At 40.3% G+C, this 104,700-nt stretch overlaps 3 protein-coding genes across 8 annotated transcripts in view; 2 read left to right on the forward strand and 1 right to left on the reverse strand.

Moving 5' to 3' along the window:
• The first annotated feature begins 23,224 nt into the window (after window positions 1-23,224).
• oprm1 (opioid receptor, mu 1) lies at window positions 23,225-59,396 on the forward strand. Its single transcript, XM_034237858.1, has 6 exons — window positions 23,225-23,889; window positions 49,270-49,619; window positions 50,949-51,124; window positions 51,799-51,977; window positions 55,066-55,249; window positions 56,892-59,396. The coding sequence occupies exons 1-6, from the start codon at window positions 23,615-23,617 to the stop codon at window positions 56,895-56,897; spliced, it is 1,170 nt and encodes a 389-aa protein (XP_034093749.1). The 5' UTR covers window positions 23,225-23,614; the 3' UTR covers window positions 56,898-59,396.
• Window positions 59,397-65,793: 6,397 nt separating this feature from the next.
• On the forward strand, window positions 65,794-67,475 carry sf3b5 (splicing factor 3b, subunit 5). The gene is made up of 2 exons (XM_034237859.1): window positions 65,794-65,942; window positions 66,791-67,475. Exon 2 carries the CDS (start codon window positions 66,817-66,819, stop codon window positions 67,075-67,077), a length of 261 nt encoding a protein of 86 aa, XP_034093750.1. The 5' UTR covers window positions 65,794-65,942; window positions 66,791-66,816; the 3' UTR covers window positions 67,078-67,475.
• An 18,796-nt stretch (window positions 67,476-86,271) lies between these two features.
• The window catches only part of phactr2 (phosphatase and actin regulator 2), a 57,325-nt gene continuing 38,896 nt past the window's right edge, over window positions 86,272-104,700 (reverse strand). For 2 of the 6 annotated variants that reach the window (XM_034238042.1, XM_034238043.1), the window contains exons 3-13: window positions 104,573-104,649; window positions 104,209-104,349; window positions 102,909-103,154; window positions 100,697-101,222; window positions 100,312-100,487; window positions 99,647-99,803; window positions 99,236-99,291; window positions 96,801-96,862; window positions 96,241-96,378; window positions 94,749-94,825; window positions 86,272-90,596 (exon numbers count right to left, since the gene is read on the reverse strand). In XM_034238042.1, the coding sequence (XP_034093933.1) occupies window positions 90,581-90,596; window positions 94,749-94,825; window positions 96,241-96,378; window positions 96,801-96,862; window positions 99,236-99,291; window positions 99,647-99,803; window positions 100,312-100,487; window positions 100,697-101,222; window positions 102,909-103,154; window positions 104,209-104,349; window positions 104,573-104,649 (1,672 nt within the window). In that variant the 3' untranslated portion in view covers window positions 86,272-90,580. Of the gene's footprint in view, window positions 90,597-92,401; window positions 92,815-93,388; window positions 93,460-94,748; window positions 94,826-96,240; window positions 96,379-96,800; window positions 96,863-99,235; window positions 99,292-99,646; window positions 99,804-100,311; window positions 100,488-100,696; window positions 101,223-102,908; window positions 103,155-104,208; window positions 104,350-104,572 lie in introns of those variants that run through there. The other 4 variants (XR_004571263.1, XM_034238044.1, XM_034238045.1 and 1 more) reach the window with 4 other exon arrangements.

A 104,700-nucleotide genomic window follows, 5' to 3' on the forward strand; every position in this document is an offset into this window, starting at 1 on the left:
AGAGTCTATATGCAAGCTATTGGAATGATATATTAGATAAATAGATAAATAATTACTAAGTAGCAGATGAATTTTATGGATGTTGTTTCAAAGTTCAGGTGTTTAGCAGTCTTATTGCCTGTAAGATGAAACTGTCTCTGAATCTGGTGGGTTTTGTCCGGATGCTGCGGTAACGCCTGCCACACGGCAGCAGACAGAACAGTTTGTGGCTGGGGTGATGGGGGTCTTTTATAATCCTGAGGGCTTTCTTCCTGAGCCGCTGGGAGTAAAGGTCCTCCATGGATGGCAGCTCCGTCCTGGTGATGTTCTGTGCAGTTTTCACCACCTTCTGTAAAGCCTTACGATTGAGGGCGGTGCAGCTGCCGTACCAGGCTGTGATGCAGCCAGTCTCTCTATGGTGCACCTGTAGAAGTTGCAGAGTATCCTGGAGTCCATGTTGAACCTCCTCAGCCTGCGGAGGAAGAGGAGCCGCTGTCGAGCTCTCTTGGTGATGGTGGTGGTGTGAAGAGTCCATGTCAGGTCCTCAGTGATGTGGACACCGAGGCGAGGAACCTGAAGCTGCTGACTCTCTCCACCGTAGTCCCATTGATGGCGATGGGGGCGTGTCCCTCTCTGCTGCTTCCTGTAATCCACAATCAGCTCCTTGGTTTGGCTGACGTTGAGATAGAGGTTGTTATCCTGGCACCAAGATGTCAGGATGTCAGGTTTTTTGATTGAAGCAGAGTATTCAATCAATATTTACGATGTGACTTTCACAAACAGCTTCTGGCCAAACTGATCAACTCACTGATCTTCTCTCTTATTGTCTTAATGCCTTTACTTTTTCTGACAAGCATACATTTGTGATATGCTGCTAGCTATGTACTGTCTGTATTGTTGTGTGTCTTGTTGCATGTTTTTACTCTGTGCTGTTTGTTATTGTGCTTTCTTTATTTGTGACCAGTTAAGGGACTACAGATGTGTATTACCAAAAAGCTTTATTTAAAAATGTAAGAGTAAACAAATCAAAACAAGTCTGAACTTTAGCAGCAGCAGCGACGTTGACTTCAAGTGCAGTTAGATTGAAATGACATTTTCTAATTCAGTTGGTGAAAGGAGAGCTTTAATGTCAGACCTTTCACCAAATTATGTGAAAAGGTTTTTTATGCCACCTAATAAGATCTCTTTTTTTGTCCTCCACTCAGTCATTTACGGGTAAAGGTTGCCTATTTTTCAGCTCCACAAAGCTTTGCTTTTAAATTCCTGGAAGGGAAGAGAATATTAATTGTTTAATTAAAAGTAATCAGCATTAACCATGGTGCACCAGATTGGCTTCAGAGAAGACATTGATAAACACATACAGAAAAGGATGACTAATTATCATTCTTTGACCTTGAAAAAGAAAGGAGCAAGTGGAGTGATTTGGAAGGAAATTGAATTTGAGATAGAGAGAAAGAACATGCTTACTAAAGGGCATTAAGTGACCATGAGGGTTGAAAGCATAGAAATGTAAATACAATCGATGATGCCGTTAAAGATAGATGTTTACGTCATGTCATTCAATACCAATTATTTCTTTTCATGCAGGTTTTCTGAAAAATTGGGTTTTAGACTAAATGGAAATGATCTTTGATGTACTGTACTCTACTGCCATTTAAATTAGAATACATGCAGTGCAATCATCTCGAGACGAGGAAAAAATACACTCTGTATTTGCATGAATGCAATGACATCCGTTTTTGTTACATATTTCATTTTTTAAAAGCATGTTTATTAAAAATACAGTGTATTTTTTCTTTGTGTTTTAGTTTTGGATTCAGGTTGTAGCATTTGTTCCTGTTTAGCCATGCACGAGAGCATCAGTGAGTTCGGAACGGATTTTGGGGGATAAGTCCTCGGGGTCTTTTTCCCAGCAGACATTTTGACAGGAAAATATGTTGTGCAAATCCCTTGTTTGCTGTAGTAACGTAAGCAAGGCAATTATAAAACAATGGTCTTGCTAAAATCTTATACTGTAGTTACTTTTTGAGAAAAAGAATGCCAATAACGCTGGCATTCGCTATTCATTCAATAATGTTGACATGTTGTTTAGCTAGAGTACACTGCCAGCTGTAGAGGTCTTTCTGTTTAAGCTTTATTAGGAACGCTTATTTAAAAACCACCACCAGACACCTGATTGTTGACGTGGATAATAATCAGATTACTCTGTGCACGGAAATTGCTGCCAAGCTACTTGCCTGCCACTCAGTGCCATTATCTTATTGGCACAGAAGGATATGCCAGTCGGCCAGTGACAAATTGCCTCAAACAGACACATCGAAAGCTTTTTCCCCCGTGGCTTTGTCCTTAAACAGTCATGATTTATTTATCTTTTCAAATCCGCAAGACAATAGTCTGAAGTTGCAGAACGTCTTTGAGAAAGCTGTTATGTACCAGAATATAAATAAAGGTTTCAGATTAGACCTTGGCTAAAGAGCTCATCTGGGAAAGCAGATTTCTAAAACAATTTAGTTTGACTGCAAGCGTGTTTAGGCTAACCTGGAGTCCCTCTGGAGGCTGAGTGGTGTATGGTCATTGTCCTCTAATGCCTGATGACAACATTAAACTGATTTATATAATGTACACTAATGAAATGTTGAGTTCATAACAAGTTGATTAAAAGTGTCCTTCCTGCTCAGCGGACAGCGAGAGTCTGGGAGGAAAACACAAGCTCTAAAGGATATGAATTAAAACTCATTAGGTGCCATTTAACTGCAAACACGCGGATAAGATACAGGATGCATGCTGAGCCAAGTGTGTGTGTGTGGTGTGTGTGTGTGTGTGTGTGTGTGTGTGTGTGTGTGTGTGTGTGTGTGTGTGTGTGTGTGTGTGTGTGTGTGTGTGTGTGTGTGTGTGTGTGTGTGTGTGTGTGTGTGTGTGTGTGTGTGTGTGTGTGTGTGTGTGTGTGTGTGTGTGTGTGTGTGTTGTGTGTGTGTGGTTGTGTGTGTGTGTGTGTGTGTGTGTGTGTGTGTGTGTGTGTGTGTGGTGTGTGTGTGTGTGTGTGTGTGTGTGTGTTTGTGTGTGTGTGTGTGTGTTGTGTGTGTGTGTGGATGTGTGTGTGTTGTGTGTGTGTGTGTGTGTGTGTGTGGTGTGTGTTGTGTGTGTGTGTGTGTGTGTGGGGTCAGGGAAAATGCAGACAGTGTACCAAGAACTGTCAAGTAATACAGTAAGTGTGACAAAATGAACGAGGATGCCAAATGTGTCAGTGACGATGATTCTGGACAGTAATTTTCCATTTTAAAGCATAACAAAATATCAATCACAGATTTTAATAACAATATAGTGATAATAACAGCACGTCTGTATGGAGACCAATGAAATAAAGTCACTGGATGAAGGTCTGCATGCGTGTGTGCAACGTCTTTACATCTGAGTATTGTAATCTGAGTGTATCATCAGTTGTCAGTAAACTGGCCTGCACTGCCAAACGCATATCTGGTTGGTTGCTGTTGTATTTATTCAGTATATCTGTTTTATTACATGCCAGTTCCTTGAATCACTATGACACGCTCAGAGTAAGTTCTCTGGAAATCAGGTGACATAGAATAAAGAGCGGGATATCCGTAAACGTTGTGTTTACGGATATCCCGCTCTTTATTCTACGTCACCTGTTGTGGGGGTGGATGAATGGGTTGATCGCCAGACACTGCAGTCAACATCTCAATGTCAGATTTGGCAACAACTAAACCTGCCTGTGATGGCAGTGTGTGAATGTTAGTTTCTCCTATGCATCTGTATGAATGGGTGAAAGCACTTATGTAAAAGCGTTTTGAGGGGTCATAAAGAAAATTGCTATATAAATGCAGTCATTGACCATTTAACGTTTGACTTAAAGAGGTGTTTTTCACTCTGTTGATTTCATGCAATACAGTGAACAGTACAAATACACACATACAACTTTGCACAAACACATGCATTTTTATAGAGAGGTGCCAGAGCAAAGAGGCTGCCAGGGTTTTTCGGCACCAGGGAGCAGTTTGGGGTTCGATGCCTTGCCTAAGGACACCTGACAGTGTCCAGTAGTCGAACCGGCACCTCTCCATCTACCAGGCCTCACATTCTTTTGGGTCCGATTGGGACTTTTACCCCCAAGTTCCTGAGCCAATTTCCTACAAGCTGAGCTACATCCCCCAACTTACGCGACTTAATTTACGTAACAAACTAACAATCATCCTTTCCTAAACCAAACCAGGTAGATTTAATGCCTAGATATATCCATGAAGTTTGGAATTCACAATGTATGTCAACAAAGTGTAAAGCTGTTCCTGTACAGGGCGCATGAAACGAAAAAATATTGAAAAGCATAGATATGAAGCGCAAAATGTCCTTAAAAGTGGCACGCTACTTACTGTATACGCCTTCTCATGAGATCGATCTTAAGGCAGTATTTTTCTCATTTATCTTTGAAGCTGGCTCCTTGGATGTCATGTCTCGGAAACTTATCATGAAAGTCTATTCTTTATATTAGTTTTGTCATGTTCCTTTGTTCTGTGTCCTCTGTCTTATTGTAAAAAGTATTCCTCCTCTCGTTTCAGATCTTCATGCTCGCCGCCCCTATGTGTCTCCTGTGTTCGTGATTGGTTTCCCCGCCCTGATTGTTTCCACCTGTTCCCCTCACCTTGTGTATATATTGTGTTAGTCCCCACCTGTCCAGTGCCAGTTCGTTTCTTATTCATGACCACGTTCAAGCCTGCTCCATGGTCGTATCCTGTTTTCTTATGATCACGATTATTGCATTTAGTTTTTCCTCAGAAGAGTGATTTTGTGTTTCTTGTTTTTGTTACTGTGTTAATTCCAGTAAAGTCTTTATTTTTGAATACCACCCGAGTCTGAGTTGTGCATTTGAGTTCATGCCTCTGAGTTCACCCCTTGACATTGGAGGTGTCTCTTAACATCAGAAGTGGGCCTTAAATTACAAAAGGTTGAGAAGCTCTGCAGGGAACAGAGCGTCACCTCACATTTGAAGTCACCTCACATTTAGCTCTTTCCCTCGGTCATTCACCAGTGAGAATGGAAAATATTACTCATCCTTCCTTGTGTTTTTTACTTCTGGCTTTACTTGAGTGTCTGGAGATTAAACGAGGAGAGGCACAGGGCTGTGGGGGGGGGAGATAGAGAGAATACTAAAAGCATAAAAGCAAATTCACACAGCGATGGTTTGAATACAGAGGAGGATGGACGTAATTGGCAATGCAGTTCTGGTGTATGGGGACACCATGTTTTAGCAAAGCAGGCTGGGTAGAGACTTGGGCCCGTTTGTACCTGTGACAGGATGATGTAAAAGAGAGAACAGTAGATATGATGTGTGTAATATGAAGATGGATGGCAAAGGGATGAAAAATTGAGGTTTGTGTCATTTGAATTGACAGTTCTCCAAATCTACATCCTCTCTCTCTGTCTTTCTCTGAATTTGATTTATGGATCTTGGTTTTGATATATTCAGTCTGGATAAAAGTGGAGGAATAATACAAAACATATTCAGTTTCTAACTTTGAGAACACACGCATCAAAGTGAGCTTCAATGTCCAACAACATTAAAATGCGCTACACAACTCTTCTGCGCTACACCATGCTTTTTACCGAATCAGAGGGGTGATTGACGCTGTTTCCACTTTCCTTACATATAGTTCAGTGATCAGTCTTCATCCCTGTTCAACCTATAATAGCCCTGAAATATAAATACAAAACCTTAAATAAGACAACCAATTTTTTCAGAATATTCTCTATCAATATATTATTTAATCCTAACCCATCCATTTAAAAAAGTAAACAATTTAAAGCAGCAACATCTGTTTTATATCTACGTCATTTTTGAAAGCATAGCACACTCAAATCTTTCCCATCTCCAAATTGTCATAACGTAAATGACCTTAACCCTGCTATTATCCTCAGATTTACTTTACACCCTTTATCCTCTGGGGTTGATTTGACCCCAGTAGTTTAAAACTCAAGACAATGATCATATTCCACATTTTAACCAACATGTATGTCTCTGGTGCTTTAGGTATCTTAGTTGACTAACTAAATAACCATTTAAATAAAACATTAGCCCAACCTTCCCCCCCACAGACCCCTTTATACATCCAGAATTCCTATTATGCGAATATCGAAAAATATATAAATCACCATAAAATCTCACGTACTGAAATAAAATGTTAAAGTAAGATCTTTTTGATGTTGTTAAATGACCAATAACTAAAGCAGAGGGTAGTTTTGTTTTTACAAATATTATCCTACACAATCAACACAAATATGTGTAAAATGTTGACATTTTGACATGTTTTACACTACTAAAACAGCCTGGGGTCAAATTGACCCCAAGGAACACCAATGCGTACAAAGTGCATACAGGACATTTAAAAATGATCTTCATGTTTATTTTATGTTTACCCATTAGTCCTCACTAAATTAGGAAAATTCATGAAATAATAAGCAAACAAAATAATGTGAACCCTTTTTTTCGATACGTTAAACATTGAATGGGGTCAAATTGACCCCAAGGATAACAGGAGGGTTAAACATGAAAATGTACAATTGTTCTCAAAAAAAAAAATACAATCAAATAGACTCTCAAAACAGTCCAATCCATTTGGTGAATACAAACTATTTGAGTTGCAATGAGCTGATAATTCCATATATTGACACGTTTGCATTGGTAAACATAGAACAAAGTGGTGTGTTGTCCTTTATAAGGCATTTATTGACCGTTAAATAACTGTATGGTAACATTACCTTAGGAGACATGTTTGTGCGATATAACTACATGTGTCTGCGGTTCTAAAATGTGTTTACAAAGTACTTAAAAAGTACTTCTGTCATGCTTCACATTTTTAACACACAGTCTGAATACTAAACAAAGACTTTGCCACATTTGGAGTGAAGTGGGATGATTTCTTCCCCTCTTATCTGTGGACACAGGGGAGCATGTGCTGTTGGAAAAGAGCTGAACCAAGAAGTGATAGCTTGCTTGTTACACAGAGGAGGATATATTGGACAGATTGACAGATGAGAGCTACGAGCCAAGAGCCGGGCTAGCGATGCTCTTCCAGTGCTTAGAACTCAGGCTTTAATAATAGTATTATTTACTGCTACATCGATATCTCAAATAATTCAAATCGAATACACTTTCATAATTAGCACCTGTTGTTAAGAAGGTTTCTCTCTATCTGTTTCGAATACAGCCACTTTCATAATCAGCTCCTGTTGTTAGAAAAGTTTCTCTCTATCTGTTTGTGTGGATGTCTAAAACCAGACTGAAAAAATAAAAGTAAATACAACACAAGGTCACAAGTTGCCGCACTGAAAGCGCCAAAGGGACTCACAAGATTAGTCATTCTGATCCTGTCATCGCGTTGTCTCCCTCAAGGCCACACGACTTTCTGCTCAAAATGATTTGGACACATTCTCGTGCATCAAAGGCCACTTTTGTGGAATAAAAGAGTGTGCACAAGCTTTGCTGATCTCCTTTGTTCACACCTCAGCCTCCACCGTGTGTGTGAAACTCGAGAAAATAATATCGGGAACAGCTATCGAGGTTATTCTTTCGATTTTTTTCCTTTGAGTACAAAAGGTATTGTTTTTTCCCATAGAAGTGCTTCATTTTTGTCTTTAGGTTTATATTTGATGTGGATATTGCTTTTTCTGGGTAAAACTTTACTTTCCCAATCTCAGTGTTGTTTGTTTGGCTGCTTGTGTTTGTGCCTCATGTTGATACAGACTTTTGTGATATTCTCTACTCGTCTGGAGAGGCAGCAGACGTAAGATAGACACATACTGCTGTCTCTTTCTATCACTTTTGGGAGTTGCAAATATAAAAAGGCTGAAGGCTGTGGCAGTTTCCCAGACTGAAACTCAACGCATTTATCAAGAAAAAACAGGCTTTATCAAGGGTCCCATCACTCTAAAGAGGGAGAGCTGCAGCACAATGACATTTGCAGTATGTGCAGTTTAATGAGAAATTCAACAACAACAGAATTCAAGGTGACCACTTCCAACGTCCCCGCAATGTTTTTGTAGTCAGTCATTTAGAAAAGAAGCTCTAAATCACAGTCTTGTGTCAAAACACGTTTTGCATTTTACAATCTCTGTGTCAGGGTTAAGTGTCTCAATTTGTTTTGGGTGACGGGAAGAGTCCAGCGGTTATGACATTCAGGCATACTGAAAAATATGAAAAATATGCAATGTAAAACATAGGGGTGAATTCTATTTTAGATATCACATTGTATTAATATGACACTTTTGTTCAAAGCACTAAATCCATTCAAACTCTGTTGGAACAAAAGGTCATCAAAATCTGTTGTTTTTATCCCCTCCATGGGGTAATGCAATATGTCACATGGTTTTACGATTAAGTGTGTGAGTAGTTGTGTAAGTAAGCATACAGTATAAGTGTGTGTGCATCTCTGTGTTTGTCCACAACTCATTTGCATAAGACTGGACTATTTATATTGTTAGGGAATAATTTGCTTGGGTATTCAACCTTTGACACAGTTCATCATTTTCTCCTCTCACTGTCTCCTTTCCCATGGCATAGGTCTAAGGCCTTGGGTATTCCTATGGGGGTTATTCCCTATCTTTATTCAAGAGCGTGGTATTTCAATATATAACCCCCATACCACGAGGTAGTTTACTGTTCATGGATGTACAGTAGGTTCCCTGGCGCACATTCTTTTCTGTGGACGAGAGCTTAGATTCAGGGTCCATAATTGTTTAGTCTCACTGATAAAGAATGTTGATTATTACACTCCGAACTAGTTAAAACCTAGAGCTGCAGAAAGAGTTCTTCAGAATTGGTTTGGCCCCTGTGTCAACTCGTGACACACCTCCGGCCGTAACTCAAAATAAATCATCAGTGTTTGCCATCAAAGCTCCAGCTCTCCTCGTGTCTCTTTGAGTCCTGACTCTCCATTGCTACAGAAGTTTCCCCCACATATATATTGTGCTGATTTATGACTGTACTGTATGTTCAAGGAACTTTCACGGTCGCGCTGATTTCACAAGTTTTTTTAAAGTATTTCAATGTCTGTTTTATAGGTCAATGACTGACTCCTTATTACTTTTAACTGGCTTCTGTTTAGGACGGTGTGTTAGGCTAACAGCTAAAAGCTAACAGAACAAGACACACATCTGACCACATCGCTGTTCTTGTTTTTTGCAAACTTTTTTAGCAGGTTTTCCTGTGTTTAAAAACCTGCATATATAGGTTAATCTGGGCGGAAAAGGGTACTTCTGTGTAGCAATGCAGTGGGAGTCACCGACTCATGAAGGAGACACAGGACGAGCAGGAGTTCTGATGTCAAACACTGGCAGTTTATTACAAGCATCGGCCGGAGAAATTCACATCACAAGTCACACAGTCAAAGGTTCTGACTGCACGGTGGTTTGCCATGTCAAATCTGAATCAGCCTCTCATCTCAGTAGACCTTTTAACCAGTTTACAGGGAGTCAACCCACACATTGGGGAAGGCATCTGTGAACACCCAACCCAGTCTCACGGCATTTCGTGTTCACCAACACGATTTTTAATCTATTGATTCGTGTTCACCAACACGATTTCCCCCTTTTTTTTTCGTGTTGCACAGCACGATTTTAAAAGCAATGTATTTCTACTGGTAATGACGCTCATGGAAGCACGGCATTCGTTTGTGTTGGCTGCCCTTAAAGGCAATGTGAGCGTCCATTCTCATTGGATAACGGAGAATTGTACACCCGGAAGTAAGTATTCCCCTTACTGTCGATTGATTTTACAGTGATATCTGCACTACTCATCGACTAAAAAACACCAGATTATCCTTGTTAATTACACAACATTGATTGGTTTAAATTGTGTGCAATGCTTTTGTATTTTTCCCCTTCGATTCGGAGAAACAAATATTTTTTCGGAGTAAAGGATAGCAGAAGACACTACACTACCCAGAATCCCCCAGCTAACACGAAAAAAAGGGGAACATCGTGTTGGTGAACACGAATCAATAGATTAAAAATCGTGTTGGTGAACACGAAATGCCATGAGACTGGGTTGGAACACCTGGAAGCACTGAATCACTTTATCTGACTCTATGGCTCTTGCCAGTTAGTAATATAAATATGTGGTAAACTCGGCTAAGGTCAATAAAGTGAGGTAAACTCAAATTACAAATGAAAGGAATTGTTTGAAAGTGAATTGATGTCAACTGAATTAATGTCTGGGCGCAGGAAGAATGCTGTCCTGCTTCATTTTACAGGAAACACTACACTGATGGAAAGAGGAGGAAAAGAAACATGTGGCAAGGTCACTCCTGGCTTTGTTTGACAATACTTACGCCAAAGAAAGACAAATAGGCCTACTGTATATGGGCTGATTTAAGCGGCTTCCTCTACGTAGCAAATAAGTACATGCGAGTCACTTGTTTACACTTGCTGGAAGCACTGCTGAGGTACGATTCCCAGAAGTGACATTAACATAATCCATGACCACAGTAAATGCAGGAGCATCACTTTATGTTTACGCATGGTACAAACTGTGGGAGGCTGTTCTCTGTGCGAATATTGGAAGTAAAGCGAAACACAAACAATACAATTACACCCATTACTTAGTAGGCTACATGGCTTTCAGGCAGGGGCGGCTAGGGAAGGCTAAGCCTTCCCAAATATTTGTGTCACTGCATCCTGGTAAAATAAAAATATAATGTATAATGTCTGTGTCTGGATATGTTTGAGTAACAAACTAACAACAACAAACTAACAAACGAGATCTCGCTAAGCGGTCCTACGACGCTGGTTATCAACTCGGTAAATCAAGCCAGGGAGTCTCTCTCCAGCTGAGAGCGCGTTCACGTGAAAGGGGCGGGGTTAGCAACATTTGACCAATCAAAAACAGGGACAAGTGTACTGACAGCGCAGCGTCATACTTCATTAATGAAAAGTAAACTAATATTAGACAAATATGAGCTTTAAAGATCCATGACTTAAACATATAATCCAGGATACAAGCCACACCTGCAAGGTGAATATAGAACAACTGGTTAAAAAATAAATAAACTACCGAGTGTTTGAAAGCGTACAACAGTTTTATGATATCACTGCCCCATCTAAGACACGAGTGGATCTGACTTTAATTACATTTGAGTTGAGTGTTTCGTCAACCTAATGTGTTGCTTAAAATAATACTTCTGCATACAGTATGTGACACTGTAAGTGTTGCACGGCCAGATACGGCTGAGAAGCTGACTCAGATAAGGAAATATATGATATATTATGATATTATATGATCGATGATCAGATTGATGATGTGATATGAATGATCAAATCAAATCAAATCAAGTTTTATTTATATAGCACATTTATAAACGATTTTTGGTCGAGCCAAAGTGCTGTACATATAATAAAAATAGCCTACAGTAGAGACACTTACAGCAAATACAACAGCACAGATTGTTCAGAATATCAGTATGAGAAAAACGACACCCTCTATCCTTAGACCCTCACATCGTACAAGGAAAAACTTCCAGAGAAAACCCACAGTTTAAGGGGGAAAAAATGGGAGAAACCTCAGGGAGAGCAACATAGGAGGGATCCCTCTCCCAGGACGGACAGACGTGCAATCGATGCCGTGTGTAAATCGAAGAGATAATACATTTTACAGCATATAGACCGAATGTTAGGAAATGCATGTGTAATAAGAAGATGAATCCACGAGGATGTCAGCTACAATCCTGTGGAAGCCATCAGGGAAGCAGCATGACGAGACCCAAGGCAGGACCGCAGAGACAGGTTCAGCCACGACCCGAAATCCACGACTTAATCCAGAACTCAGGATAGAGGATCCAGGACACAGGACCACAGCAAGAGGATCAGCCTCGACTCCGGATCCCGGCGTAGATATAGATACAAAACAAGAAAAAATATTTGGCTGGGATAATCGGAACAAGAGAATACACAGACACAGTCATTGGATAAAAGTTATTCTTGATAACCCTCTAGAAAGATCTCATGAACTTCCCCACTCAATCTATCAAGACCCGAGCAGTTCTATTAGATATAGGATAAGAAACAGAGATAGGGAGCACAACAACCTATCTCTTCGTCAGATGCACTCCCCTGCTTATCTAAGCGACTCTGTACCCTGTTACCTTCTACAAGGCCATAGACCAGAAGAGGGAAAATGGGGGGTGGGTAAGGGTTTTTAAGAATAAACCGCAAGGGTCTAAAGGGAAAAAAGATTAAATATAGGTACTATATTTGAAGTAATCCTATCTACTATTCCTATATTTCGAATAATGTATAAACTATTTTAAAAATACTTTATGAAATCCTATGTTATCTTATAAATATTAAAATAAAGAACTAAATGAATAAATAAATAAATAACTAAATAAATAAATGAATAAATAAATAATTAAACAAAAGCCAGAGAGAAAAAGTGAGTTTTAAGTGTTGATTTAAAAAACCCCAGGGTCTGGGCCGACCTCACATGGAGGGGCAAAGTATTCCAGAGCCTAGGGCCAGCCGCTGCGAAAGCTCGATGCCCTCAGGTTTTAAGCCTGGTCTTAGGCACTATCAACAGCAGCTGGTCAGCCGACCTTAAGGCTCTGCCTGGGGTGTAGCCAGTGGCGGTTCTAGACCAATTTGACTGGGGGGGCCACTGGGGGGCCAGTTATTTTCTGAGGGGGGCACAATAAATGCAGGACGAAAAAGAGAACTAGATAGTATGAAGTAATTGGGCATAAGAAAACAATGCTATACAGTATTTCTTTCAGTACACTTATTTATTTCAGATAGATCTTATAGTTATTACTGTTAGCTTAAGTTATAGTACAATTTTTGCACTAACACTATATCATATTTATATAAAAATAAAGGCAATGAACAGTTACATCTCTACTTTACATAAGGGTGTCTGCATCCCAGGCTGTTGTTTCCTTCCCAAAATCTCACATTACAGCAACAAAATCCTGCGGTTTTTGGCAAACCGATCAACAAGTTTACGCAACAAGAGTACCAGAAAATATACATTTTTAAATCCACAGAAAAAGATTTAATGTAAAAGTCTACAAATCTTAAATGTTGACTTTAAATGAAATAAAATACATGGATATAGATAGAAAACATAGATTTCAGATGTATTATTTCCCATAAGCACAGACACGTAGGCTATTTAACAAACATGAAGACTGAATACAGAATGCACACCTGTTCTGCACGCGCACTAATCAGTTTCGTCTATTCCGCCACATTTCTAATAAACATAAAACAGTGATATCTGGAAAACACACAGATTTACATATAAAAATAAAGGCAATGAACAGTTACATCTCTACTTTACATAAGGGTGTCTGCATCCCAGGCTGTAGTTTCCTTCCCAAAATGTCACATTACAGCAACAAAATCCTGCGGTCTTTGTGATTTTTGGCAAACCGATCAACAAATAAGTCAAGATTCAAAGCCTTTGACCTCCTTGACTCAATACTAAGCAGACCCAAATTGCTCAGTCTCTCATCAGTTATGGTGGATCTGAGAAAAGTTTTGACCAGCTTCAATGTAGAAAAACTACGCTCACAGGAAACAGAACTGACTGGGATTGCGACTGCTATTTTGCAGAGTCTGAAGAGCTCAAAAAACACTTCTTTATAAGGCTCAATGAACTGAACAAGCTCCACTGTACTATCAGGTCTCTGCATCCCAGTCTTTATTTTCCTATCTAACATTCTGCTGAACTGATGTAGCTCATGCCCCAAGTCCTCAATATTTGCATCATACAACTGAGCAAATGAAAACAGAGTTGTCTCCTTCAGAAATGCATCACTTTTGGGGTTAAGAGCTTGGATGCTATTCATCATGTTGAAAACCGTCTATTAAGCTCATTGAGCATCTGATCAATGACAGGGTAGAAAAAGGCTGTATGAAACCCGTGTTTATCTTGTTCTGTCTCCCTCTGTCCAACAGTAGTCAGTACGAAGCTTTCAGCAAGTTTAGAGCTCAGTCGTTTTTGTCGTTTTGCTGCTGGCTGTATTGCGGTATCACATTGCTCAGAAATGTTCAACACTTCATTCCACAAGTTATCAAAAAATGACTCCTGCCTGAAGTCATTCAATGTCTGAACTAAAGATCCAACTAAATCCACAGCCTTTGAAAGGTCAAGGGATGAAGACTGTAACATGTCAGAGAGAAATGTTGTTTCTGCAAACACTTTACGGAGTGTTACAAGATGCACAATGAATTCTAGATCCAACTGTGCCAGCAGACCACGTGCCTCAATAGATCTCTCACCATTGCGTTCTTGGGCTATGTCTTGCAGTACTCGCTTGAGGGCCGGTAATCTATCCATAATGTTAATGTTTCCATTATGCTACAATGATGGGGAGTTGTCTTTTCTCTTACTGTGCCACAGAACAACACAAACACTTGTCTTTTTATTGTTATTATTTTTAAAGTAAAGTAACTTGTTACTTTTATAATTTAGTAACTAGTTACTTTTTTGAGAGCAGTAACTATAACTATTACTAGTTACTTTTTAAAAGTAACTTGCCCAACACTGGTAATAAATCATAATTTTTTCATTTTTTTCACTTTTCATTTTTAGGGGGGCCACAGGGGGGTCAGAGGCCAGTGTTAGGGGGGCACTGGCCCCCCTAGAACCGCCCCTGGGAGTAGCGATGGGGGAGTTCGGCTATATAGGCAGGAGCCAGCCCATTTAGGGCTTTAAAAACAAATAAAAGGATTTTAAAATCTATTCTGAACCGAACTGGAAGCCAGTGCAATGAAGCCAGAATTGGGGTGATATGGTCACGCTTTTTGTGGCCAGTGAGAAGACGTGCAGCTGCATTCTGAACTAGCTGGAGGCGTCTAATTGAGGCCTGGTCCATACCCACATACAGAGCGTTGCAGTAATCCAGTCTCGAGGTAACAAAGGCGTTAATAACCCTTTCTAGGTCTTTAAAAGATAAAAATGACTTGGTCTTAGCCAATAGTCGTATTTTGAAAAAGCAGGTCTTGACTACAGTGCTAACCTGCTTATCAAATTTAAAGGCGCTGTTGAAGGTCACTCCAAGGTTCATGACAGAGGGGAGAATATTTGTATTGAGGGAGCCCAGAATATCAACCGACTGTTGGTTGGGGTCCAAAAAAGATGACCTCGGTCTTGCTCTCATTGAGGGTGAGGAAGTTTTGGCTCAGCCAGGATTTAATCTCTGTTTAGCAGTTCTTCAACTGCTGTAGTGCGTTGGCATTTTGATTGAGAGGCAGATAAATCTGTACATCATCAGTGTAACAATGGAAGGGGATATTATGTTTTGTAAGAATTGAACCTAGTATGTACAATAGAAAAACTCCACTTCGAGCGTTAGAACGATTAACGAAGCACTTTTATACTAATAAAGGACTGGATTACCTAAAGCCAGTTGAGTAGCACTTGAAATGTTTGGCTCTATGAAACCTGATATACTTATATGATTCTGTTTTCTTCAAGGTTGTGTCTTCCTGGTCGAATGTACTTATTGTAAGTCGCTTTGGACAAAAGCGTCAGCTAAATGCAATGTAATAAAAAAAGGATGGGGCCCAGAATCGAGCCTTGGGGAACCCCACAGGTAAGAGGGGCTTTGGCAGAGGAGAAAGCACCTAACTGCACTGAGAAGCTACGGTCCGTGAAATAAGACCTGAACCATGCAAGGGCAGAGCCTGTAATGCCTGCGGACTGTTCAAGCCGTGACAACAGGATACTATGATCCACAGTGTCAAAGGCAGCAGTTAAATCTAACAGCACCAAGACAGCTGGGCTGCCTGAGTCGGCGGCTAAGCGCAGATCATTAAAAACTCTTAAAAGGGCTGTTTTAGTACTATGCATAGGTTTAAAGCCAGACTGACATTTTTCATGGATACCATGCGTGGTTAAAAATGACTGCAGCTGGGTGTAGACTACTCGCTCCAGGGCTTTAGATAAAAAGGGTAGCTGGGAGATGGGCCTGAAATGATAAGTGCGACACGTCGGCGTCTTCTCTGCATACGGCAGTTTAAACTGTATTTCCTTTATCCTGTAATATGACTTGAGAGATTTAAACTCCGCACACTGAGTTGATCTCTTTTCTATAGACGCCGGAGGCGGGCAGCGTCAGGTAAAAAAAGTTATTTAGCCTTCCCAAACCTGAGCCTCACGCGCCGCCTATGCTTTCAGGATGGCAATGTATATATGTTTCTCAGAAGGTTGCTTTTGCCTGAAATACCTCAACAATTGCATTTCAGATGGGTATGCGTGGTGCTGAGAGGACATGTACTTGATAGATTGACAAATGATTTTGTACAAACACACATGTTCTCCCACGGATAAAAGAGAACATATTGTGCTAGTTTTTTGGTTAACGAAAAAGGAGAGAACTTTGGAATTTGAGCCTTTGCAGACCATTTACGTGCACAAGAACCTATATAACACACTAAAGGCATAAGCGTAAAAAGCAGAAAAGGTACTACTTCATTATAACTTTAGTGATTCGTACGTTTTAATCATCTGCGTCATCATCAGGTCAACATTTCAACTCATTTAACACCGAGTTCTATGACCAAATTCCTGAAAAACTGATCAGCCTAAGCTTGTTAGCAATGATATTGTGAACATGTACATTAAGAGCACCACCGTGCCTTAGAAGAGCCATAATATATCTGATAGCATTACTGTAGACTCTTCTGTTCCAAAGCTTGAATTACCACAAAACAAACAGTGCAGGATAATACAAAAAAGGGAATTGCTACAACCTGACTGCCAGGGATAGATGATAATGGTCAATTGTCTCCAAAGTGTAGAGGAGCATGTCCATGCCAGTAATGTAATAGGAGTTAACACTTCAACAGCCACTCGATCAGAGTCACACCACTTCCTGTCAAAGGAGTGTGACTCTGCGATCAGTAACACAGCAGTATAACTTTCACCTAAGAGTGATTACTGTGCAGGAGGGGGGAGGGGCAGTACTGGATTTCATTAACATTTTGAGTAATAGGTTGCAGAATTGAATATACATTTTACAGCCGAAACACAGCTTTTCTGTGAGTTCTTTATCTCAACGAGCCATTTGGGTGAATATGATATCCTTTAATTTATTACATTACTCAAGCATTGAACATTCATTCCCTCTATCATTCACATTGTTTTATTACAGCCGCTCATCATATAATGTGGTGGTCACATATTTTATCATAAGTGGCAATCAATGTCAACATTTTCTGTCACCCTCACTTCAGTGAGTGTAAAATATCCCATCAAAGTGAGGATTCATAAATCTGTTGAAACAGAGGAAGTAAAAGCTGCCTGAGGCGACTTTCAAAGGGCAGTTTTCTCCAAAATGTCTAAGACCTAGTGTAAGACAGGTCAACACACAATATGATAGAACTAGTGGTTATGATTTTAAACAAGGAAATCAACCTGAGACAATTAACAGCTCAGGGAATAGAAAACTCATAAGAACAGTAAATTAAAGTCCTTAATCTCATGCTCTCTTCTTGGCCTTGTACTGTATTAGCTATGGGCTCCGTTGTTACTAGTTATTTCATGTCTGTTGGTGTGTCTGGGCCTTTAGGTATGATTTACACTGTACTGTATTTCTTTTTATTCCACAGATTAGTTTAATACTCGATTCTGATTGGTCAATTTGGACATTTCAGAGGTTATTAACATTCGATAACACACCGCTGCTAAGCTAAATAATGACCGTTGCTAAGGAGGATCAAGAAAAGAGGTTAACAGACAGAGCACTTGACGTCAAAGAAATCTTGTTAGAGGAAAAGAAAATGTGAAAAGACTTGGATAAAGTCAAACGGTCGGTTTATTTAGTATGTGGCCAACTAATAAACGGGATAATGTGCACCGAGGAGGTCACTAATGAGCAGGAACACCGTTCGTCAGAGTGATCAAGATCCTTTCATCCCTTTCAGAAGACCCTTACTAGGTTATCAAACCCACTTAAAATGCTTTTCTGTTTTCTTAATGACCACATTAAAAATTATTTGATTATTTTGCAGGTGAGCTTGGAAAATGCATTTTCTTTTCAATGTGTTTGGCAAAAAGGAATTGCATGCAGAGCCTATACTGACAACTCCTCAGGGCAATTTGAACGTTTTATTCAATCCTATTAAAATCCCAGCTGTGTTGCTGTAGTTGATTTGTTTGCCTTACATTGTAATTTGTATATGTATTATTGAATGAAACCCAATAATCCACAGGGGTCTATACTTCTCTTCAAAACAAACCATCCCAGTGTTTAAAACCATGCAGTTAATGACAATAAGATTGTCTTGTGTTGTTGCACTTGATTGATGTTCAGATGTTTTATCAACGTTTGCTGACTCGTTGATTTCTTTAGATAATGTAAAACGTGTTATCATTACAATATGTGCAACATAACAGCTGTCCATATTATTATTACACTCGTGAATAAGTAAACTGCAACCTGGATGCTAAATTGCAAAAATACAGGATCTCACATTATGTATGATCCAGATCTATTCATTTTTGTACCCTTTATTTCGTAAATGTTACAATTTGTACCTTTTGTTTTTTGGTGCCTTTGATTTTCTCCCTTTGTGTTTAAACCCTACTGTATTGTGAATTGCTCTCAAAGTATCTCCCAGTTAACAATAACGTCAATCTGTCATGACTATAGTTAAGACATCCTTTTAAAGTAACATTTCTTACATACATTATTTAAAAGTGGACAACCTTTTACCACAATCTTTCAGTTTCACTTGTTTGATATAATACGGACTCGCATTAGATTTTTCCTCACTTGTTTATATTCTATTCTTGTTTGCACATGTCAAAGAATTGTACAAATACATGTGGCAGGTAGTAAAGTCGCAAAGGGGCCTATAGACAAGAGTTTCTGGACATCTGAAATTAGGTTTGCAATAAGTCAAGTAAGAATCAGAGAGCCCTAGCTATACAATTGACTGGCTCTCGTGAGCGCCAAAGAAAGGGAGTTGTAACATCCTAATTGGCCAGGTTCAGAAATACACCGAGCTGCGTTCAATACTAACCAGAAGCCAGTCCCCACACCTTCTGCAAACAACACTAGACATACATAGAAGGTTATTATTACTCTAAATTGCTTGGTTTCTATCGAGCGGCTCAACAAAAACCTCAGCTGTCATTAATTACTGAAGTTATAGATCAGTTTGTCAAATCTCTAAAAAAAAAATGTTTAAACATTCTGTCCAAGCTTCCAAAATCTCACCCAAAAAACAGTACTCAAAATCATGCCCCTCTTCTTAAAATATCTTGATTTGACCAAAGTACAAAGCTATCATATATATCTTATATAGGATCCAATAAACAATTGTGAAATATTTAAAACACTACCATCAAATAATGTTTAGAGATGTATAAAACTGTTTATTTGTTTTCCTTATCAGATTTTGAGGGTTTTGACTGGTGCATTATCTTAATACAATACTGTGAATATATGATAACACATATTGCATTGACACAACTATTTAGTTTGAGTGTTTTGAAGTTATATTTGAGCAAAAATAAATGTTATGTTTAGAGTTTAACAGTCTGGAGTCTTCTTGTGATACATGAGCTTCAAGAGCCAATAAAGAGTTGTAGCAAAGATAAAATGTAACATTATGTCAAAGAGTCATTTGTATCAGGTCGCATGAAATACAGAAGTTCAAACAATTCAGACTAAACTCTCTAGACTGTAGTAGAAAATAACCTGAAATATCTTCACATTCGCAAAGATTCATTTCTTTCCTTCTGATTGGCTCTTTTGGTTGAATGCCTCTGATTCATCCATTGGGTTGACTTTCCTCCACTGTCCCTCTGTATCAGTGCTGCTTGTCTGATTGTCGGATGCAATCATACTTTTTTTAGACTATGTTCCTCTTGACCCATTAAATCAATCCGCGGTAATTTGAACTACTACACCCACACTTTGGCCTCAGAGCAGTTTTTTAGCTTCACATATCTAGTGCTGATTGCCAGCTGTCAAAAGCTGCAAAAGTGCATTCAAAGTTATTCGTAAAGCGTTTTAGAGCCAGTAAAGAGATATAAAGAACCAGGAATGGTGTAAGAGTTTAGCAGAACTGAATGAGTCACACTACCGTACATTTACAAATGATTTAATAGACAAAGACTGAGTGCATTAAAGGGGCACTATTGTGCTTTTTGGGGTTTCCCTTTCCTGTAGGTTTTTGTGCATGTAAATGGTCTTCAAAGGCTAAAAATCTCCGTCCAGAGGGAGTTTCTACCTCACACCCCCCCCCCTCGCCTGAAACGCCTCCATTGGACTCCTCTGTTTATTTCCATTACTGTGTGACATCACTACGTAACACGTGCAATTCCATTGGCTAGCGTTTCAACACATAGTACGTGATAGGCACAGTGAGGGCGGATATTAAGCCTGAACATGAAAATGAGCAGAATAGTCCCTTTAAATATCCATAATCAAGAAATGTTTTATCTTAGCATCTTTTGAATGTAATATGTTCAAGTATTGAGGTCTGTTTCAGGTTTCTATTCAATCGGACCGTCAAGCAGGTCCTTGTAGGTTTCCATAGGTTGGATTGTATCTGAACCATAGATTGTATAAGAGGTGCACATAGCCCCTGTAACGTCAAACATTGTTCGGTGTACTACAGTTTTAAAGCCTTGAGTTTCAAGCTTTGGCTTTGGTGTAGTTTGTTTAAAGATTTCTGGCAAATGCATTAACACTTAACATTCATAAAAGTGGTGTTCCTTTGTGAAGATGTTCCTTCTGAACAAAGCTGTTTGCTGAAGAGCTTATTGTCTGCCATAATCCAAGTTCCACTGGAAAATACCTGCATGCTGTAGAAACCCACACAGCTTACCTTTAGAGACTGTGAGGGTGTTGTTACTGTGACAGGCAGTGTTCATCTCACCATGGCAACAGGCTAAATCACCATAGCTCCAACTGCTGCACCCGAAATACGTGAATCTGCTGGCAGAGCTTCAAAGGAATATCAATGATATGAGAGTGACTTTCACTACAGCATCCCGCATCCTCAGGCAAATTGCTTACTCAAGTATCTCTGTGGGAATGACAGAGTGTGTAAATAGACTTCAATGCATTTCTGTAATTCCTGCCACTTTTTTTGAAAACTCAACAAATCATTTTATAATGTGTCTTATTGGAATACTTGCATTCGCAAATGTACATTAAAAGAGTTGAAGCAGTGGTGGAATTATTTGTTATTTTTCAAGTTTTATTTCAGCAGGAGTTCTTGGTTCCTTTAAAGTAAACCTGTTTTAATGTATAGTATTTATATTTTATCATTAATGCAAAGCCTGTTGTGGCGAGAAAAAATTAGACGAGAGGCAGATCTGAAGAGTGAAGCCCGACGGGTTTTAGTTTCAAATATGGTAAAACAAAGCGACAATAACAAGAGCCCTTGATAATACAAATATCACACACATATACTGCTTTTCCCCACCCACTGGCATACGTAATGTAGTATGATAAGTTGCATGAGATGCCAAGTTTTGTCATGGCAAGAACATCCAAATGATCTTAACAAACTCTCCAGACCGCCTGTTCTTCCTGATGATTCCCTAGGGTCTTAGTTTGAAACCATTTCCATGGTTCAAAGTGTCGCAGACTATCTCTGGCACTGATTCAATCTTTGTTTCTCTAAACTCTCATGTCCCGCTGACCTGTTTTTGTTGACAACGAGAATACTTTTCTAAGTATAGCACTTAACAATCATATCGCGCAGACCCATCCAAAACTTTGGAATATGGTTCTGAGAATAGAGATTCTCCTACATATCCCCCCTCTGCCAAAGCAACCTTGTCGGCATGGAGTGAACCCATCTTTAGTTATGAGCACACAAAACATTGTAATGTAAGAAAATGTTTAACAACTAAGTTACATATTTATCACCTAGATGAAGGGGTTTCAAAGCCTTCTCTACAATGCGATGAATTACATTTGAGTGGATTCTGGGTCAAAGATTCCAGAAATTAAGCATTGGAAGTGTACGTTTTACCTGTAGGATGTAAACTCCCTAAGGGTGCTTCAACTCTAGAAACATTACTAAATATATGACCAAATGTTTCCTATAAAGCTTTGCTATTAAGAGATACATTTGTAAGGGAGAAAATACACAGTCCTTACTTCTTCATTCCTTACAAACAAGTGAAGTGTGTATTTCCAAAGGTTACAGTATTCTCCGTATGAAATTCCCTGTAGTGTTAAGACAGTCTTGACTCTTGATGGGTCAGAATCTGTCCTTGAAATTTGACGACCATCTGTGCTCTGTTTGTAGCGCCTACATCCCACACTGATGAATCATACTGTATATACCTATCGGCACAAAACACATAGGCCTACAGGAAGTTGACCTTTTTCAAAGACTGCTCAATCATAAGCCACACAAGTAAATCTACCTTGTAAAATATCAAGCTGAGAACTGAAAGGACATATTTCTTTGTGTGAAAGAACAGAAGGGCAGCTGCAACATCCCAACTAAATGAAACCCTGTTTTGGGGTATTTGAAAACATCCCTATGCATTTAAAGTGATGTGATTATCTCTGCTTATCTGCAACATTAAAGCTTTAAAGTCCTGCCGCTGTTCAGGTTTGATCTGCTTTCACACATAATACCATTAGCTAACAAGGTTTTTTGTGGGAATTTTGTTGATTTATAATAATGACTTTGAGTACTGGTTATGTTGAACAGTTGCACACCAAACAGGCCCCCAGCACGTTTAGTAAATGATCTTTGTCCATTTTGCGCCTCTCTGAAACTGTAATGAGACAAGCAGAGACATTATCTTGATTAAAATCAATCCCTATTGGATTACACTGTGCTACATTCCCGCGCTTGGCTTCACTGATTAGGATACAGCACAGGAAACCAAAATCAGGACTGAGGAGACTCATCAAATCGCTACACGTATATGCACGGATAACTTGACAGATAATCCCAGGACTCCTTGTCATTATGCATCACTGTCCCTTTTCCTACTTGCTGCTGTCGTAGTGTTTTATTATCCAACATATTTAATGTTCTCTTGTGCTGTCGGATGTTTCATATGTAAAACATTTAGTTATAGGTCTAGTATGCTTCCATACATTGCCCCCTAAAAAAAGAGGATGGAAGCAAGAGGGGGAGAAAAGGAGGGAAATAATTAAGGGATGAACAAAGATCAGTGAAAACGGGAAAAAGGCCTTGAGGAAAGAAGAGAAGAAGGAATGATAATAGGTGAAAAAACAAGGAAGGAAAAAAGTATGGATGGAAGGGAGGAATTATATGAGCCAGGAAGAAGAAGCAAAAGGGGAGGACAGAAGGGAGGAAGGAGCCTAGGCAGGATTAAAGGAAGGGAGCGAACTAACTAATTTTCACGTCGTGGCTTCTGTACCGTGCAGGCTCAGTTTGCCGCGCGAGGGTCGTTAGTAAACTCGCGCATGCTGGTGTTTACCCGCCTCATCGCACGCGCCCACATTCTTCACCACAGTCAGCTTTACTGGCGGTGCGTCCCGTGGCTGAAACGCAGCGCTCGCGAAAGCAAAACAACAGAAAAGCACCCAGCGGGGATTCACAGGCACACAGTCCACTGACAGGCACCGGAGGGCAGGCGAGACTCCCGTGCGCCACACAACACACGAGGACCATGGAGAGCGCAAGCAACAACTCGGTAACGCTCCTCCAGAGCCAGGTCTCCATGCTTTACAATAACAGCAGCTTCTGTGGGAACTTCAGCAGCAACAATTACAACACCACCAGCGGCATCGCGGAGGCGAGATGCGACGGGGAGCGAGGGCTGACCGGCCGCCTAGAGGACGACACCAACCCGGTCATCATAGCCATCGTTATCACCGCTCTCTACTCCATAGTGTGCGTGGTGGGGCTAGTTGGAAACGTGCTGGTCATGTATATCATCGTCAGGTAAGACAGCAAAGTTCTTACAAAATGTGTGTGATACAGTAATTAGGCCTTTTACACAGTTGTTTTTCTCTTACATGAGTGTAAGTGAGAAAGGACAGTACGGCGACCTGTTGATGTGTTTATCATGTTGTAAAGATATGCACGTGTGTTTATGTGAGAACATGGGAATGCAGTGCTGTTGACAACGCTCAGCTGCAGTGTGTGCGTAAAATATCTCCAACCTCACAGCAAGTTGCCCCAGCGCGCAAAACAGCGAGTCGAGTGAGGAGAAGGAGAGGAAATGTATACCGAAAGCACCCAATATCCATAAAAACAGACAGAGGAATGACATGTTGTCTGTTGAAACAGCAAACAACGCTGTCTCTCTCTGTATCCTTCGTCCAATTTACCACAATAAAACTTGAAAATACTGCAAATCATGTGAGCACTTGACAAAAACATTATGCCTGCACCATATATCCAGTCAGATGCTGCTGGCTTCATGCTCTGTGGCAGTGCCCTGTTTCCTTGTACATTATTGTGCATGTAATGTAAATTAGATGAGGCCTGAATCAATTTTGAACATGGTCTTACATCAAGCTTTTGCCATACAATCTGTGTGATGAAAGTTCTAAACACAACTTCAAACACATTACTACAAAAATAATACTATAGTGGTAAATATTATTTTTGTTTTACATGACAACTTCAGAGACTTCAATTATATGTATTCAACTGCTTTCCCCTCCTAAATCTAGGCCACTTTAATGCCGAATGTGGTCGCTTTTAATTGAACTATTCACATCTTAAACTGCACTGTAACTTTTATCCATGTATTTTTTCTTTTAATGTTTATTTTATTATCTTTGCTTTTTAATGACTGATTTTAAATGCCATTTTCTTAATGTCTTTCATTTTTTGTAAAGCACTTGCTTTGAATTGCCTTGTGTTGAAAGGTGCTATATAAATAAACTTGCCTTGCCTTGCTTGTGGACATCATTTAAAAAATATCTTCTGTAACCTGTCACAATTAGTCAGAGATAATAATAATACATGGTGAGTGGTCCACCCTTCACTTGCTCATTCATCTCTTCTGATCTCACAGTCATTTTGTACACTACATTAACTTCTGTTCATTACCCAGAAACCAGCTGGCTTAGGACACTTGCAGGGAGAAATCACTCAGTATTAGGATGGTCTATTAGTTTAAAAGTGTCTTAATAAATGAATGACTAACTCTATATCTGCAAATAAATGACCTTAGGGTTACATTAAGACATTGTTACATTTACAATCACATATTGGGCTATTAACACCAGCCCCTAGTGTGGATTTCAAAGGTAGTGACTTTAATTACACATAAAAGTTTAACATTTATGTTGGTTAAATGCTCCCCGGCTGATGCAACGTCATTTCAGATGGGCCCCGTTTGAGGTAGCCTACTACAAATCACTAGATAGATGAAGCAGTGGGAGAATCACATGAGAGATGAACCTGAAAAACAAAGCTGGCCATGAGAGGAATCCTGAGAGGGAAAAGATTGATGGTGAGCAATGGGAACGCGGAGGAGAATTGAGAAAAAGCTGAGTGGTCCACCTCCATTTTCCACTTGTGATTACCCACTTTGTGGTGTGATAGAATCAGTTGAGAGTGGCCAAGTGGAAGATTTGCTGTGCTGAACCTGTCCGAAAAAGGGGTTTTGAATGGCTTTGAAATTGAAACAACACCATCATTAGATAAATTATAGTGGTTGAAGAGGAGAATAAAAAAATAAGTCTTTATTATTGCTATAATATATTATCATGACCTTGTTTCACCAATATTTATCCTCATTTGTCCACTGTTTTCAGGTCAGATGCAGTTCAAAATGAATGCTCATTTGCCAGAGTGCACACATCATCCCCTCAGTCCCTGAATAGTTCTCTTTTGCTTAAGAATTCTGACACACATCTACGCAGGATGTTACTGCATTTATGCCGGATGTTTTCTACCCCAAATTACTTACGCCAGAGTGGCCTATTGGGCCACAGATGGAGACAGTACGAGAATAATTTCCTCTAGTAAAATTCAAACTACTTGTATAACAAGGTTCTCAAATAAAAAGAAAATCAGTAAATCAGAACATATAAAACCACATTTTGTAAAAAGGAGGTGAGACAATGATGTTGTATGATGAAACTATGAAATTAAATAACACTTCTAGAAATGTTTTAAAAGTGCATTGACATGTCAAAGTAAAATACGATGAAAGCAGTCTTTTTCAGTAAACACAGACATTGAAGCCTGCCAATAAAACTGTTGATCAATTATTAATATGACACCACCTTCCTCAGTATGGCATCACTCGAATGAACCAGAAGTGAGGACAACATCCAATACAATTACAAATAAACAGAAATGACAAATAATACATAAAAAAAGAGCTACGGACAACATGCGGTTGCAACAAGCATTATGTATCTATGTCAATAAAATACTGCAGAATAAGCATCACCAAGGCCACCAACACACATATCTATATATAAACTTCAAAAAATGTAATCAAAATTAGATTACATTTTTCCTGATCGATAGTTGACCTTGGTTAACCGACAACCTTACATACAGGGCTGCAGTAATTGAAGCAACCAAGAAGCCGCCCAGCAGAAACAATAATCAATGGCACAATCAGATTAAATCCATGATGTATCGCCAGCTGTAACTTATGCGCTAAACAGAAACTGAATCCCAGTTCACCCACTGGGAGAGTTAGCAGCCTAGTTGTTGCGTCCATTGTACTGGACGAATGCAGGTTCTTCACTACTTCGTCTCCACCTCTTCAATCAGTGTAGTTGTGAGATTGTCAGCTTGTGTATTGCAGGCCCGGCGGACTAGAGTGTCACAGTATGTAACGGTCGGTATTCATTTAGGGTTCACGTTATGCAACATCTTTCATTGGTTTTTACCGTCTCCTACAGCAACGCAGCAAAGCCTCACATAAGGAGTTCCTAAATGTATGTAAAAGTCACTTTGTTGGTGTGATTGATTTTCATCTTATTTGGAACACAAAAGGGTATAGTTGAGCTAGTAAGTTCTATTACAAAAACAAAGACAACACCCCGACCCAACAACATCGCGGTAGTCAAACAAGGTAGCCACGCCTAAAGCGATTTTCTTTTGGATTACAAAAAAACATAATAGGAAAATGTTCACTGAAGTAATAATTTATTCCAAAGTAATAGTTATTTTTTCATTGTCTTCTACACAATCGGACTTCTTTTGAAACCAGTAGATTCCCTCTGTGATGGCCATGTAAATAAAGCAGGTTTAAGGCATTTACCCATTGGCTTCACCTTTGGGACCCTCAGGTATCTTCTGTTCATGCACCGGCATCATTTTAAGGACTTCAGCTGCCTGGCTAGGGAACAAGAGTGTTATGATGTATGAGTTAGTATACAAGCTTGCATTATGTATTCCAAAGTACTTTATCTACAAAGCTGCTGTTAGATGTGAAGGGCATTACTTGAGCTCTCTCATCCTTGACTATCTTGTGGGAACAGATTTAGGACACGCTCTGCATCCTCTCGAGGGTAATGAAACGATACTGACTCAACCAGCAGTGTGTGTGTGTGTGTGTTTGTGTGTGTATGTGCAAGCATTCACGGTTATGAGCTTGTTTGTGACCGAGAAAAGTGTGGTTGATTTGCCGGAATGAGGATTTAATGGAATTAGGAGGAAGGTGAAGGATGTGTCTCATTTCTCTGAGAACCACAATCCATCAGGGCCATTAACTTCCATCAACCTCAAAGTCTTCTATCTTTTTTCTGTCTGTATCTTTGTATGTTCTCTCTCTGTTGGCAGATCACACCCATTTAGCTAATGACACACAATGGATATTTACTGTTAAATGGAAATCCAGTCTTTTAATCTAGAACTTTTCATCCCCACTTGACAGCCATGGCCTTGGTTGCATTTTGCTTGATTAAATAGAGACTGCATTGGATGAGAAGTTTTACCACTCACTGTCTGAGTGCTGATAATCTTAAAGCCATAAAAGTTTCTCTCTCACTCTTTATGTCTCTGTCCTTCTGCTGTCCCTCGCCTGCTCGCTCTACATACCCGCAAACTTCTTGAGAGCAAACAAACACAACCAGAGGTCTGCACGCTCAATCGGAAAAATAAATTGCGTTTGAACAGCAAACGGCTTGGCTCCACAAGGAATATGCTGCAAGTGCAGAGTGCTTCCTGTTACCATGGAAACAATGGGAGGCGTTTTGAGCTTGATGAGTGCAAAATGACTCTCCGTCCTTCCCAAATCCTGCCTTCATCCACCATGCACGCACTAGATGACCATCTTTACCGGGTTAGTCAGAAGCAATTATAAAACGTTCTATGCTTAAGAGGCTTTTGAGTATATCAGTAAACGGCTGTTTTTATGGCATGTAGGAGAACAACAAATGTATAATTCTGTTGCAACTTAAAAGAAAAAGGCCAAGATCCTGCTCTGTGATGTCAGAGTAACTTCTAAACATCTGTGTCCCTGCTCTTAATGGAAGAATCTGAACCCAGTCACATGAAAGATGGTGTTATGATGAGAGTCAACACAATCTGCTTCACAAGACAAATGTCATATATCTCCGCTAATGTTTCCCTTTAATGGGTTTTTCATGGCTCCTGCTGCCTGACATGACAAATAGTCTCAGACTGAGTTTCAAACGACTAACCTGCACTCTGCGAATATGCTGTCGACAGCGTGGCTAATGCTCAGATAAGATCCAGAGAGCTTAAAGACTTTTCCTAAAACCATCTCTCGTGTTTGAATCAATTGTAAGCAAACTAAAAGTCTTTGTGAATTTAAAGGACATGCATATACCCATAGAGTGAAAGGGTATTGGTTTGCTGTAATTGTTTCTCCAGTCCATTGCACACCATACACTTCCTAAAAGCAACATCAGTTTAAGTGAAAGGGAGACTAAATTGTTTTGTGCATAAAGAACTTCTAAATTATAGCTGAAGTTAACAGTCTAGTAAGAGTTATTTTGCAGTACCAATTTCCGTTCAGAAAGAAAGGGAAGCACAAAGAGGGAAATGTACGCAATAAAGATGATAATCACTTGATTTCAGATAGCAGAAGCCTCATTTTCACTTCAGATAACGAGAGAACTGCAGATTTTGTCCTCAATTATTGACATTGAAAATCTTGAGGCAGGAGCCAGTATGTGCGTGAGGAAGGATAATAGCTGGCAAAAGGCCAACCCTTTCAATGATTATACAACGATAGCATGGTGAAGCAGAGCGAAGTAAAACAGTCACAATTTATGCAAAACAAAATATCTGTTTTATCCCAGGTTCTGCTTTTGCATTCCAAGAAGTCTTCTTTACACACTCTAATTATAAACTACAGTTAAAGCAGGCGGGGGGGATTAAAGAGAATGGCTTTCCCTTATTAACACAAATGAGTTCATGGGTATGCACAGTGGGTTTTATGCATACAAATCAACCACTGGGACTTCATTTTAAAGCCACTCTTTGATGACACATGAATTTGAGTATCGTTCCTAGGTAATGCATGATAATGAGTCTGCTTATGTATCTGTGTATCCAGCTTACTCTTCTTTCAAGAGCGGTGATGGCAAACCTGAACCTCCAACCAGCATCTGTCTTTACGGTTGCATTCCTTTGTGTGTTTGTGCGTTGTGCTCAGTACCTGGCACATCCTGCTCCTAACACTTCACACTCTGTAAACATTGGATGCTGAGAGCTCTGAACTCAGTCTTCTAACAGCTGTACAGCGGTGAACATGTTAAGTGTGTACTATGGCATTGAGAGTGGAGAACTCGATAATTGCCGATCGCCTGTGGATTTATGCTGCAATTACTTTGTTTGGTTTAGAGTACGGACAAAAATGACCTGGCTAAAGGAGTCAGGAAAAATGAATTCAGGGCTTAACCTCTGCCCCGGGCTGCGATACATAATGAAAAAGCTGCCTGAGGTTAAATTATTATTATCAGCACGTTGTTAGACTCAGAGATGCTTTATGCTGCTCTTAATACATTTATTTCTCAGCACACAACAGGGTGGTGCAGAATCTAATGTCTTGTTAGGGATACAACAATGAGTAGAGGGAGGTAATTAGATGGTCCTTCCAGTGTGTGGTGTGTGTGTGTGTGTGTGTGTGTGTGTGTGTGTGTGTGTGTGTGTGTGTGTGTGTGTGTGTGTGTGTGTGTGTGTGTGTGTGTGTGTGTGTGTGTGTGTGTGTGTGTGTGTGTGTGTGTGTGTGTGTGTGTGTGTGTGTGTGTGTGTGTTTGTTTGTTAGGGCTGGACGATATTGGAAAAAACTGACATTGCGATATTTTCTTCCTCTGCGATATATATTGCGATATGAAAAAAATACAGGAATTGAAGAAAATATAGTTTTTTTGTCCGCAAACCATCCTTTCTTGAACTTTAATGCTATACAATTGGTATTTTTTTAACAATATTTAACCGGATGAAGGATTTTAGTCACGGACTTCTGGATCTTAAGTTATCAGAGCAACAAGCTGAGCTAGCTCGGTTATCCTGCTGTGATCTGATCAAGAATGGTTGTGATTGGTGGTTTGCTGTGCATGCAGAGCCTGCATGTCACTCACTCAAGTACCCCTGACATGAACAGTGACATGACAGTTTTCGTTTTGTAGCGAGCAGCAAAAATAATTGTAACATGACGTGTTTGAGTTAATTTGCCTACTTAATATCACACGTCAAAATTACAAAATAAATTAAATAATCCCACGTCCTGCGATGTGAATAACGCAATAATCGTCACGACACGATATATCGTGCAGCCCTAGTGTGTGTGTGTGTGTGCGTGCGTGCGTGCGTGCGTGCGTGCGTGCGTGCGTGTGTGTGTGTGTGTGTGATGAGCATCTGAACACCACTGAACATTGCTGGACAATAACACCACTGTCAGTAGAGACATTATCGGAGGTTGCTGCAGGAAACGAACAAAATATATAACGACAAAAAGAAAATATTGCTCATTTATGACAATTCTGAATTGTAGGAATGTACCCAAAGTCACTGTTCTGCTGTGAAACAGTTTGCGACAGAATTGTGGGACAATGATGAACTAAAGAGGAGGAAACTAACGACAGATTCTTTGATTAGTGCTCTCGGCTCTTTTCTCCTCCTGTCCATTAAAACGTGAGTCACTCTTACCCCACTTCTGATTCGTTATACTCTATGACAGGTGCAATTAAACATGTCCATCTTCATCACGGCTGGCATTTCAAACTCCCAGAGGGTATCTATTTCACAAATCTATTTGACGATGTTGTTACACCCCCCTACTTGTAATTGCCTGAATCCTTCCATACATCCTTTAATCTTTTCTTAAATGTGGATTACCACGAGAATCTCTCACAGTTGCAAAGTGCCAAGCAAACTAAACCACCCAAAGGGGTCAACCGATGGCCTCACCACAGTAAAAGTCAATAAAGTTTGAGAGCCACCAAACCTTTTTACTTAGAAAAAGGTAAACAACAATTGCACTTGAGTTAAGAGGGAGAGACCCTTTGGAGAAGATCTTCAGTACATTACCAATAGTGTTCCTAAGCAACAAGCCGATAACCTCTTCTTGAGGTCGGCGTTTCCATGAACAGCTTTAGTGAGCCTATGGTTTAAATTAGTATAACATTTTTAAATCATATTTCTGGTGATAGGAAACCATTATAGAAGTCAGTCCCATGAGCAAACCACAATGCCGTAGTGTTGAATAAATGAGATTGATGTCATGTGTGTAATTGTGACTTACATGATCTCATGTGGCAGCAGTTTGAAGTGTTTCCAACCTAAATTTGAGCATCTCTTAATGAGGCCATTGTTGTAAGTGGGTATATTATTGCTTAATTTCATCCATTCATTTCTGACATCACCATGCTATAGCATGACATTGGCTCAGTCTCTGTCCCTCTGGGCTTTCGATGTCCACTTGCAACACATTGCATTACTAACTCCAAGAGAGAACCAGAATATTTAAAAAATGAATAAAGACCAGACTTAATCCTGGAATGAACTCTTCTCAACAACTTGGCTTGAACCATACCTGAAATCTTGTCACATCATTGACTGAGACATTAAGACTTAAATCATTAGTTGAGAAGCACCCAACTATAATTGGGTCACTCAAGTCACTATAATTTAGTGGATTTGCAAAGTCATTACAACCAAAGCAAAGCAGAATAGTAACAAAACAGGCTATATACTTCTACAAAACAAAACAAATTGTAATGGAAACAATAAGATCTCAGCTGATAAGGAAAATCCTGAAAACTAAATCCCATCCAATAAAAGGTACAAATCTTACAAGTGCCTTCACATTAAACATGCCCCTTAATAATAACAAAAAATGCCTCTTCAAAATGCTGAAAATATCAGATTAAATGAGGTTTGCATTAGGCCAAGGAAAGGTCAGAGAGCCCTGTGTGTGCACCAAGCTGCCATCAATATTAAATCAGGAACCAGTACCAAGAGGGTCGGAATAACCCTGTTATAATTTCCACAATAGCAATGGAAAAAAAACATTCAGCCATTAGTTGAAGACAATATCAATGTATTTGTTGTTCTTTTTATTTAGTTTTGTTGCCGTTTCTCCCCCTGTTTTGTAAAGGAAAACAAAGATTTCTTCATTAGTGTAAATCAGACCTTTGGTACACTGTCTTTAAATTAGCACAATTTCAACACATTTATGGAAAAACCTTCAATATGGAGTAATTTCTCGTGGAAAATGATTCATATTAAAGTTAGAGCGGTGAAGATTTGTAAATCTAACAAAGAAAGGTTGAACTACAGAGCTAATGCAATCCCTCCTTTGTATTTTTGTATAAAATATGAATGAATAAAGCGGATGTGCTTTCACACTTGACCTTGTGCTTTGTGTTCGTCTTTTAGATTTTTCTATTAGTAGAACTAGAAGTAAAAAATGTATCAATCATTACATGGTGTGCATTTCTCTCCGACACACATAAAAACCTCTTTTAAAAACCAACGATTCAGAGTGATAGCGTTTGTATCACCCATTGAGAGTCTCTATGACAACACGGCTTTTGTAATGAAGAACATTTGACAGTGGTTACTAAAACTCAATCTTAGAATGTGATGAGAAGCCATTACCAGCAACTCAACACGTTGCCTCAGATATCCCAGTCCTATTCGACCCAAATACTAATTTTTCAGAACTTTTAATAAGAAAAATCTATTTCTAAAAGACTTTACATCAGACAAAAACTGGATATCTCATTTAGTCTGCCACTGCCACTCACAATGTGTGTGTGGGGCTATTTACCAACATTTAAGGCAGATTTGGGATCTGTTTCCCCTGCAAAGAATCCCCAGCGGCGGCTGTCTAATGAATTCCATTTACTGAGATGATTTCCAAGAGAGTTTGGGAAAAACAATAATGTGGGATTACTTCAATTGAGCTTTTACCACGAGGGAAATACAAACATATTAACACTAATAAAGTAATAACTATCCGTTTTCATGTAGACCGAAGATAGAAGTAGTTTATTTAATTCTCTTATGGCTGGTAATACTTGTTTTTGGTGGTCTGTTGTTGCCCAAGGCTGGAACCTACAGCACTTTATATACAGATCTGTCATTTTTAGCACAGCTTTATCACTCTCTGGGTATATACACTGTATATATATATAAGGGAACATTCACACCACAGTAGGCACAAAAGACACCACTTCTGCAAATTATATAAATGTGAGAAGTGCATTAAGCCAGAGGTGTTAAGACGACCCAACATGAAGCAGGTCCAAGGCCGAAACCCTTTTATAAGTGAGTACAAAGACATTAAACCATGTGCAGCCACTTGGTGTTAATGGAGACTTTTAGTGTCACTCACTGCCGCACAACACTGTGCAAATCTCTGCAGCGCCTAATGCATAAAAAACGGAATAAACCTAAAGGTTGGCCTTAACACTCTGAAGTCCTAATAACATCTTCACATAAAGGTACGGCTCTGATGACAAATTATTCTATGATAAGTGTTTTACTATCAAGAGTAATGTATATTATATCAAGTATTTTATTACACCAATTATTAAATAGAACATAAACTACATTAAATTACGTATCCTGTAAGTCGACTCTACTTTTTTATAATGACATTAAATGAAAATCGAATGATTCTCTTGAGAAGCAAATTAAAAGAAAACTTCATTAGAAACTAACAGTGCCAGTTTTAAACACCGTTATGCTTTAACAGTAGTTCTGAAAAGTGTAGCCTTCTGCTTTAGAGGACAACAGCTGTGGTGATTCAGGCGAGAAATAAAAGTATATAGAAAGTTTCCTGCAGCATACATCTCCAGTGTCCATACACTATTTTGTATGCGTGTTTGGCTAAAGTATATTTTTGTAATTGCACAGTCTGTTGCTTGCAAAGAACATAACATGTTAATCATGCTTTGTGTATATTATTTATTTATGGGGCATTTAAGCCATAATAGCGCATGGTTACAAGCAGAAAAATCTCAACAGGATATAATGCCATGAAATTATGTAAATGTTTATGATCCCCACATGATAGTTTGGTGATCCCCAGACTTTTCATCTAGTATCACCAGCAGGTCAGAGTAATCTCTCCATACTGAGATATTGCCATACTGCTTACATTAGGTTGACTTTCCCTTTATCCCTCTGGGCCAGTAAGGTCACTGAGTAATTTGGCGAATCAATAAACAAGATATGTTCCTGGCAATATTGGATTTTACATCGTCATCACTGTGATTTAGTGCGTTGATTTGACAGGTATATCATTAACTCAATCAGTCCAAAACGGTCTTTGTGATTGATGTGTTTGAGAATCATCCATATTGCACGCCAACATTAATACTACATGCATGTAGTAAACACAGATCTCCTTTACCCGAGCTCAGCAGCCAGACATGCTAACAGCCGGCGCTCGCCAATCAATCACACGCCCCGCTGTGTGCATGGACGATGTTATTGGTCCGAGCCAAGAGGCTTCCAGATGTCTGCTCACATAAGAAGTCTCTGTTGCTGCAACCCGGCCTTAATGGTTTGTCTGTACCCAGCAGCAGCCCATGAATCATACGGGGCTTCACATACACCAGCATCGCAGACCAATGATGAATCATGTTTATCTTGCTGTGTAACAAAAGCCATGCAAATGAATCAGCTTCTGTCTCTAACTGTTGGCCACGAGTGTGTGGGTTTCATCTTGACAGTTGTTGAAATATGTTGACAAGACTGTTGATTCACTCAAGCCTTGTTCCAAATTTAGACACACAAAGTCCACACTGGTGTTTATAGGCTGGCTTTGAATGTCAAGCCACCATTCATCTCTTTGTATCTGTTAGCATTCCAGAGTTATCGATTTGACACATTAAACACCACGCCTTTCAACAAAACCAAGAGAAAATGTTTATTTTAAACCAGCTAACATGAGCAGGCATGAAACTATAACTAGAGAACGCAATTCCTGAAGAAATTACTAGTGGGAATGCTTTATGCTGAAAAGCTGACGCTAAACTGCTATGCTGAAATGTAATGTGTAAGAAGAAAGTGAAGAATTTAGATTGAAATGATACATGAACACTGGGGGCTTGAATGTGTGATGAGAGAAGAAAAGAAAGTAAAAAGGCTTGGAAAAGCAGCAGAATATTTGAAATGCAAACTTTTGAACTAACTTGATGGCGAATGATCTGTCGCCATGCCAACAGCATTTGATGACATCCCATAATACGCTTAGATGCGTTGATGGCTGCATCGTTACCAAACCTGTGAAGTTTTGGGCCATTTGGAGCATTTTTCACTGAAGTTATGATAAAACCGTATTTCATGGTGAGCATTGTGTTGCCATGGCAACGGCATTTGAAGAAATCTCAAAACTGTCCCGTAGATGTCTTCACGGCTGGACTGTTAGCACACATGTGAAGTTTGAGCACTTTTTGAACATTTGTATAGGAGTTAATGTATAGCGACATCGTCTTTTATCTTTCCATGGAAACGGCATATGATGACACCCCATAATTGATGTTGAGCTGTTGAGGGCAGTCTGCTGCTCTGAGCATGTCAGTTGGAGTTATGACATCATCGTGTTCCATGACACAGGTGTTTATATTTGAGCTAACACGTGTCCAGAGATCAAAGGTTTCCATGGTGATCAGTGAGAAGAGAGCATTTTCATTGTTCTGAATGAGAGATAAACCTCTTACATGTGAACGTTTTGTTGAAGAACCGTAACAGATATCGGTGATATTTCGAGGCGTGAAGCATGTCAAGGAACTTGAGCATCTGAAGTGTACTTTTTGTGTACTTTCGGGTTAATAATGTGGTCTTTTTGGCAGATTAACTAAAGGTGCGCGGCTGCTGTGGTGGGGATTGATGAGGCTGAACTTACAATGGGGTTTAATGGAGTCATGTTGAAAGTTTTTGTCACTTCAGTTCATGCCCTCAAGAGGCATTTTGTTAAATTATTTTTGCTTAATATTTTGGAATTTTTCAAGCTACGAGATGTTTTTCTACGTTTCTCATGAAAAATGATGTCTCAGGAATATAGGGTTTGGGAATTATGGCAGGTTTAAAAGAAAATATGAATGCAAAATTAAATCTGTCCTCCACTCTAGCTGTGACATCACGCACTCTAAAATCTGAAGAAGGCCTCTTTACCAAGGTCTGAACAATGTTTAATATCTCTAAAAGTACGAATCAGATTTAAAAGTTGTGTGAGACGAATAATGTCAGAAAGATGTGTAACATTTTAAAGTTGGAATGAGGTTTCTGAGTGAAAGAATGAAGGAGCAGTTAGCAGTTGAAGTTGCATGAAGATTGTTCAAGTCTGAAGAGTTTCTCCATTGACTTCCATGTTAAAAATGTGATGAATTATGGGATGTATCTCTGGAATTATGAAAGTTATGAATAAGAAAAGTAATAGCCATTGATTCCAGACCGAGCTGAACTTTTGATGTTTGAACAGAATTTTTGCGATGTGGAATGTGCATTCCAACTATCTGTTATGCTACGCACAAAATTATTTATTATTCCGCCGGGTTATTTTGCATCTCTTCTTCTCCAGAAGAACAGATAGTTGGAATGCTGTATCAGCATTCCCACTAAATAAATCCTCATCCAGTTTGTTTTATATAAACTCATTTGTTCTATCTCCCTTCACACAAAATAATCACCACTTCTCCCTTTTGTTTACATACTGTGCCGTTAACTGAAGCAAATGAAAACTTAATTAGGTTAAAGATTTAATATTCTTGTTTAGGGCATGTGAAGAATTGAAGAGAAGACGTAACACTCACTGCCTGATGTTAAACCCGTTAGACAGCATCATATAGTGTGAGTATAGGAAGATATGAAGGAAGAAAACCTGCAACACATTCATGCCACGTGTTTTTTGATTGGCCTTAGAGACATCAATGTTGTCTTTCGTGGCTGCCTCATGATTTTTAATGTGCTATTACTGTTATTTAATCACGAAACAAAACACACTTCTGCCGTGTTGCGTTGGTTGCCATGGTGAAGCCCGGTCCAACAATTTATACATACAGTGTATGGGTCCAACACACAGTTATGAACTTATTAACATTGGCACAGCAGGAACATTTGAATGGAGTGTACCATATTCATGAACTGTGGACATGCTGGGTGTTTTTTCTCAGTCCTGTTTCATAGGACTGAGAGCACATGAGGGATTCATGTGTTCTGGTCAGTAATTGAACTCAAGAAGCTAGGTGTATTTTCTCCAGTCCTGTTCACATTTACCTGGTGGGGAATCGAACTCAAGGATTGGAGATTATTGGCAGCGAGAAATAATTGGAAAGCTATTTGTTTAACCAAACAGCTGGGGTCACTCTGGTTCATCCCAACGACACACACAGCGCCAACTAGTTTCAGTGTCTAAACATTCATGTCACTGATATCAAATAGGTCTGTTATTGTGTTATCGCAATTTAAAATGTGACAACATTTGCCAAAGCATCTATAGTCACGGAAATATCTCAGCACCTGTTTTGTACAGACATCCATAGTTACGGGACAATAAATCCCAATGGTATCTCTCTCTGCTTCCAACATGAAAATATCATTTGTGGTTTTGCAAGAAATGTCTTCATAACTGATGCATGTATTGTAACCAAATTTGGTGCAGAACATGGATCTCTAAGGATGAATTTTATTAACTTTGGTAATACCCTCCAGTTTCACTAGGGCCACCAATGGGTCTTTTTAGTTTTTATCTGTCACATTGCCAGGCTATATAAACCAAATAAGCCGGTTGATACTGAAATGTGGCATTTATATGTACGATTAAAAAGGTGGTAACTTCTCTAATTCCAATTATGCAAAAGTCTAAATGTATTGCCATTGACCTTTTCATTAAGATCAACTTCATAAGGGCGGAACAGAGTAAATAAATTGTCATTTACAAGACAAATGGCAGACTATAAAGCTGCTTCTGGGTTTCCACATTACAGTTCCAGCAACAGATGAGGCTCATAAGGAAGCTAGGCTAGAGGTTATTGTGATTTTAGTTTCAGTAATTTGTCATACAGCCTACATAAGATTAGTATGGGTCTTAAGTTGTAGCAAGGCCAAAGCCAATGTACTTTATTATAATTACGTTTTTGTCCAAAAGACCACATTGAACTCTGTTGAGCACATTAAACCAACCAATTATAATTTGAATGTTAAATAATGCATCTGGCTATGAAGTATGGCTGGAATTCTTCTTCTTTTGACTGGTACTTGTGAGTTTGTAAAATCTATTTCTCATCAGAATGGCCTCAGGGACAATTACCATCAATAATTGAATCTGTTTTTCTCAATTATGGGGAAATACTTATTGTAAGTCGCTTTGGATGAAAGCATCAGCTAAATGCAATGTAATGTAATGTAATGAAATAAAGAGGAGAAAGAGGAGGAATAAGAATGCATCTCACTCCCCAAGGTGGGAACCACAGCTAATGGGTAGATGGAAAGCTTTGAATTATACATTATTTCTCTGAAAGGACTGTTATGGGTCATTTAAAGTCCAATACGGCACATTTATCTGCCGCCTCTTTGGTTCAGTGGTCCAGGAAAACACCAAGTCATGGTAATTTAGAGACGGATCGTGCAATTTCTATTTTCAAGTGTTGTTTTCCTCACAGAGGCAAAATGAAGATTACTCAAATGGTCTCTGTGGCTTCACTGTCACTTTCCCTACCTGTCAATAATAGGCTAAGTATTTCCAGTAAACATTTGTAATTGTTCTGTTGGCTGAAATATGACGAGATAATGCTGTTATCCTCTATTTGTGTGGAATGAAGACAGGTTCAATTTCTTCTAGTCAGAGTTTTCTTTCAAAATGAGAAACGGTCAGGGGGAGATATGTATCCTCTTTATGAAAGATTCTAATCAAATGATTGCTGCTGGCAGGACAATTAATGTTTTATTGTGTTACATTTCCTCAGCAAAAATCTATGTTGTAACTCTAATGAATGTTGCCAATTCACATGACACAACAGTCATTTAAGCTATGCACAGCTCATAGGTGTTTTGAATTTGAAAGAAATTGATTTTGTTTCCGTCACCTAACCTAACCTAATTACCTACACTGAAAAATTTGCAACGGGAAATCTGTCTTCACTTGTATGAAATGCCAACCTAAACAAATTATAAAACAACATAATGAGGATACATTTATTTTCGGTCAGAATATATTGCAAAACAAATAGTTTTCCTTCAAAATCCATTAGTTTAAACTAAAACCTTTTAGTTCTGCACACCCAATCTTAAGAGAAGTAGACAGGAGTAACAACACTGAAGCAACGCAATGTATTACTATGGACGGGATATGCATCAAAAGTACAACCAAATAAGGTTTAACTAAAAAATGAGTTTAAGTGTATGTTATGAGTAGAGTAATTCCACTGATTAACCATTGACTAAATCTGTAATTATAGACACAGAAGTTTCAGGTGACTTTCTGTGACTAGTCCCTCCCACCAGGGAAGCATGGAGAGACGCAAGGAAACCACGAGAAGCAGGGAAATTAGTTTTTAGAGCAATGGGACGTTGTTTCCTCCGGAACGTCACGTGAAGCGACGTCCGTTTGTGATGACGCTGCACAGCTGATCGTCTGACAGCAGCCAGATCAGTGCATGCGCTGCATCGTCCAATCAGTGAGCGATACACAGTAAGGGGGCGGGTGAGTGTCTGAGGATTTCACCGGAGGATGGTCTGGTGGTTCCTCCATTATCGCTCCTCCATTATCGCTCCTCGGTCCTCCGGCAAAAATAAGGCCACTGGGACGGTACTCAAGATGGCGCAGACAAATCAACTTCCGGTGATACCGAGACCGAAGAGCGAGGAAATGAAAAATAAGAGAAGTGAGACGCACCCATAGGGTCCTTCTCAGGTTGATTATTTTCATTTCCTCGCTCCTCGGTATCACCGGAAGTCGATTTGTCTGCGCCATCTTGAGTAGCGTCCCATGGCGCTTATTTCTGCCGGAGGACCGACGATCGAGGAACGAGGAGCGATAATGGTGGAGCGATAACCGAGGAATCACCAGACCATCCTCCGATGAAATCCACAGACACTCGCCCCGCCCCCTTACTGTGTATCGCTCACTGATTGGACGATGCAGTGCATGCACTGATCTCATGCTTCTTGACATGAGAGCAGTTTCCCAGCGGAGTGAAGAAAACACATGAACCTCACGGGAGTCACTCCTCAGTTTATACCGTGTTTTGTTTCAATTAATGTATCATTTAGTTACAAATATGTGATATATCTGAACAACAAAGTGGTCAACAATTATTTTATTCATTTATTGGAAACATTTTCATGATCGCTTTTTTCGTTTTACATTTATTGTCCTTTCCATTCAGTCAGTCATTAAGTTCTATTAAAATGTTAATTTGCTACATATCCAAACAAACAAACAAAGTGTGCAATCCAATGAATGTTAATCTAACTGGGTTTTGATAGATAACATATCTCTTTTTCTTCTCTCAATTATTCTATTTCTATTGTGCACTCTAATCAATATTAATCAAACTATTGTTCGTTTATACATTTTAAGAATGGCGTTTATCTTTTTTGAGAATGAGTTCTTATTTTATTTTATTTATTGGGGTCTACAACCGATGATACAAATGTTTGTATCGGTAAATGTGTGGCGGGGGTGTGTGTGAAAATAACGGGGACAGAGCTGCTGTCAGACGAACAGCTGTGCGGCGTCATCACAAACGGACGTCGCTTTACGTGACGCTCCGGAGGAAAGGACGTCCCATTGCTCTTAAAACTAATTTCCCTGCTTCTCGTGGTTTCCTTGCGTCTCTCCATGCTTCCCTGGTGGGAGGGACTAGTGGCAGGGAAACGACGCAAGTGAGGGACGCAAGGATTCCATTTAATCGACCTGAGAAGGACCCATAGAGATGGTGGGAAGGATACAACGCTAGCCCAGTTTGCTCTGATTGGTTAGCTGAACAGCTTTGTTTTGATTGGATGTCCCACCCCTTTGCCCCCATCACTTACAATGTGCTGGAGTGCTAGCCAGTGAAGAGCAGTGTTACATATTGACGTCACTATGACACGGATGTACGTTAATAAAAAGAGTCCAATTGGGATTTTAGCCTTTGCAGACCATTTACATCCAAAAAATATATACACAAAGATGTTGGTATTTGCTTCTCCGATTACTGTCTTTATATTCTGTCGTTTTATACCTGGCACAGCAACTTCTACCAGTGTTGGTGCGGTTAATGAATCAAATATTTCTTAGAGTCTTTATTGCACACAATAGTGTAATGCTGGAAAAATGACCTATCATAACATAATATGCCAACAAGAATATGTTTAGGAAGTAAATTGTCAATTATTCTGTACATTTATACTTATTGATTTTTGGATATACATCAGGTTTCAGAAATGTAGAGTAATAAAGAGTGCAAGAAATGTTGCTATTATATAATCAAAGCATGCTGACAATAATGTGGCAATCAGTGACAAAACCTCAAGGGCGAGGAATGAATAAAAGATGAAAACTCATTAATACAACACCTCATTCAGTTAATTTCAGGATGTGGACGTTCACAGTAAGCCTCAGACATACAACACACTGGAGAAACACAAGTAGCCATGTTAACGACAGCCTCAAAGTCAAGCAGCACACAGCTCAGTGCAGTGCGACAGCTCTTACTGTATCTCCAGGTGTCTCATCGGTCCCCGCTCAAATAAAGCCTGAAATAACAAACACACTAAGCTGTCTGTGTTAAAGTTAATCAGCATTTAATGAACTCACTGTCATCTCTGGTTGTTAAGAGGATTTAGGATTATTGAAGCGAGGGCTGCAACAGATCAGGAGTGAACTACCTTGAGATAGAGGGACAGTTAGGGCTTAATAACCCAAGGCCAAAGGGTGTACTGTATCATTGTCACTTTGTGTGTACAGATTAACTCAATAACATCATGGCAGTTTCTAATGGCATTGGATTACGAGGTATGATTACTGTTGAGCCTTGGAAATTACATTTAAGAACCTTTTTCTACATGTTGGGCACGAGAACATTTTGTCTTAGTCGTCTGTGGAGCTCTATGATAGCTCGCAGGCAGACTGACCTCACTGGGTAAACCCACCATAGAAACCACTCTCACATTTAACATTATGAGAAATGAAAATCAGCTTGATTTAAATCTCGTACTGCCCTTAAGACTCCTAAAATATTCAGATGTGGTGTCGAACTGCAGGCTAAACCTTTCAATCCATTAAATAAATTAAACTTGATTTGTATATCACAAAGTGCTTCACAAACCAAACCAAAAAATAATAATTCTACTGTAAGTAAAAGCCTGTCTCTGTGCTGAGAGAAACAGCATTAATATATATTCATGACTCTGCATGCCATTTGTTTATCTGAGAAAACATTTGAATATTTATTACACATTTAGTTTAATCTACAGGTTTTGATGTGCAAGATGCTTTTAGACCTTTTTTGACGTTATCCAGCTCCACCCACGTGTCATTGCTATGTGGACAGCCAACAATAACATCATTCCTTTGTTACCAGAGACATAAACAGAAGAGCCTTTCCATCGTCTGTCTTCCATCCTCAGCGCTAATGGCTGTATACGCTCGTTCTCCTGTTTCATATAAACACCACAGCATCCTCTGCACTCTATGAACAACCTCTTTTCTCTGCACAATGTTGACCATAATGATGTCCATATAGTGATATACTATATAAAGAGACTGTCCCTGAGACCTTTTGATCACCCCTTCATTAAGATCGAAAGTAAAAGCGACTGCAGGTTTTTGAATAGGATAAGTAGAGGAGCGACAGGTTTGTTCTTTCAGTCAATATTAACCTCATTTATTTATCTGAACTCAAGCTTTTAAGACATTATGCTCTGGAAAGCCGTAAAGCCCCTGTCACACTGTCCCGACATTGACACCCGATGGACGCACGATAAAGGAAATGTTCAAATTCGGCTCTGATCGTAGCAACATCGAGCCATTCGTGAGGGCATCTTAAGCCATCGTATGACCGCCGGTGGAGTTTCTCAGGCTCCGGCAGCAACTTCATGAGCGGCAACTTCGTAAGGTACTCGTGAGGGCATCTTGTCGAATCGTGTCATCTTCGTGTTATCATCGGTGCCATCGGGCATTCGCCTTCACTCTGATCGGGGCGAATGCCCGATGATAACAAGATGCTCTCACGATGGCCTTACGAAGGGCAAAATTGACACACAAATTCAACACGAAAATGAACCTTCGCAAGGTCCTTCGACTATTTTTTGGCATGCCAAAGATTTTCCCACCGCTCACGAAGTTGCTGCCGGAGCCTGAGAAACTCCACCGGGGGTCATACGATGGCTCAAGATGCCCTCACGAATGGCCCGATGTTGCTACGATCACAGCCGAATTTGAACATTTCCTTTATCGTGTGTCCATCGGGTTGTTTTATTGCACAACAAAATCATGTAAACATATTATGTAAATAACCCAATTTGTGTTCTGTGAAACTGAAAAGGATATAATATATTATTTTGAAGGAGAGTTGACAGGAAGTTGTTGTTGCTATGGAAACAACATTACGGAGAAAACGTAATATTTTCTACATATAAAGACGGATAAAGTAAAGAACAAAGTCTGAAGATATCAGTACAGTATCATAGTACTGTAACATAATTGTTTTTGGTACTTTCATTGCAGTTGTATGTCTTAAATGTTGCCTCGCTTCGTGTGTGGTTTGGGGCCATCTTCGTGCGAAATTCACAATTCCATATTCGGGTGTCAATTTCGGGACAGTGTGACAGGGGCTTAAGGGAAGTTATTTCTTTGAGATATATTTTCAGACTTCAAGGACTGTAGGGCTTTACTCCTGTAGTCCAAAAGTTTTCTATCCTAAAATGAGCTGGTAGCTGATGCATGGGGTCTGAATTATTCACAAAACATCCCAGAATACTCTGTCAAGCTCCAAAAAGGCACCTTCTGCTGACGTACATAGGCCATCGAATACTTGTCGACCATGCTCCAAATAAATGGTTCCTCCTAAATCCCTCTGGTCTTCTGACACTAGCGTTAAATGATTATGAGTTAAATGACTTTGGACATGGGAGTGGGGGCAGCACTTAGTGTCTCTGATCCTCCTCTCAGAACAGCCTCCCATAAATGCTGAGTTCATCACAATCTGTAAAAAATGTTTAACCTTGACTTTATTTGTATCTTAATCCACAGCAATATATTCTGTTATCCACCCGTTTTGATGGGTTGTGTTCACTGTACTGTTACATTGTATTGTCATGCACCTTGTACATTTGCATAAAAGGCACTATATAAATAAATAAAGCTTAAAGGTGGGGTATGTAATTTATTTCAGAAATACTTTTTGTTATATTACATGGAATGCTCTTAACATCCCGATAGCAATGAATATCTTAAGTGCTTTGACAATAAATACATTACAAAAAATTCATCTGTGGAAGCCGTAGTACTGTAAAAAGCACGACCAATCATTTTAGCCGGCCCGGCTAAAATAACTGGATGGCCTACCTGGAAGTGGCAGATTTTTTCCGGCTGTATAATTTCAAATTCTAGCGCACTCGAGCTGGTTTCTCCAAAATGACATACCCCACCTTTAAGTTTAATTTTGACTGTGTATTCAAATCTTGCAAATGGTGCTTAAAAGTCAGGCGTTCAATAATTGAAGCTTTTGCTGTCCAGAAACAAACTGAACATATTTAAATAATTTCTTGGCACTTCACTTTGTGTCCTTGTAGTGCCATCTCCTTTATTTACAGTGTGTTTATGAAGAGTAAAGCAGAAGTGCTTTTTTTCATTAAATTAAGTACTTGTGTTTACAAATAAGATGATTAATTTACATATTTTTGTTTAGGGTAAATCAACTAAAGGAGATCTGTGCTGTAACACATATCAATAGTAACACTCACAATTTAATTACATTACATTGCATTTAGCTGACGCTTTTGTCCAAAGCGACTTACAATAAGTACATTCGACCAGGAAGACACAACCTTGAAGAAAACAGAATCATATAAGTATATCAGGTTTCATAGAGCCAAACATTTCAAGTGCTACTCAACTGGCTTTAGGTAATCCAGTCCTTTATTAGTATAAAAGTGCTTCGTTAATCGTTCTAACGCTCGAAGTGGAGTCGAAAGAGATGAGTTTTCAGTTTGCGCCGGAAGATGTGCAAGCTATCTGCCATCCTGATGTCAATGGGGAGCTCATTCCACCATCTTGGAGCCAGGATAGCAAACCCACGTGTTTTCGCCGATGGGAACTTGGGTCCCCCTCGCAGCGAGGGCGCAACGAGTCGTTTGGCTGATGCAGAGCGTAGTGCACGCGCTGGGGTGTACGGTTTAACCATGTCCTGGATGTAGGAAGGGCCAGATCCATTCGCAGCACGGTAAGCAAGTACCAGTGTCTTGAAGTGGATTCTAGCAGTTACCGGAAGCCAGTGAAGGGAGCGGAGGAGCGGAGTGGTGTGGGAGAATTTAGGAAGGTTGAAAACCAGACGAGCCGCTGCATTCTGGATGAGCTGCAGAGGTCGGATGGCACATGCAGGTAGACCAGCCAGGAGGGAGTTGCAGTAGTCTAGGCGTGAGATGACGAGAGCCTGGACCAGAACCTGAGTCGCTTTCTGAGTCAGCTGGGGACGTATCTTCCTGATGTTGTAAAGCGTGTATCTGCAGCAGCGGGTTGTAGCAGCGATGTTTGCAGTGAAGGACAGGTTGTTATCTAGGGTCACACCCAGATTCCTTGCAGTCTGAGTCGGGGAAACAACTGAGGTGCCGATGTTGATTGTCAGGTCAAGAGTTGGACAATCTTTTCCCGGGAGGAAGAGCAGCTCAGTCTTGTCAAGGTTGAGCTTGAGGTGGTGAGCAGACATCCACTGAGAGATGTCAGCTAGACAAGCAGAGATGCGTGCGACGACCTGGGTCTCTGAGCGGGGAAAGGACAGAATTAATTGGGTGTCGTCAGCGTAGCAGTGGTAAGAAAAACCATGCGGGCTAATGACTGATCCGAGTGAGTTTGTGTACAAGGAGAAGAGGAGGGGACCAAGAACAGAGCCCTGAGGGACCCCCGTAGTTAATTGACAAGGGTCGGACTCAGACCCTCTCCAAGTCACCCTGTAGGTACGGTCTTTCAGGTATGAGGTGAGGAGGGAAAGTGCAGAGCCTGAAACTCCAAGTTTTTGGAGAGTGCGAAGGAGGATCTGATGATTCACCGTGTCGAATGCAGCAGACAGGTCCAACAGGATGATGACAGAGGAGAGGGATGCAGTTTTGGCAGTGTGCAGTTCCTCCGTGAGAGCAGTTTCTGTGGAGTGACCTGCCTTGAAACCAGACTGGTGCGGATCCAGAAGGTTGTTCTGATTGAGATAACAGGAGAGTTGTTTAAAGACAGCGCGTTCAAGTGATTTAGACAGGAACGGGAGGAGAGAGACAGGCCTGTAGTTTATAACATCAGACGGGTTGAGAGTGGGTTTCTTTAGGAGAGGGTTTACTCTTGCCTCCTTGAGACTGTTTGGAAAGTGACCAGAAGTTAGAGAAGTGTTGATGAAATGGGTGAGAAACGGTAGAATATCAGGAGCGATAGTCTGAAGGAGGTTTGAAGGGATAGGGTCCAGAGGACAGGTGGTAGGGCGGGCAGAGGTAATGAGGGTAAGAACCTCACTTGGAGAGAGAGGGGAAAAGGAGGTTAGTGTGTTGGTGGAAGGAAGGTCTGGTGACCCAGCGGTGAGTAAAGGTGAGTCAGAAAAAGAAGAGCGAATATCATTAACCTTTTTTTCAAAGTGGGTAACAAAGTCGCTTGACAGAAGTGAGGAGGGGGGAGGAGCTTTTGGAGGGTCCAAGAGGGTGGAGAAGATGGAAAATAGTTTTTTAGGATTGGAATAGGAAGATTGGATCTTATCTTGAAAGAAAGTGCTTTTTGCCTGAGAGATCGAAGCAGAGAAAGAGGAGAGGAGAGCTTGATAGGTTAGGAGGTCGTCACGGTGTTTGGATTTCCACCATTTCCGCTCTGCTGCCCTAAGGACGGTTCTATTAGCACGCAGTGCATCATTTAGCCAGGGAGCCGGAGGGGACTGACGAGCCTGCCGAGATGTCAGAGGACAGAGCGAGTCCAGAGTGGATGAGAGAGTAGAGAGGAGAGTTTCTGCAGCAGAGTTTGGAGGCAGTAGTTGGAACGAATCAGAGGAAGGGAGGGCTGAGAGCACCGACGAGAATATAACTTACAGTGGTTGCTGCGTCAATAGGTAATGTTGTCACCGGGTCCAGATGCACACTGAGTTCATCAGTTTCTAAATGCGGTATTTAAATGCTTTTTGAGCTAAAGGATGACTGAGTCACGCGGTTCTACTTCACGCAATCAATAGACTGGCCCTGCCTATGTTAATAATGCAGGCTTGAGTGCTGAGAGCTGTAAAGCAGGTTTCGCCTGAGCAGATCTGAGATTTAAAATCTCTCAAAAGCGATTTAGCCGTTTAAGCTACAGTAACAATTATACAGAGTCGAATAAATGAAACCGAGAAGTCTAATTAAACAAGAATATAACTTACAGTGGTTGCTGCGTCAATAGGTAATGTTGTCACCGGGTCCAGATGCACACTTAATGATTCTGTTGTTTCAATATAGTTGTTGCAGTAGCCCTGTTTACACTGGCGATAAATAAATTCACTTGGAGATCATTTTATGTTTTGTTTCTTTAGGAAGGAGGAGACATTTCTCAATTGATGTTTCAATTAGTCTTGAAAAGGTTCAGTCAGCAACAATATCAAAATCCCATTATGCAGCAAGGAGACACAAATGATGGTTTGCCAATGCTTTCACTCAAACTGAACCAACTAAATACACTCTTTTGTACATCTTACTGATTTTCTGTCATGAGTTAATCATTGAATGGTCCATCAGCCCTAAGGGAGCCAGAGCATTTATGTGAAGTGACTGTTCCTGTTAAGAAAGTGAAAGAGCTTCGTTAAAACAAAGGATGTCTTGATCCCGTATGTTTCTACTACACAGAAACTAAGAGGATATTCACAATACATTTGCAAAGACACAGGAGATGAGTAAAGGAGACTAAATGTATACTAAAAGACTCAATGACTACTTTAAGATATTGGTACAAAGAGAACCTACACGACTAAGAGATTGAAGGTGAAATTATTGTATATGTATGTATAAATGTAAATGTAAGTAGGAATAACTAGCATAATGATTTAAAGGACAATCATTGATCAAGTAAGGGGTGGGAATTAATAAGCATTTGCTTCCTCCTACTCCCTTTCGGACACATCTTTTATTATTATTATTAATATGAAGACTTTTTTTGTTGAATATATAAATATTATCATGAATGTGGATAAATACTGTATTTTAACAATACGGTATTCTGTTTTTCACATTTGTTATTTATTTATTTTATTTTTTTAATCTGTTCGAAATAAAGATTGAAATGAAAAATGAAAATGAAAGGTTACTCACTTCTAAGATGAAAATGATGACAAAGAGACAACTGCAGAGTAGAAAAACAACTACAGAGAAACATAAAGACTCACAAAATGACTGCAAAGACACTCAAAATGATGACTGAGAGTATATATAAATAAAAATACAACCCCAACACAAAATGACTACAAAAAGACTCAAATGACTACTCAGAGAAATGTGTGTGGGGACACACAAAATGACTTCAAAGATTGAAGACTTCAAAAAGACGAGGAATCAATGACAACAAACACAAAATCACTACAAAGAAACGTATAATGATTGATTATACGACAAAGAGTCACAAAGCAACCAGGATGATGCAGTCAGCAATAGCAGTAGAAGTTGTTTTACAGGTCTGTGCAGTTTAGCCCAAAGTTTCATAATCAATCTACCATTTGTGTGCAGATACACTAAAATGAAGACCGCCACCAACATCTACATCTTCAACCTGGCTCTGGCCGACGCCCTGGTCACCAGTACGTTACCCTTCCAGAGCGTCAACTACCTGATGGGCACCTGGCCGTTTGGAAACATACTGTGCAAGATGGTGATGTCCATCGACTACTACAACATGTTCACCTCCATCTTCACGCTCACCACCATGAGCATTGACCGATACGTCGCTGTGTGCCACCCGGTCAAAGCGCTCGACTTCAGAACGCCGCGAAACGCCAAGATCGTCAACGTCTGCAACTGGATCCTCTCCTCGGCCATCGGGCTGCCCGTAATGTTCATGGCCTCCACTGCCGTCACTCGTAAGCATGACACACACAAGCAACTATTGTACCTACACTGCAGGAGGAATTGTGTTTATATTGTACATAAAACACCTCTAAACATTCAGTATGTGACGCATGAGTACACATAGTGTATACCTTTTGTAACAACTACAATACATAGATAAAATAAGCTCTCCTAGAAATGTCCTTGAAGCTAACAACAACAATATGTTGAGCTCGAAAAGTAGCATACAACTCTGAAGTAGCAACCGAGAATAACTCATTTCATTTATCTCCGTCTTTACTTGGTAGAGGATGAGTTCCATAAGGTCTTGCAAACAAATGCAGGCACAAAACAAGAAGAAAACAAATTAAGTTTACTTCTGCATTCCAGCTTTAAAGAGCAATTATATAGGCCTACTGCAGCAGGCTTTATAAAAGAAGACAAACCAGAAGAATTGCTTCAGTTTTTCTTTCCAATTGCACAAAAGAACCAATTAATGCTTTGTCTGGCTGGAGACCCATAGACGTCTGCATAGACAATAGGCTACCTGCATAGTCAGGCTTCTCTGACGGTGTCTCTGTGTAATTGCAGAGGTAATGGAGATGAAAATTGCGAATGGAATAGTTAAAGTGTGTTTGGGGAAAAGAGGGTGGCAAGAGATTTACTGACTCGGTGAGGTTGCAACCCTGTGTGCTGCTTAAAGATGTTGTTTTTTAGTGCCACAAAAGAACGTTTTCAGACCTGACGGTGGTGTTTTTATGCCTTTTTTTTAAGAGATGACAGAAAAAGTAGGTAGAGAGATAGGGAATTAAATGCAACACTTTTGGACACTTAAAAGGATTATTTGCTTCATGGTTGAGGTATCATGAAGTTTATATATTCACTTTCAATCAAAATAACCAGAAAAAGAGATAATTCAAATTCCTATTAAAAATTAACCGGTTCCAGCCACTAAAATATGATGATTTAATGCATCTTCCTTTTTTATTTCATTAACTTTATATCTTGTTTCTCATTATTGGTCTCAAAAAACAAGCACATTGAACAAGCCACCTTCAACATTCAAGGACATTTTTCAGAGCCGATTATTGATCAATTAATCATAAGCCCTAAATACTGTTATTAACTTGTACAAAAACGCATTTGTTAGTGAAAAAAGGAAGTTCCACTGTGCTCATGTGTGTGTGTGTGTGTGTGTGTGTGTGTGTGTGTGTGTGTGTGTGTGTGTGTGTGTGTGTGTGTGTGTGTGTGTGTGTGTGTGTGTGTGTGTGTGTGTGTGTGTGTGTGTGTGTGTGTGTGTGTGTGTGTGTGTGTGTGTGTGTGTGTGTGTGTGTGTGTGTGTGTCTCCTCACCCTGCGCAGCCTCCAGCATTATCGACTGCAAGCTGATATTCCCTCACCCCCCCTGGTATTGGGATACTCTGCTGAAGATCTGCGTGTTCATCTTTGCCTTCATCATGCCCGTCCTCATCATCACCGTCTGCTACGGCCTCATGATCCTCCGGCTGAAGAGTGTTCGCATGCTGTCGGGCTCCCAGGTTAACACAAATCTGTTTTCTTTTACACTGGATACAAAATAAGTTCATACTGTGAGTATCACAGGTATGTTTTATTCACATGCAAATGAGAATTGTACGGCATTGCCTACGCTATTTAGACAATAACTACATCGTTTTTAGCTTTCAGAGCAATGAAGCAAAGTGCAAGGCTGCCCAGAGCTTGCATACAAATGTGGTACACACAATGTTTTCAAGAGAAAGCAATTAGGGAAAAACAACTTAAGCCTGAGGTTGTGGTGCAGTTTTAATTCATTGCAGGATAAGAAGAAATGACCCAACAACAGTAATTTTGAGAAAATGTACCAAATGCTGGAGGTAAAACATGAGCACATTCAAGCGAAGATGTATTTACAGAAATGGGAAATGGGATATCAAAGTGGAGGTATAGGATTTGTTCCTACCCTTCAGCCACCATTGCACTTTCATGACCACTTTTCTTTCTTTCCATCATGCTTTTTATCTTTTCTCTCCTCTTTACCTCTAGGCCTACTCTCATTCCTTTCTGACCATTTATTTTCTACCAATCCTCCACTTCACTGTCCTTCCTCCATCATTATTCTTTTCACTACATCGTCTCTTACTCCTAATTTCCTCTTTGTCCTCCTTCCTCTTTCCCCCACTACTTATTCCCCAAAACCCTTCTTCACAAACAGGAGAAGGACAGGAACCTGCGTCGGATCACGCGCATGGTCCTCGTGGTGGTTGCCGTCTTCATTGTATGCTGGACCCCTATCCACATCTTTGTCATCATCACGGCTCTGATCAACATCCCCAGCTCCACGCTGCAGACCATCACCTGGCATTTCTGCATTGCCTTGGGCTACACCAACAGGTAAGCACCCCATAATAGCTTTAGATACATATATTCACTGTAATAATACAACTATTAGTCCTTGTGTGAATGTATAAAAAGTGGGGAAATCAATAAAGCCTTAGTAAGATTGATAAATGATGCTCAACTTAAAGGTCCCCTATTATACTGTTTTTCATCAATATATTATAGGTCTCAGATATATACAAAACATGTCTCTGAAGTGTTTGGCTCCAAACACCAAACAGATCATTGCAGCATCCCATAATCCCCTCTGTTTCAGCCCTGTTTCAAAAGTGCTGATTCTCTGTCTGTTACTTTAGATGAAAATAAGGAGCCATTCCCCACGCCCCTCTGAGAGATATTTGGTTAAAAAGAACACAATGGTGCTCCCGGGAAGATACAATTCTAGACAAATGTTACGGAAATGTGAACAACGCATATGTGAGTAGAGCCAAACCCCCGCTTTCGAACTCGGACCATAACACTGTTCATCTAATACCTACCTTCAAAACGGTTCTCAAGCGTAGTAAACCACAGACCAAGACTGTAAAGGTTTGGACTAGTGACAGCATAGAGTCTCTTAAAGGATGTTTTCTCTCTACTGAGTGGAGTATCTTTCATGAGATGAACGTGGATAATGCTACTGAGATGGTAACTGACTATATACAATTCTGTGTTGACAATATGATACCTCAGAAAGAAATAACTGTGTACCCCAACAACAAACCATACATAACTAAAGAGGTTAAGGACTGCATCAATCGTAAACATATAGCCTTTAAAAACCGGAATAAAACTAACTGAAATGTGTGCAAAAGGAGCTTAACCACATGCTAGAAGCTAGAAGGAGACATAAGGAAATTATTGAACAGAACTTGTCTACAATGAACTCCAAGGAACTTTGGGACACTATGAAGGCCATCACAAATATGACTCCAGCTAAAAAAACTCTCTGTACCTCTGATGACCTGCAAAAAGCAAGTGAAATGAATGACTTGTACATGAGATTTGAAACCCAGGACTTCTCCTCTGAATGTACAGACATCTTAGAGACAATCTCTGCTACTGATGAAAGGGTGGTGATTTACCCTTTAAAGGTCCAATCACTTTTCAAACACACCTGTACTAAGAAGGCCACAGGGCCAGATGGCATCTCTGCATTCCTTCTCAAGACATTTGCAGAAGAACTGACATCAGCATGGTGTCCCATATTTCAAAAATCTGTTGATCTTCACACCATCCCCACCCTCTGGACAAAATCAATAATAAAACCTGTCCCCAAAAAACCTTGTCCAAAGGTAAACAATGATTTTAGGCCTGTTGCATTGACATCCATTGTCATGAAATGTTTTGAGAGGATCATGCTGCCGCTGCTAAAGAAAGAGGTTGATGTACACTTAGACCCTTTTCAGTTTGCCTACAAGCAAGGGCGTGGCACAGACTATGCTCTAAATAGCACCTGGTCACTAAACACCTGGAAGACCCTAAGCCTAAGGCATATGTACGCCTACTGTTTGTGGATTTCAGCTCAGCTTTTAATACACTGCAGCCTCACATCTTGCTTCAAAAACTGATAAAGATCAGTATAAATCCTTTTATCTTGAAATTATATTTTTCGTTTTTAACCAAATGCACTCAGCATGTCAGGGTCAACAATGCCCTCTCAGAGCCCCGGACCATCAGTACAGGAGCCCCCCAGGGTAGTGTGAGCTCCCCGGTCCTCTTCACACTGTACACAAAACGACTGTACGAGAATCCACCCGGAGAATTATATCATCAAATTCTCAGATGATACAGCCATCCTTGGCTTAATGCACAAAGGCAGCAGTTCATCGGCTTATCACTCTGAAATAGAGAGATTTGTGCAGTGGTGTGCTTTTAACCATCTAGTGCTGAATGTGAAGAAGACTGAGGAGATGGTGTGGGACCCAAAGGCAGTGGGTGACCTTAGGCCGGTGGTTATCCACAATGAACCCATAACTCAGGTCAGCTCCTATAAGTACCTTGGTGTCCATCTAGATAATACACTCAGCTGGAAGGCGCATGTTCAAGGTCTGTGCTCTAGACTTCAACAGCGATTGTACTTTCTGCGTCGACTCCGGGCTTTCAGAGTCGACCAGAAGTTCATGTTACTGTTCTATCATGCAGTGTTGGAGAGCATCATTAGGTATGGTATCACTGCCTGGTATGGTAACTTGACAGTGCAGTCAAAGTCACAGATCGCTCGCCTGGTACAGACTGCTATGAAAATTATGGGGGTTAAAAAACACCCATCTCTCCAAAACATATACGAGCAGTCCATTATCAGACAGGCAAAAAAAATTGTGTCTGATCCCACCCACATACTCCACCCAGAATTCCAGCTCCTACCTTCTGGTAGAAGATTCAGGGTTCCCAAGAGCAGGCTGAACACTAAGCACTCATTCCTACCTATGTTGATTAAGCTTCTTAACATTCACATGAAATGAAATGTAGTCAAATGTAATGAAATGTACTTTTTAAATGTTGGCCATGAGGGTTGTGCAATAGGTCGCCATTGTCAGTATGTGCATCTGTGTATTGTGTTTGTTCAAACAGTGTATGACTGATGATATGTGTATGTCTCTTAATGTCCACTATGTTTGTATATGTACATGTATGCTGAACTGCAGGACGGAGTCCAGAACAAATTTCCTTACGGGGACAATAAAGTATATCGTATCGTATCTAGGAGGAAATTCAGATGATAAGGTGGGGTGGGGGGGGTTACCTTGGTTGGTGATTGGCTAATGGTTAAACAAGACAAAAAATCGTTATGACATCATAAAGTGGCCAAAATCTGATCAGCTCATTTTCAGACAGGTTTTATTTTTATATAAATGGATCAGGACAAAGAGAGAGAATCTTTTTTCCTGAAACTTTCAGAATACATGAAAAAGTGGATTTTGCATAATAGGTGACCCTTAAGAAAAAGATTCGAAAAAATTTGAATAGACTATTCAGCGTTGTACCTTTAATGATACAAGGTTTTATAGAATGACTAAGGTGCCCTTGTACTTTTCATAAAGGAGATAATTGAGCGGTATTTTCTATTGTTAAACTGTGACCTTGTTTCTGTCCTCTGCAGTAGTCTGAACCCAGTCCTATACGGCTACCTGGATGAGAACTTCAAGCGTTGTTTCCGTGAGTTCTGCACCCCGAGTCCCTCTGTGGTGGATATGCAAAACTCGTCCCGGACCGGATTAACCAGCCGCAAGCTCCCACAGCGCTCCCACAACAGCGCAAACACGGGAGATAGGTCCAATCAACAGGTAAACAGTGTCCGTGTGTTCATACACCACTACAGGCAGTTTCAGAAATACGCATAGTTGTTTAATTCAAAAGGTACAATTAGAAGATCGATACTACTCTCATATCTGATCAGGGAATATGCTGTTAGCTTAGCTTAGAATAAGACTTAGGCTATAGTAGCAATTAAGCACCGAAGACACTGAACAGAATCCAATTCTTCTGGCTAAGGAATAGCCCGGCACATAAAACGACACTTTGATTTTTTTTGGAGGACCGTTTTACATTTACAGAGAGCAACGCTATTTTCAGTCTATATGCTAAGCTAAGACTGCAGATTCAAATTGACCATACAGACAAGGAAGTGGTATAAATCTGCATTTTAGCATTCTGGCTGTGAACAGACATGCAAGCAAGGGTGCATATCTGAGGTTACCTACTGTAACCCCAGCTTCTATGAGTAAATGGCGTAGCCCTCTAAGGCTATCGCTATTGGGTAATTCCCCTGCGCCCCAGCGCAGCACTGAAACACTTGTAGTCCACGCCCACCCGCAAGGTGGGCCCCACCCTCGGGCTTCCTTCCGGTATAAATAGGAAGGAGGCCCGACAATCTGCTCCCATACAAAATAACTTTTCTTCAGCTATTCGTAGAGCCAGTGAGGCCCAGCACTTAGAGGGCTACGCCATTTACTCATAGAAGCTGGGGTTACAGTAGGTAACCTCAGTTCTATTTCGTATATGGCTTCGCCCTCTAAGGCTATCGCTATTGGGTTAAGGGCGAAGCATGATGTAGTCTGCGCCCCACTGGGTCCGCCCGGCACTAGAAGCACAGACACACCTGCTCAATAACACCCCCTGCCTGTTGTGCCATGCGTAATGGCGCATCACCGTCCCTGGAACATAGCAAAACATGCCGAGGCGGAAAAAACCCATCCAGGGTGATCACTCTTGACCTGAAGGAGCTTGTGATGACCTTTGGCATAAAGGCTGGGTTAGGGCGTAACACAGCCGAACTGCCATCTCCTTGGATCCGGAGGCATGACAGAGCCACAGAGAGAGCAGACAAATCACTCACCCTTTTTGCTGATGTTAGAGCCAAAAGCAGTACTACTTTGGCTGATAACATTTTAAGGGGAACCTGCTCTAAAGGTTCAAATGGGGCTTTGCTTAGTGCTCGTAACACCAAAGCCAAATCCCACTGAGGCGCCAGTGCGCGGGATACCGGTCTGAGTCTTCGTACTCCTCGCAGAAAACGTTTCGTCAGGGGGTGACTGAACAACGACCCTGCTCCGAAACCCATGTGACAAGATGATATGACATGATATGTCTGATATCAGAGATCAGATGAGGTGGAGCTACCTCCAGCAATAGAGGATGAGGCAGAGAGAAGCAGCAGCAGCACAGGGTTGCAGCAGGTATGTTATATGCTGTAGTCAGGTGATTTAAATGTATCAACGAAAGAAAGAAGCGTAGGCTACATGATAAGAAGGGAATATAGTTTGAATAAAAGTCATTTTAAAAAAAAGTAAGGGGGGCACCCCCCCATTGGGGGGTACCCAAGCAGCACCCTGCCAAGGCAGTAAACCTAGGGGAAACACTGTACAGTATATCCTGTATACAAACATAACATAAAGATACTTTCTCTTCTTCAACTCCTCTCTGCAGGTATGACTAGCCTTGGAGGGGTCGTCGGTGGACTCTCGCTGTTGTGGTGGCGTAACCAACGACGACCTCAACTCGGAGGTCACACAGGTCACCACAGGGCTCTGACCTCGCAAACAACATGACCCGTACAGACAACCAAGGACGTGACCGAGACTCGATAGCAAAGCCCTTTTGTCGAGCGGCCCAATTCTTACTAAGTGCATGGCTGTGCAAGGCCTTTACTCTAAAACTGATTAAGAAATTAGATAGACAGAAAGTCATTACAGTGCGACTCCTAACTGAAGAAGCGTTTGCACTCAATTGCAGTCAACACTATTTAAGTTTTCATAATCACTATGATAATATAGACTGTACCGAATGAAGATGTGCAGTGAACAAAGACAGCTGTATTTATTAAAAGCCACCCACACGAGAAACATAAATTATTTTGTTCTGTATGCTCCAGACAAAGCTTCGTCATCGATTTAATCCTCCTCTCATCCTACCGCTAATTGTCTAGGTTGTAAAAAGAATCCATGAATCGTCTTGTTTGCAGAGAACAAATGACTTCCCTCCAATCTGTCATTCTTTTCTCCAGATGTTTTCTCCTTGAATTGTTAGTACGTTTGAGAGTGTAAATGTGGATTTATGGGAGTCACTGGACAATAATGGATCTAATCCGATTTTGGACTTGCGTTATCAAAAGCTCAAAGGCTTCACGGATCTCTCACCACACAAATACATCACCAGTCAGGAGGTCTTTTTCAGTTCATTTACTCCACCAGCTGTTCTTTCCATCCATTCTGTATGGCTTCCACCCTATTGACACTGTTCTCCATTCATTGATCTGCACAGTAACACGCTGGCTTTGGCCGCTTCAGGAAGATCGACCGTGTTGACATGAAACTGTGCTCCCTCCTCTCGACACAGCTAACCTTGTGTTGTCCATCAAGCCCCCCTCAGTGTTCATTCTTTCCTTCTTCTATTTTGATAGAGTCCCTGTAAAGAAGTGTTATACCCTTTTTCTGGACTTATCCATACGCAGACGTAAAGCAGAGCTCTTTCTGCTGAACTGTACTAACCTCTGAATGTACAGAATGAAAGAAAACAGCTGTGTTTATCACACTGCGTCCTGAACTGTGGATCCTCCAAACCAGCAAAGACGATGCATTAAGCCTGTTTGCACAGCACAGTGCTGCTGCAGCATAAAGGGCGAACGCATGGTACCACTAGTGTATCATTAACTACAGCTTTGGGTTTAATGGAGTCATCTCCCCACTAAAGAAGTTAATAAGTGAGCCAAGCAGGATTGTACATTCACCGTAATATTTGAAATTGCTTGTGCTTACGTGTTGTGCTGTATGCTTCTCTTGCCTGTTGCCTTTACAGTAGCTCTACTCGATATTCTGTGTGCCAGTATTTTTTTAATGAAGATGAACTTGATTGTATTTCACTTATCTCCCATGTAACATACTGTAAGTATTATGTTGCTTTTTTATAAACATGACATCATGAGGTTGCAAAGAAAGGATTTTGTGAGGATCATGGTGGACGAGAAAGTTGCTGTGCTTTTAAATGTACATTTTGTCATATTGAATCAGCCATGTTACTGAAGAAATGTATATTAATCAGAAAACGTAGATAAATCTTCAAGTCTTTTTGACTGAAAACCGATGAGGACGTCTCTCTGTACATACAGGTCTATATTTGGTATTGCTGCTTTCAGTGATTCAAAAAACAAAAACATTATTTTCAGTCATCAAGACACAACAAAGGAGAAACTGTTAAAAGCCATGTGACCTAACTGTTAGAGATTGGTATATTACAAAACAGCAGCTGAGTCTTGTATTGAGTGTTTAAGTGCAACAAAATGTACATTTTGTCGCACTTAAAAAAAAACATGTATGTTAAAAAGTAAACATACGCAGAATATTTCTCTAGAAGACAGTTTCAGCTTCTGTCTTTCAGTACATTATCATGATGTAGCCAATATTTTACATTCAGGTCCCCTTTTACAGGTTTCTTGTATTAAAATGGATGTTTTTAACCAGCCCATTGTTTAACATTAACTAGCTAACTACAGCTGATACCATATGAGATTTATTTTAAACATCATCTGTTTGAAGTCGAGCACAAGTTTGAAAGGTGCAGCATAACCTCGTCCTAAATAAATGGTATTTATTCATCAAGTGATGAAGAAATTAATATACATTTTCCAGAAGAAAAATACATTTGTACTATTGAAACAAGCATCCCCATGAAGGATATATAAAATTTAAATACATTTAAATAAAATGTATTTGATGCTTTCCATGATCTGTACAGACACCACTATTAAACTCTTTTTTATCATGTACTTGTTAACATGGCTTGTGAATCTATCATAACTCGTCTTTAAATGGCATTTATTGTATGTTAATGTAAAAAAGACAATTTCCTCTGTATACAACACTATGTAAAACAACACACACAATCTAACTGTTAATCAGTGCATTGGCTATGGAATAAATGTATTTCTGAATCTCACTGAATGCCTTTTTTCTTGCATCTGAATAAAGTATCGTCTACATTGTAGTCTGTTCTTCTTTCATTCAGTACAAGTACATCTTCCTGAAACACAACACAGCTTTCCTCACTGCACACTCAGTAGTACAAATAACAAACAATAAAAATGATTTGTGAGGTTGTCCTCCCAGGGCGGACCATCCATTTTTAGCTGGAGCTTTTCCCCATCAATCACTTCTTAATTTAACCCCATATGATTGTTGTAAAGCGACTGCCTAATATGCCATATTTCAGCCACAAAGTGCTGAGTCGGCTCAGTGTAGGTAACTTTATCTGGAAGAGGATTAAAATGTCAAATCAGGAACTTAAATTGTAAATGCAGTAAAAGCACAGCTGTGACATATAACATTAAAGACAGCTCTCTTCTATTTTAAAGGGTCCCTATATGCTCATTTTCAGGTTCGTACATTATTGGTTTGTATGTTGTGCTTCTACTCTGACATCCATGCACTGCCTTTGATGCAGCACCTCTTTTCACCCTCTGTCAGAAACATGAGCGCAGGCTGCTCTTTTTGGTTAGCTGACCAGCTCTGTTGTAATTCGTCAACCGCTCGAAGATATCCCGCCCCTACGCTTATCACGTATAATGTGTTTGAGCGCTAGCCAATAGAAGCGGGAGTGTTACTTAGTGATGTCATTATGCTGAGGAAGTAAACAAAGGAGTACAATGGAAGCATTTCAGGCATGGGGAGCAGGTGCTCTGGAGGGAGTTTTGGGATTTTTTCATTTGCAGACCATTACATGCAACATAATAAGACCCTTTAACCCTTTATCTGGCGAGGAACCATATTTGGTAACTTCCGCACACACCAAACATGGCGTCCCCCCCGCAACTCAGTGAGGTCAAGAAGCATGTGGTTTTCTCCCAGCCAATCAGCGAAGATCACTCTACGCCACAGAACACGCCATTGGGGAATTTGACCAATCAGCAGAGGCCTGAAACGGGTTAGGGTTAACCTAATAGTGCCCTATAAAGGGTTAACTCCCCCGTATTCCAGTAAGCCACCATGCAGGGCACTGGAACAGTACACCTAAAGGTGTGAGCAAAGATAAATGTCCTCCATGTCAGTGACAATTGAAAAAGTGGACTTCTGTAAGATTGACAGGTCAAGGGCTGAGGGAACCAAAATGTAGATTCAAAGGGCATATTTTAAATTATGTATTTTCTGCACAATGCTAGACTGCATAAGGTATATTATAACAAATACATTCTACATAAGACCCTACAAACTTGTAATTGTATGTTTTAAAAAGTGAGTCATCTGCCGTCCTTTGCTCCTCCCTATTCTAAATCTTAAAGTATTATTCTCAGTTTTGTAATGCTCGTTTTATAGCAGGTGTGTTTCATTGAGAGTCCGATCCTGCCCCCTCGCTCAGCAAGAGGCCACTCCCTTGACATATGGCACTACGTATGTATTACCCGGTGTCGAGGCGAAGTGAATGAGGTAATGGAAAGGACTGAAAGCTGTTTCAGGTGTTTTTATGATTTCACACCGGGATGCATTGATTGCAAAGAAGTAAGCTTTGCTGCTTGAAGTGAAGTCGGAGCTGTTGTTGCAAAATGTCTAACATGTGTTGTGTTGCCAGGTCACTGCGGTGTCAACGTGTAAGCATGCATGTGTAGTGTGCATGAGCTGTTTACACTGGTGTCTGTGTGAGAACACGTCATCAGTGCGGTTTGTAGAGGGCGTGGGCGTGTTTGCATCATGCATGTCTGCACACATGCACTAAACTCTATCCTGTCATGTACAGGGCTGTCAGGGAGCCAGGCATTATGTTATTGGAGTTGGCAGCATGATTATTCCTGTCATAGCGATTAATATCAAGCGGAGTTGAATGTCTCCTCTCTGCGGAGAAGGAGCGCTCGTTCAGACGTCATGTTGTGAGGATGCCCTTGTCTGTACGGAAAGCTATTCACCCAAATATAAGTTAAATGGCGAGGAATTCTCGTTCATTTTTATGGAGAATGATAAGGGTCTTTATCAGAAGATTTAGAAATATTTCGCATTTAAAAAACGTTTTACAGAAATGTAATACTGTGGCTCATTTATTTCCCCTACTGCAACATGCTGTTTGTGGGATCACCTGCTAACTTAAAGATGTTCTATACATTGAACTCATTTAATGATCTCATAGCGATGCATTTAAATACAGTTATTCTGCACATACATATTAAGATGTGATATCAACGATTAAAAGTGCATGTTTTGTACATCCTGGAACTCATGTTTACTGAGTATCTGCCACAGGCATATACTAGATAATGCTCTTCAGCTCTGTATCTGTTCTTAAAGGAAATGTGCTAACTACTCAATTGAGAAAATATAGCAGTACTGAGGACCTTGTACTAATCTGCTTCATACTGTACATTGCTGTTACGCTCTGAAGGCTCCAAGGATATCGCCAAAGGCTAGATTCTCGTTGTATCCTTGACACCGCTTATGGATTTTCTCAGGTCATAACCCACAGGCTCTTTACTGTTCGTAGCATGTTTGAAAAATTGAAAAAGTAATGACTTTTTAACAGCAAAAAGACATAAATCCTTTATGAAACCCTAAACGGCAAATGTAAGAGATTGTATGTTTCGAACCATGACAAATCCAATTGGCTTTGAGCTTGAAACTTCGCACTGTCAAAGAGTGGCAGTTTCCTCAGGCTATTTCACAGCTTGATGAATGGCTAACTAGCTGACATCATCAGAAGGAGGAACATTGTGTTTTGCTGTTGTGCTTAACAACGTGTGGGTAGGATGAAAAGTGGACACTGACGAGAGAATCTCAGGTGTGTTTGGAAAATAAAAAGCCTTGGGCTGCTCAGGGAAAAACAGTCGGGAGGTTGCCTCAGCCAAAACAACAAACCATGTCAGCTGGTCAAGCTAATGAACCAGCATACAAATGACCACTGAGTCCTGTAACGCTGATCATTACTTTGTCCGCCAATAAACCAGCCACCCAGCAAAAGCCTGCAGTTCGGCAGCTGACAAATGAGACGCCTCGGTTTGTCTGTCGACTAACCATCACCGTAACAACCCAGCAGGGTGTTGTTTCTTATGGATTCTACCCCCTTAAGCCTGGTGGTTGATCTTTAGGCATTTGATTTAAATCACTGGACGTATCGCTGACTCCATTTTTTACTGGCCGATCACTCAGCAGGACTGTGGGGCACAGGAGCATTCCAGTCAGGCAATATTCCCATCCATCCACCTGATTTCATTACCCTCCTCTCCCGTAAGTGCTTTGCAGTTCCCAGGTCTACAGAAAGATTGGCTATCAACATTTGATTATCATGCCCCTGTGACTAGTATATTACCATAGATGTACCTCAACAAGAGTGAGAAGAAACTACATACACTGAACAAAAATATAAATGCAACACTTGCATTTTGCTCCCATTTTTCATGAGATGAACTCAAAGATCTAAAACATTTTCTATATACACAAAATAACCATTTCTCTCAAATATTGTTCACAAATCTGAAAAAATCTGTGATAGTGAGCACTTCTCCTTTGCCGAGATAATCCATCCCACCTCACAGGTGTGGCATATCAAGATGCTGATTAGACAGCATGATTATTGCACAGGTGTGCCTTAGGCTGGCCACAATAAAAGTAAAAATTCTCCTTCAGCTACATAAAAGTAAGAACACCTGTCATCGGTGAAACGCCCCTCCTTACTGCAGAACGTCTCTCATTATATGTGTTATAATGTTTTTTTAACCGACATTGTGGGATTATATAATCATATGTGCGGGCCGCTAGTGTCTGTTGATCTCCAGATTAACAGCAGCATGAGAATAATCTGCCGAAAGTGATGCTCCATGGCGGAGGCTCCGGTAGAAATTGCCGGGATTTGCGTTTTTAACCCCTTAATGTCTGACCAATGGTTGAACAGCATTTCCGTGCACATGACTTGTGTTTAAAGTTTATAGTCCGTTTGAGTTTTGCCCGTGTGAACGCAAACCGAACCTTCTGAAAAATGAAACAATGTAACAATTCTTCATTTATTGTTTTACTATCACATATTTCTGGGATTCACATTTTGTTGGATGTTATTTAAAATAATCATGAAAACCTAATAATATTCCAGTATCACAAATCTGTAGGTTCCTTTAAAATGTCCCAAGAAAATTGCAGGAAATTACTTTAAAGCTTTATCTTCGATTTATATGAAATGTTCTGAAATCTGTATGAAACGTATTTATATCAAATCTGCTTAAATCCTCATAGTGTCCATTGATCAAATTGTAGTGCTTGAATATCAATGTACCGGTACAGACTGAAGGTAAATGGAAATTCAAAAAAAACCTGCTAACATTGGTCACGACGACATGGAGATAATGAGAAAGGGGTAGAATAATTTAACAGGCTGTATTGAGTGCACATCTAATTTGTCCATCTTCAAAGTCAGTTCTCCTTCAAGTGGATGTGAGAGGTTGAATGACATACATATAATTGTATTCTCATTCTGATGTAAATCTAAAATATGTTTCCCAACTGCTGCCCTCATCGTCCATTCAGCCAGATGGAGACCTTCTCACTGTATCCCTCAAAACGCATTGAAGTCCTTACTTTTCCTATTTCACCCTAAAAGACTGAATACACTGCACTATGCCAGAAAAATAAAGGAATGAAAACCAATCAACGCTTACAATCTCCTCTTGGCATTTTCACTTTTTTCTCTTTGATGAAATAATGAAAATAAACCATCCCCACCACAGTTAAAGTGTTTTTGACCCCAGCAGCTTCTGTCAGGATGTGCCAACAGAAAAATAATTTCCACCTCTGTAGGAGAAGTCTGCAGAAGTGTGATAAATGGACCTTCCTCTCTTATTACCATTATCCTTCATACCAAGATATTCTTCTCAGGTATTATTCTACAGAGCGCGTACAGACTATTAATAGACATGAGCAGCAGTCTCCAAAGGATTACTTGAATAGGTATTACTTGAATAGGTATGCTGTCTATAGTTCAATCATATATTAAAGTGAATCTCAATGATGTTTTCTTACATCAAGATGGATGTTTTCTCTATATACCTTAACTTCTGACAATAGCGTCAAGCTTACAGCATGTTTATTGAATGCTGATTAAAAACAGAAACAATACCACCCACATCTTAGGTTAATTAACCCCTTTCCCATATGTACCATCACTTATAAATACTCAGGCAATTGCCTCCTTATCTATCTATTGGGATAGGAAGCATTACACATTGCCACAACATGAAAAATAGCAGTAAATCTTCCACAGTGGCTCTGGTGGGGGGGGAAAAGCAGTAACGTTCCTGCGTAAGGTGGCCAAAAATGATGTTTTATGTATGAGGCTTATGTACCATATCTGTGCTGATAGGATAGTCAGACCCAGTGGATGTTATCTGCTGAGGGACAGAATTACAACTGACTATTTATGACAATTGCAATCCTGCTGCTTCTAATGAAAAGGGAGTGGACACAGGTCAACACGCAACAAACTAATAAAATTAACTTTAAATCGAAAAAGAAAATAACCTGTGTTAGAGCCAGGAAATTAATTATCCAAAGTATAATGTGTTTCCATCAAGGGACTGGGGTTGGAAATGAGATTTTGGCTATAACAAAAATAAGATATAAACTCACTGATAACCCTAATTTAAAAAAGCCACTTTCTCTGCATTATGGAGCTTAGGGGTTGAATTAACGTTATAAGCAGGATGAACAACAACTACACAAACAAACATCAATAGAGTTATTATAATAAAGCTCAAATGTGCTTAATAAATACAAAATAAACTTTTTTCAAGCTATTCTGTAACATTAGGGAAAATCCAAGAGAAAAGGTTTGCTTGTGTGACATTTAAAACAAATTAATATCACAACTTGTGATATTAATTTGTTTTAAATGTCATCTCAGAAGATACAGGCAGTGGCTTGATAAAAGGATACTAGAAACTGTGTTTACAATTTAAGCAATACTACCAGGTGACACATGGGGTTACCTTAAATGTTGTATTAGCAACACATTAGCCTCATACAGTCAATCTCTTTACATATGCATGCATACAGCTAAAGCTATTAACCGTAGCTCAGTCAACACTTAACTAATGGCAGGAAATGTAGCAACTCAAATTATTAATAACAGTTATAAAATAGCTAATAAAATTAGCCTACCTGAAGATAATGGTCCAACGAGGGTCTCAGATACACCTTGCAGCCTGTATAGAAATATACACATATTCTTGTTTGTTACCAAAAGCACACTTAATCACCAACATTTGTAACTTGCTCGTGTGCAAATCAGGTGCAAATACAATTTTAAACGTACATGTGGGGGGGAATTCGCTGATTCAAACCATTTGAATCTGTAATTGAGAAGCGGAACGAAGGTTTCGACCTGTGTTTCTTACCGGTCCGTTTTACAGGGACACGCTACCGGAAGGCTATTACATTTCAACCATTTCAACGAAGTGAGGACGGACTTTAACATCACGAACATTGTTACCTTTGCTCCTAAACTGTTTAATACTATCAAGTAAGTATATGTTGCGTTTTAGAGGCATGTCATTACTAAGAATCCTTTATTTTTACAAAACGTTCGGTTGATTTACCGTCAAAGAGACTTGTATGGTGGCTAACAACAACTAGCTAACATCACGTTACTGTTAGCCAAAAATACATTGAAAACAACGTTAGCATGCTAACTGCTTCTTTGTGGAAATGGTGCAAATGTATTCGACGCGAGGAAGCTATTTACTTTTACGGTTATATGGAGCATGTAATGACGCAATTACATATACGCGGTTGTTTTTACGTGAATTATCAAGAGCATTTGTGTTAAGAAGATTACATTAAACGTTTATATGGCTTAAAGAGAGGGAGCTGGTTGCTTGTCTTTTTTTCAAAATATGAAGCACATCACCATCTTTAACACGGAGAAAGTGAATTGCAAAGTGTCGAGATCCCGTTTGTTTGGTCGTAATTAGTACAAATATATAGTTTAAAAATACCCTCACGTATTTCTGAAAATGTCCTATAATTAATTAAAATCAGGTTTATTAGGAAGTATGTTTACACACACGAGGAATGTGCTTCGGTGTAAATGGTGCATACATTGACATACCCAAATAGTACTTTTCATATTACAACACTTATTTTTAGGTAAAAAAATAAATGTAATTGTGTATATATAACAAATTATTCTTCAAAATAACCTGTATCGGCAAAAATATGTGAGACTAGAAGTGGAAGCAACTGTTAATAAGTATGGGAAATCACTTGATTGTTTCAGATACATAATTGTACTTGCATGATGACTTTGATGTTATATTTTGGCCTCTGCATGAACATTTATAGTAACATTTAATTTGACTTTTGTCTTAGCCTCTGGGACTCTCCTCTCAGCAAGAATGACGGACAGATACAACATCCACAGTCAACTGGAGCATCTTCAGTCTAAGTACATCGGCACAGGACACGCTGACACCAGCAAGTGGGAGTGGCTGGTGAACCAGCACCGGGACTCTTACTGCTCCTACATGGGACACTTCGACCTGCTCAACTACTTCTCCGTGGCTGAGAACGAGAGCAAAGCTCGTGTTCGCTTCAACCTGATGGAGAAGATGCTTCAACCATGTGGACCTCCATCAGATAAACCTGATGATGCATAGATTACCCTGGAGTGAGCTGCGAATATTTTCTACTCGGTTTTTTCTGCTAAACACATTTTATTTTGTCCTCTTCTAAAATGTCTGATCATCAACTTAACCCTGTATGACCCTGCCAAGACTGAATCAATTGTCCATGTACACAACAGCTGATACCTGGACAAAGGTCTTTAGTTGTTCTTACATCCGGACTCTACCACTGAAACACATGTTTTAATACCACATGCAGCTGTAAGAGAGTTTTGTTTCAAGGGTGAAATCATTAGGAAATGACTCCAACATTTAAACATGTATGAAAGAAGATAACGTCACAAATTGGTGTAACATCATCTGTTGGATATTTGTATTAACTAAATATAAACGTCTGTTTTGATTTGATTAAAATCCATTACGCTTCAAAATGTAGTTACTTATTTTTCTTCTTGTCAAAATGTCAATACCCACACTATATACAGATCAGTGACAAATTCACGTTGGAAAAACAAAAAGGGACTTGGTTCAGTGTTGGGCCACCATGAGGAAACAACGGGCCGTTTCTCAATGTCGAGTAAAGCTGCTACAGAGCCACTATTTCAAGCATACTACGTCATCGAGTGGCGCCGAATCACTGTTTAAATGCCCAGCATACATGTGCTACCGAGCAAGCCTCCTCGACATTGAGGAACGGCCACAGATTCAATGCTCCTTGGTTCAGCTTTCTCAAGTCTGTAATGCAATAGAAGGGATCGACTCTATCTGCTCAAAGATATTGCCTCATTCTGAATATGATGGTGGTGTATCAAACTCATCGTTAGCTGTGTTAACATTTCCACTCCAATTCAACACATAATTATACCAATTGAATCCTTAAGTGACCTCATGTCCTGAATGGAGGCATTTGCATATATGGTATGGTTTAAATAAGATGTGTTTTATTCCATCACTTGAATTTAAAATAATGGGAAATAATTATACTCAGAAAAAACAATGACACTTACAATTATTTATTAAAGTGGGACTCAAAAGTGTTAGTCAGCCACTGTTGGAAACAGTTTCTTATTTTGAAGCATAAAGGCATTGTCTTTATATGTTCATATGATACATGGAAGTATAAACTCAGACTTTCAAATTGCCCACCTACACAGTCTCACATTTGCTGTACCCATTCATCCACCCACACGGTAGTGCCCACAGATCAGCTGTGCATGACAAACACACATCCTGACATGCGTTGTCATTATATTTCTGATTGTAATCTGAAGTTGCAGCGTGATAAACATGCGATTGTTTATTTCCATGGAGATTCTTATGTCACTCAAATCCAGACACAATTTTCAAGGAACGTAATTTGAAGAGATGGCTGATTATATACGATGTCAGTGGTGAATAGAGCTTCTCATTGCCTGGTCTCGTACTCTGAATTTACATATCTGTAGAGCAAGTGATGGCAATTAGATCCCAAAGTGCAAATTATCTTCTGTTTGAGCAGTCGCAGCGTGAAAGAAGAACATTGATTCAGTGTTGAATTTGAATCAGTCCCTTTGAACAGGAGTTTAATATGCTACCAGTCATGAGAGAAGGCTGTTATAAAAGCAAATGGCCTCAGGGTTGTTGAAATATAATAGATGTTTGACGTTGCAGTCGGTCCGCTGCGTGGCCAGAAAAGAGCAGCAGGGGCCGAGGTTTGTCTCGCTGACTTCAGGTGAATCATCAAAGCATACTGCGGGTTACATTCACACACAAACACAGAACCTTGCTTTGGAGAGGATGCTATGCATGACTCATTGTTGGATTGAGAGACAAGTCAGTGGGTGCCAAGGAAGTTCCTGTGTGGTGCATCTCGTCTGTGGGTGTGTTTGTTGGAGGGTTGCTTAGTGGGGTAAGTCCTTGCCATCTGTCCACACTGTGAGAGTCGTGAAGTCAGTGCTGCCAAGTCAGGCATGAAAGCAGCGAGAGGTCTGTCTGTGTGCCGCCACACTCCCACATTAAACGCTCACATAAACTGACACATAAAGAGACGCCTCAGTTTCCAGCGACATCATTTGAGATAGACTTTTTAATGGGAATGTGGCTTGCAGGTGGGTGTACTTTAATTATAGGCTCTCACTGCCACAACATGCACTCTAAGTGAAGCACTCTGACAGAGACCTTTCTGCACACCTTTCTTTTATGTGCATGTTGTTCAGGGGGAAATATCGTGTCGAACCACTGATACATTCACAAGAAGAATTGATTGTATCAGAAACACGTCTCAATTTCTCACCCCTGCAGCTTTCAGCCTGAGAAAGAACTCACAAGGTGCATTTTACAGTGGTGAGAAATGTTTCTGTGGTATGTGATATATTTCTGTACTAAAAGCAATAAAAACGGTGTAAAATGTTTTTTTCCGCAACAGAGGGAAAGGGCAGAGTAGGTGAAACAGCTCATTCAGTGTGTTGTTTATTCCTTCTGGAGCCCTTACAACGACCATAAATATTTTGTCCTGCACCGTATTTATAGTCACTTCACAAAGACTTCAACACTGCAGGGAAATACAAAAGTTGTATACAACCATAATACACATCCTATATTTGAAGGTAATACTGTTTGCAATTCCTGGAACTTAATGATCACATGTAAAATGCAGCTATAACGTTTTTGAATACCCACTAGGGACACTGGATGGACCCTAATAATAATGGAATCAAATGTTCTTTTGTTTTCCCTCAGTGTGTACTTGAAATGCATTATACTTCCATTTCTACTCCGGTTATGAAGGTGTTGATCTAAATCTACAACAACAACAACAAGGAATACAACTAGAAGAATAATACAGCAGCTGTAAACATGTTGTGCGTAGACGGCTCTGCTAAAGATTCTTCCCTAGTTTAGGTTTTATGTTCTGTGTTTAGAGAGGTTCCTGTTTATTTTTGATAGTCTTGTCTCCTCATGTGTCTAAAGTACGTTTCCTGCCTTGTCCGTTTTCCCGCTGTTGTGATTGTCTAAATTGTCTTCACCTGGGGGGTATACTACGAAGCAGGATTTTCGCTTAGCCGGCTAAATTCAGGGAAAACTCCGGCTTTCCGCTCCTACGAAGCTGGTTCTCTTTTTAGCGGGTTAGATCTCCATGGTAACTTATGCTGTGCGGCTAACCTGGTCGGGGCCAGGTTAGGTTGCAGGCTAAGAGATCAACTCAGTGAAAGCACTGCCTGCTGACCAATCAGAGCTCAGTGTGCGGAGTTTAAAGCGATCAAGTCATATTACAGGAGAAAGGAAATACAGAAAAGCTGCCGTCGCAGGAAAGACGGCCGGCAAAAATCACCGACTGTGTGAACATGAACATTAATAGAATATCACCTCCCATCTTCAGAGCAATCTGACTATTATAACATTAGCGTTAAGAACACTTGCCACATATCTACCACAACATAAGTAACCGGATCAGAGTAACATTAAGTACAGTCCGCGGCATATCACTTCATAATGTATCATATATTTTCTTATCTGAGTCAGCTGAGCCGTATCTCGCCGTGCAACACTCACAGTGTCACATAGGCCTACTGTATGCAGAAGTATTATTTTAAGCAACACATTAAGTTGACGAAACACTCGAGACAAATGTAATTAAAGTCAGATCGTGTTTTAGACGGGGCAGTGATATCATAAACCTGTTAATGTACGCATTCAAACACTTTTTCTTTTGCCAGCTGTATTCACCTTGCAGGTGCAGACTATGTGGCTTTTATCCTGGATAAAGTGTTTAAGTCATGGATATTTAAAGTTTAACTTCTTCATTTTTGACTAGTATTAAAGTTCACTTTTCATTCAGGAAGTATGACGCTGCGCTGTCAGTGCGCTTTTCCATGTTTGTGATTGGTCGAATGCTCCTAATACCGCCCCTTTCATGTGAACGCGCACCTAACTAGATAGGAAACGGCTGGCTTGAGCGATCCACTTGATAACCAGCGTCGTAGTACAGTTTAGCGAGAGCGCGTATGTTTTGGATTAGGCCAACCGGCTAACTCAAACATATCCAGGTTAGGTTGAACCAGAGCCATATAATAGAAGAGTTACGACAACGGAAGTCCAAAAACGGTTATCGTCACGTGGTTCATGTAGACGAGGATCGTTCCCCGGAAGTTCATGGCGGGCAATGTGAATGCATTGATAACAGGAGATAGAACTACGATTTTTGGTAATTATTAGTGAATAAAGGTTTTGATTTGCAATATGTATACAACAAATCGATATGTGTATGTATTTACATCAATATGTTTTAAAAAATAAAATAGAATTTGCTAATATTAAGTGATAATATTAGGATTAGTGTGAACAACTAGTTTACATGGTAGGCTAACAGTGCCTTGGTTAAAGAGCCTGTTGCTGTTTATTTATAGCTTTGAATTCTTTAAAACCAATATTATCTTCTTAAACTTGTATGGTAGTCAGGAGCATCACTTTCTAATGTTTATTGATATATTTAGAGGGAGGGGATCTAAAGTAATGCTTTAAAATTCAGATTAGATTAATGTCTACCATTTTCTTAAATTCATGGTAGTTTCAGTAATCCCATGGTAATTGAGGACACAAGTTATCTAAATGACTAATGTCATCTTTATGGCTTTCAGAAAGGACAGGCGACTATCAAAGGACTAGCAGCAGCAGCATGATGATGATGATGTTAAATGTGTTGTTTTAGGAACATCCATTGCAAATACATAGAATTCAATAAACATTGAATAGCATATCATGCAGATGGTCTGTGCCTTTTCCTCCGTGTTGTCCTGGTTTGCTGTGCTGCCTCCTAGTCGCCACCATGGTTTGCTGTGCTGCCTGGGGATGCTCAAATCGCTCAGAGAATGGAGTACGAATGTACAGCTTCCCCACTGACACAGAGCGGAGGAAGCAGGAGCAATTTCACAACCAACAGCAAAAAAATATGTGATTTATATACAAACACTGCATTTGCACTTTTTCACAAAACGAAAACCACACCATTGGGAAAGCTTAATGTTTTGTTTAATACAAAAAACAGGGAAAGGCTTGAAAAACACTGAGAGTTGAGACTCAGGGTGCAGGGTGAGGGTCTCAGTGCAGGTATTCAGGCTCCATTGAATCCCCCTCTGGTTCTTGTGCTGAAAGAGGGATAAACAGACAGGAGAAAGGGTTATACACACCTATATAGCACACCTATTGGATGGGAAATTGCCTTGGGGAGATAAGGTGTGGTCTTTGTTCCCAACTGAAGTTATGGAACTTTATTATTTGTGAGTTTAACAAAGTATGACAAATGGCATCAGTAACAGATGTGATATGAATTTCTATAAAGTTGTCTCACATTCTTGGTCATATTTTATATACAGTATGTAATGAGTATAACATGTCCAGTAAGTATAAAGTGTTTCCTAATACTGTGTATTCAACCACTATGGAATATGTATGTGGGCAGACAAAACTGAGTTGTTCTGTGTGTGAAGTAACCTCAAGTCACTCCGCAGGCACATTTTGATGCAGACCAGTTTGTCAAGACAAAAAAGGGCAAGACTAGGCTGAGAGCAGAGGCTATACCCACCATCTCCGTGCATCGCCCTGTGGTCAAAAAGAGAAGGGCCCCTGCACCACGATTCACCCCAGGACCTGTATCTACAAAGCCCATAGCTCATGATTACAGCGATAGTGTGAACGGTGACACAGGTATAATAAGTATGAACTCTTAGTAACAAAAGTAATATTTATTTTTAAGTGGTATAATATTTTAAATGTTCGAACATTTACAGTGCCATGTCTTCTACTTACATTAGTCTCAAAGATTGAGGGAAGAAGGGAAGGGATCACTGCCCTCCACCTGCCAGAGGAGCGCAAACAACAAAAACAAGCAAGGTGTCCCGTCATGTACCTGGAAGTTTGGGTTGGCAAAATGGAGTAAGAGAGGGACTTGAAAAACCTTGGTGGCTGTCTACTCATGTTGTTACAGTTGTCTTGGTTACAGCTCTCAAGTTTTTTTTTGTGCCATTTCCACATCTTTAGAAAATATGAAAAAATTGAAGTGAAATCAACCTCTTCTCTGGAGAACAAACTTCGATTTCTCTGTCTTGTGAGTTTGCAGTCTTGCAGTTTTGCTCCTCCACCTGTAACATCACTGCCCCTCCACCTGCCATACAGTAGGTTACTAACAAGATTACTTATATAATACAGTGATATAATACATGTTTAGTATGCTTACTTATATAAAACAGTAGTATTAAACTTACCTTGTGTGTTCACTCTCACTTAAGTTCCTCTCCCTTTGCCATCAATCCAAAATCAGCTGAGCTGCAACATTATACACACAGGTAATAATCAACATAATCACAAGGACACAATATGGCTCTGCTAAAAACACTCACTCTTACACGCACCAAAGTTATATTTATCTAATATTTAACTCCCTCCACCCCCGCATACAATCCCGTTTAGAAGCCCCTCTTCTCTAATTCAACAACGTTGGACCAAATAGACATTAAGAGAACGGAATTTACAATTAAAAGGCTGTTCAACGTCTGTTGCTAACTTGCTTCGGTATCCTAGCTTGATCTGTTATCTGTAAACGTTCCCTAAATCTACTAATTTAGGGATAATCCACTGACATCCTTTAATACACATGTTCAATTTAATCAGATGTACTGATAATATCCGCAATATAAATCTTTAAACTTCTTCTTACCTTTAAAAGTCCGTCACGAACGGTCTATTATGCTGCAACTCCACAGCTCTGCTAGCCTTGGCGCTAACTTCCGGGGAACGATTGAAAGGCTCCACGATCCGCCATTGCTGTAAAAAAAGTGGTCCATTGGAGTGAACGGAGATGTCATAACTCTTCTATTATATGGCTCTGGGTTGAACCAGCTTCGTAGTATAGGCCCCTGGTGTTGTCTGTCTAGTAATATATATAGTTATCGTCTTCCCCTGTCTCGTTGCCAGATTGTCTTGTGTGTTCCAAGCATTCCAGCGTTAAGATCTTTTGTCATTGTCCTTAGAGTTATCGTCCATAGAGAGTTAGGTTAAGTAAGTAGTTTTTTGATAGTATAGGTTAGACAGTTTATTTGAGTGTTTATTCTGTTACTTTATGTATTCAGTGTGTTGTTACCTGATTACATTAAAACACTTTATTTTGATACTTTGTTTGTCTCTGCATCGTGCATTTAATTCCACGCCTTTGTACAGCCTTAACAAAAGAAAACATGAACCAGAAGAAATGTGGCTAAACATTTCATTCTCATCATTGTTTTTTCATCCTTCTGCTTTTAGAGTTATGACCCAGACACCCGTAAACTATGAATAAGCCGTGGTTGAAAGTAATTAAGTGTATCTACTTTTGTTGACATTCGTACATATTCTTTACTTGAGTATTTCCATTTAATGCCACTTAATACTTCATTTTTTAGGCAAATATTGTATTTGTTTACTCCACTACATCTATGTTAACGCGCAGTTACTTTGTACATATATAAAAACACATGATAAGCTGATATGGCATAATGCAGTACTGTACTACTAACCTACACAGTATTTCACGTACTTCTTCCAACACTGCCCATAATGAAATGCTCAATTTGATAGTCTAACTATACTAGCTTGGTGAAGAGGCTTCTCCACACTAGTACTCAGGTTAGTACATGCTTTAACACCTCACAGCCCAACACCCACTGGATCGATCTCCTCTCACATAGCAGTTCATTATCACTCCCCTCTGTGAACACTCAGGACCCCACAGCTTCTTTATGGTTCAAGCAATGAATGTCATCCACTCACATGTCCCTTTAAAAGCCATAGTTAGAACAATACATGCATGGGCATTGGTGCATGTTTGCATTTTTAATAGTCACTGAAACAGTGATAGGCATCTTTTAACCACTCTGTGTTCGTGCTGATGTGAGCGTCTTGTTTGCGCTCTGTGATTACACAAGATGTCAATTGAAAAGGTCCAGGAAGTACATTCACCCATGTCAAATATGAATGCTCCCACAATCCAATTATCTCTGCCCTTCTCACCCACCTGTTTTCTCCGTCTATCTGCCTTAACCTTCCTTCTCCATTGTTCTCCTCTAAGCTCTCTACTCTCATCTTCTTTTCTTCTTCGACCCCTCCTATCATCACTTTATGTTTCTTTCTCCATCTCTGATGCCTACAGATGCTTACCAGGAGAGTGGAAATACCCAGGTTAACAAACACAAGTAATGACTCTTCAGTGGGTGTTACGTTCCCTCCTAAACTGTGTGCCAAGGGAAGTAACAAAACACAAGAATAACCGGGCGAGAGAAAAAGGAGAGGAAACTGACTGCTGAAGCCACAAAGTGATGTTTAATTAACCAATGATAGACAAAAGAGACTCACCAGCCAATTTGTAAAGTAAACTGAAAACAACTTTCATATAAAAGAAAGCGACTAAAACAAAACAATACACTCGAGCACATCTCCTAATAGTTAGCAAAATACAGGTTATTAGCAGGTCTCACACAGAGACAGGGACGCTGCACACATGCAGCCCGAGGAGAAGGAGAGAGAACACTGCAGCCTTCCTCAGGTCCTTTATAAAGGCCCTGATTGAGGATTGGGAGCACCTGGGGAGAGGCTGCACCTGGGGACAATCAGGCTGCACCTGGGGAATCAGAGGGAGAGAGAAAGACACACACACCCACACAAACACTACGGAACGTAACAGTGGGGAAAGGACACATGAATATTTTCTGTGAAAAATGCAGACTAAAATGCAAAAAGGGATAGAATAGTGACACACAGAGAGAAGCTAATGAATGCTGGATGTGTCTGATAAAACGTATACATTGATGTGATTTTTCATCGCACGTCTCATATGTGCGATGACAAATCCGGTTTTATCCGGTTTTGCGAAATCAAGGTTATCACCCTCGCTTGGGCTATCCTTTTCATTACACGAGCAGGGAAAGTTAAAAGCCTTTCATGCATTTTATGCAATAATGCAAGGAATTGGATGAGGGCAATGACTGCAATAAGACTGGGTGGAAAAGACCTTTTAATAACACACTTTGTGTTACCTTGTGTGATATTTAACTGATGATTTATATCCACTCCATTTTCCATTCGAGTAGAAGTCCTGCATTACAGTCGAGATCACCAGGCAGTGTGCCAGAGACCAAACTGCCTTTCCACTCTGCCTGGGGAACTTCATTACCTTAGGTGTGTTAGTGCGTGTGCCTGTGCGTGCGTGCGTGCGTGTGTGTGTTTTGCAGCTTCTGACTCTTGGGGAATTAAAAGAGGAAACTTTTGGAGGAGATTGGCTGTTTATTACTTTATAAAAAAAAGAGCCCAGTTTGGATTTAAGGTCTATGTGCAGAGTTCAGATCGGTAAACAGCAGCGAGATAAAGTTGAGGATTTAAGGGAATAGTGTGTTCAGGTGAGAAAAGTAATAACTTTAATCAACACGTTTTCTGTCATTGACACACGGTAGCACTATGTTCTGTAAAATCAATTCCAAAGCCAGCAGGTTACCTGATACGTTGAATATCCCTGCTGGCAATTCAAGTCTTTGACTCTGATTTCCTACCACCTCTCTTTACCATCTCCCTGTCTTATCTATGGTCTCTTGTCTCCTTCAATCTCTTCCATTTTCTTCTTCAGAACCAACTCCATTACGACTGCATGCTCTTAAAAAGCTGGCACGCTCCGACTCGTCCTCTGAATGAGACTGAATAGATAGGATAGGCTGGTACTTTGATACTTTAATGGTCATAGATGCTCCCATACAAACCGAAATAGGTTCGGAGCTGTCTGCAGCATACGCTTTAAGATGCCAAGCAGTATGGGACCTCACAATCTATTTAGGAAAATGTAGTTTTAATGGCACAGCAGAATAGAGTCTCAGTCCTGTCACATACGCAAATTGGTTTGCTGAAAACACATTTGAATTAATGAGTCCTTGTTTTGGAAGCAGCTATTAGTGACTAGAATTGTCTTATTTTGCATAAGTCGTATTCAATTGATGTGTATAACAGCTTGAAAAATATTTGATTATTTTATTTTCAATAGGCTATAGGCCTATAGGCCTAGCCACAAGGGCGAAAAGACAAGTGGAAAAGCATGAGCAGACTAACAAATTAATTGTGTTTGTTGTTTTAACTGCAGCAGTGTAATTGGATACATGACATTTATCAATGGGACATAAAGAAAGACTATAAATCATTTACACAAGATTCGACAGACATGTCTGTGAGGCTCTACAGAAACACACAAGTGCTTTGAGCTAAATGCTAACGGATGCTAACAATGACAAGATTCAACGTGTCTTATCAGAATTCATTTATTCGTCCCACAAAGGGGAAATGAACGGTGTTACAGCAAAGTATAGATAGAGACAAAGAGAATAGCACACTAGTATAAAAAGGAGTGCAAATTGTATTTAAAGAATTTACAGACGTACAAATTCAAGTAAGTAAGTAGCAGGTTTAGCTAGCATTTTCTTATTTGCACTGGATGTAAAGCATGTCAAGCTATGCTACTGTATAAAGCTATTTATAAGAGAAAGTCATTCGTTTAGCAGGTTTTCAGTCAAAGGATTGCACAAGTATATTGTTTTACATGATTGGTGTTTGTTGAAAAATGTTGTACAATACATCATGACATGTCTATACTGTAGTGCCGAGAGATAGGGAGTCAGAGGCGGTGCAATGAAGGTGCAAAAGGGTACTTTATTTGAGAGCAGCTAAGGTCATGTTGTCCGGTTGCAGTCCGGGAAGAAGAGAGAGAAGCCAGGAAGGCACACAATCAATCAATCAATCAATCAATGTTTATTTATATAGCCCAATATCACAAATGTTACATTTGTCTCAGTGGACTTTACAGTTTGTACAAAATATCAGTATGACAATATGACACCCTCTGTCCTTAGACCCTCACATCGTACAAGGAAAAACTTCCAAAGAAAACCCACAGTTTAAAGGGAAAAATGGGAGAAACCTCAGGGAGAGCAACAGAGGAGGGATCCCTCTCCCAGGACGGACAGACGTGCAATAGATGCCGTGTGTAAATTCAAAAGATAATACATTTGCAACATAGGTAGTCCAAATGTTTGGAAATGCATGTGTGTATAATAGGAAAATGAATCCACGAGGATATCCATCCAGGACCTATGATCCAGGACCACAGCCACGACTTAAGATCCAGGGCTCGCGATCCAGGACAGAGGAGCGCAGGATCATCCATGACTCCGGATCCCGGCGTATATAGACACCAACAAAAAAGACATTTGGGGAAGCTGGGTTAATCGGAACATGAGAGTACACAGGTATAGACAGAGAGAAGGAAGAAGTAAGATGTCCCCGACAAACTAAGCCTATATCAGCAAAACTAGGGGCTGAATCTAATCAGCCCTAACTATAAGCTTTATCAAAAAGGAAGGTCTTAAGCGCACTCTTAAAAACGGATAGGGTGTCTGCTAGGGCTGTGCAATTAATCGTATTTTAATCGCGATTACGATTATGGCTTGCGACGATTATGAAAACAGCATAATTGACAAAATACGATTATTTTGCTGGGTGCGCTTTCGCCCCTCCCTAAAAGCCCACTCGGCCACGTGGGAGTGACATGTGTTGTGAGTGTTCAGCGCAAGCGAAGATGTCAGAACAAGAGCAGCAACTAGTTAAAAAGAAGGGTACAACTATTTCCACTATTTGGAAGTACTTTGACTTTCAGGAGTCCGACGTGGAGCAAAACAAAGTACAGTGCAGGATTTGTTACCAGGTTGTGTTGGCACCACACGCTAACACAACCAATGTCTTTAATCATCTGAAATACAACCACAAAGTGCAATACGACCGGGCAGTAATACAACAAAAAGCAGATGCCCGCTCGCCTTCATCCACCACATCATCACAGTCATCGATTCAGGACGCATTGTACAGAGCAACGGCCTACGCGACGAGCTCGCAGAGACACAGAGATATTACAGGTGCCATTGCATTTCACATCGCTAAAGATATGTGCCCAGTTAGCACTGTTAGCAACCAGGGCTTTAAGCAACTTGTCAACACGTTGGACAAGCGTTACGCGATGCCGTCTCGGTATTATTTCAGCAGGTCTGCGCTGCCTGCACTATATGACAAATGCCGTGGGGAAGTTGAGAGAGATGTGGCTTCAGCTGACTACTTTGCTACCACAACAGACCTATGGTCTAGCCCAGGGGTGCCCAACCAGTCGATCGCGAGATGTGTCTACAAATAGAACAACAATATTCTGTTTTATGTCCTGTAACATAATCTTCCTGTGCCAGAATAATGCACTTTGTGCATCAAAGCTTTGTGATTGGCCGGCGTCACCCCATGTGTCGGGGCGTGGCTGAGGGTCTTCAGTACAGGTGGCAATATTGTCCCCTGCCTGCGCTCATCTCTGAAACCAGACCATGTAAACAGGCTGGTGTTTCTTGCAAAACATCTTTAAGAGATGACACGAGCAGCCCTACCAGCATTTGCCATGGTGGCCTAACATTTTTATTTGGTCTTAAATTGTAGTTCAACATGTATTTCCTGTTACTTCTGGACCATGACGGTTGGCCAGCCTTCAACGTTTAACTGAGTGGAATATGTTGAATATGTTTTACCAACATGTTGGCTATATGTTAAGGAGTTTTCAGTAGGTTGTGACAGTGCACTGCAACATATTTGATTTCATTTATTTTGGTCTAATTTATTTTTATTTATCATATTATTAATATATGTTTAGTATTGTTTTGGAAGTGTGCTCCAACATATTTGTTGATCTTGTTTATTGGTAAAATATTATTTGTTTTAAAGTTCAATAAATGGTCAATGAATAATCGTCAAAATAATCGTGATATCAATTATTGACCCAAATAATCGTGATTATGATTTTTGCCATAATCGCACAGCCCTAGTGTCTGCCGCCCGAACACAAACTGGAAGCTGATTCCACAAATGTGGAGCTTGATAAGAAAAGGCTCTGGCTCCCATTGTACTTTTAGAGACTCTAGGAACAACCAACAACCCTGCATTCTTGGAACGCAATGCCCTAGTAGGACAGTAGGGTATAATGAGTTCTTTGAGCTAAGATGGCGCCTGCCCATTAAGGGCTTTGTAGGCGAGAAGAAGAATTTTAAATTATATCCTGTGTTCTATAGAGAGCCAGTGTAAGGCAGCCAGAACAGGAGTAATGTGGTCCCTTTTCCTAACTCTGGTTAGTACACGAGCTGCAGCATTTTGAATCAGCTGAAGCGACTTGACTGACTTCTTGGTACACCCTGATAATAAAGAGTTACAATAATCCAGCCTTGAAGTAACAAATGCATGGACTAGTTTCTCTGCATCGTTTTGAGGCAAGATATGCCTGATTTTTGCAATGTTACGTAGATGGAAGTAGGCGGTCCTTGAAATTGATTTATGTGGGCGTTAAAGGATAAATCCTGATCAAATATAACACCAAGATTCCTTACAGTCTCACTGGAGGCCAAATTAATGCCATCCATAGTTAGTATATCCTTAGATAATTTGTTTCGTAGATTCTTCGGGCCAAGTACAATAACTTCAGTTTTGGTCGTGTTTAACATCAAAAAGTTTAAGGTCATCCACGTTTTTAAGTCCTTAAGGCAGTCTTGAATTTTATTTAGATGATTAATTTCATCAGGCTTGATTGATAAATATAGTTGAGTATGATCCGCATAACAATGAAAGTTTACAGAATGATTCCTTATAATATTGCCTAACGGAAGCATATATAATGTGAACAAAATAGGTCCGAGCACTGAGCCCTGTGGCACTCCATGGCTAACTTTGGTTTGCGTGGAAGATTCATCATTGACACGTACAAACTGAGAGCGTTCAGATAGATAGGACCTAAACCAGTCTAAAGCAGTTCCCTGTATGCCAACTAAGTGCTCTAGTCTTTGCAATAAGATATCATGGTCGATAGTATCAAATGCAGCACTGAGATCGAGCAAAACAAGAATAGAGACACGTCCCTTGTCAGAGGCTATTAGAATGTCATTTGTGACTTTAACCAGAGCTGTCTCTGTGCTATGATGTGTTCTAAAGCCAGACTGAAAATCTTCAAATAAATCATTGTTTTTTAAGTAATCACACAACTGTTTTGCGACCGCTTCTCAAGAATATTTGAGAGGAACGGAAGATTGGAAATAGGTCTATAATTGGCTAAAACCTCTGGATCGAGGTTGTGCTTTTTAAGAAGCGGTTTTATCACTGCTACTTTGAATGATTGTGGAACATAGCCTGATAATAAAGACATATTCATAATATTTAATAAATAAGTGCTAATTAATGGAAAAACTTCCTTCAACAACTTAGTTGGAATTGGGTCTAACATACACGTTGATGGTTTAGAAGAGAGAATCATTAAATTTAATTGTTCAAGGTTTATGGCTGAAAAGCATTCTAGTTTACTATCTAGTGTAATATTAGAACTTACGTTTCCGGGAGCTGTTGATAACACTATACTGGTCAAAGGCAAGAGGTCATTAATTTTGTTTCTAAGAGTAACAATTTTATCGTTAAAAAAGCACATAAAATCATTACTACTGAGTGCTATGGGAATAGAAGGCTCAATCGAGCTGTGGCTCTCCGTCAGCCTGGCTACAGTGCTGAAAAGAAATCTTGCATTATTCTTATTCTCATCTATTAATGAAGAGTAGTAGGCTGCTCTCGCTTTACGCAGTGCTTTCTTATATTCATTGAGAGTAATATGCCAAATTAAACGAGATTCTTCAAGTTTAGTGGAACGCCATATCCTTTCAAGTTGTCTCGACTTTTGCTTTATTTTGCGGGTTTCGGCATTATGCCATGGAGCTAATCTATGTTGTTTTATTTTCTTCTTTTTCAAAGGAGCAACAGAGTCTAATTTTATTCGCAGCGCATCTGTAGCACTATCAACAACATGATCAATTTGGGGTGGTGTACATTTTGTATAAGTTTCCTCCCTTACATGCAGACATGCTATCGAGTTAAGTATTGGTGGAATCTCTTCCTTAAATTTGGCTATAGCACTAACAGATAGGTTTCTGCTGTAGGAGCTTTTGACTAATGCTTTGTAGTCTCGTAACAGTACTTCAAAAGTTACTAAGAAATGGTCGGATAAAGCAGGATTATGCGGTTTGACTAATAGTTGCTCAATTTCAATACCATAAGTCAGAACAAGGTCGAGAGTGTGATTATAGCAGTGGGTTGGTTTATTTACACTCTGACAAAAACCAACAGAATCTAATATAGAGTTAAATGCAACAGTAAGGCTATTTTTATCATCGTCAACATGAATATTAAAGTCACCTACGATAATTATTTTATCTGTTTTAAGAACCAAAGTTGATAAAAACTCAGAGAATTCAGATAAGAATTCTGAATAAGGACCTGGTGCACGGTACACTCTAACAAATAAGATTGGCTGCAAAGTTTTCCAGGTCGGATGCGTAAGACTAAAAACGAGACTTTCAAAGGAGGTATAATTTAATTTTGGTTTAGTATTGATAAGTAAACTTGAGTCAAAGATTGCTGCAACACAACATAGTAAACACATAACATGTCCGTGTGGGAACAATACCCCCAACTGTAGTTCCATGTATGAATTATGTAACCCAGTGTATTAATAGGTGGTCACCACACAAGCCCCCCCAGAATTCAAACATGGCAAAAAAAATCCTCGCGTCCGTGGAGGAAGCACCACAGGGTCCGAGGAGGGTGGGGTCGCAGGTGAGGGCCAGGCCATGGAACGGGCCGACGAAAGGGTAGGGGCCCTAACGAGGGCACCCCCACCGGGGGCGGGCCGGAATGGGCCGTCGTAAGGGGACCGCAGTAGGTGTCGTGGCGAACCCAGCAGGAAAGAGCGCTGCCCGGCCGCAGGTGAAGACACAGCGGCGGCGGGCATGAAATCTCCGGAAGGACGGAGCGGAATCCCAGGGAGGCAGGAGCAGTCACCCCGGGAGGAAGGAGCGCAACCCGGCCGTAGTCAGACACACAACGGCGGCGGGCACGAAGTCCTCGAGGTATCCCCGTGAGGCATGCGAGCATCCCGGCCGCAGGCAAATGCACAGCGGCGGCGGCGGGCACGAAATCCTCGGCAAGCCTTGAGGTATCCCCGGGAGGCAGGAGCAGTCTCCCCGGGAGGAAGGAGCCGTGGACAGATGAGAAGCCAGACAGGGTCCCGGAGCGCGCCACCCATGGGCCGATGGAGCATGGGCGACGTCCGGAACTGTCGAGGCGAGAGGGGGTCCAGAAGTGCGCCACCTAGGCGCAGATCAAAACGTGAGTGGCGTCTGGATATCCCCGGAAGGCAGGAGAGGTCAGACAGGCTCCGGAGCACGCCACCCACGGGCCGATGGCAGCATGGGCGACGTCCGAAACCGTCGAGGCGAGACGGGGTCCAGGAGTGCGCCACCCAGGCGCCGATGAAAACGTAAGTGGCGTCTGGAACCGCCGTCGAGGTGGTGAAAAAGGTGAGTGTCCACACGAGGTCAACCGGCTGGTCGAACCTCCTCTCCGGCACCGGAAAAAAATTGTTAACAGTCAGATGTTAACAGCAATATGTCGACAGCCGTCAACAGCTAGCCGTCAGCCGCTAGCTGGCAGCCATGGGTAGCTGCTAGCCGTCGTTAGCCCCTCGTGGTTAGCCGCTAGTTGTCGTCAGCTAGCGCAGCCGGGACGTGCAGCCGCACGCCCCGAAGAAACAAGCCCACGAGGTAGCAATCGGGTTGCTGGTCGACACAGCAGGTCGTGCATCGTCCCCCTGTTGGATGGAAGGCTGATGCGGGAATGGCGAGCAACGTCCCCAGCTCTTCTGCGGGGCGCGCACCGAGCCTAACGGAGCCTACACACGGCGGCGTGCGTTGCCGCTTCAACGCTTCTGCCCATTCACTTTGAATGGGGTGACGTCACGATTCACCTAACTGCATTGTGGGAGCAAAGCGTAGCTTCTCTCGCGGTGCTCGCTGCAAAAGTAGAGCAATGTTCTACTTTTGCCGCCTCGACGGAGGCGTCAGCCAATCAAATCCCGCGTATGCAAATCTGACATTACAAGCGCTAGCCAATCAAACCAAAAATGGAGGAGAAAATGATCGTGGCGGTACTATATGACCAGTCCCTCTTTACATACAGGGATACAAACCGGAGGAGCCAGGCATGGGGGGAGGTGGCAGAGACAGTGGGTGAAACTGGTAGGTGTTCGCCTGTTTGGGGAGTTTATATCCAGTGTACTTCGTTTGAATGGACAGCTAGCAAGCATAGACAGTATATTTAGCCAGCATGGATGTAGCATGAATGCTTTGCTTTGTATGTCCGGGGCGGGACATTCATGTGATTGGTTGTTGGTCGCGTTGTTCGTAAAAAATCCCCAAGCTTCAGACACGCCCACCGCCAAGCGGTAACGCACGCCGCCGTGTGTAGGGGCCGTAACGGTACGTACACACAGCAGCTTTTCACAAATCTTCCACCGCTTCTCTGCCCATTGACTTTGAATGGGGATGACGTCACTTTGCCTCGCTTTTCGCCGAACTGCATTGTGGGGGAGCGAAGCGAAGATTTCCAGGATTTTCAGGATTCAAAAGTTGAGCAATGTTCAACTTTTGAAGCTGAGCTGGAAGCGTCAGCCAATTAAATCCCGTTTATGCAAATCTCCCTGCGTGTAAGCAGGGAGAACCAGACCGCAGTTCATTTCCTCATATTCCAAACGACAAATTACGGTAGCAAATCACCCGGTTCTTTACGACCAGAACTATTAACGGGATACAAACCGGAGGAACCAGGCATGGAGGGAGGTGGCAGAGACAGTGGGTGAAACTGGTAGGTTTTCGCCTGTTTGGTGAGTTTATATATATATATATTGCTCGCATAAAATCCCCGGGGTTTTTTGCTTTGTATGTCGCGGGCGGGAGATTCATGTGATTGGTTGTTGGTCGCGTTGGTCGCAAAAAATCCCCAAGCTTTCAGACACGCCCAGCTGCAAGATTTTTGAAAAGCTGCTGTGTGGACGTACCGTAAATCCGTGTGCCGGTGGCAGCCACGGACGATTCCAAAAAATCCCCGTAATTTCGAGAAAGAAAAAGAAACTTGAGTTCCTTTTGCCGTGTTCGGGTCCGTCCCGGAAACTTCTCGAAACTTGTCAGGCTCACCAATGTAGTGCCGAGAGATAGGGAGTCAGAGGCGGTGCAATGAAGGTGCAAAAGGGTACTTTATTTGAGAGCAGCTAAGGTCATGTTGTCCGGTTGCAGTCCGGGAAGAAGAGAGAGAAGCCAGGAGGGCACACAACATAGTAAACACATAACATGTCCTGTGGGAACAATACCCCCAACTGTAGTTCCATGTATGAATTATGTAACCCAGTGTATTAATAGGTGGTCACCACAATACCAAACTTAATAGCAATCTATCTAATAGTGAAAGTATTTTACTCAGAACCACAGATGTAGTTTTTGTGATGACACTGGATGAAAGTTTAGAGGATCACCAAGTCTTTAGGGGTTCATCCTTCTGGAACAATGAACTTCTCTCTAACAATTTCTCTCTGGACCAAAGTGGTAGACTGAACAACACTCCATATACCTCTGAGCCAGACCGCTTCCTTGGCGGAAAAGAAAATCCATGTGTCTCCTCTCTTGGGGAGAATCATTCGTCCTTTTGTAACCCAAGTAGAAACTCAATGAGAGCCAAAAGACCCAGCAATGTTCAAGACATATTTCTCAGGATAATTACAGTGTCATCCTCCACAATTATTCAAATACTAAGTACATGGAAGGTGATGAGAAGAGATTGAGTTAAAGGCTTTCTTCATTAAAGAAAAAAAATCTAATATCCTAGAAAGGCTTAATTGACACTAATTGCTCCACTAATGAGTTTCTAAATTGGCTCTTAAGATGTTTTACAATCGTCCTTGTGATACAAATGGAAATCCAAAAAATTGGCTCCCTATTTAATTATTGTAGGAAAACTGAAAGGAATGATGTATTTAAAGAAAAACCCTTCTGACATTGATTGTCTTTCCATTTCATGTCTCTGAATAGTGAATTAGGAAATGTAGCCTCCTGCAGTGATCAATGCAATAAAAAAAAATGCTGACATTGGCTTTGTGAATGTTAAAAGATTGTGAACAAATTACTTCCATAATAATCATGTCTCTACATTGTGCACTCCTGCATGTGCTGTATGCATCCTATTACTTCATTGATAAAGGTAAAACTGCTCATGTGACAAGAAAAAATAGGCTGACAAAATCAATGTTTTTCAATGATTCTTTATATACAAAAACAATATACACAGTCTGGACATAACAATAGCTGTGTTGGGGATATATGACATCATCCTTTGACTTCACAGATCATAAAAGAAAAAATCAATGCATTTCAATGGCTGTTTTTCAAATTGGAGGCTTAACATTGTGACTGACACTTGTGAGTCTCCAGCAAATCACTTCACCTTCCTGTGAATCGCACATGATGAAGATAAAATAACATGTTGACGATTAAAGGCTTTTGGCAGTCAGATTATGGCTCTCCGATTTGATTTGTGAATGTGATAAAGGAAGCCTCAAGAACCATCACAAGAGCAGACATCCTCAAATGTAAACATGTTCATGAACTGGTGGTAGTTCACGGTACTGCAAATAAACAGCAGCACCTGGGGAAAGTTTGTTGATGTCTGTGGATGTTTAAAACACCTCAACTGGAATTTTAGAGAAGTATTTTTTTTGTAATCTAATGGCAGGAATTCTTTGTTTGCATTAATTTCACATTATCAACAATGCAAGGGCTGTGTGGTGTGCCAACACTTTGATTTGGTCTCGATAAGGTTAATTGTGTTTATCTTGCAGCTTCATTTAAGATGAGATGAGACAGACTGCAGTCATAAACGTTTGACAGGACTCGCTCCTTGTGATTAATACTGTCTGGTTCAACCATCTGTCAATGCTCGTCCACACTAGACGCAATACCTAATTCTATACTAAAGTATGGATGTGTGCATCGGTGAACAGAATAAAAAGGGCCCCTATATGGTGACAGCCCAGACCAGCACTCCACTGTATTAAAAAGTCACCTGTGTAATAAAATAGACAACACCAGATGCAAGCAGCATATTCATGTTTACTAAGCCATGACTGGATCGAAGCTTTCCAAGTAAGACTTTTGATTGTATCTAAAGCGTTATTTATTTTTTTACAGTATTTGCTGTATTATGTTCAGCTTTATACACAAGAGGCTGATATATGTTTCTTAAGATATGTTTCTGGACGCTGTTTCCTTTATATATAGCATAGCTAAAGAGGTATGGGAGATTTGGATGGGACTATATGCTGCAAAGGGTCGAGGGTGGGAGTCGAACCCGCGCCTCTGCGGTTCGGACTCAGCATTAGTACACGGTACATAAAGAAGCTAATTTCACACTATGTGCAGACAATCAAATTAACTGTGCCCAAGCCAATGTAGTTTACATTTTCATATCCTACATTGTGCAAAGTGACCTAAGGTTATCGGAAGAAATAAATCCAACTTGAAGTCCGGAACGGATAATAAATTGCTTTTCAACTGAGTCTTCATCCATCAAAAACCTACTGCACTGCACCTGCTGACTAAAGTTGAAGTGGAGGTGGAACAGACTAGGAAATAAGCAGTGAAAAATGATTTTGTCAGTGATCTATTTAGGAAACAGGAAGGTCTGGTAACAGGACAGTCCTTGAATGAACTGTTCTCTGTATGAAGCGAACTGTTGATGTCATTATTATTGTCTGGGGATAATAAAAAAATAAGACCATTAAAATCAGAGCTTAAAACATGTACATGTTCAATTGTATCATACTGGTAGTAAAAGTGATTTCAATGTATGCACATGCTCGATATACATTATGTACAAAATAATCAATATATATAACAACATAGACATTGACATGAAGGAATACTGTTGGTTGTTTGCCATCACTGTACATCATTTCATGAGACAACCTCCGCACAGATTCAGAAGCACAAAGAAGAAATGTGTTCTTTTCAGTTACTATTGTGAATAATGACGTCATGTTGAGGTCTGTGGTCTATTGTGAGAACACACGCATTTAGACGTCAGCAAGCTCTATCTGTCAATCACTATTCAGCAAAAATATCTCCTTGACAGTTCAATGTGCTGGGGAGAAAAATCACTTTTTGTTTTTCTTCTCAAATTATTTCTTAAAATACATCTGAGAGCAAGTTATACATTCAGATTATCTGTGTTTCTACACCAACCTTTTTTTTGCGTAAGCTCAGCAAACATTCTGGCTTTCACACACAACAATAAAATCATTATTAATTGACCGCTTTTGCATTTTGCTTCAACACACACCTTAAGCAGAACATCTTAAATTGCACCGAAGGGGAACATTAAAGCATAAACAGCTTGACATCTTTATATTTAAACTCCTCACATTAAATATCAATTTAGATGTAAGAGTCTTCTTTTTAAGAGTGCAAAAGGAAATCCCATTAATAATACATAGAGCCGTTTACTAATCTCCACAATGACTGCTTAGATAACTACAACACAGAGACATTTATTTGACCTTAAATGTGAAATTAAAGGAATAGTTTAACATTTGGCGATAAGCTAACATTCACATTATTTGCCAGAAGTTAGATGAGAAGATTAATACCACTCTCATGCTCTGTGATAAAGAAAAAAGTCTACCATCACCTTTACCATTCCCCCTGCTCCCAGTGTTCATGCTAAGCTAAACTAAGCTAATCACATGCTAGTGGAATCGATCTTCTTATCCAACACAAAGCAAGAAAGTCAACAAGTGCCTTTCATCACTGGAACAATGATTTTGACTGACAATGTATTTGTTGATTATTTTCTCAAGAAATATGATTCAATTAAAAACACGTGGGTTTGCTATCCTGGCTCCAAAATGGTGGAATGAGCTTCCCATTGACATCAGGACAGCAGAAAGCTTGCACATCTTCCGGCGCAGACTGAAAACTCATCTCGTTCGACTCCACTTCGAGCGATAGAATGACTAACAAAGCACTTATATACTAATAAAGGACTGGATTACCTAAAGCTAGTTGAGTAGCACTTGAAATGTTTTGGCTCTATTTAACCTGATGTACTTATATGATTGTTTTCTTCTAGTTTGTATCTTCTTGGTCGAATGCACTTATTGTAAGTCGCTTTGGATAAAAGCGTCAGCTAAATGCAATGTAATGTAAATGTTTCATCTATAAATCATCAGAAAAAGATGCAAAATACTGAAAAACCAACCAGTATTCAGTTTGATGTCGTTTAGGGTTAAAACAAATCACAACCTCTCTAGCAATTTATTGGCAGCGTTGCTTAAAATCTGACTGAAATGACGTAGTTTTGCAAAATGTATCAATTGTTTCAGCTCTAGTCTATTTCCCAAAGTTAAACAGTTGTTCTGGTTTGAAATAGAATCAAACACATCTTCAGCGCTGGATACAAGGTGCATGTAAGGACAAGATTGAAAAAGGACCACTCTCCTGCGTATCTACCGCGGGCTGACAGCTTAAATGCAAAAGCATGTTCGAGGAAATGGAAAATAAAGTACTTCTTTGAGAGGACTGTACTTTGCTTAGAGGTGAAACTGAGCATTGTTTCTCTATTCATAAAACCATCAAAGGGAATCTGCCAGATGAAATCACTGAAATAAGAAGATTAACATTTAAAATGTCTGCTTTTTCTTTGGAGGTCAAAGCTTAAAGTGGATCCAACAGCAAGTCGAGCACTTTGTGACCAGGCACTAAAATACTCAACACAATACATATGATGGTACATGATCAGTGTGTATCATCAGGAGGACTGCTGAGGGATTACCATTGGCCAGAGCTGGAGTCATTTCCATTGCACTTCACTGTGAGGGCCTCAGGTGCCGAGCAACCCGCCATCTTTAGCCATTATAAATATAACACTCGCAGATTATTCTTCATCTATATACACATCTTCATCCTCACTCTCTATAACTCTTATGATATAATGCCCTCTAGTGGCCATATACTTTAAATATGTCTATGAATTGAACTGCAGTATTTCAGATACAGCGCCAAGAGGCCCTCTCCTTCCATCTGATCTATGACAAAGGCACTGACATCAGCACATAATCACTGCCGTTTCCTGCTCTGTGAGGATGTCCTTATATGGACATTTGGCAGCTTCATGACAAGGCATACCTCGGCCAATACACAAACCATTGAGTACAATTAAGCCACATTCACTGCTAAGAGGGTCATCATTTCCCCCCCCTGGGACTTCTCATGACACATCCTGAAGTGAAACAAAAACAAATATACTAGCAGGTTTTGGCTATCTACAATAAATAATCTAATCCGAGCGCTATACACACTACTGGTCTTCTGACTGTAGATATGTGCAAATGTTTCACTGGTGTCCATGATGGCCGAGGCCTTAAGACACACCTGTAGCCGTCACCAAAGACATAAGTACATAACATCAGGTGCACGAGGGTCCCCAAGCAGAGTGAGCTGTCCTGCAGGGAGCCGTGCACGAGAGCTTGTGCTGCTGACGTCCAACTGGCAGAGAGCACTTAGGGCCGATGGAATCTGGAGAAAAAAACAATACACAAACAGTCTTAGTTCATTAAAAAGCAACACACATGCACAGTTTAAAATTACTCAATCAATAGAAATCACATGTGTAGTTGCTGTCAACGCAGAGATAGTCATTTAGGGTTTTATGGGTTGCAATCAAATTACACTTAAATTGTTTGTGATTAATCTTCCCATAAAGTTGTGTTAAGTGAAAGCCCTGAACCACATCGAGAAAAAATATTTAGCAGGTGCTTAAAAAGCAGAAGGATAAGAACCTGCACATCATTTAATAATCCAGTAATACATTCAATGATCTACTGCTGCCACAATTTCATCTGATATGGATTTTTACCAGGCAGAGACACTTCTTAAACACCTGCCTTCACAATGTATCGTGTGCTGCAGTGTATTGCTTTAGACTAGAGAATGAAAATGGTCTGATGATTTTTCTGTTCTCTTTTTTTGTGATGAAGATGAATGATGTAGATTCTGCAGGAATAGATTAAGGTGATATTGGTTTCACTTAATATTATGGAATACAAAAGATATGGTAAGATTATATTGTGTTTATCCCTTGGGGACATTGATGTGCAGCAGTTGCAATAAAAAAGGGGGGAAAGTGCAACATAATAATAACATTAGGGTGAAAATCCCAAATAAATGATATACAATATAAGGTAAACAGTTTGGATAATACAAATATAAACAGGATAATGTTAACAGTGTTTGTATTCTATTTTTGTATTGGAAAGCTGTTCTTTAGGACTTTCACGCTCACAAATCAAAAGATATTGGCGAAACTATGCAATGTAACACATATTGAGCATCTTCTACTCAAAGTAAAGCCACCATATTAACTGATTTGAGTCAAACAGAGTTCATTTGGAAAAATATATTTGACTCAAATGTGTATCACTTTTTACTGGTGGATTAAACCCCTCTGCCACACAGATTTAATAACATACGAGAGCGTGAAACTGCACTTTATTGCCAATCAATGGCGGAGGCTAATGAACTGGAGCAGCAGACGCAGGTGTGTATATCATCATAACTTTACTGTTGGAGGAAATGTCTTCTGAGGACAAGAGTCGTATAAATATTGATCAATGTGATGTAATAAAACAGTAGGATTTACGGTGATACATTACTAATGAAGCAGGAGCATAGACTGTATATATAAATGGATGTAGTGTCCGTCATGTCACCCATACGTTTCTGCAGAGTTGCTGTGAAGCCCGAAGCAAAAAGTCAAAAACAAAACGTATAGAAAGACCAATCTTTATTTTCAGGTGACTCTTCTTTTAAATGAAACCTTCAGACATGAGATATGATTTTCCAGTAATAGTATTGACAATCTAAAAAGACTGAGCAACTCAACAGCTAACTTTACATTTCTTATTGTCTAAAGCAGTGGTTCTCAAATGGGGGTACGCGGACCCCTAGGGGTACGTTGAAGTACTGCAGGGGGTACGTGAGATTTATTTTATGTTAATGAAAAAAAAAAAAAAGTAACGAAGTTTGAGCAGTGTGGGTTTTATATTAACAGAGTTACACATATTTCAAAACGTGAAGTGTAATAACTGCAGTGGCCTTCCTGTCACTGAGAATAACAAAGATCCTCAGTGAAGCACAAGCCCATGTTTCGCACTAAATTGTAAGTACAACTTATTAAAAAGATCAGTTAAATGCAACTAATGTCGTCTTAGTGTTATTGCATGATGTTAAAATTGGTTTGCCATGAATTTAGTGATGAATTGTAAACATTTGAAATGTAGCATTTAAGTGTTTCTCAGTTACAAGGTTGTTGTTTTAATAAATCAGACACTGATGGTGCAGCACTGTACTGTACCTCTTTATATAGGCATTTCTTCCATAACAAATTGTTTTTGCGCTGATCAGGGGGTACTTGGCTGAATTTTTTTTTCAAAGGGGGTACATTATTGAAAAAAGTTTGAGAATCACTGCTCTAAAGCATTTGTTACACTAATTTTTTTCCCTCTCATATTCACAGTGTGAACGGATTGAGACAGCATGGTGTCCAGAGAGCTGCAGGGACTTCAGGGAGAAACCTCAGTGTGATGGACGGCCTGTCTGTGCCGGAGAGGACTGAGGTAGAGAGGGCTTTCCTCTGTGAGAATGACCAGGATTAATTTTCCTCGTGGATGTTCTTCTTGACCCTCGGAGAAGGAGAAAGTGGTGAGGCAGTCGTGGCTTTCAGGCATGTCCTTTCCTAAGAGAAATTACAAGAAACATAAAACATGACATTATTGCAGAGCAAGTGTTTTATTTATGAAAGAGGTGTGTTTGTGCGTTTAGATATAATAATTTTTTTATTGTAATGTATTTTTTTAAATGTCAACAGTGAGCTACAAAGATAATCAGATTATGAATGAACAGTATGAAGTTCATCAACATTAAAATATATTTTATTATCAAAATAATATTTAACTGTTATCAAAACTTAGTGCAACCGTAGTTTCTTGCTCTGTTCGGCTGTCTCACTGAAATAATCACTTTTACCACATACACAATATAAAGAGATAAATAGTAGCAATTCTTACTATGTGTTAAATAATTGTTTTCTTCAATACATTGAAATAAGAAAGTTGACAAAAGTAATGTTGCTTGTTAGCATCTAAAATGTAACCTTTTGCATGCAAAGAACCTTCAACTGCATTGATGTGAAGGTGATCTAGCATGAGGTAAAGTTGAATTGAATGTATATCAGTGTATTATAGTCAATACTTCATCTTTTTAAAATGTTTCTCGATTCTTTGTACAGTATGAAAAAAGGGTATTTGTACCTTGGAGTATGTGCTGAAGTCCACTTCTGTCTCACTCTCTGGTCCAGCCTGTCTGGATCACCTAGAGGAGACTTAAAACAAACAGATATATGTAAAGTAACATGTGTTGGTTACAAGCTTATGTACATGCAAACAATACAACTTATTCTCTTCTGTTGAACATGTTGGATTGAGTCTAGTCAGGATCCTTTTTATTTGACTGACTTGGAAGAACAAATGTAATGCAATGTATAAGCAATAATTTCCTTGTCCCTGAAGACCTGACTACGCTATTCATCGTCCTTAAATGCAGGCATGTTACATATTCACGATCTACAGCCACAATAAGTCAGTTTCTCGAGTGTTACAATAAAATAAATAGTAAGCATTGGTAATAACATTTATTAAATCAACATTTGGGTTTGTTCGTTTAATATGATGGTAACGTTAACTCACTAGCAAACTAACTAATACGAGGATGACCTTATTTTACCTCACACAGAAGCCTTTTGTTCTACAGTACAATCCCTCTTAATGATTAACACTTCTCTATTATGTTTTAACTTGGATGCTACGGATTGCATCGTTAGCACTTATGTAGCTTTTTCTCGCTCAAATGCTAACCCAAGTCTAAACATTCACGTTAGCTCAATACAAACAGTAAGAAATAATGTGCTTGAATTTCACTTACCGAAGAAACCGCATTCATGGACGGTATGTTAAGTCCGATATTTACATGAAGAACACTCCACCAGGCACCAACACAACACGTCTAGGGCTGCAACTAACAACTATTTTTTCCCACGCACGCTGTTGAAGATTTTAGTCGGACCGTGCTTCGAAGGCAAAACAATGTTTTTTTTTCTCAGAGTGATGTAGACAGCTCCGCAAACAGAGAGTAACAACATAGACCCAAATAATCGATAACTGAATTCGTTGCCAACTTTTTTAGCAAACTATTTTTATCGATTCGTTTTTGCAGCCCTATACACGTCCAAGTTCAAGTTGTGTTCCCCGGATCAGCCGAGCAGCTGAGCCCCTGTAGCAGCCTGGAGCTAATGGAGCAGAGACAGAAAGCTAGGAGCAGCAGTCACAGCAGAGACCTGAACCATTGCAGGTGGAAATCTAAGTATATCCAGAATATGTTTTTTTGGATCCAGGCTAGAAACATGATTATTTCTGCTGTGAAGTTGGGCATTTTAACATGGGGGTCTATGGAAATAGCGCTTTTCTGCATCCATCCCCTATCGGCCACAAGATGAACTGCGGTTTGTGGCGCTTCCTTATCGGCTTCACGGCTCTGCCCCAGAGTTTGCCGCTTGAGAACGGGAGTTAGTGGCACACCTGACTAAATGGTGGAGGTCATTGACCCCTGGCGTACCTGGTGAACTGTTTGCTGTCTTCATGAACCGCCATCTCACGGCTCTTAAACTCGTTCAGCTCCTTACGGATAGCAGCCTGAGGGAAGAACACACACACACACACACACACACACACACACACACACACACACACACACACACACACACACACACACACACACACACACACACACACACACACACACACACACACACACACACACACACACACACACACACACACACACACACACACACACACACAATGATAAAATGCACCTAGCAGGACAAGGCCACCTGTTCCCCTAACCCACACACTCACAACACATCCAGAAAGCTAATACACAGCTGTGTGTTCTACTGTCTGTTTTTATAAAACACCATCAATAATTGAATATAGAACTATTGTATTCAGAAAGTAAATAACAAACTCTTAAAGGTGGGGTATGTAATTTTGGAGAAACCAGCTCGAGTGCGCTATAATTTGAAAATACACAAGCGGAAAAAATCTGCCACTTCCTCACAGAGCCCCTCCTCCAACACACACAAACGTGCACATGACCAATGAGGGCACGAGATAAGTTTGTGCACAGATGGAAGGCTGACAGGCAGGTAGGCCATCCAGTTATTTTAGCCGGGCCGGCTCAGATGATTGGTCGTGCTTTATACAGTACTACGGCTTCCACAGATGACATTTTTGTATGCATTTATTGTCAAAGGAAGCATTTAATATATTCATTGCTATCGGGATGTTAAGAGCATTCCATGGAATATAACAAAAAGTGTTTCTGAAATAAATTAAATACCCCAACTTTAAGTGTTATTAAACTATATATGAAATCCTAACTATTGATGAGCTTGTTGCAGTCATTCTCTTTCGTCTGTCAGGGTTTAGTGATCAGGAGGTATATTAGTTGTGATTTCTGTATGATTTGTAGTTCTTAACATCAACAGCAGAGGGCATGCTTGACATAAAAACTGCCCTCCAACCCTGAGGGCCTTTATCCTTCTATGAGGTTTTGCAAGACATGAGGACCTTTGAACAGGAGCTATGGTGCATGCACTACAATTCTTTCTGACACATGTTTCATCTTGCATGTGGGCAAGTGATCAAAAATATATAGTGTGTACTTTATATTTTATCATGTATCTTAATACATCAAGCCAGTTCCATAAGAATACATTCTTCGGAGTCCTATTTGTTGTTTATTACAACAGTAATATTATCCTTATATAATAAATATAAGGATTATTATTATTATTATAGTAATGCCCACAGTTTTGAAATGATAAACTTAACAAATGCATAAAGGCAAATGTTCAAGTGTCTTTTGTCAATGCAGTGACATCCTTTAACCACTTAAAGTTGCATTTAGAGGCCGATCTAAATCTTAATCTAACAATTAAAAAAAATGATGGACACGGACTAATACTTACATAAAAAAGTGAAACAGTAATCATCTATTAACCAATAAATCAAGGTTTTACAATGCAGCATATTCAGTTAAGCACCTTGTCGGAGGGAGTAAGCCGGGTCCAGGGTTTGTCCGCCCGCCGGTCATAATCCTTGGCGTCCGTTACCTCCACATACTCGTTGAAACGAAGGATCCTGCGGGCCACGAGCTCTGCGACTGTAGGCCTCACACTCAGCTACACATACAGAGGAAGAAGCACATTAACATCAAGAACAGTCTTCTCAGTTAAAGTCAAACAAGCTGGTCATGCTCTGTATTTATTATGTAAACATTTTTTTCATGTGAGCATATGTTAATTTCCCAAGAGCTGCAAAGGAAGAATACTCCACAGTTTCAAAAGTGTTAGCTCCATTTGTGACCACTAGAGGGGCTGTTATGTTCACATAAGTATCTTTTCTGCACATCAGCCAAAAGGTGGAGCAAAACACATTAGCAGCTAAATATAGACTGTCTCCGTCCTATCTGATCTTTGTAATGTGTGTGTGTGTGTGTGTGTGTGTGTGTGTGTGTGTGTGTGTGTGTGTGTGTGTGTGTGTGTGTGTGTGTGTGTGTGTGTGTGTGTGTGTGTGTGTGTGTACTTGTGTGTGTTTACAGTACCTTTCTGGAGAGTCTCCTTTTAATCTCTTGCCTGGCTTCTTGCTCCTCAGATTCATTTTTTTCTGCACGCAGAGAAGCAACAGAGTCATTTCACACCTACAGTACTGTGTCTGCAAGAGCCTCTGCTCCTATTTATAACAGCAAGATGTGATTCGCCATACAAGCGTGGCCATCCATGGCTGTAGAGTGGTGTGATGCCTGAACATAAACAACAGCTAAAGGGGATATATGTATTCAGATTTTTTCAAGAGAGAGAATAAATCATATTAGTAATGCATTCTCTCCTGTGGCGTCTTCATGGATATTTATTATATTCTCTACACTCACACTCAATCACTCAATGCATTAAGGCGTGGTTGAGAATATCTGCTCAAACTAAGCATCAGAAAGGGGAAGGAAAAAGGATTTAAACTAATTGGCATGGTTGTTGGTGCCAGACAAACTGGTTTTGAATATTTCAGAAGCTTCTGACCTACATGGATTCTCACGCACAACCACATCTAAAGTTAACAGACACAAAGATAAAATATCTAGATTTTAAACCTCTAAAACGAGGTCAAAGGAGCAGGTTGTACTGATTTGAGCTGATACAAAGGCAACAGTGACTCAAATAACCGTGTTATCACAAAGGAAAGCAGAAGAGAACACAAAGATGTCAAACATTAAGCAGATGGAAGCTGAAACTGAAGCTACAATTGGCCAATTAAAGAATGAGGAAATGGGGCCTTGTCTGAAAAATATTGATTTCTGCTGCTACACTCACAGGGTAGGGTAAGCATTCGGTGTAAACAGCATGGAAGGATGGATCCATACTGCATTGTACCATCAACGGAAGCTGGGGATACTTTTTTGGGCAAACTTTGGCTCCGAAATTGACACAATTTATCATTTATACGTCACAGCGTATATGAGTATTTCTGCCCTTGTCCGTATGGGCAACCAATCTTCTGATGGCTACTTTTAGCACAATACACACCATTACATGTTTACATCATCTAAAACTAGTTTGTTTTAACATAGAAATGTGTTTACTGAACTCAAGTGATGTTCATTCATTAGATGCTGGCCTCATTCTGCTGGTGTTGACCACGTAGTATCAAGTAAGTATCAACACCTTCAGATGGATGCCATGCACTGAAGTTGCAAACCAACTGGTTGCAAAATCTTGTTATGAAGATGTGTCAGTAGATCAGTATCACATCCTGGCCGTTTAGCAGCTGTTGTGTATTTAATGCGTTCAGTTACAGCCTCAAGTAACTGATAGTGTTCATTCATGGATAACATGTCATTTCAAAGGGATAAACTTGATCAAAACAATGATCAGATATATTTTAAAGTCATGTTATACCTGTTGGGTTATGCCATAGTTGTTTGGACATACCTTAGATATAATCAACAGTTTCAGAGTTTTGCTTTTAATGTGTTGTATCCAACACAAACTGGTGATTGTTGTTGGTTGCTATTTTTTGTGTGTTTTCCACTTAGCAATAAGCATATTATATTCAGTCTTTAGTAGGAGAAAAAGCAGTTTGAACTGGTTTGTATAGGCCAAGAGCAAAACAAGTTATTACCCAATATACTTAGCTGAAAGCCTTCTTTTTGGTCTCAGAAATGCAAAGTTGGCATAATAAGCAATCCTGCTAACCCTCTAGCAGAATGATTTAAGTCCTGCTTGGTAGTAGAACACATATTTATTGACTATTTGACAGTAATTTTATCAGGGTAAGTGTGTATTGTGCAAAATACAGCCCTACTAAGTGACCTGAACTAACTTGACTTTTATTAACGCAGTATACTAGTCCGTAAACTCACTTTTGATCCAGCCTGTGAAATAATACAGACCTCAGTGTGACACAGCTTCTAATAGACTGTAACTCATAATTTAGACGGGCATATCTGTGTCATCTCTTTGCTTAATGAAGCACGCAAGTCGGTATCTGGCAATTTGTTGCAGCCACAGCTGGAACACCACAAAACCTGTTATAACTTAAAACATCTTTTCTTTATCAGATATGAAACTTTATGTCATAAGGACACACGATATTGGTGTTGCAATCATCAGTTATTCCTGCCTTTTATTTGTGCGAAAAATGGACATAAAAACAGCTTTGCAGAAAATAAAGTCAGGATTGGATGGACATTTTATTATTCACTATTATCAAATCTAGCTGTTTATAGTATACAATTGTATTAATTGTAATCCCCCAACAGTTATTTTGCCAGATTTTATTTTTCTATTTTGAGCTAATTCTATGATAGATGATCATACAGTATGTTGTGACAGTACTTCATACTTTTATCTGGTGTCTTTTTATGTATTACGTTCATAATATTGCAATAGCTTAAAGAAAAGAAAAAGTTTCTAAACATGATGACACCCTAGAAAAGCTGCATTACATCACCCCTCAGTGTTATAGTGTATTTCAGAAACTCACGCTTGAGGATGTTTCTCTGCTCCAGCTCGTCTGTGCTGGGTCTTTGGCTCAGGCGCCTGAAAAGAGAAAACTGTGTTCACGTACTTCCTTACACGCAGCTGATAAGAAATCATTCAAACATAACACTGACTTCAGAATAACACACATCAATTATAACAGTTACATTTGGGAAAAAACATAATTATTTCACACCCTCTTCTTGTTGCTAATCCAAGTGCTGTTTGCCACCAGCCTTTCTGCCTCGTCTGGTAGTAAACTTAAGAACATTTTTTTTTTAACTTATAAACCGCCCACAACTACACCATAAAACGGTTAACAGTCTCTCTTATTACCCTAAAGCCCTGCCAAATCCAATATGAAAATTCACACCTAGCTACAGTTTCACAGCATGGTGAGTGTGTGAGTGTGTACCTGACTAGTTTGGAGCCAATCATCTGGCGGAACTCACTTCTCTCCATCTCAGAGCTCCGCGGCAGAATGTTTTTCTCCTCCAGCTCTCTCTGGCTGGGTCTGTTCCCGAGCTTGATGTTCAGGGTGTCTCGTCGGCGGATCTTAATGGCCAGGGGGCCTGGAACAGAGACATAGAGCTAGTCAAAGGCTTGTAAATGCCTTAAAAAACCTGCATCATGTTCACATCAACTGCTAGCTCAGATTAGCCTATAGCTAATCACACATCTAATCATTTATCATCAACTATCACAACACCTTCAAAGTGAATATGTTCTGTTTTTCCTGGTTGAAAGCTCAACTGAACCCTCAATGATACTTAAAACGCTAATTCATACCACAAACTTCAGGTGAACAACTTTGAATTGTTGGAATATAAGAGGAGCCTAATAAACTGGTCAGTGTAAAACCATCAATCACTTCAATTGTAATTCAAACCAAGAGCTGCTTGGGTCTCTCTAGTTTGTACGCTGCTTTTACAAAACTAATAGCATATGCTTGTGAAATACCAAACACAAGCACCCACACGTGACAGTCGATGTGTCACGAGGAGCTTCTCTAAAATGTTTGTGCTACAGGCATTTTCCTGTGTTCCTGTTGTGTGATGCTTAACAAAACTCATGCCGTACTGGTTGTGTACTCGTCTTCCTCCTCATCTTCCTCCTCATCGCGGTACAGGATTGGTCCATCAGAGTCAGAGTCGCTAGTTGTGCTGTATCTCGGCCGATCGGGGATCACCGTCACTTCGGCTTTCTCTGTGTTCACAGTGAGGCCCTGTGTCCTTTCTGACTGGCCCTCTGCAGACCTGCGGGGAACGACAAAGAAACAAATACTGAGAAATGTTAAGCTGTAAATGTTAATACTTGTAGTTATTTTCACACACAAACTATTGATATATTGCCAGTATTGACTGTTAAGACCAGCAATGTCCTATAGAATGATCAGAACTGACATTCGGAGAACACGAATGTGAGGAATGTTTCACCAACTCTCATGGCCTCGCTACATTTTTACCTGGGGCTGTTCTCCACTGCAGACTCGGTTTCTCGTGTCTTCTTTTCTTCCTCTCCTCCCTCCCCTCCTGTTCTCCCCCGTTTCTCCCCTTGTAATTTGTTGCCCATCTCTCCTTCAGTGAACGAAGTGTCCTCTGTGGCACCGTTGATATGGGGAGAATGGGCAGTGGACTCAGAGGCCACACCCTTTTGTGTCTCCTCACCAGCAGTGGAGCATTTGGGAGCAGATTTAGGCTCTCCAGCCGGTTGAGAGGCAGCCTGAGATCCCTCTGTGTTACTGCCTGAGGCTTTAGAGGAGGCATGCTTGGTTTCTGAGGAAAATGACGAGCTTTTTAACTGCCCGGGGGTGCTAGGAGTCTCTGCGGGGGCCTTTTGAGGTACGGAGGAAGAGCTGTTTGATTTCCGGATGTTCCTTGCATTAGTCCCCCCAGTTTCTGATCCACCGTCTTTGGACGCACGAGAACGAGGGGTGGTGGCGGGGGCGGTTTTTGTCGTGGATCCTGTCTTCTTTGGCTGGGTGGATTTGTCTGAGAAGAAGCCGGAGCAAAAGAGAAAGAGAAAGAGAGAAGGGTAATATTAGACTTTTTTGTCTGTAGGTGTTCCAGTTTCCTCCAACAGGAAAACGTGCAGGTTTTGTAAACATAAACTCAATGTCTGCTGGTGTGTATACATATTCTGTGTCTTACATATTTACTTTAAAGTCCAACAATGATGACATTGAGTCCTCCTTTTTCCATTAGAACTGTTTTGGTTGTCTTAAATGTACTGTTCATATCAATGTTATTATTAAAAAAGGAGGAAAAGGGGCTTTGGGGAAATGTTTCTTTTGTCTCAGTTGGCTGTGTTTCACTGACAGCCGCCTGCAGGCTTGGCTCCGGTGGGGGAACGAGGGAAAAAGTTGTGAAACTTGCGCTGAAGCAAACAAATCATGGGCAGAAATATAATCGTTTGGTTTCTACATTTTACTAAAAGGAAAACTTAGAACCGGTGATTTACTGAACAGATATGTATGAAAGAGTAACTTTAATTTCATTAAGTAGGGCTGTGACATAATCCATCATTATTGATTACATAATAAATGCAACCTTTGATGTTTAGGCTATAAAAACATTCAGATTTGTATGTCCTTGACAAATCCATTAAAAGGCTTATCATTTTGTCCCAAATCTACAGTATATGGGCATAACAAATGTTATCTAGTTCAATGCAGTAATGATTGCACCAATAATATTTCAGTATTAGAATTAAAGTTTCTAAATGCATCATCAAAATGCAAAAAATGTAGATGACCAAAGGGAATACTGACTGTAGCTCTGTGTTGGTGAAAGCAGCCCGAGGAGGGGTGTTTAATTACTAAGAACACTAGTGAAACACATTTTTTCACACGTCTCCAGTCACTAAAAATAAAATGCACAAATGCGTTTTCAGAAAAGACTGCATGAAAAGCACAGTAATATTCTGACTCTTGGCTGCTTAGCTCAAGCATGCTGCAAGTAGTGTACACACACACACACACACACACACACACACACACACACACACACACACACACACACACACACACACACACACACACACACACACACACACACACACACACACACACACACACACACACACACACACACACACACACAGAAGGGATACATGGATGAACAGTGATGATCATGCCCTAGCATCATGCCTTCAATCAAAACCACAGGAGCTTGACAGAGACCATGTTATGCTACACTGACCTCAGTCACACTCATGTGCTCTCTCACACACACACACACACACACACACACACACACACACACACACACACACACACACACACACACACACACACACACACACACACACACACACACACACACACACACACACACACACACACACACACACACACACACACACACACACACACACACACACACACACACACACACACACACACACACAGAGGTTGTATTGTCCATTTACAGAGCTGAGGAAAAAAAAACACATTTCCACTTCTGCTTTCTCAGAAACAGATATCATAAACCCTTGCTCACATTTACTCACTTGACCTGAAATACCTTCTGGTTATAAAAGGACAGTTTCAAGAGGGAGGGACGGGGAATTCTATCAATAAGCTTGACTCACTAGTTTCAGACGGCTCTCTTTATTCTATTTAATAGTGTAACAGGCACAGTTTCCATGCAGGGAGGCAAGCAGCTAGCCGAACTTACCAATCACACGACTAGTGGTGGTAGTGCTCCGCGGGTTAGCTTTAGCCTGAGTGGACGTGCCTGTCTTGCCTGTGGTTTTAGTAGTCTTTTTATTCCCCGAAGCACCCTCCCTGTGCTTGGTGGTGGCTGCAGTGCTACCCGCAGGTTTGGAAGGAGCCGGCAGAGTGGCGCTTTGCTGTCTTTGTTTTTGCACATCTCGAGGTCTCACCTGCTTTCCCCGGGCGAGGGGTTTAGGGGCGGACCTCTCTGAGCAAATCAGTGGAAACAGGAAGGTTTTGAGATGTTAAAAAAGGGATTAAAAGCAAGAAAGAAGATGCAGATCGGATTCAGAAATGGTTATTTAGTCAAGCAAAGAAAGAGAATGGAAGATAAGAGGTGATTAGGACAGAGCTGACGATGTTAGTCTTGTAGTTTTGCTACAAATGAAGGATGTATCAAGCTTGGAATATGTTAGATAAAATGTACAGATTGACCTTCCCTACCCTTCACCATGAAGGCATGTGTGTTCTGTTACTATATTAGCAGTGTGTGTTCCCTTTGCATTTCTGCTTATCGACAAATGGACAAACAAATGGCTCTGAGCTCAATGCTAACAGGGTTGAAATGAGCACAGCGCAACACTTAAGCATCAGACAGAAGCACAGTGGCTGCCTCCTGAGGGAGAGGGAGGCATTAGCAGAGGGCTGCTGCTGGGTTTAGACTGAGAATGCCTGCTGCATAATGGGAATATCTATCTGAACACATTAGACTCTGTCAGAGATCCCACAGAGGATTTCATATCAGCCAGAAACATGCTGCCAGCCGGTACAAATGCATTCCCCGAAAGAGGGGGGAAAGACTTCGAAGCAACAAACATCTAAAAAAAGCTGCAACAATTAGTTCTAAATTATAAATAGTATCTTCGTTGAACTGGACAGAAAATATCCCAGAAAAGAACCTTTGAACTTGGAGCCTTTTATGCTTCAGGTGTCAAAGTTCTTCATAGATAGAAGCTGAAGAGAAAGAGCCTCTTTCTTACTCTTTTTTCATTTGTATTTTGCCCCCGACCATTCTTTCTTTTCTGTCCAGGTATAACAAACTTGAACATATCGGGAACTTATTGGGGGCTTTTATATTGTATAATGTATGCTTAGTTCTAAGTGTTATTCCTTGGATAATTGTTCCGGTATTATAGATAGAATTGGAGGATGAAACCTCAATTCAATGGATAACTAGTACAGAGTTCCTATAGTAAAGTCTCCAAGTAGTCTTATATTACAGGACACATACCAAAGGCTGGCGTTTGGCCTCCATTAGTTACCTGTTTTCTTTTCAGTGCTGGCGGGCCCGGTGGCCTGCTCCTCCAGCGCCGTTTCTGGAGACTCAATGTCAACTTTGACCTCTTCTGATGTCACACTTGATGTGGCATGGCCATTCTGGTTTTCACTGCTGATTGGTTCCTCTAGAAAAGGTAAAACATTATTAACAGTGAAACCGAGCAGCTAGAAAGCAAGTCCAAACACAGTTTAAGTGGCCACAGGAAACTATATTCATATTTGACAGCTGAAATTTAAAGTGTGAAGGACAGTGTTCTGTATTGTATAATGATAATAAAGCTGAACATTGCACCTTGGATACGTTGCAATAATGAAATGAACAACATGTGAATGAATGATCAGGCAAACCTTGGTCAATAATCAGAACTCCTTTCTTGATGAGCTCCTCCCTCGTTTGTCTGGTGGAGATTTTTCTCTCTAGAACTGAATAAAAGACAAGATCAAAGCCTTTGTTTAGTCTCATAGCTGAAGCAATA

Source organism: Gymnodraco acuticeps, unplaced genomic scaffold (genome assembly GCF_902827175.1).
Source record: "Gymnodraco acuticeps unplaced genomic scaffold, fGymAcu1.1, whole genome shotgun sequence".
In the NCBI taxonomy this organism is placed as follows: domain Eukaryota; kingdom Metazoa; phylum Chordata; class Actinopteri; order Perciformes; family Bathydraconidae; genus Gymnodraco; species Gymnodraco acuticeps.

What these genes read in the sequence shown, in the direction of transcription:
- oprm1 (XM_034237858.1), top strand. Translation starts at nt 23,615, where the DNA reads ATGGAGAGCGCAAGCAACAACTCGGTAACGCTCCTCCAGAGCCAGGTC. An exon ending in GTCATGTATATCATCGTCAG is followed by an intron (nt 23,890 to 49,269) that starts GTAAGACAGCAA and finishes ATTTGTGTGCAG; the next exon opens with ATACACTAAAATGAAGACCG. An exon ending in GCATGCTGTCGGGCTCCCAG is followed by an intron (nt 51,125 to 51,798) that starts GTTAACACAAAT and finishes CTTCACAAACAG; the next exon opens with GAGAAGGACAGGAACCTGCG.
- sf3b5 (XM_034237859.1), top strand. Translation starts at nt 66,817, where the DNA reads ATGACGGACAGATACAACATCCACAGTCAACTGGAGCATCTTCAGTCT.